Source organism: Oryzias latipes, chromosome 22, assembly GCF_002234675.1.
Source record: "Oryzias latipes chromosome 22, ASM223467v1".
Taxonomy (NCBI): domain Eukaryota; kingdom Metazoa; phylum Chordata; class Actinopteri; order Beloniformes; family Adrianichthyidae; genus Oryzias; species Oryzias latipes.
The window spans coordinates 25226284-25344356 of record NC_019880.2 but is presented as its reverse complement, the minus strand read 5'-3'; the positions used below and the strand labels follow the sequence as shown (position 1 = coordinate 25344356).

At 41.6% G+C, this 118073-nt stretch overlaps 6 protein-coding genes across 8 annotated transcripts; 2 read left to right on the top strand and 4 right to left on the bottom strand.

Moving 5' to 3' along the window:
• Positions 1–3388: 3388 nt before the first annotated feature.
• LOC101158902 (ubiquitin-conjugating enzyme E2 D2) lies at positions 3389–7190 on the bottom strand. Of its 2 annotated transcripts, XM_011490782.2 has the most exons (8): positions 6777–7190; positions 5983–6046; positions 5807–5838; positions 5601–5678; positions 5279–5384; positions 5076–5169; positions 4939–4988; positions 3389–4053 (listed from the first exon to the last, which is right to left on the bottom strand). In XM_011490782.2, exons 1-7 carry the CDS (start codon positions 6798–6800, stop codon positions 4940–4942), a joined length of 447 nt encoding a protein of 148 aa, XP_011489084.1. In that variant the 5' UTR covers positions 6801–7190; the 3' UTR covers positions 3389–4053; position 4939. The 2 variants fall into 2 exon arrangements, with proteins under 2 accessions (XP_011489084.1, XP_004082832.1); XM_004082784.3 differs by lacking the exon at positions 4939–4988.
• Positions 7191–9239: 2049 nt separating this feature from the next.
• On the bottom strand, positions 9240–35374 carry LOC101166429 (RING finger protein 145-like). Of its 2 annotated transcripts, none has more exons than XM_011490783.3 (11): positions 35111–35374; positions 31573–31866; positions 28478–28586; positions 23878–23969; positions 23169–23410; positions 19931–20106; positions 19717–19857; positions 17334–17516; positions 17092–17239; positions 14450–14806; positions 9240–10078 (listed from the first exon to the last, which is right to left on the bottom strand). In XM_011490783.3, exons 2-11 carry the CDS (start codon positions 31739–31741, stop codon positions 9470–9472), a joined length of 2226 nt encoding a protein of 741 aa, XP_011489085.1. In that variant the 5' UTR covers positions 31742–31866; positions 35111–35374; the 3' UTR covers positions 9240–9469. The 2 variants fall into 2 exon arrangements, with proteins under 2 accessions (XP_011489085.1, XP_004082860.1); XM_004082812.4 differs by having other exon boundaries at positions 31573–31822.
• Positions 35375–42688: 7314 nt separating this feature from the next.
• Positions 42689–61194, top strand: LOC101166176 (probable carboxypeptidase X1). Its single transcript, XM_004082811.4, has 13 exons — positions 42689–43872; positions 45209–45318; positions 46895–47034; positions 47110–47194; positions 52587–52737; positions 52810–52892; positions 52995–53118; positions 55954–56150; positions 56798–56977; positions 57106–57400; positions 57528–57667; positions 57738–57840; positions 59911–61194. Exons 1-13 carry the CDS (start codon positions 43674–43676, stop codon positions 60216–60218), a joined length of 2115 nt encoding a protein of 704 aa, XP_004082859.1. The 5' UTR covers positions 42689–43673; the 3' UTR covers positions 60219–61194.
• A 948-nt stretch (positions 61195–62142) lies between these two features.
• On the bottom strand, positions 62143–71758 carry dcaf10 (DDB1 and CUL4 associated factor 10). Its single transcript, XM_023951738.1, has 7 exons — positions 71132–71758; positions 67186–67299; positions 66885–67082; positions 66556–66758; positions 64523–64600; positions 64296–64441; positions 62143–63480 (listed from the first exon to the last, which is right to left on the bottom strand). The coding sequence occupies exons 1-7, from the start codon at positions 71575–71577 to the stop codon at positions 63109–63111; spliced, it is 1557 nt and encodes a 518-aa protein (XP_023807506.1). The 5' UTR covers positions 71578–71758; the 3' UTR covers positions 62143–63108.
• Positions 71759–80927: 9169 nt separating this feature from the next.
• hhipl2 (HHIP like 2) lies at positions 80928–96504 on the top strand. Its single transcript, XM_020713821.2, has 9 exons — positions 80928–81492; positions 82310–82962; positions 85214–85357; positions 87507–87838; positions 87926–88052; positions 88172–88317; positions 88396–88477; positions 94343–94425; positions 95572–96504. Exons 1-9 carry the CDS (start codon positions 81133–81135, stop codon positions 96105–96107), a joined length of 2463 nt encoding a protein of 820 aa, XP_020569480.1. The 5' UTR covers positions 80928–81132; the 3' UTR covers positions 96108–96504.
• A 6761-nt stretch (positions 96505–103265) lies between these two features.
• Positions 103266–113996, bottom strand: LOC101158651 (mitochondrial amidoxime-reducing component 1). The gene is made up of 7 exons (XM_004082782.4): positions 113665–113996; positions 111995–112165; positions 108653–108815; positions 108424–108567; positions 104804–104865; positions 104645–104716; positions 103266–103537 (listed from the first exon to the last, which is right to left on the bottom strand). The coding sequence occupies exons 1-7, from the start codon at positions 113910–113912 to the stop codon at positions 103411–103413; spliced, it is 987 nt and encodes a 328-aa protein (XP_004082830.1). The 5' UTR covers positions 113913–113996; the 3' UTR covers positions 103266–103410.
• Between the last annotated feature and the right edge of the window lie 4077 nt (positions 113997–118073).

Here is a 118073-nt window from a genome sequence, read left to right as displayed (position 1 = left end):
GCAGGTTTAGACAATAGCTGTTATTCTGCGATGTTTTGGGTTTGTTGCTGCAAACTTTCAGCTCCCTCCACAGGTTCTGGAGACAGGCCTGGCCACTCCAGCACCTTGAAATGCTTTTTACCTGCTCCTTCATTATCTGGACAATGTGTTGGTGAGCATTGTCGGATTCATGTTTTATCCTCAGGGATTAAAGGATGTTTCTGCCTAAAAAACTCACCATATTGGACTCTTTTCCATGGATCAGTTGTCCTGTCCCCTTGGAAGAAAAGCAGCCCCAAAGCATGATGTTTCCACCCCCATGCTTCCCAGTCAGTATGATGTTCTTCAAATGGAACTCAGCATTCTTCCCCAGATAAGCCTTAACAGCCTTTACACAAGATTCAACAACAGCTTCTTCCCAGCAGCAATCAGAATGCTGGCACAGGACATCAGAGAGGGAAGACTGGACTGACTCATATGACATGCCATCCAGCTAGGACAATAAGTGCTATAAACAATTAACTCCACATGTGCAATAATTCTTTTGAAAGATTGGGACGTTGCAACATTCATATTCATATTTATTTATTCATATTTATATTTTATGCTTTGTACTCTTGTCTAATTTTATTTTATTTCTTCTTAAATTTTGTCCTTTTTTATATTCACCCTGACCTGAGAGATCCCATAGAAAAATTCTGATGTACTGTATGTGCAAACGGCAATAAAAACCTGAATCTTTAACAACCAAAAGCAATCCGAAACAAAACAAAACAACCAAAAAAACATTTGCTGGTGTAAGCAGGGGTATTTTTGAGGCCCTACAAGTTTTGAATCCAAAACGATGTAGTCTGTTGCTATAGTAACTCGTGGTCCTGGGGTTCCAGCTCTCTTTAGATCATTGACCAGTTCCGTGTAGTTTTTGGCAGTTTCCCTCACCGTTCTCTAGATTTTCAGTTGATTAACAGTTGATCTCTTCTCGTCAAGTGGGTTCATTCCAGTCTTGTTCAGGTGAACAATCTTGTCCCCGGTGTCCTTAGACGTCCCTTAGACGTCGTTGGTATTGGGAGAGAGGTTGCAGTCTTGACTGTTTAAGGGTATGGATAAGTGTCGTTTATACAGCTCACCTGTTCAATAGGAACCATTAATACAGGAAACGTGGAGAATATAGAACTTCTTAAAGAACACACATGTCTGTGAGGAACATAATTTATGTTGTTTGTAGGAAAGGCTTGCGTGCAACCACGATACTAATTACTTATGTAAAAATCAATGTGATTTTCTGGATTTTTTTTTTTTACAATTTTTCTCTGACAGTTTAAGCGTACCTATGATGAACAGACCTCCTCAGATTTATAAAGGGCCAACCACCGGTGGTGTGCCTCCTGCCTAGGCGCCGGGGTAGGTCTCGAGCGGCCCAGGGCGCCTTGGGGTGGGGCGGGTCCCTGCCTGGGCGGGGGCTCCAGCTCTGAGTGCTCTCTGTTCCTCCTGCTCCTCGGGAGGCTCCTCCTTGGCCTCCGTCTCTGTGGTGGGGGCCGGTGCGCAGGAGGGTGGTTGCTTCCGGGCTTTTTTCTGGCGGAGGGGCTCTTGGATGCCTGGATCGGCCGAGTTGCCGAGCTGTCTGCCCCTGGCTCTGGGGTGTGGGGTGCCGGGCCTCCTGCCTGGAGCATTCAGTGTGAAGAAGGTACACTCTTAGAAGCACACATTAATTTAACTCACCTGCTTATTCACTTTTGCATAAATATGTGCATGGGTATGGTTTTAAAACCCATCTTGAAGAATATTGGTAATGCAAATCTTGTGTGTAGCTGTGAGAAAAATCTTCCATTATGAATGTATGAATATACTTCCAACCTGTAAATAGTTGTGTGCAGGCTATTTGTTGATGTGAGAACCAAGTCATGCAGATTACTTAAGACATTGTTATGTTTTCACTTTGTATCATCGACTGCCCCCCCCCCATTCTAACCTCTTATCCCCCCCAACTCTAACATCCAACTCTATCTCTTCCTTTCTTCCATACAGTCCAACAAGGAATGCATACAACTATAATTATCATAAATAAAGCTTAGCCTCAATTACAAAAGGGGTTTATACAAATATACACTGTCTGAAGATACATAAACCCCCATTGTAACAGTAAAATCTGTCAAACACGAGAGAACTTCAGCTCTGATCTGCTTGCTCAGCTGTTGGACAGGAAAAGTAAAAAAATCAAAATAAAGGGCCAACTTGCAGAATACGTTACTGACCACATTGAATTCTTTCTTTTGTTGTACTAATGAACGTCTCCATGACTCATTTTTAATTGATGTTTTATTCAATATTTCTATAACATTTCTATGAATTTTTGAATCCAGTGAGCCTGAGGCGTTCCTGCAGAACTTAACTCTGAGCTTAGCTCTTGTAGTACTAGTACAGGTAGTAGTCCGCACAAACCAGGTGGTTCTACAAAGGTTTGTCAAATATAAATGATACCAACATATGCTTGGGTTGATCAAATCGATCCAAGCTTAGTAGATCAATAATCGATCCATAAAGGCAAAGCTCCATCTTTTATTCCTTTCCTTTTACTGTGATGTATGACAGGACCCAAGCCAAAGTCTGCTAGCTTGATGCTAACATATAATGGAATTTCCCATAAGACAGCTAATGCTAACGCTTGGTCGACCTAAACAGACATTGCTGACTGGATGAGCAGCTGTTTACTCACCAGCATGAATTTTTGAACTCTTTGGAAACTTTTTTTTAAGTTACCATTTGTGGTCCAAAGCACCGTTTTTGGCACAATCTACTGGAATAAAATGTAATTCTATAGCATGAGCTCCACCTAGTGGTCAAACTGAAACACCATCCAGGAGAACATTTCTTTTTGCAAAATGAGCCAGTTTAGAGACTTTACAGGATTGATTGGCATATTTTTGTTGGAGCTTCTGTTTGAGAAACCATGTAACGATACATGGCTTTAACAATCTCATTGGTTTTTAATTTCACAAATACATTTTACAGTATGTTAACTTTCAGAATGAGTATATAGATGCATGTATTTCTATACAAATTTTTAATAAAGTAAAATTCAAAATTGAATGAGTGGATTGAAAGCATTGTGAATAACATCAAGCCTGAATCAATTTTGGAAATTATTGGTGAAATTCAGCCCTACTAACATGGCGTCATGTTAAAGAAGCCTTCCATTAAGCTCTGCAGGCTTCTCCAGGTTTTAAAAACAAATCAATGTCGATCATCCACCCCACCAACTAAACATCACATAACTTAGAAATACAACATTAAAAAATGGGGATAGAATTTAATTTTCCAAACATTAGTCACCGCTGCTTTTCCAAACAGCTTTAATAAAATTGTATTTAAAAATCAATGAAAAATATAAAACAAAAGAGAGAAAAAGCAGTTATAGTTGAAGTATCTTTATTGAGGGATAATCAAAAAGTAACAGGGAAGGATCAAGTATCGACTTTCACCTTGGCTGAATTATTTTGGGCTACGAGGAGACGGTGTTTAAAATTAAAAAATAACGTTGAAAGCTTCAGAGGGGAATCATGATGGATGTAAACTGCACTTCACCCCAGTCTTTATCGTCAACACAGGAAACTGCTTCTAGCTCAAAGCTGCAATTTTGCTACACTTCCTTATGTGACCAGTAGGGGGCGGGGTCAAAGATTTTCCAGCCCTGCCGTTAGAGGGTTGCCAAAACAAAGCTTTTCTTCAAAGGGGGAGTGTCTGTCAGACCAGCTACATGGATAGACAGGTGACGAGTCAATAACAATAAGGCTCTGAGCATCCTCAGACCAAAAAGCTGATTTCTTTTCTCCAAAAACTGCAATGATACTTGAGTTTGGGTTGGGGGGGCTAGAGAGAAAACGCTGTCGTTCTCATAGTCAGGAAAACAAAGAAAATGATGGGGGGGGGGGGGGGGGGTCAAGTGGTGATTAATAAAAACAAAAAGTGAAAAAGAAAAACCCAAACTTTAATCTTAAACGAACAGTTTCAGCAGCTTCCGATGAACGCCGTCACATTGCGTACTTTTGTGTCCATTCTTTTGCCATTTTGGTGTATCTGTAGAGGGATAAAAACAGATTTTAGAGGGGGGGGGGCTGCATTTTCAATCCAACTTCTTTACATAACTTTGTAGGGTGAGAAGGCGTAGTGGGAGGAGCCACAACAGCAGCTACAACCTTAAGCAATGCGGTTCGCATTCAGGCAGCGCCACAAGATACAAAAAGCGGAAACTCATACCTTGATTAGTAGACATGTTTACTAGCAGACCTTCAACCTGGATGTGCTGAACTTTTAAGACCCACTCCACTGAAAATAGTGTTTTTAATACGTTCTATCGGAGGTTTTCTGATGGAGGACATTACATAAATTAAGCTATTCAAACCTTGTGAATAAAGACAGGATTAAAAAAACCTGTTTCCTCGTCTGAGCTGGCATCTGGCTAAAAACTGTACCACTAGATAGCTTCAATATTGCTCAACATTTTTGTTGCACTGCTAATGTTAGCTTGGGGCTGTGAGGGACTTTAAGCTAGGGGGAGAACACGTAAACGGGGAGCTCTCAGTAATGGGGGGGGGGGGGGTTGCTCTGCATTAGCAATAGTCATATTTAAAAGACCAGTGAGAATGCTTTGAAAATAGATCAAAAGATGATCAAAGTGGGACTTTAACCACACCAGACACATTTGTGCCTGACCCCAAAAGCTACTTAGCAGGACACGTCAAATTGAACCACTTTTTCACTGTCATGCATACAGTTCATTTCCCGTCAAACTCGTCACATTCAGAACGTCTGAAGAAAATCAGATCAAATCTGAAGCTGGGGTACAAAAGGGAGACTGAATCTGACCGAGTACACTGGTTGTGTGCACACAGATTAGTGCAACAGTTAGATCTTTGCCAAGGTGAGAAAGAGATACCAGTCAAGATGCAGCACTAGGCTTACCCTACAGCATGGCATACTTTGCCGTCCACTCCTGAGCTAGTTTATTGTACCTAACAAAGTGAAATCCACGCACATGGATCAACCAAAAAAGGTGGGATCAGGGTCTTGTCACATGCAAAAGGACGGCTTTTACTCACTTCTGACCATCTGTTTTGTAGATCCGTGCAATCTCTGGCACTAATGGGTCATCGGGGTTTGGGTCACATAGGAGTGAGCAAATGGAGAGAAGAACTACAAGAGAAAAGTTTACGGAAACTCAGTTTGACATCGGAAGGCAAACTTCTTCCACAACATTAAAAGACATTAGTTAATTATTAAACGTCAAACTACAGCTTCCTACCTTTAGAAATAGTAAGTGCAGGAGACCACTGTGATCTGAGAATATCCAGACAGATACTGCCATTACTGTTAATATTTGGGTGGTAAATTCTTGTTGTGAATGCCACCTGAGGGAGAGACGCAACAAAAATCTGAGTTATGCAACGCAGATCCTGCGACAGAACAGGCTGGACCGGCAGATGATGTAAACAGGAAAAAAAAAGAATTACAGTTTCACTTTGTTCCGAAATCAAACGCTTTGTCTAAATCAAAAGGCAGCACCACATCCTGTCTTAACTCATTACTATGGAAACGCACAGAAGACACCCGTCATAGCAGCTCACCTTTGGGGGTTTGAAGGGGTAGTCTGTTGGAAAATGAATTGTCAGGAAGAAAACACCTCCCTGATATGGACTGTCACTCTGCAAGGAGAAGTTTAAACCGAGTTAAGGACTGACAGATCCAAGCATAAACATTTGCCGTTATATGAAGAAAGTGAGACCCCCCCCCCCACCACCATAACATGACGGGAAGGTCAAAATGTACTCACAGGTCCCATGATGGTAGCCTGCCAGTGAAACACTGCAAGGACAAAAATGAAGCATTATAAAGAAGCTTACAGGTCACTGTGACTGTCACAGCCTGCCAGGAACGCTGTTTCCTGTTCACGGCATCCACTAACATATGTGGTTTTCAGATTTACATCAGTGTGTTCGGATCACTTACTGTCATCTCCCACCGGGCCAGCAGAGCACTGAGCTGGGGGGTCACGAGCCAGGTCATTCAGTTCCTGTCAGGAGAGGAGCTTCAGTCAGTCATGAAGATACTAGAGTCTGACGAACGTCAACATCTCCAAACACCGAGTATGTGAGGAACAACGTCCTCCCTGGTTAAGGTTACCCCCATACCCCCTCCCCCGGACGGGCCCGCACAGCCCAGTTTTTATATCCACAGCAAACATACAGCCCGTCCATATAATGTTTATTTTTAGGTGACCGTCTATTTTGGAGCGGATGAGCCGGGCCCCACCCCGGCCTTTCCTCATAGAGGCTTCCAGACACCGGCAAGTTGCGGGCGGCCTGCCGGTTTCCGGGGCTGCCCGGTTCCCATCCGGGCCGGAGTTAACTCAGCCGGGCGCGCACACGCGCGACGAGGCTAATCGTGACGTGGGCCCTGGCCGGCTTGGTCAGGTGTGAATCACGGAGAACCGAACGCAAAAACAACGACCGAGACCGGTCGGCCCTGACAGACGTCAGCCCCAACAGAGAGGTTAGGTCGAAAATCGAAACTGCTAATGATTTAATGATAGCTGGCTGGCTGGCGAGCTGCGCGTCAGCCGGTTGTAACACATTTCTGACACACAAGTATCTGGACTGAAAACTATAACCGCCATCAAGCCGAGCAGAGCTCCACACCTGAACCTCGAAGCGACACTTCCTCGTTAGCCTTGACGGAGAATAGTTAGGGAGGCTAGCATGGAAAGCTAACACCGTTAGCACGCAGTTCCGCCGTTCTCTTACCTTGTGGATCCTTTTAAGGGCCATCCTCCCTCCGTGTTTGGGGTTTTCGTATTGTTGATACAGAAAGTGAGCACAAAGGCGGGCTGTGATGTTCCAGGATGACCGCTTCGATTAGATAATTCACGCTGGCTCAGCTCCACGGCCTGTCTGCTTAAGCTAGCTGATATGATAGCAGGTTAAAACTACGTATGCGGCCAAGACTTCACGAAAACTGGCTACGTTCCTCAGGAACTCCTTTCTTTTGGTTCGGTTCTGAAATATCCGTGTCCCCTCGGGAATTGACTAATTGCGAACGCCAGGTGGATAACCCCGGCCTGATATAATTGCCCCTCTTCAGGTTTCGGTCGATGCTGTTAGCTAACTAGCCGCTGTCCACATACAGATGAAGCTTTATGCCGTGAGGGCGGAGCCAGAATCCTGTGAGGGCGGAGTCAGTCAGTGGGAATGCGCCGTCATCCTGCTGTGAGGGCGTGGTCAGTTCGCCATGAGCGTGAATGAGAAAGCAGAATGAGAAATTATTGTCAACAATTTTATAACTTCCTGTTCATCCCTGCAGTTTTTTACACAAGACTTTTCTCACCTTTGTGTACAGAAATATAGAGTTTAAAATTTATATTTTTAGTGATTTATTGTTAACTATGTAGTTTCTAAAAGCAGCTGTTAAATAAAACTGATTATTAATAAATTAATTCCATTATTTTAACTGGATGACACTATAATCAGAACATCAAATTTTAAAATAAAGGGGCGGAGTCAAAATGGTTACGTCCTTCCTTATTGTAATGAGGATTGTGTGCTTCAGTGTGTTGTTTCATTTTGTGACTTTTCATCCGTTTGTCCCAGACAAATGCTCACCTGCATAAGTTCTCATTACTTCTTCAGGTCTTGCTTTTTTTATATTAGTTCCACTTGTAAATTTTCCTAGAAGTCCTAAATACACTTGGAAGATGAATTCTTACTTTTTCAGCTAAACTCCATGTCAGGAATGACATTCCAGAGTTTACTCTGAAAATATTCTTGAGCGTGAAAACTGTCACCTCTTTTGCTTTAGCAACATATTTCCAGATTAGTTGGGTAGAAACATTTGAACTTTGAAACATGCAGAGTAGAAAATGTCATTCTTTACTGTCCATTTCTGATCAGTTTACACATCATTCTCTTCTAAATATGAGCATCCAATTACAAAAGAGTCACCTATTTGGCTATAATTTTCTTCTGTGACACTACAAATTCAGATCTTTTCTATGGTTGTTTTTTATGGCTTTACCTCTTTCGTCTTCTAGATTTTTTCCATCCTGATTGTCATGTTCAACTTTTTTTCACCATGGATGTTTCAGAAATTGAAATGTGATTCAATAAACCTGGAAAGCTGAGTAGAGGAGGAGCATATGTGGGAAATCAGTCATTCAATTCCTTCAGATCTGTGCTGAAAAATACAAAAAATGTTGATGTGTTCAGATGCAGACCTAGATAATTTTATCTTTACTCTTTCTCTAATATCTTGGTCGTATATCTTTCAATTTCTGCTAGAAAAATTCACCTGCAGCCACTGTGTGTTATGTTTTAATAGGTTAAAAAAATAAACTTGTGGAAAAACATGAATAGTAGGTATGCTGTGTGGCACGTCAAATTAATTACCAAACACTCTATGTAAAATGACGTTGCTTTAAAATATGTTGTTTGTATAAAAAAGCAAATAAATGGCAATGATCTCCAACCGTCTTTATAGAACCCAGCATGGAGAGCATAAAAGCTCCTATCAAACAGTCTTTGAGACCAGACACCCATCTGGAAACATCTCCAGCATGTCCCAAATGAATTTGCTTGAAATTTGAATGTTTGTGTTTCTCGCAGCCGGTGGTGACGCAGAGACAAACAGGAACTGGCAGTTCCAGGAAACCGTAGCCAGTATTTCTGTCCTCAACTGTTTGTTGTTGGACTGAACGTCAAACTAAACTTCATCAAGCTTCTCTCCAGACATTTAGGCAGAAGCCCAGCTGGAGACTCAAGTAAAACAAAAATAAAGGCCCACAACAGAAAGAAAAGACTTTAATTTCACCTACCTTTTAACTTCTGGGTTGTTTCTGGTGCCAAACACAGCTGAGAAGGTCTGTAAAACCACACAGGATGTTTCTGAAATGATGTTTAAGGTTCTGTTGGTTTCCACCTGCAGCTCTGTTCAACTAGTTAACAAGCCAGGAGGCACACCAGATGATAAAAAATGACGTAAACATCGGGTTTTATCAGTTTTCACTGCATTTTAAGAACATTGCTAAATACAATTTCTACTGCATCATAAGAAAATTGTCAAACAAACAGAAAAATGTCACATTAATGGTGTGACGGAGGCTCCAAACCCCCAAACGTTATACTGTAGATCCAGACAGCTCCTCAGCATCAAATATGAAGAAAAGGTGAGTTTAAAAAGTCAATTTCAAGTATACGTCTTCTGAAAACAGCAAATTCTGCTTCATGTTTCAGGATTTTATTCTTTATTTACAGCTGCGAAACCAGCTCAAGGTTCCGACCCACAGCAGTTTTGTCTGGAGTGAAGAACATTCACTGACACTTCTGATAAAACTAGGTTTGAACCCCGCCCTCCTGTGGAGAGTCGCCGTTTCGCACCCCTGCAGGCACTGATACAGGGCTTCTGCTGCAGCCTCTGTGGGTTCTGCTGACTGGAGATTCTCCGACTATCTGACGTCAGAGTGCACTCCAGAGGGGAGGTCCAGCTGATTTATGGTGGTAGGGTCCTCCTGTGCTGGATCTGAGCTGCAGCATGAACCGGGCGCCCCCTCACACCTGGAGGGGATAGCATGACTGTTTCTAAGGCCAGACGGTTGGGTGTCACATCGCTCCAGGGCTCGGTCCCCAGCTTCAGATGGAGGAGTGGGAGGAAAGTCTGTTCTGGTCACCCCACCCTGAGTGAGCACGTCAGGAAGAGAGGTGTGACCTGGAGGATCATGGGAGGATGAAGGAATTGGCTCAGCAAACCCACAAAAGTCTCCGACTGATTGGAAGCAAAGTCCTGGAGCATCTTCTCCGTGTGTTTCAGCAGGATGCTCCTCCCCTTCGTCCTCCTGCTGATGCTCGGGGGGATTGGCAGGGACCTCCTCTGCTGGGGTCTCATTAGTCACGGGGCTATCGGAGTTCTGTTCTGATTCTGTGTCTCTCTGAGGAGAAGGTGCAGGTTGGACGGGTTGATGACACATGGGGCACGTTTCCTGCACATAAAGCCACTTTCGGAGGCAATTCCCATGGAAGAAATGACCACAAGATGTGACCACAGCAGAGCTCATGTCCTGGGAAGAGACAGAGGTTTGACATGAGGGTCCGCGGGCCAGAATCTGCCTGTTGATACCTAAGAAACAAAAACTTCCTTCCACTGTTAGATAAATCGTTATAGAAGCTTTAAGTTCCACTCGGATCATCTATTGATCTCTTGTAAAAGCGTTCCCTGTGGTCTTTTAATTATGATGATGCTGTTTTTAGTCAAAAAAAAACTTGTGTGTTTCTCTAGAACATCATTTCTGCAGAGTTCATTAGAAATTCACCTCTGAGTTTTGGGCAGGACTGTTGGCGCAAAGCAACCCCACCCCCCTTCCCCGCACCATTAGCTGAGAGCTCTCTGTTTACATGCTCTCTTGCTAGCTTACAGTCGCTCACACCTCCAACATTACCAGTGCAACAAAAATGGTAAGCAAGATGGGATGTATTTTCACTAAGGACACAGTGGGCATGTGGATTGAGAAATCATCAGAAATTCTATTTTAGGCTCTGTAAGAATAACATGCATGCTGTGGCAAGTCAACTTAATTACCAAACACATGCCTTCCATCAGAAAAATGCCACAAGAACATGTTAACATCATTTTCATCGGAGTGGGTCTTTAATAAAAATCCAAATAAACAAGATTTTCCAGCTTTTCTTATTAAGTTCCTTTCTTATTCATAACTTATTTCAACTGCTATGAATCTGTGTCTTTAATATAACATCACACAACTATTTCCTTAACTTATTTACCAACTTATTTATGGCTTAGTAGCTCTATGTTTTCAAAACGTATTTCTGGATTGTCGTGTATCAAGTCTGCCCACCAATACATGGTAAATGTTGTTTACATATTTGCCACTTTAATGCTTATACAGAAGGCCCAAAGCTCTCTCCAGCCACAGTCCCATTCAACACTGGCGCCAACCTATAACCACCAGGAGCAACGTGGGCAAGGCGGGAACCAAACCTGTGATATTCCAATCAGAAGTTGACCGCTCTACTTCTGCACCACGGCACCCATAATACATCACTTATCCTATAATGCCTTAGTCACATGCACTTTTTTTTTTATTTTTTGGATGCATCTTAAAGGGAGCGCAGGTTTGTCCTTGAGGCTCGAACGGCCACCTTAAGGGACATCACGAAAATGGAACGTACCATTGTCGTTTGTCTGGTAAATGTATCATGAATTATTTGTAAGAATAATGTATATTCCAAACAGTTATGACTTACAGATGACGCCGTCATATAGTGCCATTACGCCACACTGTAGTCCAATTTTTTTCAACCTTTTTTGAACCACGGCACGCTTTGACCTTGACAAAAATCCCACGGCACACCAGCATCCCAAAATGTAAAAAAAAAGGAGAAACTCATAGTCTGAATTGATCTACAGTCCCTCTGCAATCTCACATACATTTTTGTGATAATTGTAGCAGAACAAGCTGAAAGTTCCAGTTAGAAGATTTAAAAACTGTTTGATGTGTGTTCGTTGTGGTTTCAAGACGTTTAACAAGGACGACTCATTGTGCGCTGAGACGCTGTCACTTTAACCCAATGCATCATGGGAGATGTAGTGCGAACAACGCAGACAAACTGGCGTCTCTAAGCTTCATTGTTTTGTTCACCTGTTCCACGGTCTGACTCCGGATTCTGTGGAAAGCTACACCGCTAAAGACGAGTTTTAGCTGGTATTTTTGGTGGAACTGAGAGACTTTACGAGCAGAATGAGAACAAGGAAGTGAAGACTTTAATCACTTCTGATTGGTCAGACTGATGACACGTGATTAGGCCTCCAAGAGTGATTGGTGGAGATGGTTAAAGGGGCGGGACCTTTCCTAATGCAGCTGAAGCTACGGCTAAATCGCGGTACCGTCATTCTTATCAAAATGTCTTTAATAGAATCAAATAAACACAAAGAAAAAAATATTTTATGATCTTTCATATTTCTAACTACTCAGTGTTTTATCAGGGCCTGTTTGGATGCTGATGTCCTGGAGATGGGAAATGTTTTTAGATCAGTGAATGAGGGCAATTTCCTACGGCACACCTGACCATCTCCCACGGCACACTAGTTGAAAAACACTGCTCTAGTCGTTAGCAAGGTGCTGGCTCCCTACTGACCAGACGCAGATGCTGCATGCACAGAATGTGCCTGTAGGATGTCCACACAAACTACACGCTATCTATTTCCTCATTTCTAACAGTCAGGCTGCAGTAAAAGACCACTTACACAGTGCACAGGTTTCAGGGGTTAAATACACACACGCACGCACGCACAAAGTATACATACACACACACACACATACATACATAAACACAGTGGTGGACATAATTGTTGATACCTCTCAGTTAAAGACAGAAAGTCCACAATGCTCACTGAAATGACTTGAAACGTTCAAAAGTAACAATAAATTAAAATTTATTGAAAGTTAAATAATCAAACTCAGCCATTACATTTGAGTTGTTGATTAACAGAATTATTTAAAACAAACTAATGAAATAAGGCTGGATAAAAATGATGGTACCCATAACTTAATATTTTGTTGCACAACCTTTTGAGGCAATCACTGCAATGAAACTGTTTCTGTGTTTGTCAATGAGCCTTCTGCACCTGTCCACAGGTATTTTGGCTCACTCCTCATGAGCAAACTGCTCCAGTTGTCTCAGGTTTGATGGGTGTCTTCTCCAAATGGCATGTTTCAGCTCCTTCCACTGATGTTCAATGGGATTCAGATCTGGGCTCATAGAAGGCCACTTCAGAATAGTCCAATGCTTTTCTCTGAGCCATTCTTGGGGGTTTCTGGCTGTGTGTTCTGGATCTTTGTCCTGTTGGAAGACCCATGACCCAAGACTGAGACCAAGCTTTCTGACACTAGGCAGCACATTTCTACCCAGAATGCCTTTATCATCTGGAGATTTCATTTTACCTTGCACAACTTCAAGACACCCTGTGGCAGATGCAGCAAAGCAGCCCCAAAACAGAACTGAGCCTCCTCCATGTTTCACAGTAGGGACAGTGTTCTTTTGGTTGGATGCTTCATTTTTGAGTCTAGGAACATAGAGCTGATGTGCCTTACCAAAAAGCTCCAGTTTTGTCTCATCTGTCCAAAGGACATTTTCCCAGAAGCATTGTGGCTTGTCAACATGCATTTTTCCAAATTCCAGTCTGGCTTTTTGATGATTTCCTTTCAACAGTGGTGTCCTCCTTGGTCGTCTCCCATGAAGTCCACTCTGGCTCAAACAACCACGAATGGTGCGATCTGACACTGATGTACCTTGATCTAGGAGTTCTCCTTTAATGTCTTTGGAGGTTGTTCTGGGCTCTTTGGATACAGTTCCAACTATCCGTCTCCTCCATTTGTCATCAATTTTCCTCTTCCGGCCACGTCCAGGGAGGTTGGCTACTGTCCCGTGGGTCTTCAACTTCTGAATAATATGTGCCACTGTGGGCACAGGAACTTCAAGCTGCTTAGAGATGGTTTTACAGTCTTTACCTTTACAATTTTTGTCTATAAATTTGTTTCTAATGTCCTGGGACAATTCCCTCCTTGGCTTTCTGTTGTCCATGTTGAGTGTGGTTCACACCTTCTCACCAAACAGCAACGTGACTATTTGTCTCCCTTTTAATAGGCAGACTGACTGATTATGGATTTGAAAACAGCTGTGATGTCAATTAAAGGACATACCTGAGTTCATCATGACCCCCTGGGTAATTAGTTCTCAGTCTTTTATGGAGGTACCATCATTTTTGTCCAGCCTTATTTCATTAGTTTTTTTTTTTAAATAATTCTGTTAATCAACAACTCAAAAGTAATGGCTAAGTTTGATTATTTAACTTTCAATAAATTTTAATTTATTGTTACTTTCATTTCAGTGAGCATTGTGGACTTTCTTTCTTTAACTGAAGGGTGCCAACAATTTTGTCCACCACTGTATATATGGGTGTGTTCACTACAACCTGTCGCTCGCAGCAAGCCTGTAGAAAAAAAAAGAGCATAAATATTTCCTCTAAGGGGTCACAGAGCAGTCCATGACTTTGCTATTTCACCTGCATGCCCTGTACAGAGTTGACCATTTTTCCCTGGCAGACAGCTCGTCTCCACCCGTAAGAACAGTTGTGACTAAGGCCCAACTATAACAAATGATTTTTACTGAAAAATATTCCACTAAACATGCGTTCTAAAAGTATGTTAGGAAGAAATGTGTAACAAACTAAAGAGAGTCAATAGATTGGTAGTTTCTGCTGGGATTTTATGGGTAAAAACTTCATTTCAAGATATTTTGAAATGAAAACACTACAAAGGAAGTGATTATTAGGTCTGCTTTTACTTTTGAAATGAAACATGGAAGTGAAACTTCCTTTGGTGTCTCAGGTGAACAGCTGTCGTGTGACTGACCTGAAAGCAGATGGAGCAGACGTCGTCATGCTGCTGCAGCTGCTGCTCCGAGGCTGCAGGAAGAGAGCTGATCTTCTTGGCTGCTGCCCGCCTGAGCAGGAAGCTCCTCCATCCAGACTGAGCTCTCAGCCACACGTTAAAATACGAGTGGATGATGATGACAGACGCCCCCATCCAGCTCCACTCCCCAAACAGAGACTCCCAGGTTCCGTAAGCAACCACGCTGAGCGCCACCAGAAACTCCAACACCCGGCTGACAGCGTGAACCCAGTAGATCACCTCATCCAGGCTCTCAATTGGGTCGCTGCGGAACAGCTCCACCATGAAGAGCAGATAGATCAGCATGGTTCCTGTCACCTGTAGAGATGAAGGTCACAGTTGGTTTTTCCTCTAGCATGTAAGCCTGGAAATGTTCATGACGTAGACGAGGAACCGGCACAAACAACGTTGTCAACCTGCAGAGACAGTGGTCATGAGGACAAATGGATCAAACATCTAAAACCATTGAGGACAGCCGAGGTCACTGCTGACAGCCTTAAAGCCAGCCCGAACCAACCCAAGTAGAGGAACCAGTGCAACCCAGAGGACGGTGGAGAGCCATCTGAATTGGGCAAGGTTCACGGCAGGTCAGAGGAGGAAAATACAGACTCAGTGTTGGTGGGAGAACTGAACCACCTCCTTTCAGACACCAAGGCTCCAACCTACACCCACCTGCTCGCTCTAACTATAAGAGAACGGATTGGAAGAATCCTGAACACTGTACTAAAGGCCTGTACCAACCAACTGTCAACTGACCGACCTGACCAGGTTCTACAACACCTCTTCAAGACAGGCAAGGTAAGTGATTCACAGTGCTTTCCAGAAAGAGACACATCAGGAGAACAAAGGCAAATCACAACCAGAACAGTACAGTCACAATTAAAACATTAAAATCAGAAATCCAAGTTAAAAACCACTTTAAAACAAGGAGTGTAGTCAAAAAACCTTCAGCTGTCATGTGAATCTAACTACAACAGTTTCTATTCTGGACTTGAAAATGGTCAGAGTGGAAGTTTGTCCAACACAATGATTCTATCTGAGAACTAGACTGAGTGACTCCTCCCCCCTGACGTTCCAAACAGGAAGTACCCGGTGGGTCCAAGAAGCCAAAGTCCCATAGACTCCACAGAGAAATAAACAGCTGTTCCTCAGTCATTCTCTTGGTCAGAATAATCATTCTTGATCTGATGCATTTTTAAATTTTTTTTGATCATCCTCATTTTTTTCATGACATTTTCTCTTTAGTTCCAGTTATACAAGTTATAAACTGACCAATCAGATGCCTCAACAAAGGTATGTGGTCTCACGTCCGACAGTCACATTTGATTGACAGATTTCATGTAGTTCACTTTCAGGTGGTAGGGGTGCAGACTTCCAACAAGCTCACTCCTAATTGGTGAGAGTGGTTGCCATAGAAACGTTGACTTTAACCAATCACAGCTTACTGACGATGTTTTGCTCCAATATGGTGGTGTCTGCATCCTGAAAAAATTGCGACTGAATTGACTTCAATTGGCTGGTCCCGGAAGTAAACCATTTTGTATGGATGACGTCACACTCACTCCGTCCAGTTCTCATATACAGTCGGGGGGTACACCCCCAGGATAACCTGAAACAAATCCCTCAGAAGCAGGATGTGGGAGTCCATCACTCTGCTGGCAGGAGCTCAGACAGCAGAACCCCAGCCCAGGCCCAGCCCCCAAGGCCCAACACAAGATCCCCCATGCTGAAAGACCCCACCCACCATCGCCCGCCATCAGCGTGCATGTACTAAAAGGTCTAACTAATATTTTTGAGTCTGTCGTTTATAATAAAGGGCTTTATTATTTATTTAAAGTTAAGGGAGCTTGTTACAATAATTCCATAATGTCTCAAAGTTAAGTCATGGCATCTGGACTTAAAATGTTCTTTCTTGATACATTTCACTAATCTTCCCAGTGGCTCCACCCGTTTGATGAGGAGTGAAACTTTTCAAGGCTAAAAAAGTCCAGATGCCATGACTCAACTTCAAGACGTCACCAGGATCAAAGAGAACTTTCCTCAACGTCAATCAGGGATAGTGAGCCCTATTTGAGTTGTTGTATTCCAAAAGCGTATTTAGTTAGTAAAAACCTTGTTCCCTGCTATATTCTGGTTTAGCTTTAGCAGCCTCGCTATTCTGCGGATTTCCCCCCCCCCAATTTTGCATGCTTGTCTTTTTTTTTACAGCACATGTGTTCTGCATCCTGATTGGCTGTTGACATTTTGAAATTAATCTCCTCTGTGCTCCTGTATGAACACATTCAGCGTGACAATCTTTGATTGCATAAGATCTTGGTTTCCTTTTTTAGAAGTGAACTCATTTTTTCAATGAAGAGTTTAAACAAAAGAGAAAATGTTGAAAATGTTCAAGAAAAGTGGATGGGAAGTCTTAAAGCCATAAAAATAAAGATGAATTATTTCCAGATTTCACCAATTGCAGTAATCACAGTTGTCACTCATTAATCTCAGCTGCGATTAATGAGTGACAACTGTGATTACTTTATTGGTCTAAAGCATAATGTTTGCTCAGATCATTATTTCCTGTTCACTGACATTCCAACTGTGGACTCCGCCCTCCTTACCTGCAGTGATGTGAGCATGCAGCTGGACACTAGAATCAGAAGCCAGAAGTCCATGTGGAAGAACTGGGATATTCTATAAGCCATGAACACTGGAAAAACCAGCAGAAAAAGACACAGACTGAGGCCTCTGATGTGTTTCCACACACTCCTGGAAGCACAGAAAACACAAAAAATGGAATAAATCAAAAATGGCAATGCCCTCCTCCTCCAAAATAAACAAATTCTCCCACTGCTGCGGTCACCTGTTTCTGGAGGCGCCCAGCGCCAGGATGATGGGGTCGGTTATTTCAATCATTGACTGTAGAGTGGACGTGGTCACAATGAAGAGGATGATGCAGAGGAGGAAGGTGCGCTGCAGAGCCTGCATGTCCAACAGGCCGGTCTGAAGAGCGAGTAGCAGCAGAGTCACGCCTTCTGTCACGCCCCTGACAAACCACCAGGAAAAACAAAAAAGACTGGTTAAAAGGGGGAAAAAAATCCTGTTTAACAAACGACATCTTAAGGTAAAAAAAATAATGAATCAATAAAACCATCTTTGAAAAAAATTATTACAGTTTTTATTAACAAAACATATTGAAGGGCCTATATCATGCAAAATCAACTTTTTAGTGCATCATAATGTTAACTCCTCTTAAAACCAATGCCATTCATGCATCTCTGAAGGATTGCTCTAAAAACCTGCTCTCTGTGCACCAGTCACCCCCAAACCATGAAAACAAGTGGGTTCTCACATTGTGATGTCACAAAGTGAGAACCACCCCACCCAGGAAGAGTCTGTGCTGCCAGCCCCGCCCCCAGGCTTACACAAAAACACACACACTTTCGCTAGCTAGCAGTAATCGGCAAAAACGCTTTCCTTTTCTATGCACAATATGCACATCCATCTTTGTAAAAGTTTGGATGTTGTTTGTTTTCGTGGGAGAAACGCAGACACTGCTGAGGCCGACTCTAGGTTGACGTCATGAAAAGGGCGACACCCACAAGGAGCAAAAGGCGGGGCCTCAGAGATCAAGTCGCCTGGGCTGGAAAATGAACTGTGAAAATAACTAATGTTTCATAAGAAAATCGTTCTTTAGTGTGCCAAAGGTAATATTTGATCACATTTATGAATATTTTTTACCCTGAAGGGTTGAAGAAAAGCACGATATTGGCCCGTTAACAAACAATTACAGATTTTTATGATTATACAGAAGCACCTTAAGAAATAATAAACATTAGAAAATCACTCATTTACTCATTACATGAGTGCAAATCATTTTGGATGTTTTCTTAAAAACAAATCTGTCTTTAGTCACTTCAGAGAATCTCCATCATAAAGATGACGGCTTTCATTGTTTGCTCATGCCATCCAGACTTCTTTGGACCTTTCACACATCAGAAAAGTCGAGCTGCAGATTCAAGCCTGTTCTCCCCGTGAAGTCCTTCCTAAGGAAACCATTTTCTAAACCTCTATTTTGTAGCAGCTTTTTCCTGTCACAAACACAGAACCTCACAGGCTCACAGGTTGTGAGCTGAGATGAGTCAGAAATGAAACGACTGAAAAATTGATTTAAAAACAAATAACGATTATGATAAAAAGCCACAGTAATAATTTATATTACAGAAACAAATGTCAAAAAATTACTAAATGCTTAAAAATACAAATAAAGTTCACAAATAATGACCATCAAATACAAAGAAAAAATCAGCCTATTTTATTGACTAAAACTAAATGATTGAAAAACTGGAAGGAGCCTGAATTTGATTCTGATTAGAGTGTAGTCATGGTTGTAAGGAAGAAAAGGTTTGGTTTTGTGCCTCTCGTCTTCGCATCCTGCTGGATGAACTGAAGTCAAACAGGAAGTAGAACCTCAATAGCTTGTTTGAAACTGAGCTTTTACCCAGCATTTACCCTAATGTTCAAACCTTTGCTTTTAACTTTTACATGATCATGAGTTTTAGTTTGGTGTCATACAATTTTTTATTTAATTGAATTATGACTCTCTTTTTATTTACCTTTGAATATTTTGTGTTATTTGCAGCTATATTTCAGCACTGTATTTATATATTTTATTCATTTAGAGACTTACTTAAATGAAAAATGTGTTTCTGGTGTTTTTAACATGTTCTTCTAGCATTTCCTTTCATACATATATCTATAAGAAAAACTAAGATACAAACTGAATTTCTCAGTTTTTTAAATTTTGGTGAATTTTTAGCAGACAAAAAATTAATCCTTTGATCTTTTGTAAAAATGCTCCCATTGACTTTTTACAGAATAGAATAGAAAGGAATAGCAGCAACTCACTTGTGCAAAGAATGCAAAAAACAGCATATGTACAAAAAGTAATTAAAAGTCTGAAAAGCAACAAGTAAAACAGTAAAAATAAGGCTTGGGCGTATTTTTTGTGATTGAAGCAAAGTTGAAGTGAAAGAGCTGAATGCCTGCAGAAGTGTTTAAAGTCTGATGGATCTTTGTAGCTGAGAGTTTGCTGAAGTTCTCAGGAAGAAACGGGTTTCTAGTGAGCAAAACACACAAGCAGGGATCTCCTGAAGGAGCTCAGTGTCTCAATGCCAGAATGGTGGAAACTGATGAAACCAGGATGGAGTTCAGAGAGTAAAGGACCACAGGTGACGGCCTCTCACCTGTGCATGACGTTCTCATTCTGAACGGCTGCAAATCCTCCCAGGTAGAACTTGCACAGGTTGAGCAGACCAAGAGCCAGGTAGGACACGACGAAGGTCAGACCCAAAAGAGAGTAGGGCGTGGCGCAACACTCTGACACACTGCACAGAGAGGCAGCACATTATCAGACAGGACGGAGCCAGAGTGAAGGAGAAGAAGAACGGGAAGTGCCACCTTGTCAGCAGGAGGAAGATGATCCCTGATTGGGGGGCAGAGGTCTCGACAGACAGAACATCTGAGCACAGCTGGACCGTGAACAGAACACACCAGAAGAGAGAGAAGAGTGCTGGGACGGCATACTGGTTCCACAGGGAGATTCCCACAGCCAGGAACCTGTAGATTTCAGTGAGCTGGGGCAGAAAACAACATTTTTTCACCAACCATGACAGAGCAGCATATGACGTTCACAGTGGACTGTCACTGCCCCATATCCCTTGTGGGGTCCAGATGACCCCTGAGGTGTTCTCCCTACCATGACAAAGGTGGAGACGATTTCCTGTAATCCATGGACACCAGTGAAGATCACAAATCATTGAAGAAAAAAGGTTCAGAGCACTGTCTAGTGCAGGGGTGTCAAACTCATTTTGGTTCGGGGGCCAAATTCAGCCCGTCTGATCTCAAGTGGGCCGGATTAGTAACGTAAAAGCAAAATAACAGCATTATTTGACATCTGACACTGAAGCAATCCCGATAATAAACTCAAAAGGAGCTACAGAAAAAAACGAAACACCTTACCTTGAATGTAAATGTCCAAACCATTAAAAATTAAACTAAATTAAACCTGCTAACATTTTGAACATAAGAATTTATCCTCCCTTTCTCTCCTTAAACTTCACACGACCGTCAATATCAGGATTCAAATCCTGTGCAGAAACACATTTACTGTCATTCAACTGTGCAAAACACAATGAAATTTCCAAGAATGTTTTCCTGGTTTCTGCCTGAATTTTGTGATAACACCTGCCTTCTTCCTGACCTTTGATAGGGCGCCATGTGATGACCAGACTGACATCACATGACCAGTTCACTCCAACATTGTCCAGCACAGTAACTAGAGAGCTGACTATTTTATCAGCTGCTGTTGTCCATCAACTCAAGAAACTCAGCTGTGACGGTCTTTTTAACATCTTTAATAAATATGCACAGCTGTATATATCTGTGATGTTGGTGATTTCAAAAATAGCAACCGAAAATGCAATAAAAGACTGGATTCCTTCAGTTCAGTCCAAGTCTCCTCAGAAATGTTGGATCTGGAATCGCAATCCCTGACAGACTCATGTTGGCAAAGGTCGACTGCTTTTTGGGGCACAAGTTCACCTCTGAAAAAGGTTTGGATGTTTGCACCAACGTGTTTACAATAAGGTAGCTGTCACTGCTCCATCACTGATGTCAATGCTGCAGTGAATGCAAATGGTTGTTTTTTCAGTCCAGCTAATAGTTGGTAATGCTTCTCTTTTCTTAACTGCAAATGGTGAAACTTTTCTTTATGGTGAGTCTCATAGTGGTGCTGAAAGTTGTATTCTTTGAACACTGCAGCCTGTTGATGACATATCAAGCATGGGAGTTTTGCATTCAGCTTTGTACACACACAAAAAAACAACAATTTTTCCTGGAAAGCTCTTGACTCTTCACTTTTTGACAACATTTTGGTCATTATTGTGTCAATACTGATCATCCTTATGGCAAGATAACAGCGGTGAGGCTCACAGGGAACCAAAGTGCATCTTACCCAGACGCAGAGCTGTTAGGTTTCGCTTTTGGCACGTGCAGAGATATGCTTTTTCAGCTGCTTTGCTTTTCCTTTGCTCCCCCTAGTGGCGGAATTGCGCATTTCGGTTATTTCTTTAAAAAAATCATAACTCGCCACAGGAATGGACTAGAAACTTGCTTTCTTTTTTAAACATACTTATGATTTTTACTCTTCATGTGTGAGCCGGACTTAACCACCTGGCGGCCCGGATACGGCCCGCGGGCCGTATGTTTGACACCCCTGGTCTAGTGGGTCTAGATGACCCAAATTCCAACATAACGTTATGTTGGAAGTACATGGGCACAAGGCATAGTAGCGCATGTACTCATAGTTGGAAGAGGCTTGGTGTAAAATGTCAAAGCGGAGCAAATCTTGTGAATCTTGCTCCAGGATTTTTCTTTCACAGTTCTACTCTGATATATGAAAGACTTGGTGTCTTATAGTTCCAGTCCGACACAAAGCGCAATGATTAATTTCTCCTTCATGATCAATTTTCAAATGGTTGGCATTTCCATGGAATAAAGAGAACCATCCAACATCACTATCCAATCAGACTCCCTGATTGATCAAAGTTCAACCTGGTTTAACCTTCAATGTGGGTTTGATGACCGAGTATTTTTTTATATAGAGTCCAAAAACTTGAGCAGCGACAGATAGTTTTCAACACGGGAACCCAAAAACAACTACCTGAAGTGACGTCATGAAAATGGAACCTACCATTGTCGTCTGTGCAGTAAATGCATCACGAAGTATTGATAATACAAGTTGCACACAACTATGACGTACAGGTGATGCTGTGATTCGGTGTCCTGACACCACACTCTAGTGGTTAGTAAGGTGTGCGTACAGGCTCCTTACTGACCAGGGTGTGCAGGTATATGCTGTAGACGCCCGTAGGCTGTCCACACAAACAACACTCTCTGATTGTCTCATTTCTAACATTCAGGATGCACGCATGGAGGAGGCATTTATCACATGAACAGCGCCAACGGCTCCTTGTGCAGTCCACTAGATTTGGGGGGGTTGAAAGATGAAAAATCTGTACGACATGCCTGCGTCTCACCTACTTCACCCTTATGTGTCTTTTAAGTGATGGCTATGATTGATCGCCCGTAAAAAAAAAAAAGACAGGTTTGCCCATTCCCAGCCGGAATCCACCTGTATGGGCAGTGTTGACTAATGGCTAAAGACGCAGAAGTTTGTTACAGATGTGCTGATGAGGGCACATCTGTAACAAGCTTGTGTTTAGGAAGTTTCCGTTCTGGGTAATGTCATTTGGTTTGGTGGCGACCAAACTTATGGATGAAATACTTCTGAAATGATTTCAAAAGCTAAGAAGGACTTTTAGAATAAAGCAATATCCAGGGGGAAAGCCAGTTTAGCTTCAAGTTAACTGAAGTTTGGTCTCACGAAGTCAGTCTTTAGTCAGTCTGTCCAGAGGATAGAAGCAGAGCGTGCCGACTCAGGATCTTTGTGTTTGCTGCTAGTAAGTCACCAAAGTACTAGAGTGTGCTTTTTCTGTACCCTCACTTTCAATTTTCTCTTCAAAAGGAAGGGACAAAGACACAAGCAGGTAAACATCCGTTCAGCTGTTTTTCTTGGCTTTCCCAAGTCCACCCACTAGTCAGGAAAGAAGCCAGAGTTGGTTATAAACATGATTACCTCAAACTGAGTCAGCTCAGAGAAGGCTGCTCTCGCCAGGCGATACGGCACAAAGAGGTTTGAGAGGAGGAAGACCGCCACCCCCGCAGCCGTCAGCCCCAAAGACAGGGAGCTGATGGTCAGGAGGGTGGGGTGGGGCGGAGACCAGAGCCGAACCAGCAGGGGGAGCACGTGAGCGGAGAACAACCACACCTTCCTGGTCTTCATGAGGAAAGCGCACAGCGTGCTGAGGATGATCTGACCTGAGCAAAGAGTGACAGTGAAGAGAAGTCGTGATTATGGGATGTTTAACTACTTTTAAGAAGAACATAACACCATAAAACTTTAGGTAGAAAAAAAGTTGTATTTCCTACTTTTGTCCCTTTTAAGGAAACTTCAGTGACTTTGAGCTAAATGACTGAGCTGTCTGTCCTGCTCAGACCTAAACACCTTTCCAAAGCAGGCTTAGCTTCACAGACCCTGGTTAGTTCCCCTTTACAGTTATTCATGCGGACTAATGTGACTCTACAACAAGAAAACAACCCAGCATGTGAAATATCTGCAGGACATTCTGAGATTGTTATTGTCTGCTTTGATGAGTGAAACTCCACGGTAATCCAGGCATGTCATGCATTAAAATCTGAGGTAATAATAATAAGGTAAAGAGGTACTTTCATATGACAGGAAGCAGGGATCTGGATTGGATTGCAGCGTGGAGGGTGACTCTTACTCGTCATGGCAGAGACAAATCTGTTGAAGGCTGAAGCATTCAGGTGAGCTGCAGCGTGGTAACCGTAAACTAGCTCCTCGCGGATGTAATCCCTGAAAGAACAAGAACACACGCACAGTATTCAATCTGTGGTCAGAAGAGATGATCAGTTTCCAATCAGAGTGTTTCACTAACAAGTTGGCTTTTTAGGAAGTTGAGTTTTAGTGTGGGGAAGGATACCCTTAGGAAGTCCCACTCCAATTGTCTTTTGATCTTTTCAATATGTCATGTTTAGCCCAAACCAAAAAACCTGTGGCGCATAAGGATCTATTTGTCTACAAGTGATAATGCATCAGAATAGAGCAGAGCAGGGAGCTTGTGGCCCGCCCAGCATATTTCTACCTCACAAATAAGATCTTTTACGAATGAATTTCTTTTTCGTCTGCTCCTGATTCACAACAATTTAAATAATAAATAGTCATAAATGCAAATTTTGACCTTAATTTTCTCTATACATGTATTCCATCATCAAAAAATGCTACAAAAACACATTAACAACACCAAAAACACCATTTTCATCAGAGTGGGTCTTTGAGTCACAACTACATGCCAAAATATGTGTGTCGTACTGTATACAGGTATGCAACTCAATGCACATTTGTAAAATGTCTGAATGCAGCAATCAGACTCTTTCTAACAAAGAACCATCTTTGCCGATTTGTCTTTTCAGTCAGGTGGATATCATGGAGTCCCTTCAGCTGTTTGTTGTTGTTTGTTTTTGAGCAGCAGAATCTGTCAGGTCAAAGTGCGGATCATTTGTATGTATGTGTGTATATTGTGTATATATGTGTTTATACTGACTCCATAGTTTTGTTTCTGTTCTTGTACTGCTGCCGCAATAAGGAAATTTCCTCATCGTGGGACTAATAAAGGAATATCTTATCTTATATCTTATTTCTTTTCTATAATAAAAGCTAAAAAAATGATAAAGACTCCCCTTTTTATGTTTTCTTTTAACAAAAATATAAAACAAAACAAAACAGAAAACAGCTGCAAATCTAATATTCTTTTATTTTGAAAAACTCTTTTTCCATGGCAGAGCTCTGTCTAAGAATGCTTTTAGCTCTCAAGAAAAACCTGTCGGTCAACAATTTCAATTATTCACAAAAATCAAATTGCAAATAGACTGATTTAGTTTTAAGCTGCTGATGTGGTTTTCAAAATAAAAGACGTGTGTAGTAGCATCAAACCAGAGTGAGAGGTCCGTTGGGAGTGAACACGTTTTTGTGGTTTAAATGCAGAGTTGTTTGTGCTGCTGACAGAGAGGCTTAATGACTGAAGCTCTCCGCTGCATCAGCACATGCACACTTACATGCACACTCAACGTGCACGCAGTACTGTGCTCTTGACCTTTAGTTGCTCAATCGTCTCTAGCTCACCTGGATGTTTAAGTACATCTCTGACATGTTAGCACCGTATGAACCATCTGGGCCTCTAGAGACCTCAGGGACCGGCCTCCTGCAGGGGCCCAGAGTCAGGACTAAGCAAGTGGAATCAGCGTTTCAGTCTTATGCAGTTAAAAGCTGCAACAGTCTCCCTGAGGTTGTGAGAAAGGCCCCTACGGTGTTATGGTTCATATCTAGACTCAAAACATTCCTGTTTAGCCGTATAGATAACTGAAGGGTCCTTATTGACACCTCTTTTCATGTTCTTTTCTCTTTCCTTTCTTTTAAAGTAAATGTAGTATTGATTATGTAGGTTTTTAATATTTGCACTGTTATGTGTCATGATTTTAATGCATTTTCCTGTTTTGTGAAGCACTTTGAATTACTTTGTGTATGAATTGTGCTTTACAAATAAACTTGCCTTGCCTTGGATATAAAATAAATGTTCTCAAAACTCAAATTTTAAAATTCAACTATGTCTTAATTGATTAGAAACAACTTTAAATTCAACTGGAATATGAAAAGTATAAAATATCTAGCTGTGGAAATAACAATAAACTTTCAAAATATAAACATTAAAAATTATTCAGGAGTACAAGAAAAGACACAAAAAGACATTAAAAATGGTCAACAATGTCATTAGATTTCAGCTGTAGAATTGAAATAGTAAAAATGAACATTTTGCCCCGGTTTTTATTTTTATTTCAAGCTCTACCAGCACAGGTCTCTAACATGCAATTTACAATGTGGGACAAGACAATAACCAGATTCATATGGGACATTAAAAGATCCAGATTAAAATAAAGCACCCTCCAGCTTCCAAAGAGTAAATGAGGTGTGGCACTAAAGCTGAGAGAATACTATATCACTTCATAGCTACGATACTAAAGCTGTTGGTGTAATCCCTGTTATACTGGAAAATGGAAAATTAGAGAATGCAAAACTTTACCAGACCCCATTCAAAACACTATTAGAGAGAAAGAGTTATATGAAACAAAGAAAAGGCATCAAGATCCCATAACAAATTATACCCTAACTATATGGTTCAAACTACTGCAAAAATACAAAATCTCAGATAATGCATAAAAAAATAAAAAAATAAAATGGGTAGCATATGATTTATTATGATTTATTTAAGCCAATAGAATCTGATCAAACGTATAAATATTGTACTACAAAAGGAATGCTTGTTAGAAAAGAAGGCAGACGGCTGAAGAGTTTTGAGAACTTGGCTAAACAATTTCACCTTGAAAAATGGGATTGTTTTAGATATTTATAAATGAGAAACTATTATAAGACAGCAATACACAGTGGCTCTTCTGGGGATGAGGGTGGGATTGTTCAAACAATAATAAAGGCGTATAAAGACAACGATACTAAAGTGATTAGTACACTTTATAAATCTTTAACGGAGCATGACAAAAACACAACGTTAAAAGTAAAAGAACACTGGGAAAAAGAATTAAACATAAAGATTACTGAATAGGATGGGTTAGACAGACACCACCATACCACCACTGGATCTCGATCATGGAGAGAGTTTGCCTAGAACAGGGGTCGGGAACTTATGGCTCACAAACCAAATATGGCTCTTTTGATGGTCACATGTGGCTCGCAGACAAATCTTTAATTATACTTTTTTTTTTTTTTTCAGTAGACAGGTTCTTCTCGGGTGCGATGCGATGCCAGGGGGGGCGCGCAGTGGTAGCGGTGCTTGGAGAAAAAATATCTGCACCACTATCAATTAACTATCATCTATTACTTCACAGAGTTTATAACATCCTAAAACCTGCGAAGCTCCGTCCTTGCAACTGCGCGCTCCCGTCTCTGACAAAGAGCGCGCAGTAGCAGCCGCATGTGTGAGGAAGAAAGGGGGGATTTGTGGGCACGGGCAGCAAGGTGAATCGAGCAGGGATTGTCAAAACTTAAAACACGCTGCTGTCACTCCCTGCAGCGTGAGAGTATGTGTTTGGCTCCACGTCTGCATGTGAGCAGTCTTTCTCACATCTACAGAACATTCATACTAACCTACAATCACGTTTAAAGTCTAGACCATCAGCAAAACCATGCAGCACCAGAAGTCGTAATAATGGTAAGAAATACTCACAATTGATTAGCAACAGCATAACAATGTTGTTCAAAAGAATCCACAGATTTATTGTACTTGAAAAGTGTTGAAATTACATCAAATGCACACATTCACTTGTATATTTAGTTTTAAACATATTGTTGCGGACTGAATTGGACTGGATGGCTGTTGTTGGGTCGCGTTCTAAATTCTGGAGTTCATTGAACGCATCAAGCAGAGATGCTGTTTGGCTCTCGGTTCTGTCACTCAGCCTGTTGTTAGGTTGTTTGGACCAATTGGGTTCAGCCATGGGCCGAATAAGGGAAATAGGAGGGCTGATGCAGCAGAATAAGAAGCGCTGGGTGAAGCGCTCTCAGCGAGAGAGATTCAGGAGTTGCTGAATTAATTGTACGGCGTTTGTTGCGGTCTGCAGTAACCAGAATAAAGAACCCTAAAATAGGTTAAGTCTCCGTGCCTCAGTGTGGGAAAGGGACACTACATTATTGTATGGCTCTTTCGAAATTACATTTAAAAATATGTGGCATTTATGGCTCTCTCGGCCAAAAAGGTTCCCAACCCCTGGCCTAGAAGAACCTCACAAGATTTTTCACAAGGCCTAAACTGAAGAATAAACATTTAAAAACATATCAGAGCTGCTGGCATGAATGTGGAGAAGTAAATGTAGACCATTCTCATGTATTTTGGAAGTCCAGTCACTTCAGTGAGCATCGTGGACTTTCTTTCTTTAACTGAGGGGTACCAACAATTTTGTCCACCACTGTGTGTGTGTGTGTGTGTATGTATATATATATATATATATATATATATATATATATATATATATAATCAGTATTTTATTCCATAAATTTTGATTCGCTGACGGATTTTTCAGAAATATATAAATATTTTTTAGTTATTTATCTTTGCTTGCCTGCGATCTACCCTCATGTCCTTGAAGATCGACCGGTCGATCGAGATTGACTTAATGAGCACCTCTAATCTCCAATCTAATCTTTACCAATCCGTGCTAATTCCAGGTTAAATCTGTCCTGAAGAACACATGCAGATGTCTCAAAAGTGTTTATAAAGCAGAAACACACAAACTCACTTGGAAATTTGATGCCCCATGTAGAGGAGAAGGCCGACCAGGACGTGGAGGTAGAGCGTCACAAGATGTCTCAAAGGCAAAACTAAAACCACCAAGTTTAGGAAATGACCTGAAAGACAAAAAGACTCCCTTCTGTCACGGATGTGCACCCACACAAATCAAAGGATTCACATCAGAGTCACACAAAAGCAGGAAAAGAGCAACATTTTCACAAAGTTTAAAAAACATGGAACAGTTTTAAGACAAGCAGAAAAAGATTTTAATCCATTGAAACAAATAAAAAAACTGCTGCAGAAGAAACACCCAAAACTGAGACGATCTGACATCTTTGGAGGCTTCTAGAAGGTTCAGGAAGACAACTCATGCAGGTGAGACCCGCCCCCCAAATCTAGGTCAACATTTGTTAATGTTCTAGTTTTACATTTTAAATTAAAGGATGGTGTTACATTTAATTAAATGTAAGACTTGATGTCACTAGCATCATTATTTTTAGAGATTTAATGCTGTATCCAAAGTTTATTGTCATCTTGATTCAGATTCCACATATGTTATATTTATGTCCTGCAGTAGTCCTGGGCTGCAAGGACTTTTTTTTCTTTCTTTAGGCACCTTTGAGGAAAAACTTTACCCCATCACATACTCGAAAACTCAGCAAAATTGGCCACCAGGTTAAGTCTACAACTGCAATTGAAGTTTTGTTGCCGTTTGACCTCAAAAGAGGCAGTCACCTCGAGGTTTCCAAAAAAACAAAAATATCACCTTTAGATCCAGCTATAAATTCGGATGAAAACAAGGAAAAGATAAAATAAAATAAAAGGAAGTCACAGAACTACAAACAAATGAATGAAAAAAGCCAAAGGTAACATTTAAGAGTATTTCCCTATTCAATTTTTGCTCTATATCACAGATAGGCTGTCTTTCTTTTTTGTCCTAGTTGCTGCTTTTCAACCATCGGTTTGTCCAATAATTCCAAGTCTATGAGACCCATGCACTAACGAATATGAGGAATATTAGGGCTGCACGATATGAGGAAAACTTGCGAAATTAGTGATCATTATTGCGCTGACGAAATGACTTGCGATACATGAATAAATAGCAAAACAACCAAAAACATCATTACCATTTTACTGCAACAGCCTAATTTAGATAAGAGTTAACCCTAGTCTACAAAGGAGGCGAAAATCTAACATAGAACAGCTCCATCCAATTGGTGAACAACTTGAGGGCGTACATCTAATTGATCAAATGCATTAAGGAATTTATTTGATTCGTTAAGTACTTCAAGCTGGCATAATTGATTAATTATTAATTCATTTATTGTTTTAGCATATTTAAGGTTACCATTTATTGCAATTTTTGCTGTCTTTTGCAATATGCATATTGCACGGCTTAATATCGCTATTGCGATAATTTGCCATATATTGTGCAGGCCTAAAGTATGTCCACATCTGGTAAATCGCAGTATTTACAATGGAATTGAATTTTCTGACTAAGGTAAACAGCAGATGGATTGAAGATGTTTTTCCTAAAAGAAACTTGTAGAAATTTGAATTCCAGACAAAATTAATGTTTCTATTTTGGGGCCTAAAGCCCTCAAAATTCTCTTAAAGTCCCGTTCCAATCATCTTTTCTTTCTTTTATTGTAAAAGCCTTCACAGGAGGCCTTTAATTATGATGATGCTGTTTTAGAAAAAAAATGTTTTCTAGGACATAGTTTCTGCAGAGCGGCAGGTCATTAGAAATTCACCTCAGAGTTGTGGGCAGAGCAAGCCCGACCCCCATCCCCTCCCTGTTGCTGGGAGCAGGGAGCGTGTGGCCCGTCCAGCGTATTTTCTACGTCACAAATAACATATCTTTCAAACAGCATTTTTTCATCTGCAACTGATTCACAGTTATTTGAATAAAGAAATACTCAAAAATGCAATGTAAAGCATAATTTTCTTTATATTTGTCCTCCATTACCAGAAAAATGCCACAATGGCATGTTAAGAAACACCCAAAACATAATTTTCATCAGAGTGGGTCTTTATAGCCACTTTATTAGGTCCACTTTGCAAGTACCGGGTCCTTGGTGGCAGAGATTCAACAAGTTACTGGAAACATTCCTCAGAGTTTGGTCCAGATTGACATGACAGCATCACAGTTGCTACAGATTTGTCGGCTGTACATCCTTGATGCCAATCTCCCATTCCAAAGGTGATCTAATGGGTATAGATTTTGTGACTGGAGGCCATTTGAGTCCAGTGAACTCATTGTCATGTTCTAGAAACCAGTATGAGATGATTCCACCTTTATGACATGGTACCTTATCCCGCTGGACGTAAAGGGGTGGACATGGTAATCAACAATACTCAGATAGGCTGTGCTGTTGGATCCATCCTCAGTTGGTACTAAAATGTGCTAAGAAAATATCCCCCACACCGTTACACCACCAGCAGCAGCCTGAACCGTTGATACAAGACAGGATGGATCCAGGCTTTCATGTTGTTGACTGCAAATTCTGACCCGATCATCTAAATGTAGAAGCAGAAATGGAGACTCATCAGACCAGACAAAGTCTATTCAATTTTCTACTGTCCAGTTTGGTGAGTCTGCCCATAGAACTGCCGCTCATTGGATATTTCCTCTCATTTGGACCATTCTCTTTAAACCCTAGAGATGGTTGTGGGTGAAAATCCCAGTAGATCAGCAGTTTCTGAAACACTCAGGCCAGCCCATCTGCCACCAACAACCATGCCACGTTCAAAGTCACTTCAATCACATGTATTCTCCATTCTGATACTTTGTTTGAACTGCACCAGATCGTTTTGGTCATTTCTACATGCCTAAATGAAGTGAGTTGGTGTCATGTGATTGATTAAAAATGTGCATTAATGAAATCTGGACAGGTGTATCTAATGGAATGTGGAATGTGTGTGTGTGTGTGTGTATATATATATATATATATATATATATATATATATATATATATATATATATATATATATATATATATATATATATATATATATATATCAAATACCAGGATTGAAGCAATGGTTAGTAGTTTTGAGAGAAAATAAAATTAAAAGCTAAATAATTCAGTGCACACTCACCTAGATAATAGATGTTCCAGATGACGTATTTGTATTTGAAGAGCATGTTGTCGTTTTTGGCTTTCAGGTGCTCTGTCAGACCTTCAACATCACATCTATACAGTAAGTCCAGTACCAACATGCTGGGCACCCTCAGGGCGATGTTGGCCAGCTCCTCCAGACGACTCATGATGTTTGAAGAAGCTTCAGGGTCACATATTGGCCGACACAAACACTTTCTTTTCTACAGCTGCAACCACACTGCCGTCAACTACACCCACACGAAAGAAAATGGCTTCAAGTAGCAAACATTTTCTGGAGACAGAACAAAAAACAAGGTATTTTTTGTATAGTACAATACAGTACAGTACATCTCGTCTTTGCTGTAACAATTATTCCTGGCTATAAATGTATTTCACCTTTGTGAATAAAGACACATTTGCGAGAAACATGCATCTCTTAAAAAAAAAAAACATACTGTAAGAAAGGAAATGTTTGATCAACTAGCATACGAGATCAACTAGCATACATGATCAACTAGCATCCGTGATCAACAAGCGTATGTAATGTGCAACCTTGAACATGCCCAATCTTGTCTGATGTCGAAAGCTAACCAGTTGCCCACTGGTCAGTACTTGGAAATGAGACTACGTGGGACAAACAAATACTCTAAGGTTGTATTCAGACTGGGACATTTCTTTATTTTGAATGGAGTCCGCTTACGGTAATTTGTTTCTGATCGAATCCTGAACCTTGCGTTTGGTTTGTATTCAGACTGGCATCAAGCGCCCATTCTGTTACGGACCAAAGCTTGTAAACAAAACCACATGACTAAAGATCTCTTCGGTCATTGGCCAGGAACTACAAGGGCGGGTCAAAACAACAACAGAAAAACGGAAATGCTGTGATTTCAAATTCTTATCAGGACAGTTAACTTATTAAAGCTTTATATTTTGATTACCAGTTTTGGACGTAGAGAACTACACTTGTTTCTTTGGTATGGTGGAGGCATGCTGCAAGGCGGTTACTGACAAGGAGACGTGCCGTAGCTGCAGTTATGAGAGGACGTCAGGTATGAAGGTGAGCAGCAATATGTGTCACGTTAAAATTTGTTTTAATGAGCCGGCATTTATCCAATCATATTTAAGTGAGTTACTGTGTCTCATCGCTCTGGTGTTATGGCATTGTTTTTAATAGAATTCTGTTAAAGGAATTACAATGTAGCCTTTCGGATGTCGTCACAGCAGCGTAAGAAATGTTTTCAGCTGAGTTAAAAGAAGAATTTTAACAAATTAACAGCTGAACTTTTTTCTGTTTGATAACACACAATTGTTGCTTTATATTTGTCCGAGGCTCATGTGCTCCTACATTCCTACACTGTTTAGGTCAGCTACGGTGGCTGTTTTGGTTCAGTTGTTCCACTCCGAGGACAGATTGTATTCAGACTGAGGAATCTCAGAGTAAACCGAAGCTCAATCTGATTGGTAACTAACCAAAACCACATCCAAAAATGGGTCCTAGAGTGGTTCCTGGTCCCAGACCAGGTTTCGCTTGGGTGTCTTCAGACTGAAAATTAGTTCCGGATTAAACAAATCTGTTTCACTTAAAGTGGACAAATGTGTCCAGTCTGAATACACCCTAAGGCAGGGGTGTCAAACTCATTTTCACTGAGGGCCACATCAGCATAGTGGCTGTCCTCAAAGGGCCAGATATAACTTATACATGTAACTAAATGTAATGAAAAATAAATGTAACTGCTCCTTAATGTTAAGTAACTCGTTATTTATTTACTATAACTTTTTAAAGTGACAATTGCAGTTGCACAGAAAAAATGTTTGCTTGTTCCTCTAACATAAATCCTTTTAAATTAGATTCTGTCAGGTTATATGGACAGTGTTTAAGTCCCAATGTATAGTTGCCCAATCCAATATTTGAAGACCAATTCCCCCTAGATATAAATAATTACACACCAATTTTTTATTAATAACTTTTATGCTCTCGCGGGCCACATAAAATGACATGGAGGGCCACATTTGGCCCGCGGGCCCCGAGTTTGAAACATGTGCCCTAAGTAGGCCTGCACAATATACCGCAAATTTATCGTTATCGCGACATTAAGCTGTGCAATATGCATACCGCGAAACTCGCAATAAATGGTTACCTTAAATGTGCTAAAACAAACTCATGGCAGCTTGAAATATTGAACAAATGAAATAAATCCCTTTATGCATTTAACCAATCGGAAGGACCCGTTTACGTTGTTGATCAATTAGATGAGCCCTTTCATGTTTGCCTCCTACGTTGACGAGGGTCATTTGGAGTATAATTTTTAAACTGTTGCAGTGAAATGGAAACGATGTTTTTGGTTGTTTTGCTATTTGTTTATATACCGCAAATTATATCGTTATCGCAATATTAATCACCAATATCGCATATCGCGAGTTTTCCTCATATCGTGCAGCCTAGCCCTAAGGTATTAAAGCTACATGGGGGCACAGTTCGTGCGGGCAAATGCAGAGGGTCATCAAAGATGGCATCTCCCATAAAGCCAAATCACTTGCAATTTGTAAGGGAATTCTCTCTGGTGCCCCCTAACAGGCGTAACCAAAATAAAAAAAAAACACAAAAAAAACGACCTGCTTGTAAAGCCTTAGTTACATGCATCTGTTAGTTACATGCATCTGTCCAGGCCCGTAGATGGTTGTAGAGAGGAGCAGCTACATTTTAAGGGGATCGCAGATGTGTCTTGAAGCTCCCTTGAGGTACGACCACCTCAAGGGGGCGTGTGGTAAGCGTATCGTGAAATATCTGTACGGTTATGATGCTGTCATACGTTGCTCTTACACCACACTCTAGTTGTTGGTAAAGTCAGAGTAGTGGTTCCTTGCTGACAATGCGTAAATGCTGTAGCATGTCCACACAAAATGCACTTTGATTGTCTGTTTTCCTAAATTCTAACAGTCGGGGTGCAGGTATTACTTGAACCGTACTAATGGGACCCTTGCACAGTAAATTTGCTTCAACTTCCAATTTTCTGCGTTACTTGTAACTATCAGTCATCAGACAGGTTATGGTTTAATTGTTGAAGTCAGGGAGCCTTTGTGATGCATCTTCTCTGCTATAATCTTTACCAACTGCAGACGAGCAGCACAGCATGAACCTGGCACCACCACATCTTTAAGGACAAGGCAAGTGTTTGATGATCACACCAGAGTGAAAGCAGTCTGTCATGCATAGAACTTTTCATGGAACTTTAGCAGTCCCAGCAATGTTAGTTTTTGTGACATAAGTTAAAGCTGCAAAGCAAATTGTTAGCGCGCCTATATTTTTAGTTCTCAACTCCATAACTATGTTGCCATCTCAGCTGTTAACTTATCTCTAGACTAAGTTGTCATCAACATTACATTAAACTTAGTACTAAACGAAGCTGTTATATCAGTAGTATATAAAATAATCGCCTCTATTATTTAAAAAGTTGTGAATGAACTCAGTTGCTAGCTAAGACGTTAACTCGGCTTTTAACTTGCATATAGAAGTTGTTTAAATCATGTTCACTCACCTCCTCCAGACTTCCGGTTAGCAGTCATTAGCTCGTTGCTGCTGCAGCAGGTTAGCAGTCGGGGTTTCAGTTTCTCCCGCTCTTCGAGTGTTTCCGGTTAACAAACTCCCGCTAATAAAATGTTTTTAGGGATTTTCTTCTCGAAAAGCGAAGCACTGACATAAAATTTTAACCATTTTAACAAAAGAAAGCGACTTCAAACGCACTGTTTTGACTCCAGAAGCTGACGTGATCACTTCCGGTCCATACGTCATGTCACAGTCGACCAATCAGATTAGTTTATTTCGAATCTCAAATAAAGTCAAATTTCCGGCTGATTCCTTGTTTGTTTTAGTTAGTTTTTCATGAGGTGGAAATGTACATTTGATCTTTCGCATGAAAAAAATCTGCTTATTGTGTAAAATTATTCAACAGATGTATTATCAGGTAAATAAAATAAAAGTCAGATCTTTAGGCTTCCATGCAGATGCTCCCTGTTTAGAAGAATATTCATAGAAAAAGTGTGTTTTAGCACAAAACTCTTATCTATATTTTATTTTTTCCATAAGTTCACCTTGTTTCCCTGTTTAAATCTCATCCATTCCTCTGCACAATTGCTGCCTCCAAAAAATAAAACACAACTAAATTACTTCATATACAGTGTCTGCAATTTAATTTGATATTTTAATAGCCTTAAACATAGCCCATTTAAAAAAAAACTATATGTATGTAGAGCTACAATCATATGTAGTACACACTAAAACACGCTTGTTCACTCAAATGCACATTTAGGGGCAATTTTAAAGACACAAGTTTACCTATGAGGCATGTTTTTGGACTGTGGGAGGAAACCAAGGTGCCTGGGAAGAACCAATGCATGTACAGGCAGAACATGCAAACTCCACACATGAAAGCCCCAGCTGGGATTTGAACCAGGGCCACTACACCCAAAAGAAAAAAACGAACTAATACATCTAACAACAAAAATGCAGTTTTTAACTAAACACCTTAGTAGTTAATAAATAATAAAAGGTTTTAATTTTCTTTTTGGACTTAAACTGAAGCCTTGTCAATAACAGAAAGACAAACCAGGGAGGGGAGTGAACCGTGCAGGTGAAACCACAGTTGATAAACAGAGAGAGTGGATGGAGTATGCATGGTTGCACTTGAAAACATGACTTTAAAGATGTATTAAAATGAGACTGTCAATATTGGAAATAAGTAAAGGACCAATGAACTGGGAAGCTAATTTTTAATGACCTATTTAGAGGATAGGAACCATAACCTCTGACCTACCGGTACTTTATTGGGAGGGGAGAGGGCAGTGTCTTACATCAACAGGCGCTAACAGAAAGTAGCTGCACCTCGCTGGCCCTCCACCAAGCATTATGGAAACTTAAGCTCAAGATGACGGCACAGGGACCACGTCTTCCTGCGAGGCTAAGAACAAGTGGGAGGATTCCACAAACACCTCCTTTAAAAAGAAGAACTAGAAGTGTTAAGGGCATATAGGGGCCAAACCATGTCTGGGGACAAAGTGGAGAAATTTCTAGAACTCAGAAGCCAAAGGTTGGCCTTCAACTGTTGATTAAAATGTTCTAATAGTATTTTGGACACAGAGGTTCTAAGTAAAATAATTTAGCCAAACACTGGCACAACACGATCCATTCTGTTTCACTGGGAAAGAAAACTTAGGAGAGAACAAAAGTGACCACCTTGAAAAAGATGATACACAATGATGTGGATTGAAGAATGTCTGTTAGAATTGGGAAGACCTGTAAAAAAATCCATAATAATGTGAGAAAACTGTTTCTTGAGAGTCGTAAGGGATTGTTGTAACCCACCTAATTTTTAAGCTTAGCTCCCTCTGGGTGAGTGAAAACTGAGTCATTAAATAACTCGCAGTAGCAAACCACCAAAATCCCCTGCCTGATGGCGGCTAAAAATACTAAATAAAAATACTGGATAAAAATACAATCGAGAAGCACGAGAACAGTTTGTGTCTTGGAAACTGAGATGTTGAGGAACAAACAATAGGTGTGATGGGCTTTCAGGAGGCCCAGATGACTTATGAGAGAATTTAATTCTCAACGCCCATTGCCCACCACGGGGTTGGCTAATTGAGCTGACTTCAGCAAATTGAAGCCTTGAGTCCTGTGTCTTGGTATCAAAGTTTATTGCTATTCTGCTTAGACGTACCATCAGCTTTGTGAATGTGCAAAATGGAAACTCGTGAAAAACAAAGACTTGACAAGCATTCAATTGTTTAGCCGACATGAGGATCTCCAAGTTTCTATGGTGTATAAACATTTAAATGAGCACAAAGCACAACATAAATTCTGACCTACTCTACTATGAGGGGAGAGGGCAGTGTCTTACATTAACTTCTAGTTGCACCCACACCAGTCAATGACATCATTCCTTCAAAGCCTGCTAGAATATGGAAATCCATTTGTGCCATAAAAGTATTGTCTAGGTCCATTGTCCATGTCCATATTTTTCATCCATGCTCTTGTGCACCAAATGCATAGACAGTGGACCAAAAACACATAGACTTGTTTTTAGCACTAAAGGAACGCTATACTTGATAGAAAAAAGTTCCTGGGCTCAAAGATCAAAATTGTATTTTAACAGGGATTAATAGTTTTTGTTATCTTTAACTGACCTCTGAGAGAGCTCCTTGGTCTGAAGCCCCAACTTCCAGGGGGACTGGCTATCATTTGGAGAGGGATGGAATATAAAGTGATGTAAATCAATAGATAGTGTCCGTACTCAAATTAATAATCCACACAAACTCCTGACAAACAGATAAATTAAAGTTCTACCAATAAGGCAGTACTTTAATTTAATTAGGCAAGTTCAAATTTAACATTTTAGTCCAGGTGCATGCTTCAGGGACTGACTCCGCCCCGGGGAGTCAGTCACTGAGTCAGGGAGTTGTCCGTGAAAGGGGGGATGTTAAATAGTCTTCCAGAGTTTAGCAGTCTTACAGCTTCTGGGAAGAAACTGTTCCTCAGTGTCGTGGTCCTGCTCAATGGGATTCATGTCACCAATAATAATAATAATAATACATTTTATTTGTATAGCACTTTAAAGGGCACAAAAAGACGCTTTACAACACATGAGCAAAAACAGTTAATAAGAACAGAGCTAATACAATAAAAATATTAATAAAAACATAGAAGACAGATTAAAGATTAAAAGCTATTTTAAAAAGATGAGTTTTAAGTGATTTTTTTTAAAAACTGGGAGGTCAGTGCAGTCTCTGAGATGTTGGGGCAGAGTGTTCCATAGGGATGGAGCAGCAATGGAGAACACTGTCTCCCCAAGTTCGACGCTTGGTCAGACACACAAAAGCACACAAAATGAAGGGAGGCCGTGACTGAAACGTTCAGCCGTATTGATAGATCTGCACATACCTGCACCCAGAGAGCTTGAACAGGGGGGTATTCCAGAAAGCAGGTTATTCTAGCTCCCACGGTAAGTTCGAGGCTAAAGAAGTGTACAACCACCGCTTTCGGTTCCAAAAATAGAGGTATGTTTCAGGGTATGGTTAGTTCCCCTGGCAACTCATGCTCTGAACATAACCTGGTCGGGAGCAGGTTTAGTTGAAGGTTAGTTTGTTTACAGAGAGGTGAAGCAGCATGGCGTGTCCATTTGAAGATGATTTAGTGGATGAAGAAGCTCAGATAATACTTTTTCCACCATGAGAGGGTGATAAGACCACGTATGGATGTTGGAAAAATAAACTTTTTACTTTGATCTAACTTAATTATTTGCTTCAGTTAAGATAAATCAATTATTTTTATTTAAGTCAGTTTAATAATAACACGTAGGTATCAGACAGTTATTTTAGTTTCATTCAAATTAATTCAATCAAGTAGGTGTAACTTTGGTGCTGCTGTTAGATCAGCACCGCAAGGGATTGTGGGATATCATTCCCTTTGCCTGTCTGGACGGATTTGGGTTTAAGTGTGGGTTTTTGACCAAATGTGTTTAGCTGTTTAGCTGTTTTACTGTGTTTTGCCGAGTTATTTATCCTGTTATGTTTAATTCTTTCTGCACCACGAGTGAGAGGGAGGGTGATTATGAGTTTATATAGCACACCTACTGTACAGTGGTGTAATATCAAAGTCAGAAAAATTACAAACTATTTCTTATTGTGAATCAAATTTGTTCAATTAATTTTATTGTTATAAAAATGAGTATATCTGCCGGCTCAAACTTAGACATATGAGAGTTCAAGAATTACAATATATTAAGATTGTAAAACATTTTATTGAATAAGAGTAATATGACATTTAGTTAGATAAATATGTAAATTTGAGTTGTGAAAAAAATATTGAGTTGTTACCAATTGAATTAATTAATTTAAGTGGGATAAGTTATATATATATCATGCGTCACAAGGAAAATGGAAATAAGATCAGAAACTCGTGCGTTTACTTTGTCTGTTCTTCTACTACAAGCAGAAACTCTTTCTTTTAATGATGCAGCCGTGTTACTTTTTTGATGGACGTATAATCTTCATACACCGTCATTAATCTCAGACTCCGTCTCACTGAAGTATAGCGCTCTCTTTTTTCATCACGTGTTTCCATGGTGACTCCGTAAATCGGCGATCCATTGAGAATGTCTTTATGTACCTGCTGTGCACGTGCATTAACCCAGGGTTACCAAGTCGAGCGTAATTACACCAACTCATATCCGATCTTTTGGAACCGACATACCCAGAGTAAGCAAGTTCAGGCAGATTTCAGCCAGAGTTCAGGGTTAAAGTCAGGCTAGTTTAAACATGCTTCCTGGAATACCCCCCCTGGTGAGTTCAATTAAAGGAAAAACAACTGAAGGATGTTCCACATTATTAAGCAGACTAACATTTACAAGCAACAAGGGAAAGAAAAAGGATCTCTTTGCCGTTGAAAAGTGTTAAATGCCTGAGTTGGACAAGGTATAAAAACTTTGGATATTTCATGAAAACTCAAGTGTGATTCTTGTTCTAATTGAAAATGTTTGGCTTATTCACAAAACACATCGGATTAGAAAAAAATGATTTCCATAATAACTTTTATAAAATGCCTTTGGAGAATACGTTGAAAGTGCATTTCTACCTAAATGTAGTAGTGTAATTTTTAAGGTCTGTAAAATGAGGGCATTTGAAAAAACAATTTCTAAATGTCAGCACAAGATATTAATGATGTGACTAAATAAAATCATTTTTTCAAGTATAAAGTATTAAGTAGGCGGCAGTCGTGGTGCAGAGGAAGAGTGGTTGACCTCTGATTAGCAAATTCCCATTTTGGCCACTCACGAGTGAAAGTGTCTTTGGAAAAACCCTAAATTGCTCCTGGTGGTTGTAGGTTGGTGCCAGTGTTGGCAGCCAGTGCGTGAATGTGTGTGTGAATGTGTGTGTGCGTGGAGGAATGGCAATGTGACTGTAAAGCACTTTGGGCCTTCAAGGAAGGTAGAAAAGCGCTAAATAAGTACATCTATAAGTTTACCTATTCAGTGGGTTCTGAACATGGATGGATATTTTTTTCATGTGGTCATACTTAGTGAATTGAAGGGCTTCATATGAAGTGTTTGAAAAGCTCGCTTTGTGCATATAGAACCATCCAGATTCACCACAGGCTGGTAATGTAAACCTCCAGCCCCTTTCATTTACAAAAATTTGAACTGCAGCTGCATTTTTTTCTGTCTGTACATTATTTTAGACTACCACAGCAAGCATCGTCCTTTAAATGTTCTTTTAAAAACAACAGACTAAAACAAAAAACCAGGGCAGAACAAAAAGCAAATCTCAAAATAGAGGAGTCATGTCCAAAAATATCTGGTGCTAAATTCTTTAGGGGGAGGCAAGACTCACTTGAGGCCCTCCAATCAGCTTCATTCTTTTTTTTAAAACAAGAATATAATCTAACTTCAGGACCTCCAGGGGCTTGTTGCACAAAAGTAGGATAAGGGATTAAGCCAGGATATCTTGGTGATCCTGGCTCAATTGATCCCCAATCCGGTTGCACTAAAGCTGGATAGGGGGCAGGAGGATATGTTATGGTATAAATTACCATGGAGATTTATTCTGTGGAGCTAGCCTGCTCCAGACCAGGCTAAATTCCAGGATCTATTTAATCTCATCCCTAATGTCAGTCAGCAGTCGCCACAAATGGAAACCAATAGTTATTTTGTTGCTCACTATACATTGTTATCACATATAACTAGACCCGCTGTCATTATTTAAACGTTCGTGATCATTAATTTCAATCATTTTGGATAAATAATGAGTTTTAGATGATGTTGCTATCATTAGATAATTTACAGTTTCCCATAGACTATAAGGCTATATGTAAAATAATAGAATATTAGGGCCACAGAGGGAAAAAAAGACAAGTCATAATATTGTAACCAGTTGTTTTAAAGGAGGACAGTTGTTAAAATGACAGATGTGGGGCATTTCGTGAAATTGTGCTTCAGTATGGTTTCATAAACGAAGACATGCTGATGTGCCAGAATATGAAGTATCACATTTTCATAACTATCAAAACTGTAAAAAGAATATGTTGCTTTTCTGCAGAAAGAACCAGCCTCATAAATTTATGACTTTATCCTTTTTTCCTTAGTGGGGCCCTAGTACTCTGTCATACAAAATAATACACATTCCATTAAAATATGAAAACACAATGTGTAACATTATGTTACTTTGTTGAATAAGGACAAAACAAAGCAGGTAAACTCAAAAAAGATTCACTTTGAATGAACATAAAAAAATTATGGAAATGATTTCCACATGATTAGATAGGGTTACTTGAACAAAAATGAATCATATTGGTCCTACTTAATGTACTTAGGTTCAAACTAATAAATTTAAGTTGATTCAATCTAAATACTGCAGTTGGACCCAACTTTAAATTAATATTGTTGCTCACTCTCAAAAGATAAAAGTTGATCCAACTAAATTGAATCACTTCAATTGGTAACACCTCATTAAATTAAGTTTATTCAGCTTAAATTTGTATGACTACCTAACAAAATTTATGTTAAAATAATTTAATTTATTGCTTTAATTTTATTTATACATCTGACATTGATTAAGCTTACCAAGGTTCCAACCAACGGGTCTTTTAATTTTCACATCAAAGACATTAAATACGCAGTAATGTCCCACATCACAAGACAGGAATTCTAATAACGCAAATTCTGACTTAACTTTTGTACCATTAACAGTTTACTGCACAAGGGGTTTGGTCATCATCCTCTCCCACACTCTAACTCATGGTGCAGAAAAGAAATAAACATATCAGTTTAAATCACTAGTTAAAACAGAGTAAAACAGCTAGACAATAAAACCCATGGACAAAAACTCACACTTAGACCCCAATCTGCCCAGATAGACAGAGAAAATTGAATCCCACAATTCCTTGGGATTACTAATGTATCCAATTTAATGGTATCATGTTGGATCAACATGATTGAAATTAGTAACTTTTAAATGGATTATTTTTATGTACGATCGACATGATTCATTCACGTGAGATTAACAAACATAACATTTTCTGGTTGAAATGACAACTTACATTTTCATAAAATTAATTGGTTGGTAATTTAATTTAAAAAAATCTTGAGTGTGCTTTATCACTGTGGCGGTGTTGCCTTTCTTCTTAATTATATCTTTTACCTCCTCGTATGCCTCCATGAGGATTTGTGCTTCCGATGGGGAAAGGTACGCGGCTCTAGTTGCCATGGTAAATCAGTTTATCTGTGATCTGTGGCGGGGTCTGTTTGAGTGAGCCGTGAGCGCGCACCTATCCAGGATTGGTTACACCTGGCTTGATGAATCCGTGTCTGCTCATCCTGGCTTGGTCTTTGTGCCACCGATTAAGCCTGGACGCACATGTTGTGGATTCATTGAGCTCAGCTCAGTCATTTATCCCGGATGTCTTAATTCTACTTTTGTGCAACAGGCCCCAGGAGCCTCTGGACAAGATTTTGTAAACATATTTAGTTTTAAAGCTGCAGAAATTCTCATTGTACCCTGTTCAAAAATCTCTGCCTGTAGGGGGAGCTCTTGTTCTGCTGCCATTTGAGAGAGGGGGGCTGAGCCAGGCTGTTTTTTTTAAACCTCTTTTACCAATTTAACACTTTCTTTAAATCTTTGAACTTTTTTATTTCATTTGAACCTAGACACAATTTTATTGCTTTTGTAATTTGTATGAAAAACCTGAAGGAGATTGAACTGTAAGCTGTTATTTGGTCGGATCATTTTTTAGATCTTTGCTCACATTTAAAAAAAAACTATAGTGAAATTTATGCCAAATTTGAAATTATGTGATCATTTACATCATGAAGATAAACATATAAAGATGTGTAATTAGACAACTTTGTATAATATTAAGAACACATTTCAAATGTTTTCCTTTACCTACCGCTAAAGTTTGAAGTCAACACAAAGTCTAACCGCAAAACCATGCTCACAGATAATATTCACAGCCCCCCACCACACCTCCCCTCTCTGGTATTCTCCTAGGCTCCATTTCACAGTGGGGTGGGGGCAGAAGGACATCATAAGCAGACCAGGATCAGGATCAGGATGGAGAAGTGCTCATTGCTGCTGACTGCTCCTCCTCTCGTGGTCCTCCTCGTCACAGCCCTCAACCCCGGGGATGCAGACCCTCAGAGACTCCCTTCAAACCTCACCACCTCACCAACACTGAAGACTGCTGAGGCCGCAGCTGGAGCCCATCCAACAGCAGGCGGACGGGCGGAGGGGAAGAAGGAAGAACATCTAGGTTTGGAGGAAAAAAAAGATCTTTAACTACTTTGACTAGTCTTTAACCAGAACTAAAGTTAGCTGGGTCAGAGGGACTTGAACCGAACTGTGCTGTGACTTCGCTAAAGGAATTCCAACTATGATGCTTTCAGGAACACACTGGACATCTGACTTACCGCTCATGTGTCTTTGATACAAATGAGTCAAACATCTGGTTCTGATTTAGAGGAAACTATCAGTGGCAATGGAAACGGACCAGTTTAACTATTCCACTGCTGTCTGTCTGATGTTAAAGTCATCTGTTTTATTTTCAGAAGATCAGATTCAAAAACGAATTTATGACCACAAAAACAGAAAACATTGAAGTTCAGCCTCTACAAAAATAGTCCATTTGTTTCAATTTTATGTTTGTACCGTCAGTGCAAACTCCACAGGACACACAGCACCACAAACCCTTTCTCATTCTGAGCTTGAACCTTAAATGTCAGTCTGAGTCCAACTGAGCGTTTAAACCAACAATTGATGCTAATCTTGAAGCTAAACTTGGTCTTTTGTATGATGCTGAGTTTCATCATTTATTTAAAACTGACTTCAATCTGGATTTTATCCCAACTTTGATTCTGGGGTTTATTTTTTTTAATCCTATGTTTGCTACTAAATTTCTTTAAAGTTGACTTTGATCTTGTGTTAACCCAATATTTTTTGAATCAGAGTTTCATTCTGACTTTGATCCCATATTTGATTGTGAATTTAATATAAAAGTTGGTCCCTGAATGTGTTTTGATTGATCTGATTTTAATCCTGAGTTGGACACTGAATTTGATCCTGTGTTTGATCCAGACTTTGATCAAAGTTTTATTCTGATTTTGATAGTGTTTAGTTGTGACTTTGATACTAAATCTGATCCTGAATTTGACTTTGATCCTGTATTTAATCCTGCATTTACTATAATCCTGTATTTGATCATAAACTTGATTCTGATCCATTTCCTGTCTTCGATTCTAACTTTGATCCTAACTTAGCTTAGCTTAACTCAACTCAACTCAACTTAACTCAACTTAATGGTGTACATTTTCTACCGTGCTTTAAGGCCCAAAGCATTCTGATTCTGATTTTGAGGCTTAGTGGTCTGAAAGATGATCAGAACTGTGAATGAAACCATAAACTAACAGCAGCTCCAAAACTGAACACTTAACTTCATCTTAAATTACATCCCAGCCTCCAAAGCCCACACAGATAAAATGGCTAACCCAGCGTATCTAGGATTGTTCCTTAAGACATTTACTCCTTTAGCTCTAAATGTTTCTGGTCTGGCTGACCTGTTCACGCCGTTCTTCCTCTTCCTGCTCTCTCAGATTGTCCTCCTCTTGGTTTGGAGTCTCTGCGGGTTGATGACAGCCAGATCCGAGCTTCCTCGTCTCAGCGCTCCGGATTGGGTCCACAGAGAGGGAGGCTGAACATCCAGGTTAGTCCTTTACCACAGTGTTTTAAACTAGTGTGCCGCGGCACACTAGTTTGGTCAGATGTGCTGTGGAAATTGCCCTCATTTACTGATCTAAAAACATTTTCCATCTCCAGGATATCAGCTCTGTGTTCATCCAAACAGGCCCTGATAAAACACTGAGTAGTTAGGAATATGAAAGATCAGAAAATACTTTTTTCTTTGTCTTTATTTGATTCTATTAAAGACATTTTGATAAGAATGACGGTACCGCGATTTAGCTGCAACTAAAGCTGTTTTTGGAAAAGTCTCGCCCCTTTAACTGTCTCCACCAATCCTTCTTGGAGGCTTGATCACACGTCATCAGTCTGACCAATCAGAAGTGGTTAAAGTCTTCACTTCCTTATTCTGATACTGCTCATAAAGTCTCTCAGTTCCAACATAAATACCAGCTAAAGCTCGTCTTTAGCGGTGTAGCTTTCCACAGAATCCGGAGTCAGAACAAGTGATCACCCAATGAAGCTCAGAGTCTGGCGTTCGGCGGCTGTTTGTACTATAACTCCCATGAGGCATTGGGTTAAAGTGACAGCGTCTCAGCGCACAATGAGTCTCTCCTCTTAATGTCTTGAAACCACAACGAACACACATCAAACAGTTTTTAAATCTTCTAACTTAACTCTTATTACATCTTTTAGAAAAATCAACTGCAGCTTCCAGCTTTTTCTGCCACAATTATCACAAAAATGCATGTGAGATCATGGAGGGACTGTAGATCAAAACAGACTATAAGTTTCTCCTTTTCTTTTTTTTTTGGATGCTGGTGTGCTGCGGGATTTTTATCAAGGTTCAAATGTGCTGTGGCTCAAAAAAGGTTAAAAAACACTGCTTTACTGTGTAAATGCTTTGAAGCTAAATAGTTTTAAATTTATCAACCTAAAACAGTTATTTTTTTAACCAGCTTAGGATAAAATGATCATCTCACACAACATTTTTGTTCTGTAGCTGCTCCAGCTCCTGTGAGATGAGTCTGAAATATGTTTTTTTATTCTAAATGCTGTTTAGTTTTTTAGACTTTGACAAATGCTTCATTAAATGGTAGATGCCATCCAGAAACAGAAGAACAGCAGCAACTATAAAAGGTAGACTATTAAAACCCCACTTCAGTCATTTTTTAATCCATTTTCCCAGTTCCCAGTGGTCTTTTAATTATGATTATGCCGTTTATAGCTAAAATCAATAAACCTGTGTCGTTTTCTTGAACATAGTTTCTGCAGAGCGGCAGGAGTTCACTAAAATGTCACCTCTGAATTGTGCCCAGCTATTTTCTAGGTCAGAAATATGATTGTTTAGAAATGACATTTTTCATCTGCTTCTGATTCACATCAGTTTAGATAAAGAAATACTCAGAAATGTAATTTTAAGATTAAATTTCTTTATCTAAGTGCTCCATCATCAGAGAAATGCCATCACCCCAGATTGTCTGTCCAATGACCATGTTTCTGTTTCTTGTCTTCACATTTCTGTGAAACTGCATGCAGAAGGAGGTCTCTGTCCTGGATTCTGTGACAGAGTCTGTGACTGTCTTTGTGTTTGTCGTCAGTCTGGCATTCAGGATGGAGATCTGTACGACGGAGCCTGGTGTGCCCAGTTCAAGGACCGGCAGCAATGGCTGGAGGTGGACGCAGTCCATCCCACCCTGTTCACTGGGGTCATCCTTCAGGGTCGAAACTCCATCTGGAGGTCAGGTATTTTGATGAAGACCCCCCCAGGAATGAGCAGGAGTCTGTTGACCCCCGTGTTTATGCTTTGTTGCAGCTGGGACTGGGTGGAAACGTACAAAGTTCAGCTGAGCAACGATTCTGTGGGTTGGCAGACCTGCATGAACGGGACCACAGAGATGGTAAGAACTGCTCCAGGTTCTGGTTTTGATCCGACATCAGCAGCGTCAGGCATCCAGGCCAAAGTGTGGGTGTGAACGGAGCCGTTGTAAACGTCTACATGACGGACAAGTTTTCTGTCTGTTTGTCAGAGGCAACACATTTCTGTTGACGGGTCAGTTTCTCATTTAAAACACACATGCCAGCAGGTCGGGCCCCAAGCCTGACGGTTTTGGTACCTTAGAACCTGTAAGGACTCCGCTTCAGGGCATCTTTACACATCAGGAGAATCTTTTGTTTCAGAAAATAATCACTTCATCAGCTTTATGCAAAGACTAACAGATCATTATCAGAGTTAGAGACATGTGGGGGCCCTGACCTGCGATGGCTACCACCTTGGATTTTTACCTCTAGCTTTAGCCCCTCATACCTTCAACCTAACAATGGCAATGCAACAAAAACGGTGAGCAGTTGAACAGTTTTGAGCTGGATTCTAGCTCGGACGGGGAAAACAGAGACGTACATGGGTCTGGTCGTCTACAATTTTTAACTTCTCAAATACGATCTTATTCAATCAGCATTTTTCATCCTCCTGATTCACAACAATTACAATAAAGAAAAACTCAGAAATGTCATTTTAAACTTAATTTTCTTTAATCATGTCCTCCATCATCAGAAAAATTTCACAAGAATATGCTAACAAACACCGCTCTTGTATGAAAGCTCTTCAGTACCTCTGTTATTCAGGTTTTAAAGAAGTATTTCCTGGTTGTGCTTCATTTTTTGGTGATGTTCTTCAGCCAGGTATCTCAAAAGTAGCCGGCACATGGTGAAAACTTACCACCTGTGAGTGAAGTATTCGCCGGCTACTTTTTGATGAGTAAACTCTTAAATACCCACTCATTTAGGATCTCCCTGCAAATAATCCAAATAGGCCAAAAATAAAACGTACTACTTACAAGTATTTTTTTCTGTTCAGCGAGTAAAAGTGAAAAGGATGAGTAAATGTTAGCTCTAAATCAGCCATGTCCATTTTTGGTAACCCTCCTGAATGTGCTACTCTGCAGACACGAGGTACACAATCGCACGCAATATGAGAAAGCGTCCCACCCTATGATGCTGTAGTGCCATGATTCTATGAAGCCATGATGTTCTGACGCTATCATGCTATGAAGCTATTACATTATGACGCTATGATGACATGCTAGTTGGCCTTTTCCGTTTTTTTCCTATTATGTGACCAAAAACTGCTTTAGACTATATGTTCACAGACTAAACTTTAAGATATGGAGAGTAAATACAACAATATTTTTTTCCAAACATAATATTAAACATGAATTCACTTTCACTTGATTTGATTTTTGATTTTGATTTTATTGATTTATTTCAAGCATTGTAGTTAAAGCAATAAAGAATTTACACATATTTATCAAACTCATTACAGAATTGATGAAATGCATAGATTAAAAAGACAGAAAACAAAACAAAAATGTCACTTAAATCATATATGCTTAATTAAATACAGTGATCATTAACTGAAGTATAAGTAGAGTTTGATTTATTGCTTGAAAAGGAGCGGGAAGAAGCAAGCTTATATAATCTCACCCCTACTGAGTTCATTCATGTGATAGTTTTACAGAGTTTTTAAATCCGGTTCTGATCAGATAGATTCTCTTCAAGTAACAAAATCCAGTGCCTAGAAATGATTGATGATCTTCAGAAAACATTCATTCATGATTTCAGTAAACAGTAACGATACAGATATGTAATAATAATTGATTATCATTAGAACACATGATAACATCAAACTAGTAATTATTGCTACACATTGCAGATCAACTAAATAAAATCAATAGCTTATTGATTGTAATTTAAACATTTCAGTAATCATTATTGCACATTACAATGTAACACTCATTGGTTGTGATTAAAAGAGCTTTGATTATTTCACCACAGTCAAGTTCACACATGGATTTGGAATTATTCAAACACCTGTTGATCCTTAAATCCTCTTATCTTCATATCCTGAAATAAGAGATTCTTTATACATTTTCTTGAATATTTGAATATTTGAACATTTTTGAGCTCATTACTGAACCTGTTCCAAAGTTTAGTGCCACACACCGACACACAGAAACTTTTCTTTGTGGTTCTCATCAGTTTGATCTTGAAGTTCCTACATCCCCTCAGTCTGTAGCCTCCTTCATTATCTAAGAACTGTTTTTGGATTTTGAATGGTAACGATTTTCAGCTGGCTCTGTATAAAAGTTGCGCTGTGTAAAAATCAACAAGGTCATACAGTTTTAAAAGTCTGGATTGATAAAATAGATTGTTCGTATGATCAAGATATCCGGCTTTATGTACAATTCTGACGGCTCGTTTTTGAAGTAGAAAGAGAGGATGTAGTGAGCTCTTGTAATTATTCCCCCAAAGTTCTATACAGTAGGTGAAATATGGTAATATTAAAGAACATTACAATAAATATCTATTGTTGTATCCTAGTATATGTTTAGATTTATTTACGATTGAAATACTTTTTGAGACTTTAGTTTGTATGTGTCTGATGTGTGGCTTCCAACTTAGTTTGTCATCGATAAAAACCCCTAAGAATTTGATTTCTGTAACACTTTTGATTAAGACATTATTTATTTCAATTGAGAGCTCTTTATTTGCATTGAAGTTTCCAAAACACATCACTTTGGTTTTATCTAGGTTCAAAGGTAATTTGTTGTAATCTATCCATAGTTTTATATTATTTAACTCTGTGTTCACCACCTTGATAAGTTCCCTATGATTGTCTGTAGAATAGAATATATTTGTGTCATCAGCAAATAATATGAGTTTCATAAGCTTTGAAACATTGAATATGTCATTTATGTAAATATTGAATAGCAGCGGGCCCAGAATTGATCCTTGTGGGACACCACAACTTATCTCTTTGGTTTCTGATATAAATTCATCAATCTTGACAAATTGTTTTCTTCCCGTTAAATAGCTTTTGACCCAAGTTAACGCTGGTCCTCTTATCCCATACACTTCCAGTTTGTCAAGTAGGATGTCATGATTGAGAGTGTCAAATGCTTTTTTTAAGTCAATGAAAACTCCAGCTCCATATTTCTTTTTGTCCAAAGCATTTGAAATTTCCTCCACAGCATCAATGATAGCCAATGAGGTTGATCTATTTTCTCTAAAACCATATTGGTTTTCATTTATAATGTTGTGTTTTTCAAGAAATAAAGCTAATTTATCATTGAATATTTTTCTAAAATTTTTGAGAATTGTGGAAGAAGAGAAACAGGTCTATAGTTTGTAAATTGGTGTTTGTCTCCACTCTTATAGATAGGAATCACTTTGGCTATTTTCATTTGGTTTGGGAATCTCCCAGTTCGTAATGATAAGTTACATATGTATGTCAGAGGCTTAGATAAACTATAGATGACTTTTTTCACCACCTTCATATCTATATCCTCACAATCTTTTGAGTTTTTACTCTTGAAATTATTCACAATTGATATCAGTTCATTTTCGTTCACATCAGAGAGAAAGATTGAGTGTGGGATCCTTTCGATGGGTGGATTATTGTCTTTGCTAGTTTTGCATTTCGGAATTTCCGCTGCCAACTCTGGACCCACGTTTACAAAATAGTTATTGAGGCCGTTTGCTGCTACATTGATGTCATAGCTTTGACCCTTCTCATCTGTAAAGTAATCTGGATAAGTTCGCTTTTTTTGTCCCATTTTTAATTATGTTATTTAATATTTCCCAAACTCGCTTTACGTTGTATTTATTTTCATTCAGTAGATTATTGAAGTACACTTTTTTACTATAACGTGTCATTTCAGTTAGTTTATTTTTATATGACTTGTATCTTTGTTCAGTTTCTCTTGTCCTCTGTTTTAAGAATGTTTTATAGAGGTTATTTTTCTTTTTACAAGCATTTTGTAAACCGGTGGTTAACCAAGGGCATTTGGCAAATTTGTTCTTGAATTTATAAATTGGACAGTTCTTATTGTAAAGTGAGCTAAATATTTCTAAAAAACATTTATAAGCAATATCGACATCTTTCTCTCTGTACACAGAGCATTCATGGTTCTTTCATTTCTTAACCTTTTGTAGACTGGTTCTTTTATCATTTTTTTTGTCTGCACCTTGATGTCAAATAGTGCAAAAACTGGTAAATGATCAGTTATGTCACATATCATTAGTCCACTCATATGAGTGTATTCTATATTATTTGTAAAAATATTATCAATAAGAGTAGCACTTTGAGTAGTGATTCTGCTGGGTCTTGTTATGGTTGGATATAAACTCATAGCATACATTCTGCTGATAAAGTCATCGGTGGCTTTATGTTTGCTGGGGTTTATCAGATCGATATTGAAGTCTCCACAGATGTATAATATTTTGTTATTTAGAGAGGTAAACATCTTTTCCATCCAGTCACTGAACACTTCTAAGCTTGACCCTGGCGACCTATAAACACAGCTTATAATGACATTTTTCCCTGAATAGTTACATATTTCAATTGTAAGACATTCCAGTATTCCATCAACTAACAATTTATCAATTACCGTAAACTTCATATTTTTTTCCACATATATTGCGACTCCTCTGCCTTTTTTGTTTACTCTGTTCACATAGTTAAGTTCATAGTTTTCCAATTCAAAGTCAGCGTCTTTGTCGCGGCTGAACCAAGTCTCAGATATGGTTATGATATCAAAGGAATGCCCGATGTTCTGTAAATAGTCCTTGATGTCTTCAAAGTTGGTATACATGCTTCTGCTGTTAAAGTGAATGATTGACAGTTTTTCTTCTGGGTTAACAGAGTTTTTAAAGTCATCTATGCTGTAATATTTGCAGTCCATATTAACAGTGGAAAAGAATTGATCAGGGTCGATGTCTTGAAGGTTTTTGTCATTATCACTGAATATTTGAAGGTCGGTTTGCTCACCATTCAGATCTCTCTGAGAGTTGTGGTTGCGGGTGATTGTTGTAGAAAAAGTGTTGTTTTTTTTAGAAGCCATGGATAGTAGAGTTTGTCTCCTCATCTCGTAAGACCAGCATCTTCACGTATCTCTTGTTTAGACTGTAGTGGGTACTATTAGCATCTTCCTAAGTAGGTGTTGTGCTGAAAAAAGCCTCACATAATGACAAGAATCCAAACCAGTTTTATTTTTGTAAAGAATTTAAGAACATAAGTCTCTTTAGCTGCTTCAGACTACAGGTGACTACTGCTTGCTTTCAAAACAGCTGAAAAAAGGCCCCAAATACCTAAAAAATACATATAAAGGGCCCTAGTTTTCTAAATACTCAGCACTCAGGTGGTAGCCTCCTAAATTCTCCTCAGTAGCCTCCTACTCTGAAAACCTTTGAGAACCTTCTGGTAAAAAAGGTGAAAACCATGAATATGTGCAGATATTCAAGGGGAACCGGGATCCGGAGACTCCGGTTCTTGGGCTTCTTCCAACTCCCACTGTGGCCCGGTTCATCCGCATCAATCCGCAGAGCTGGTTCTCCAACGGCAGCATTTGCTTAAGGGCAGAGGTCCTCGGCTGTCGGCTTCAGGGTACAGATGGGAGTTTTTGAAGCATGTATGCAGCGACTTCTGCTTTCTGAAACTCCCTGCTTGTTCTCGCAGACCCGGCTGACAGATTTGAGCATGACCCACTATCAAAGGATGATCTGGACTTCAGACACCACAGCTACATGGAAATGAGAAAGGTCAGTCCAGGTCAACTCTTCCTCACACCCTGAAGAAGCTGCAGACTTGTGCAGAGCTTTCTTCTTCTGGAGTGTCTTCAGTGTGTCTGTTTGATCCTGCAGCTCATGAAGTCTGTGAGGGATGAGTGTGCAAACATCACCCGCATCTACACCATTGGAAGGAGCTACATGGGGCTCAAACTCTACGTTATGGAGTTTTCAGACAACCCCGGCAAGCACGAGCTCGGTGAGAGAACCTGCTTTGAGGAACAAAGAAAGTGACTGACCTGTACCCCGATTCTTCTAACAGTTGGTTGCATTCGTGGATGAAAGGAAGGTGATGGTTGAACAACAGTATGGGTTTGGGCAAACCAACCCACGTATGCAGTAATGGTAATGTCTGAGGTCATAACAGAGCCTTTTAGGTCTGCTGAAAGATTTTCGCTCCTCACATCACGGCGGTCGGTAAGGAAAGCTCTCTACTTATCAGTCGATCTTCGTTCCCATACTCACCTATCGCCATGAGTTCTGGGTCATGACCAAAAGAACGCGGTCCCGGATACAAGCAGCCGAAGTGAGCTTCCTCCGTAGGGTGGCTGGGAGCTGAAATGAGTGAGAAGCTCAGTCGCCCGGAGATATTTTGTTTTAAAAAGTGAGCAAAACATTCTATTTAATAATAACGCCGGGTATTATAATCACAAAAATCCATTGTTAGAATGTCATGTCTTTAGTTTTTCTTAAAATATCTCAATAATGTCCTAAAACACATTCATCTCTGAATTTACAAATATTGTTTAAGTTCTTTACGGAAATAAGGATGAAGATCTTTGCTGTGTTTTTTGTTGCTTTTTGGTGGTGATATAAGTTCAGTTTTTTCATTTTTCATCCTTCATTTTTTCTTTTTCTTTTTTATTTGGGTAGCGAAAACATAGTCAATCATGAAAAATAGAACATCAAGATTTTTACAAACCCATATTTTCTTTTTAACATCACAACCTAACATAAACAGGCAGCAGGTTAAAAAAAAGAAATAATTAAAAAAAAAAATCGCCAATCAACCTTAATCACCAGCGGCAAGGGGGTAGTACACTTTTTTTCACATTTTACCAGAACAGAGTTCAATCCAAAGAAAGATTAGTCTTATCCAGAACTGGTTGCCAGACTTTTTTGAACTCCTCAATGTTGTCATGAAGGGTATGCGTTAATCTTTCCAGAGGAAGAATCTTCAAAACCTCTGTGTACCAGTCCTCCATGGTCGGAATGTCCTTGGAAATCCAGAATTTCAGAATGGTTTTTCTTGCTACAAGAATTTCAAACAGCTTGGCGTTGTGTTTGTACCTAGTGCCATTCACTTTAGTACCAAGAACACACTGAAAGGTTGAGAGTTCCACACTATATCCCAACAGTATTTTCACTTCCTTTTTTATTTCAATCCAGTATTTTTGTATCCCACTACATTTCCACAGCATGTGTGCATATGTACCTATTTCACTGTTACACTTGCAGCAGTAGGGAGAGTCTAAGCCCAGCCTGCTCCTCAACAATGGTGTAAAATGGAGTCTGTGTAATATCTTACATTGTGTTTTTCTATGTTTGTTTGAAGTTAGGAGTTTTAGCGTGTTCTCTATCAGATGGGTCCACTCATTGTCACTGATTTCCTCTCCTAAGTCAGTCTGCCACTGTCTTTTGAGATAATCTGTAGAATGGGTAATGTTTGAAGAAAAGTTTCTATAAATGTGGGAGATAAATCTTGTAGGTTGGGGTTGTGTAAGAATGTTAGTTTGGGGGGGTGTTTTGTTTTGGGTATGTAATGTCTGATCTGCAAGTACCGGAAAAAGTGGGAGGGGGGCAGAAAATATCTATTCTTTAAGGCTTCGAAGGATTCCAATGCATTCCCACCATAGTGTTTGGCTAGTTGGTCCAAGCCCTTTTCATGCCAGAGTTTGAAGGCAATGTCTTGACATGATGGGATAAAATCTGGGTTCCTATATGTGGGGGCTAATATAGAAGAGTGTTTTTTTAGTTTAAAGAAAAGTAACATTTTGTACCATGTATTCAAAGTGTTGGAGACTATAAAGTTGTTTTGTACTTCTAATTTAACCTTATTGTAACATATAAAGGGACAATACTTTAAAGTTAGAATTCCACAGTTGCTAGATTCCATATCAATCCATGTATTTGAGACAGTTGATTCACCCATTCATGTATATATCGTATTTGTGCAGCCCAGTAGTAGAAACTGATATTTGGGACAGCTTGATCCGCTTGATCTTTACTTCTCTGTAATTTGCTTAGTTTCATTCTTACTTTCTTCCCCTGCCAAAGATAATGTGTAAATATTTTATCCAAATCCAATAACCAGCTATTTGAAATACAGTTTGGCTCATCCTTCATTTTAAGATTATATCTGCTCCATCTGCTTAAGAAAGTAATTGGGGATAAAACTTTATTGACATATTTACTGGTGTTATTTCAGCAAACCTTTGGTGGACAGCTTCATTTGAAAGACTGTTCCTGGAGTGGCAGATGCTTCCGCCTATACTTTTCTCTAATTTTCTGAAGTACAGTTCAGCACGTGGGCGGTTTCCTGAGGCAAAGGCCCAGTTTGGAGCTCCTTAATGTTTACACAGCCCTTTTTGCAGGAAGGAGGGGGTCAGCTAAAAACCCCATAGAGGGCCCTTTCCAATGCAAACAAACTTTTGTCAGAAATTCTGGCTTTTGCTTCAAAGTGAGGAGATCCTGCAAAGAGTCACGATGACCCAGCTGCAGGAAAAACAAGAGATACTGTATATAACATCTAAAGAGAAACGGATTAGGGGGCTCCAACAGGGACCGTGAGGAACACATTCTCAGGCTTTTCCTGAACAGTTTCTCTGCCTTCAGAATTCAGGAATGATTCCTGAATTTTTGTGAATACTGTTCTCAGATAAGCTGGTACGGTGCAGATCTTGGGCCTTTGCAGCTTCAGGAATGGCTTTTAGGAGTGTGGACGCTTCTGGACTTTTAACCCTCTGAGTTGCTGAAAATGTGAACGTCTGATCCTCCATGTGTTTTCGATAAAACTGAAAATGTTTTCTCTTAGGTGAACCGGAATTTCGATATGTGGCGGGCATGCACGGGAACGAGGCCCTCGGGCGAGAACTTCTGCTAAACCTTATGCAGTTTCTGTGCAAAGAGTACCTGAAGGGGAACCAGCGTGTGGTGCGCCTGGTCACAGAGACTCGGATCCACCTCCTTCCCTCCATGAACCCAGACGGATACGAAGCCGCTTATGAGAAGGTGCAAGACCAAATCGACTTTACCAAAATGATCTGTCTGATTTTGGTCAGATTGAGAAAAAACACTTTCTAAAACAAAAGGAAAAGGAGGAAACATTTTAGTGAAAGTCTTTTCAACAGTAACCAGCAGATCAGTCTCCAACCCAAACAAAGGAAAAAGTTTTTCAGAAATATTTTTCTGTTTCAGAGAAAAGGTTTCCTCTTCATCATTGTGTCCTGATTAACCCTTGTGCTATCTTAGATGACCCCACCCTTCCATTGACGTGTTCTCCCTACCATGACAAAGGTGGATAAAGGTGGAAAGATTTCATGTAATCCATGGACACCAGTTAAGATCACAAATCATTGAAGAAAAAAGGTTCAGAGCACTGTCTAGTGGGTCTAGATGACCCAACTCCCAACGTTAAAGTGCCTAGGATAGCACAAGGGTTTAAGTCTAAAAGATTAATTTGACTACAAGTGGTGTCAGAATCCAGGCCTCGAGTCCAACATTGAAGCTCCAATCAGCAGCAGATAAGACATGAGGCCGGCCCTTGAGGCCTGGATTTGACACCCCTCTACTACAGATCAGAAAAGTGCTTTTGGTTCTATTTTTTTTGTTTGTCTTGGTTCTGACTCCTCCCTCATCTGGACCCTGACCCCCTGCAGGGTTCAGAGCTGGCTGGCTGGGCAGACGGACGCTACAACTTTGAAGGAATCGACCTCAATCATAACTTTCCCGACCTGAACAACATTATGTGGGACGCTCAGGAGAAGGCCGCCGACGCCTCCAAAGTCCCCAACCACTACATCCCCATCCCTGAGTACTACACCCGCGAGGACGCCACGGTAAGACTCCGCCTCCATTCACTACATTCACTGTTGCAATCTGGAGCGGAACGCCAAAAACGAGCATCTGTTAGTCCTAAAGATGCCTTTTGACGGGTGTGCCCCCCACTCCTACTGCCTGCGCCCAGGTGGCTCCGGAGACCCGCGCCGTCATCAGCTGGATGCAGGACATCCCTTTTGTCCTCAGCGCAAACCTCCACGGAGGGGAACTGGTCATCACCTATCCGTTCGACTGCACCCGTGATTGGGCCCCCCAGGAGAACACCCCCACTGCAGATGACACCTTCTTCCGCTGGCTGGCCTCCGTCTACGCTTCCACCCACCTGGTGCTGTCCAACCCTGACCGCCGCGTCTGTCACTACGAGGACTTCCAGACCCACAAGAACATTATCAATGGGGGGGCCTGGCACACCGTCCCTGGCAGTAAGTCAGACTCATTCGAAGCTTTTGAAGAGAAACTGAGGTGTTGAACGTTCTGATAAAATGACGCCGGCAGCATGGATGCCTGTGGGGGGGGGGCAGTTCTTCAAGTTCTGGCTCTTGTCTTCAGGCATGAACGACTTCAGCTACCTGCACACCAACTGTCTGGAGGTGACGGTGGAACTGTCCTGTGACAAGTTCCCCCACGCCAGCGAGCTCCCCGCAGAGTGGGAGAACAACAAAGAGTCCCTGCTGGTTTACCTGGAGCAGGTGGGTGGGTGGGTGTTGCCACAGATTGTGTCCACTGACGGCCTCAGCTTAGCTTGTTCTGCAACTGTAGGTTCACAGAGGGATCAAAGGCGTGGTCAGGGACAAAGTCAGCAAACAGGGAATCGCAGACGCCATCATCAAAGTGGACGGGCACGCCCATGACATTCGCTCAGGTGAGACACTGCTGCTCTCCACTCCATTATTTTCAATGTGGACGGACCAGGACGGAAGTCACTCTTGATACTTAAGAAGTTCTGTCAATTCTAAGAAACATTAAATATATATGAATATTTTATTTATATCAAATAGTTTTATAATCAGATTAGGGAGGTCCTTCCTTACAGTCACACCCCTCCAGGTGCCACTGTTGTTGGCCACGTGGGCATCGAAGTCCCTCATCACGTGGCAGTCAGGAAGTGCACCACTGGACCGGCAGACAGGAGTGGTGGTTCCCCTTTTCAAGAAGGGGGACTGGAGGGTGTGTTCCTACAGGGGAATCACACCCCTCAGCATTCCTGGGACAATCCATGCCAGATCCAGGAACAACAGTGCAGTTTCCGTCCTGGTCGTGGAACAGTGGACCAGCTCCACACCCTCTTTAGGGTGCTGGAGGGTTCGTGGGAGTTCGTTCATCCAGTACATATGTGTTTCACGGATTTGGAGAAGGTATTTTATTGGATCCCCCATGGTGACCTGTGGGGGTGGCTCTGGGAGTATGGGGTCCGGGGAGCTTTACTGAGGGCTGTCTGGTCTCTGTATGACCGGAGAAGGAGCTTGGTTCACATAGATGGCAGCAAGTCGGACCTGTTCCCTGTGCAAGCTGGACTCTTTAACACCGGTTCTGTTCATAGTTTTTATGGAAAAGAAAAAACTGAAGTACTCCTTAATGTAAATATTAAGGAGCTCCAAAATCCAAAAGTGGTTTGGGGACCACAGGATTTTTTCTCTGCTCTTTGCAGATGATGTTGTCCTGTTGGCTTCGAGCCAGGATGTCCAGCGTGCATTGAGGCGGTTTGTGGCCGAGTGTGAAACAGCTGGGAAGAGGGTCAGCACCGCTAAGTCTGAGGCCAAGGTTCTTGACCGGAGAAAAGTAGTTTGCCATCTCTCGGTGGGTGGAGTGTCCCTGCCCCAGGTGGAGGAGTTTAAATATCTTTAGTTCTTGCCTACGAGTGAAAAAAGATCAGAGTGGGGGATCGACAGGTGGATCGGGCAGCGTCCACAAATAAGCGGTTGATGTATTGGTCCATTGTGGTGAAGAGAGAGCTGAGCCAGAAAGCAAAGCTCTCGAGTTACCAGTCAACCTTCGTTCCAATACTCACCTATAGTCATGAGCTATGTGTCATGACCAAAAGAACGAGGTTCCGAATGCAAGTGGATGAAATGAGATTCCTCCGTAGGGTGGCTGGGCGCTCCCTTAGAGACACTGAGAAGCTCGGCCACCCGCGGGGCCAGTTGTGGTGGCTTGAGCATCTGGTCTGGATGCCTCCTGGACGGCTCCCAGGGTTTTTTTCCTTACATGTCCCACTGGGAGGAGGCCCCGGGGAAGACCCAGGACACGCTGGAGAGACTATGTCTCTTCAGTCTGGGCATCTCTGTTTAGACTTCAGACCCTACAACGCGGTCCCGGATGAGCGGAGGAAGATGGATGGATAGATTTTATTATGGTTACAATCATTTATTGTAATTTATAATTAATGTTTATTATTTTATGTTTTATGCCTGTCTAAAATGGTTCCACAATAAGAACATTTTGAATATCACTTTATTGTGTTTTTACAAATCAGAAAGTGTTTTTCTTATGAATGTCTTTGCTGTGCAGGTAAATCTGAGCATAAATTAGGTCTTCTGTCTCTGTATTCTGGTTTGATCTCTAACCTGGACTAAGATGGTGCTGTATCTAAAAAAAAATCTAAATTTGCCTTAAGTGAGTTTGAATCCATAGCTGGGAGCCGAACCTGATCTCCTGGGTGACAGCTTCAGATTTGACCGGAGTCAAGATATAAAATCAGCTTTTAGAATTTTCTACTGTGGTCACAACTTTAATTACAAAAATGTAAAAGCAGCTCTGAGTTTCTCAGAATTCTTACCTTTAGCTGTTGTGACATCTGAACACGAAAGCTGTTTCCAGGAACATCAGGTTTTTGATCATTCAACTTAATGATTGTGATCCACTTTGTTCTTTTTTTAACTAACTTCAAAATTCTGTGAAATCTTTTTTTTATTAACTTGAATAAATCTGTCAGCTGCTGATGGGGACTTCTGGCGCCTGTTGAACCCTGGCGAGTACAAGGTGGTGGTTTGGGCCAAAGGTTACTTCCCATCCATGCGTCGCTGCCGCGTTGGCATGGAGCCTCGTCCCACAATCTGTGACTTCACTCTCACCGAGATCCCTGCCCAGCGGCTAAAAGAGATCCAAGCCAAAGGTGGGAGGGTCCCCCAGGACCACCAGCTACGAGTGCGAGCTCTGAGGCTGCGGAAGCTGCGGGCCAGCACCAAAGCCATCAACCGCCGCAGGGAGAAGCAGCAGCTGCAGACCCGGAGAGCCTCTTGAACCGGGAGGGGGTCTCTGAAGAACTGATGATGACTACCTGACCACAAAGATGTTTGGGTCCACTAGAAACTGTGAAATCATCTGTGTACTGGCCCTTTAAAGGAGACGTCGTTAAGGTCAAATCAGAATTATTTTAAAGTGAACAAAAAAAAACAAATTGTAAATCTAGAAAAAGAACATTAAATGTGAAAGAAATATTGAAAATTCAAAAACATATCGATTAAAAAATACCAAAATACTATACACCTAAAACTTTTTACCAAATGAAAAATCCTGTCTATTTTTAACAGCTGCTATTTAGTTTTTTCGTTTCTCTTTTCACTTTCAATTCTCAGTTTACAGTTTCTATTCAGAATTTTCGTTTTCAGAGTTGAGCATAATTGTATGGGGGGGGCTTTAAGCCCATAGGCTACTGGGACTAAATTGATATTGGGTGAAAAAGGTTATGGTGGCGTTATTTCTGCTCCAAAACAGCATTTGTTGTTGGCGCCGCCTGTGTCTGATGCACCAAACTCACTACTGTTCACCACAGCAGAGAAGGAATGACACATTATTTTTCATTTAATAAGTTTTAGGTTTAAAGTTTTTATATTCAAGTTTCAAATTTATTATTTTAACCGCCAAATTTTCATGACTTCTTTCAAGTTTCCAATGTGTACTTTTGAGTTTAATGTTTACAATCTGGTTTTTTCTTCTCTCTAAGCTGATTTTTCATATAAAAGCCCTCAAACCCCAGAAAAAGGACTTTACTTTTAAGGACATAAAGCAGGTTTAGCTTTTTGGTCAGCTGGTCTGATGCTTTTTCACACTTTCTTCTGTCTATAAAAATATTGGTATTTTCTGCTGTCATAAAACCTTTTCATCCTGAAGGACAAGGCTGAGAGGTCTTCTAAACTTATTCAGCGTGTTTTCTGTTTCCATGGCTGATGTCATTTCCTGATTGTCTCATTGAATAAAAGAATTTCAGAAACACAAACCTCTCCCTGGAATATCCCAAAGGAATCCAACACAGTGTCTATTCAAGTACCAGGTGTTCAGTTTTGTCGGCAGGACACACTGATCCAGAATCTGTAGCTCAGAGGCAGAGAGGTCAACTTCTGGTTCCCACTCTGCCCTCCCATGTCCATCAAAGTGTCCTCAGATAAAACACTAAAGCCCACTTTGCCCCCACTGGCCTACCTTGTATAGCAGCTCTACCACAATCATTGACTGTATAGAGAACTGGACTGAGTGACTCGTCCCCCCGGGCGGGGGAGGATTGACCATTACTTAGAATACCTTTCAGTGTTAGGGGTGTAAACAATAAGCTCATTCCTGGTTAGAAAGAGTGGTTGCCATAGAAACCACGAGTTACACAGACCAATCACTACTGATGCCGTCTGGTTTCAACATGATGGCGTTCATCTTCTTCCTCTTTCGGCTTTTCCCATCAGGGGTCGCCACAGCGAAACAACCTCTCCTTCGAGGATGAGTCGCATGGTTAACTTGGCAATGTTTTATGCTGGATGCCCTTCCTGACACAACCCTCTCAATTTATCCGGGCTTGGGACCGGCACAGCAGCAGAGAAGGGAATAGGGAGCAGCCCATGATGAAGGGGTGACCTCTCATTGGTTCTCCAGCATTTCTTGGTCCTTCTTTCGGAACAAGCACATGGGGCTGATTTCATTCAGTGACTAGATCCATGAACGTCTGGCCGAAAACTGTACGGCTGGACCGCTCCAATATTGCTCTTTATCTGTGTTGCACCGGTAATGTGAGGTTGGGGAGGTGGGGGTTGTGAGCTAGAGGGGGGGGGGGGGGGGGGGGGGGGGCATGTAAGCAGATGGATGACGGATTGAAAATAGATCATAAGCTGGCCTTTAAAGCAGAACTCCAGGGTTGAGTTTGTCTGCAGCAGCTGCAGTAGCATCAAACATCAGCCTGTCAATCAAAAAGAAGCTGAGCATTTATTCCTGTGATGGGGAGGAGTCCCCCCTGCTGGGGGGTCCTCATCAGTGCACACACCAAAACACAGCAGCACTCATTACACCCACAGAGAACATATAAAAAACAGCACCACAAAAATAAAAGCATGATGATGAACATTACAGACCCCCCCCCTCCTCTAACTGTGAGATCAATGAAAAAAGCAGCAGCTTCCTTTAATGACTGTTTAAAACGCAGATGCTGATGCAACAAAAAACAGGACATGCCAGCTCCAGGTGCATCATGGGAACTACAAAATCATGGCTGACAGCCTCCGGCCTCCAGGAAAGTTAGCTTTGAACCTGTAGTCTCCATCAGTGCAGAAGACCCCACCCCCCACCCCCCACACACACTTTAAAGCATGCTTCCCAAAGTTTTTCCAAAGAAGCGGAAGTCCACTTTAGCGTAGGAGTGTAAGCAGGTTTGGCATCAGACAGAACCGCAGCAGTCTGTGCTCCACCGGAGACACGTGGTTATGACACCTCCTGCCAACCTGTACAGATCTGATGCAGTCACTTCCTGCGCCTCCGAACTCTCCCGCTTTAAAAATGTCCCCGGTTCTAACACGGTGCGTTCAGGAACCGTGGTGGGGGAGAGCTCCTGAATGCAGTATAGCGGCAAACAGGTGAACTCCTGTCACTGCTGCAGCTGTGAAAGTGGGCGGAGCTGAGATTCAGTCTGAGCAGCACCTGTGCAGAGGACTGTGCAGCCCGTCAGAACCGGCATCGTCTTCCGTTTCCTCCAGCGACCCTCGGAGAAAAACGCAGGACGGCGCTCGCATCCCTTTCCTGGAGTTTGTGGTTCTGCAGACAGGTGATGCTGATGAAGGCTATGGCGGCCTGCACACAGAACGGATCCAGTCTGACGTCTTTTCGGAAGGCGTGACTGACAGAACCACAGTCCGGGCCTGCAGAGCTCCGCCTCCTAAAACTTTGGCTGGTAGAGGGCCACGCGTCCGCTCAGGCAGCCCGAGGCCAGCTGGCAGTGCGTCGGGGAGAACTTGGTGGTGAGCACCACGTCGCTGTGCGAGTAGATGGAGCGGACCTCCCTGAGGCAGCTGGTCTGCACGGGCAGGCAGTCGGCCAGCTCGCTGCAGCGCTCGTCGAAGGCCAGCAGGCGCACGCCGTAGCCGTAGGGCGAGCAGATGAGCCGCCCGTCCGGACTGAAGCACAGCTCTTTGATGTAGCCCCGCCCCACGTTGGCCTCCTCTATGTAGTGGGTGAGGCGGAGGGAGCAACGGGGGGAAACCAGCGGCCGGGTGGGGGCTCCCTCCTGGAACTCGTACACACAGGTCCACTGCAGGGAAAAGAGGAGAGTCACCACAGTGGAGCAACCCCCCCCATAATCTAAAGCTTATGATTACCATGACTCTCCCACCACCATGTCTGCTGCCATTGATGGCTTTTATTTTTTAAGGCCCAACAGGAAGTAAACCCCTCAAACCAACTCCAGTGTTTCTGGTTCATCAGCCTGAACTTTCCCGGCCAAAAAATAAGAAAAGAAGACACAAGAGCTGCAGGCCACAAGTGTTTGACTTCCAGATTGAATCATCTTCTAAAAACAAATGTAACTGCGGCTGGGTCAGTTCACCAAATGATCACTAGCAGGCTATCTGCTCTACATTGTCCCACTGAATGAGGATCTGGGTTCAGCGACATCACTTCCTGCTAAGATGCTGTAGCTGAACACTGGCTGAAGGGAAGCTGATGGGTCGTGTTTTTGAGTATTTTTGCAGCCCATCTGTGGTTCCAAACATGGACCTTAGGGACCAACAGTTGGTCCAGCACTGCAACAGATGCATGTCAGTGGCTTCAAATGCAGACGTGAAAATCCAAACAGAGAGAAGGGCTCCTCGGTTACATCTTTTGAGCAGTTTGTGTAGTTCTAGCAGCGGCTCTGACGGGAGTCTTCGGTGCTGCAGCAGGAATTTCTGCTTATGATTGACAGCCGCTCCGAAACAGCAGCTAACAGGCTGCTCTGCTTTTAGGAATCAATCAATTGCATTATTTGTATAGCAGCTTCAAAAGCAGGAGCAACCAAAGTGCTGAACATTAAATCAAATGTAAATAAAATCATCAAACAATAAAAGCAGAAATGAGCTGGTTTCTCACCTCCTGGTCATCCATGTTGCTGGAGCAGCGGATGAGCGTGGCCCAGCCTTTAGGATGCAGCTGCAGGGAAGTGATGCAGTTCCCTCGGTCCCTTTCTCCAGGGATTTCTGGAGTTAGAACCTCCAGGCTGTTCCTGGGAGAAAGGCCTGCGAGGAAGAAGAGCAGAGCAGGTGAACACCCCCCTCAGGAGCCACCGGTCACTGCATTTCAGGAGGACGCTGGGTGACCTTCTCGGTGAGGGTGAATCTTGCTCGAGTCGTTTCCCTGGCGTGGAGCGGCTGACCTGGCGGCCGATGTCCCTCCGTCTGCAAAACCACAAATTAAAGGGGGGTCATGGTTCCCAAGCAGCAGAGAATTTATGATGAGACATCATTTCATGAGAGAATCTAAGAACGTGGAATGAAAAAAAGTTTACTGCAGATCTGATTGAGGAGAAATAAAACAGAAACGAGCTCAGATGTTTGCAAAAAGAGGCTGCAGAGCGTTTGTTGGTGATAGAAGTGGGGTGGGGGCGGGGCTCTGATCACCTTTGCTTTTCATACAGCTTAAAGTCCCCCTCCAATTACCTTTAATGTTTTGTAAAAGCGTTTGCCAGTGGTCTTTTAACTATGATTGGGCTGTTTTTCTGCAGGGCTGCAGGAATTTACCAGAAATTCACCTCTCAGTTGTGGCCCCGCCCTCCTTCCCCTCCCCATTGTCGAGAGCTTTCTGTTTACATCCTCTCCTGATAGCTTACAGCCTCTCACATCCCCAAACTAAAATTAACAGTGCAACAAAAAAGGGAGCCATATTGGAACTATCCAGACAAACAGTTCTGAACCAGATTCCAGCTCAGACGAGGAAACAAAGACGGACATGGACCTAAAAAAAAAAAAAAAGTAGCAGAGCAGGAAGCTTGTGAATGGCCCAGTTTATTTTCTATAAAACAAACGTAATCTTTTTCAAAAGGCTTTTTTTTGTCTGCTCCTGATCCACAAGATTTGAATAAAGAAAAACTCAGAAATGCTATTTTAATCTTAACTTTGATATATTTGTGTCCTCCATCATGAAAAAATTGATAACAAGAACATGTTAACATAATTTCATCAGAGTGGGTCTTAAACTCATCTAATCTCTCTTCCTAAAGGTAGAAATCCAAATCCAGGATTGTAGTTACCAGTTTTGTAGATTAGATCACCGAGTCGCTTCCATCTAAGAGTCAATCACTTGTACTTTAAAGCTGCGTTCACACCAAACGCCGTTCACGCCTCGAGGGCATCCGGTTACAACGTCAAGTCAATGCAGACGCAGTCTGAGGTCCTGTGGGGCGTTTGAGCATCCTTCTACCAACAGCGCATTGTGGGTGTTGTGGCCTGAGGTTTTCAGAGCTCTAATATCTGAACTTTGGCGAGGAAGACTCGTCAGGTCAATCAGAAACTTAGCTTTGCTCCGTGACATATTACATATTTTTTTCTTATTTGTATGAAAACAATAATAAAAAAAGATCCTCTAATATTATTATTTTTATTTTTCTCTCCTTGGGCTAATATGAGACAGTCCGAAAAGTGGGTCACGGAGAGACGGAAGTACTGCTGAAGCCGTCGTTCAGACGTAGCTCCTGCAGTGAATGGATAACCCTTGTGCTATCTTAGATGACCCCCCCTCACATTGACATGTTCTCCCTACCATGACAAAGGTGGATAGATGGTGGAAAGATTTCATGTAATCCATGGACACCAGTGAAGATCACAAATCATTGAAGAAAAAAGGTTCAGAGCACTGTCTAGTGGGTCTAGATGACCCAACTCCCAATGTTAAAGTGCCTAGGATAGCACAAGGGTTAAGCTCAGCAGACTGGAAGGGTCTCTGAATGATGTGATGAACCCAGACATGGAGATGTGATTACCGATGCTTTTGTGGAGCTCTTCAAAATAAATCAACCTGATCTCTAAACATCAGCCGTATGTTCTATGCTTTGTGAGCGAGATGCCCAGCAGAAAATTTGACGCCTGAATTCCCTTCGCAGCGATAATGCAGCACAAGGAAAACAAAGCCCCCCCCCAAACCCAAATCATCAACAAATAGCCGCCTCCTCCAGAATCTGAGGCGTTCAGGTTCAGCGTGCTCGACAGGAAAAAACAATGACTTTTCTGCAGAAAAGTCTCCAATCGCTGATGTGACATTGATGATTGACATGATTGACATGGTCATGCATTTACATAAAAGTATAAAAAAAAAATCTAATCTGAAGGTTTTTTCTAGCTAAACAGAGCGTACCAACCTGAGGTGAGGGGGGTTCGTCGAGCACGCAGCATGCGGTAGCTGCCCACCTCTAGGGACTGCGTGAGGTCCAGATCATGGAGGATCAGCAGGTACCCTGAGGACGTGGAGATGAGCATCTTGGAGCAGTCAGGCGTCAGGCGCATCCTCATCAGGTAGCGAGTGTGGAAGAACTTTTTATGGGGGCAGCCGTCCTCTGTGAACCTGCAGAGGAGGGGGATGGTGGTCTGAGTCAAACGTCCTTTTTGGTCGGAAGTCTGGCCCAAAACAGCTTCTGTGTTTGCTCAATGGGATGTCTGCTGCATAAAGACCTGAAAACACGGGACCTACCTGTTGGTGTCCCACGTGATGACGTTGCCATCGAAGCCAGAGGTGACCAGCAGGCGCGTGTTAGTGTCGTACTCGATGTTCTTCACCCAGCTCGCGTGTCCGTGCAGCGAGCACACCTTGGAGTTCAGCTTCCGCAGGTCCCACAGCGCGATGGTGGTGTCGTCAGAGCAGGTGGCAAACAAACGATTGTCCAGGAACCTTCAGAAACGCATGTTAGCCAACATCTAGACAGCCAGACAGCTGAATCCATAGCCGAGTCAGACAAACGGAGGAGGCGGTTTCAACAAGCCGCTTCAAGTACCTGATGTTGTTGACGCAGTCCTCGTGGGCCTCCGCCAGCGTTTTGATGTGCCGCGATGAGATGGGGTCGAACAGCAGCACCTCTGTCTGCTCGCAGGCCACCGTAAGCACAGAGCTGGGGGAGCAAAAGCAGACACTGCATCAACACGGAGGGGGCAGAGGAAACACGCCCCCTCCAGCATCGTCAGAGTCTGAAGCAGGAACTTCCACTCTTACGCAGATGCCAGTCTTCACCCAACAGATCAGAGCAAACAGTTCTCAGAACAGGGGGACTCTTCAACGTGGAGGTCTGCAACTTTCCAGGGGGGGTGGGCATGACTAACCCCAAGGACCCAACATCTCTGAAGGCAACAGACATCAAGCTCTTCAGAGAAAATACCTGGGGATTACAGCTGACCAGGATCAGCTTCCACATCGCAAATGTCTACAACCAGGAGCAGCCATAACCCAAAGCAGGCCTGATGATCTCCCCCTCCAGCACAGAATCCTCCTCAAAACCCCCCACCCTAGTTTCATGACACGGATGCCGCCGTACTGGAACCAGACGTCGTCTACAGGCAGCGATTGGTTCAAGTCAGTATTACCATGGCAACCACCCTCACCAATCAGGAGTGAGCCTGTTTGAAAGACCACACCCCTACCACTACAGTCCATTAAATCTGTCAATCAAATGTCTTGATTGTTCTATGTGACTTTCGAGACCACCGATTGGTCGGTTTATCACTTGAATAACTTAAAATATTATGAAAAAATGAGGACTACTAAAAACATGTTAAAAACAGCATCAGAGCAAGAATGTTTATTCTGACAATAAGTTCAATAAATGTATGTTAAATTACAATAGAATGTTCTCTATAGACGTCTATGGGATGGTGTCTTCTTGGAACCAGCGGGTACTTCCTGTTTAGAGCGCCAGTGGGGAGAGGTCAGTCGGTCCAGTTCTGGTGGAGTTTAGCTTTCATGTTTTTAGTCTGCAGAGCAGCTTGATCTGAAACTCTGCTTGTCATTTGTTTTAAGTAAAGTTACACTGATAAGAAAAAAACAAATGAAAAACTGAAACAGACTGAGGGAAACTTCTCTACAGCTGTTGTAACCCAGAAACCAGAAGAATCCGCATTCAGGTCAGTCAAGACAGCGACCAACGTTTGAAGTCAGTTGGATGTAAATAAAAACGCATAAAGTGCAGATTTATTGTTGACTAAAGACTGCTTAAGTACCCACTCCAATGAAAATTCTGTGTTTAACACGGTTTTCATGACATTTGTCTCATGATGGATGCAGAAAATTCTGCCTGAACATCTGTTTCTGAGTTTCTCTATAGTCAAATTGTTGGGAATCAGGAGAAGACAGAAAACGGCGTTTGAAAGAGATTGAACTTGTGATGCAGGGCTCGACATAGCCATTTGTCCGCTGGCCCGGTCCTGTTTTTCGAGCAGTGCGGACCACAAGACTTTATTTTTCACTTGTCCGCTCGGGCCACAAAAATATCTAACGGATAATATATTTTTCACCTTTTTCAATAAAGTATATTTTGCGAAAACGTGTAGATTTACCTCGTCTTCATAATTTACTTTTTCTGCTAGTCCTGTGTTCAGACTTCAAGGGTTTCTATGGGAAACCTTTGATCACTTCTCCTTCTCTCCCGCCTGCGCGCGCTGCTGTCACTGCCGAGCACCACGCGGCACGCGCTCACTACTTTTTTTTTCAAACTTTATTGAATGTAACAATTCAATACAAAACAATGTTAAACAGCAACAACGAAGGAACAAGCCAGTGGGTTATTATTACATTTGATTATAAATCCGACACCGTCACTGAAGAGAGACTGAAGCATGTCAGAGATGTGGAAGACATGGCAGGAATAGATAGGAATATGTTGGATGGAGTAGTGGGTATAATTAGTAGTATGGACAGCAAGATATTTAATGAATGCATTGACGATGAAACTGTATGCACTAAGCTTTAAGCTGAATGTCAAAGAATCAAAGGCAACTCAAAATACCTGAATCTCAGACTCAAATGCAGTAGAATGTTAAACTACTTAATTTTGTTTTTCTTTACAACACTGTAAGCAGTAAGTATTTCTAGTTAGCTGAATGATCTCAGTTAGACCTGCACGATATGAGGAATAACTCGCGATATGAGATATCAGAGATTAAAATTGCGATAACGATATAATTTACGGTACATAAACAAATAGCAAAATAACCAAATAACCATTCCCATTTCATTGCAACAGTTTAAAAATTATACTCCAAATGACCCACGTTGACATAGGTGACAAACATTTAACATAATAGGGCTCCATCTGATTGGTCAACAATCTGAAGGCGTCCATCCGATTAGTCAAATGCATTAAGGGATTTATTTGATTCGTTAAATGGTTCAAGCTGCCATTAGATTGTTTTAACACAGTTAAGGTTTATGATTAATTGCGATATTTGCCGTCTTTTGCGATATGCATATTGCAGAGCTGGATTTTGCGATAACGATAAATTTGCGGTATATTGTGCAGGCCTAATCTCAGTCATTTATTTTTATTTAGTTTTTCAATTATTTAATTTAATTAAGTAACTAAAGTAACTAAAAAGTAAATGTAACTTTGCAACAGTAACAAAAAGCAGAACCTTAAGGCAGTCAGAGCAGAAAAGTAAATAAAACTTCTTAACTATTGATTACGAATAAATGTGAAATAGCAGTGATTAGAAGCAGCATGAAAACTTCTGAACTAGTGTTACTTACTACACTGCAGTGCTCTCTTCAAAACATCTGAAACAGACTAGAGCAGATTTAAGTTTGATATGCTCTATTTTCAGTCATTGAAAAGTGTAAAATTAGTGCTAGATGTCACCAGAATGCACCAAGTTGCACCATATTAAAATTTTCCGGGGGGGCATGCCCCCGGACCCCCCTAAAGTTGCAAGAAGAGCGGCGGGTCCCGCTGTGCGCAGTGTCGGGCCAGTAACTTTCAGGCAGGGCCAGTAACTTTCAAAAACTACTGGCCCTGTGGGCCAGTGCAAATTTCTGGGCTATGTCAACCCCTGTGATGTCACAAATACGCTGGGCGGGCCACATACTCCTGACTCCACTCTATTCTGATATATAAATAGATGCTAATACGTCGTTGTTTTCCCCGTCTGGGCTGGGTTTGGATCAAAACTGTACGGCTGGATAGTTGCTCGCCATTTTTGTTGCACGGCTAATGTTAGGTTGGGGCTGTGAGGGGCTGTAAGCTAGAGGGAGAGCGTGTCAACCGTTGACCGTCTATAAGAACTGGACGGAGTGTGACTTCACCCATAAAAATAGCTTACTTACGGTTCCAACTAGAAGTTAGAAGTGGTGTGAACGTAGCCGTGGAAAAAGCCAGCTCTAAGTAAAGTGGAGAAAAAGGGGGCGGGGTTACTCCGCATCAGCAGCCCCGCCCACAACCCGGACGTGACTTTCTAACGAACAACTCCTGCTGTGCAGAAATTGTCTTTTTCTAAACGTTTTTTTTTACTTTAGGCTAAATAGGGCATCATCATAATGAAAATACCACTGGGAACAATGTGAAAATCAATCAAAACATGGAGAGGGACTTCAAGAAAGAAAAAACAATGGGCGCCATGATGACATATGCATGCAAGCAGCCCCCTCCAGGTGTTCAGTACAACAGCAGCCCCCGCGCGCGCGGACAGACAGGTAGCCACGGCCCCTCCCGCAAACAAAGATGACCCAGACTGCTCAGCCTGACCTGCTTTGGTTGCAGGATTTACCTCCTGATCAGCTGACCTCTGGCTGCGCGCGCCTGCGCGTCGACTCAACATGACCTGTTAGTATTCGAGCTCAGAGACAAGTACCTGCACTTCACACAAACAGCCGTGAAATATGAGGCACGTAAACCTGTAAGAAAACAGTTTAAAGGCTCCCCCGGGCCTGAAACGGCAGCTAGCTGGTTCTGGTCTTACCCGTCCGGGGAGTACTCCAGGTTGAACACGGCTCCGTGGGTCTGGGTACTCAGGTTAACAGACTCAGCTGCCGGATTCATGGAGCAGTATAGGCTGGTCATTGTCCTGAAATTGTCCCTGGCGGGGTCCACAAAGAGCCCCCGCCTGGCACTCCTTCTCTGCAGCCAGGAAAACAGGCTGCCGCCACTCGAACCCGCGCTCGGGCCGCTCGCTGTCTGCGACGGGGCCGAAGGCGTGCCGCGTGCCTCCCGCTCCCCGAGCCCCGGAGACCTGCCTGTGCGCCCCGGACGCTCTTCGCTGCTGCGCCTCGCGGGGGGACAAACGCTGCTGGCAATGTCACGCTCCTCGTGCGGGGCGTCGACGCGCGGGTCTTCGTCTTTGTTGGAGCTGTTCCCGGGCCTGTCCTGCGGCGCGCCGGCGTCCTCTCCGCCGGGCTCCGAGCTCATTGTGGCGGCCGCTGCTACCTTGAGTCAACGGCGAGAAACGAACCGAGCCCAGTCACCCACCGAACATGGATCCGCCTCCGCGCCCTCAGGCTGCTCGGACAGACGGTTTCATCTGGATCGGAACCGCTGTCTAAAGGTCCGGTTTCACAGACTCCCGCTGCGCCGGGCACGAGCCTAGCGATTGTGACCGGAACACACAAAAAAACGGCCCTTCAAAATAAAGGACAAGTGTTGGCAAAACATCGGGGGAGAAAAAACAGTTCACAGTGTTTACAAACTCAAAACCTTCAAGATGTTGTTACCAGTCTGAGTAAATCCGTCAGGAAAAGGAAAATGTGCTTGTAATTTCGAACACTATTGCATGAGGATTAAAAGAAGAAAAGAACAAAAAGATTTGTCTACTTTTTTTTATACCAGTGCATAACATTCTCAACATATTTAAAAACTATTGAGCTGTTTATATTTTAAAATAAATTGTCTGGCTGTCTTAACTGCACTTTGTTTTTCAGACAAAGAAATAAATAAATAACTCGCACTGGTTTCCGCTTCCGCGTTTGTTGTTTACTTAAAACTTTATTTAAAAGCGAACCAAGACAGTGAACAAAACCAAAATGTTTCTGTTTGAACAAACCACTGACCACTAAGTGAAGTTCCGAAAAATGTTATATTCCTAGAGAAATATTGGTGGTATATTTAAACAGGTTTCGGGCTTTTGTGGTCTTTTGAACTATTAATTGGTTTCTTTTCATATCCAATGAACAAAAACAGACAGAAATTGCTCTTATTAATTTATTTTCATTTATGGACAAACGATTTGACACAAATTAATTTAATTCAGTAATATTATCACGTGTCGTTTGTCAATAATAAAAATTAAATTACAAAGCTTGATAGAAAAAAAAATTAAGGAGGAATTTCAGGATTTCCAGTCAAATTAATGCAACTTCCCCTGGCAACTACCCCTGGCTGCAGCCTGCAGAACTGCACAACATGGTGGAATGCTGGCTTACTCAATTAATGTTTTTTTTTTTTTTTTTTTTTTTTTATTTATAGAACACAATACAAAACAATACCAACAACATAAAAATTACAAAATATGGCGAATACTAAAGAGAATACTATAATTGGAAAGGAAGCGAAAAGAAGAAAAATTCTTATCAGTATGCAAACATAAACCTATTTATATTCATAATCATAGAGAAATCAGGGAAAAGAATAACATAAGAAAACAACAATTTCAGAGTTAGATAGTGTTGCAAAAAGCAGGGGGATACAAAATATAAATAAACTGTCTTAGACATCAGGAATATCACTCAGGGTGTCATAAATTGTTATGGCTTTAGGTGAGTCGATTAACTTTATGGATTTTAAGTATAAATTGACCTCATTATTAAAGAAGCTAAAGCTGGGGTGGCATTTCTGTAACCTATTTTTGTGTATAAAAAACTTGGCTAAACATAACACAGTATTGATACATACATTATTTACATTGTTGTGTAGTGACAGGCCAAAGATTATTACTTCTTTGGAAAAGAAGTCCATGATGAATGGAAATTTATGTCTTAACCATTTGTAAACATCCAACCAAAACACTTGTACAACATCACACAGGAAAAATATGTGGTCGATGTCTTCAACAGCAGTTCTGCAGAAGGAACAGCTGTTGTCATCAATGTTGAAACGTAATCTAAGTAATTCTTTGGAAGGATAGATATCATTCATAATTTTGAAGTGTGTTTCTTTAACTTTTGGGGGAATAGGAAGTTTCATGAAATCGGTTCTTAATTTAATAACAACATTTTGTTCAAATTTCTGCAGTATATTATTTTTGTTTTGTCGACCAGGAAAAAACCTTTCAATGAACCAATTTCTGATAAATGAGTTATTACATTTTCTGTCCATTAGAGGGCATCCTTCAATTGACAATGTGGCTAACTGTGGTTTTATCCTTAAATGTGTCATTGTGTTCCTTGTTAGAAATACAAATTCTCGAGGAAGAGAATTGCGTACTTTTAAAAATTCTGAAATAGGAGGATTAAAGTTATGTCTTAAACAAAATTGCTCATAATCTAATAAATTTCCCTCCGTATCCATCAGATCAGACACCGACCAGACACCTCTGTCAAACCATTCAGCACAAAACAAAGATTTGTTTCTGTGGAGGATGTATCTGTTGTTCCAAATGATATTTGAGTGTGGCGAGAAATTATGCACATACAAGATTTTCCAGTATAGTAGAATTTGTTTGTGGAACTCTGATAATGCTATAGGGAGCTTATTAATGTCAAAATCACTAATAAGCATCAACTTTAACCCGCCTAATTTGTTAAATAAATAATTTGGGATACAAAACCAGAAGGATTGGTTGTGTTTGATCCACGATTTCAACCAGTTTATTTTCAGGGTTCCGTTAAGACAGTCAAAATCAATAACTTTGAGACCCCCATCCTTAAATTCTTTGACCATATAGTTTTTTTTCATGTAATGAGGCTTGTTTCTCCAAATAAAGTTAAACGTCATTTGGTTGATGGATTTTATCATTTTGTTTGGGATGGCATTAGAGTAAGAGGGATAAATACATCTAGACAAACCCTCCATCTTTGTCAGATAGATCCGACCCAGCAGCCATGTGTCTCTTTGGAGCCACATATTCAACCTCGTCCGACATTCATCAAGTTTTTCACCCACATTCCTTGATTGGCTTATTTTTTGGTCTTTGTTGATATAGATGCCCAAGTATTTAATTTCTGATTTAATGGGGATATGATTGATTTCTTTTAAGGGTGTGTCATGAATAGCCAACAGTTCACATTTCTTTAAGTTTAAGTTTAACCCTGATGCTTTGGAAAAGTGTTTGACTTTTTCAATAGCTGCTTTAATTTGATGCTCATCTTTTAAAAACAGTGTTGTGTCGTCTGCTAACTGGCTAATAATGATCTCTGTGCCCAAGACATTTAACTTTTTGATTTCACTACAATTCTTAATATAAATAGCCAACATTTCAGTGGCTAATAAGAACAGATATGGAGAGATGGGACAACCTTGAGGGATTCCTACATCGACTTTGAAACTTGGGGTGGTGCCATTAGGAAGGATAACACAGCTATTGATATTCTGATATAGACCATAGATCAGGTTTCTAAATTTAGTACCAAAACCAAAATTTTCCAGTGCTGTCATTATAAACGGATGCTCCACTGAGTCAAAGGCCTTGTAAAAATCCAGAAAGAGAATAAATCCATTATCTTTTATAAGGTGTCGGTATTCAATGATGTCCATAACCAGTCTTATATTATTATGAATTGAACGGCCCTTCAGAAAACCAGATTGTGTTTCCGCAATAAGTTCTGAAAGTCCCGTCTGGAGACGAGAAGCGAAAATGTACGTTAATAATTTGTAGTCTGAATTTCTTAAGGTGATAGGTCTTCTGTTGTCTATAAGTCTAGGATCCTTGTCAGGTTTTGGGATAGAAACTATAATCCCATGTTTCATTGTGGTTGGAAGTGTGCAAGTTTCAAAGATTTCCAAAAAGACTTGATGCAGTAAATTTCTGATATCTTCCCAAAAGTGTCTATAAAAGTCGCCTGTGAGCCCATCTGAACCAGGAGATTTATTGAGAGAGAGTCGACTAACGACAGCATCAAGCTCAGAGATTAAAAGTTGTTTATCGCATGTTTGTTTAAAATTGTCGTCTATTTTGGGGATGTGTTGCGTAATCTCTTTTATAAAGTTGTCACAGTCTGTCCTTGAAAATTTAGAGCTGTAAAGGTGGCTATAAAATCTGTAAATTTCTGAGGATATAGCCTTTTCATCAGTAATTTCTATATCATTCACTAGAAGTGACTTTAGGCTGTTCCTTTTTTGCCTTCTTTTCTCCAGGCTGCAAAAATATGCTGAATTTTTTTCGCCTTCTTCTATCCATCTTGCTCTGGATCTGATGTATGCTCCTCGGGCTCTCTGAGTATAAAGCTCATCTAATTTAGATTGTAGGTTTAATATCTGTTGTCTATCATCCTCAGACGGGTTAGGTTTACAACAAAGATCATTCAGCTGTTTTATTATGTCCAGCTCTTTTTTATCCAGATTTGATTTTAACTTTTTACTAAATGAAATTGAGAGTTTACGAATTCTGTATTTAAGGTATTCCCATTTTCTGACTGGGGAATCAAGTTCTTCAGATGTCTCTATTTCTGAAATCAGTGATTTAATTTCTTGGCAATAATCAATATTTTTAATAAGGCTGGAGTTGAATTTCCAGTACTTATTCAAGTACTTTATACTGTTTTTGGGTTTAATGTACAATATTACGCTACAATGGTCTGTTAGCGGTGCTGCTGATATGTTACATTTAACCTCGTGACATAACAAGTGATTTGAAATTAACCAATGATCAATTCTTGATTTTAACTTATAATTGGAATTGAACCATGTGAACTGAATTATACCTGGATTAAGGTGTCTCCATGTGTCAGTTAAGCCTTGACCGTCGCAGAAATTGATAAATGTTCCATTAGGGTGATTAGAATCAAAATTAGAGGGAAATCTGTCCATCCAGTCATCTTGCACTAGATTCAAGTCCCCTCCCACAATGATATTATTAGATGAATATGCTAATCTGAGTTGGTCCAACTGTAATGAAATTTGCTCCAATAAATTTTTATTCACTTTGATGTTATTGTAGCCATATATGTTAACCAGGATGAATTTTAAATTATCAATATCTATTATGATGATCAGCCAGTGACCGTGTGCATCTGCTATATGGGAAACAATTTTGCCTTGGAAGTTTTTGAGAAGTACAGCGACTCCTGCCGATCTGGAATTGCCATGGCTGAAAAAAACCTTGTCCCCCCATTGCTGAGACCAAAATGATTTATCTTCATTTGTAGAGTGCGTTTCTTGTAAAAAAACAAAATCAACATTTTTCCCTTTACAAAACAAAAAAAAACTTTTTCTCTTTGTTAGATCTCTTAGACCTCTGGCATTTAAAGAAAGTAAAGAAATACCTGTTTTAAGGTGCAACATGTAACAAAAAGGTAAACTTAACAGACCTAAATAAGGCTGAAAGTATTACTGAACAAAAACTTTTAAGCAACAAAACCTTGAATTTACAATAACCATCTTAACTAAATAAATCACAAGACTAACTGAAGTCATGGTGTGACTCTCTGACCATTAATGAAAGCATAAGGACCTCGAAACATTGTCTTACAACCATTCTTTCTCGCCTGCTCAACTTTGGGCCACACAGCTTTCCTTGCCTCTCTGTCTTCTTTGATGAGGTCTTCTGCAAAGCGGATGTTGAGGTCTCGACAGACTGGATGGTGTTTAGTCATTCGCCACAGCTCGTCTCTGTATCTCCTTCCTGTAAACTGAATGATGATTTGACGAGGGCGGTTGACGTCGGTTGGGCCCAGCCGGTGTACCGTGTCCAGAATGTTGTCCACTTTCTCTGTCCAGGGTGGTGCGATCTTTGTGATGATATCTGCCACAATTCCTCGAGTGTCTTCCCCTTTCTCTTCTTTAACACCATTCAGTCTCAAGTTCCATCTTCTCTTGTATCTTTCTGACTCCAACGTTTTCTTTTCCATCTCTGATGTTCTCTGCTCCAACTCCACATTTTTCTCTTTCAGGCGTTTCACTTCTTCTTCCAACTTTTTATTTCTGTCTTTACATTCTTTGATTTCAGCAGAGTTAAACTCCACGGCTTTGGCGATAGCGGATATAGTCAGAGTGTTTTGCTGCAGCTCCGACTTAAAGTCCGTCATCATGCTTTTGAGGCTTTCAATTGCAGCCAAGATTGCGGCGTTTGAGGCTTCTCCGGGTCTGAGAGAGCAGGTTTCATCTGGTTTTGGCTTCTTTTGTGGCGCTGCTGGTTTCAAAGGTGATGCCACGCTGTTTTTTGTCCCCTTTGCATTTGTTTCCATGTCCTCAGGCGTGCAGTAATCATGTGGAAAAAGCATTTTAGCTCTAGCAGCATTAGCTGTAGCTTTAGCATTGGGTTTACTAGCCATGCTTGTATAGTTGTTGGGCGTTTTAAGGATCTTCAGTTGGCTCAAAGCTTGCTTTATTTTATCTTGACATCCAGTGGAGAGTCGGTTTTATAAGTCTTCCGTCTTAAAGTAACGTTTTCGAGGTTTTGTTGCGCAGGACGCTTACCGGACGTTTGCTCCCATCGCCATCTTGCCGGGACTCTACTCAATTAATGTGGGTCACAGTCTCGTGTAACAGGATTTGTCCTTCTCGGCTGCTTACTGCCACCTGCTGTTCAAACAGCGGTATTGCACCAATCGGCTGAGATCAGTTTTGTTGTATGTCAGTAACACAATTTTACAGCAAAATATCACAAAACCTAGGTGGTTTCATTTTGATTTAGTAGCTCCTAAATTTTTTTTCTATAATTAAGAATTGGTCTTTTGTTCAAACTGCCAGTTAGAGATTAAAATTGACAGGAAAAAAAGTTTTAAAAGGTTATGTGATTTAATGTTTTAAATTGAAAATGTTTTCATATTATGTCTTCAAATAAAAAAAAATTCAAATAAACTTTTAATGCTTGCAACCATCTGGATAAATGAAAGTCTTCATGGGCAATGTGGCAAATGTTGCACTTTTTTATATGGATAGTTTTAGCTAAAAATAAATTGTAGAATCAAGTTTAAGAGGGCATTTAAGGCTGCAATAATTGAACAAAGGGGAAAAACACCACCTTGGGTGTAGTGATGGATACAGATCTACATTATGATGAATCCATGAAGGCAGTCACAATATCAGCCTGCTATCATCTTAAAAATAACGTGACTGCTGTAACAGGTCAACCAGAAAAATCTATCAGGAAACTGCAGCTTTTTCAGAACTCTGCTTCTTGGGTTCTCTCAAGTACCAAAAGATTAGACCACATAAGTCCAGTTCTGAGGTCTTTACATTGACTGCATGTCTGTCAGGGGATAGATTTTGAAGACGCACTCCAATCAAAACTGTGGTTTTGGTGTTTTTAACGTGTTCTTGTGGCATTTTCCACAAAGGAGGGCATATATAAAATAATTTAAAATTGAAACTGAATTTCTGAGTATGTATTTATTCAAATTGTGGTGAATCAGCAGCAAATTTAAAGATGTAGTTGAAAAAACTCACAACAGTGACACAGCAACTGAAAGTCAAAGTCTCCCTGCTCCGCTCCATTTTGATGCATCCACTTGGAGACAAATAGATCCACGAACGTCTTTGTTTTCCTCGTCTGAGCTGGAATCTGGACCAAAACTGTACAGCTGTATAGATCTGGATGTGACGGTGTAGAACCGTCAGCTGCCGCTGCAGGCGCACACGCATGCACACACGCTCGCACACACACACACGTGCGCATAGACGCGCACGCTCGGACCCGGTAACACGTCATTTACATCAGCTTACCCTTTTCATTCCGTCCCTATCCCTCTGCAGGTAGCCCTGGGTGCACACTAGGTTGCCGACTCACCATCCCCATGCATACATTAACACGAAGCACACACGACGCCAACATTAACGTTGGTTTGTTTACCCGGAAGTAACCCGGTAACCCGGAAGTGGTCATGGACACCCTGGGTCATGTGACGCATCGGTCACTGTTTGTATTTATTTTTATTGATGATTATTGTTATTTTTCTGTACACGACACAGAATGTTTAGTTGAATGAAACTGTTTATTTCTGTATGTTTATTTATGTTGTTGAACAATGCAAACACTTCTCCCTGTTTTCTCTTTGGACTAATGGAGAGCAACGCCCAGGAGGAGGGGCTTACCACTTAAAAGAGAACCAGATACAGCTGTCAGTGTGGGAGTCTGAGAGGAGAATTTGGAGAGTCTGAGAGGAGAATTTGGAGAGTCTGAGAGGAGAATTTGGAGTGTTGGATTGGAGAAGTCTATGTTGGTTAACCTTTGTGGAGCAATTGGTGTGCTCTGTTCTTGCATTAAAGTCAAGAATACTTTCACCTTGGCGCCTCTGCCCAATCATTCCCTGGTGGGACCCACGACACTGATATTGCTCATGATTTGTGTTGCTTCACTGACATTAGTGTGGGGTTGCAAGTGGCTGTAAGCTAGTGGGAGAGAATGTAAACAAAGGGGATGATGGGATACCAGTGGAGGCTTACTTCCACAACTCAAAAGGGAATTTCTAAAACTTTAGAAACCATATTCTAGAAAACAACACGAGTTTTTCTTTTTAATCGTGGCTAAAAACGGAATCATCATCATTAAAAGAGCACTGGGAACACTTTGAAAATAGATCAAAAGATGATCAGACTGGGTCTTTCTGTCGCACTCTGAAAGTCATGGTTTACAAAGCTTTGGATGTTTAGCACCAAAATACACGATTGACCTCCTGACCCTGTATGTTACAACCCTCTCCAGTCATCTGGATCCGGTCTTTTGTCAGTTCCTAGAGTTCAAACCACACAAAGTGCATTCAGCTTCTATGCTCCACAGATCTGGAACAAACTTCCAGAAAAGCTTCAGATCAGCTGAAACATTCAGTTTCTTTACTTCCAGCTTCAAGACCCACCTGTTCTCAGCGGCATTTGATCTGTTTTTTTTAAAGTTTACATCCACAAAGTTATTTTACGCTTACATTAAAATTCAGTTATTTTTAACGTACTTCAAGTTTGTATTATACGTTTTTTCATTGTTTTATGTAAAGCGTTTTGAATTGTCTGTGCACAAAATGTGCTACACAAAGTAGGCCAGGACCCCCAAATTCTTCCCCCATCACAGCAAATAATGTTGGTAAAAACCCCACCCCAGTTTGAAGGTGAGAGGATCACGTGATCAACAAGGATGTTTTTCACATGTGTCACGAGTGTCTCAAGACAGGGTGTCTAAACATGGCAGCAACCTGACAGAAATACATCAAGTTGCGTTGGGAAGAGGAAATTGTTTATGCCCAGACTTGCCCTTCTTGCCCTCTGAGCTCTGAAATTCTTCAAGTTTCTTGAAATTATATAATAGGCTGTGGATGGATGCTGTTATTGTCTCTGATGGTCCCGCCGCAGTAAAACCACAAAAATAACATTCATGGTGGTTTAGGTAACAAAGGACTGAAGGTAATATTCAAATTTGAGCTTTCATGATGTTGAAACAATTTGTGCGCAGCTGCAACACGCTCGTGCACAAAGAGCGCTGCCTGCAGGCACGTGGATGTGGGGCATAATTACAGTTTAGGCTGTTGTGACCTCTCTGGATGCATGCCTCGACACTTTGCGGGTTTTCTCCCGTGCGTGTGCTGGAGAGGGGGGTAATAATCATCCAACGTGCTTGCGCACGAGCACGAAAAAGCGCAGTAAGGGACCGGGAAAAGCCCGGATAACCTTCAGATTTAGAATTTTCATGAACACCGTCAACAGTCGCCTTTATTACAGAGGCTGCTGCGACGCATCCTGTTTCCAAAAAGGGGCGAGACGCAAACACACGATGGGCTACACCTCCGCCAGCATGCTTGGAGTTACGCGGGCACACGAGTGCACGCGCACAGTTGCCGGTATAAAGCAGAGCAAACACGGAGGTCCTCAACATGACACGCGGAAATGATGCGAGAGCGAAACTCCTGTCCACGCCGGAGAAGCGCGCGCTGCGCGTCTTTACGCGCAGCTGCACCACCCAGGTCGGTCCAGAGGACGCAGACGCTGCCTGAGGTGAAGCTGAGCGCGTCAGTCGTGCTGCTCCTTCAGGTCTTCGCGGCTTCCGCGCATCCGCAATGCCTGGACTTCCAGCCGCCGTTCAAGCCGCAGTGGCACCTGGAGTTCTGCGCGCAGTACGAGCAGTTTGGATGCTGCGACCAAAGAACCGACAATACGATCGCAGAGAGATACTGGAACATCATCGAGCTGCTGGAAGCGGCGGGGCAGGATCTCTGCGAAGACATGCTGAAGGAAGTCATGTGTCAGGTGAGCCTGCAGTCAACCCCCAGGTTAACCCTTGTGCTATCTTAGATGACCCCCCCTACATTGAGGTGTTCTCCCTACCATGACAAAGGTGGATAAAGGTGGAAAGATTTCATGTAATCCATGGACACCAGTGAAGATCGCAAATCATCGAAGAAAAAAGGTTCAGAGCACTGTCTAGTGGGTCTAGATGACCCAACTCCAAACGTTAAAGTGCCTAGGATAGAACAAGGGTTAAACAAACCACTGCAGCTCCGGGCAGTCACAGTCAGGACAGCACTATATCACATTTTAAACGATTTTTTGTAAAGCAATTTGCAGAAAACGTTTATTTTAATAATGGATAAAAGTGCGTTACACAGTTTGAGAATTGTTTAATTTGTCCCACTGTAACTCTAGCTACGCTCTAATAGTCCCGCCCACAACTCAGAGGGGAATTTCTAATGAACACAGAAACTATGTCCTGGAAAACGACACAGGTTTTTGGATTTAGGCTAAAAACGGCATAATCATCAGTAAAAGACCACTGGGAACGCTTTGAAAATCGATCAAAAGACAATCGGAACGGGTCTTTAAGCTTGCTTTGAATATCATACACACCTGGCTGCTGTTGGTCTGAATCATCTGCAGCAGTCTGATGTGATGACCAAGCCGCTCACGGGTCCTTTGAGACCCACGCGAAGATAGTAAATTACTCTGCTGTTATATTTTGAGGAGTTCCTGTTCATTTCAGTGACTATGTGTGAATAAATCATAACTGCAGAGCCTTATGCTTCAGACCGGCTCTTTACATGTGAACTTTTCTTGCATTTTCATGCAGGAGTGCTCCCCTTATGCTGCCCACCTGTACGATGCGGAGGACCCTCACACGCCCGTCAGAGAGCTGCCGGGTCTGTGCGTCGGCTTCTGCTCGGAGCTCCATGGCAAGTGCCGCCATGTGCTGAAATATTTGACTGCAAACCGGCTGCTGCTGGACACGAGTGAGCGGGACGTGTCCACATTTTGCAGTATGGTTGACCTGCCCGACCAGGATTATTGCTACCCCAATGTTCTCAGCAGCCCTGACCTCAACAGCAACCTGGGGCAGGTGCTGGAGGATCCGCGGGGCTGTCTCCAGGTGTGTTTGACGGAGGTTGCCAACGGTCTGAGGAACCCGGTGCTGATGCTGCACAGCGGGGATGACACACACCGAATGTTCATCGCAGAGCAGGTGGGCTTCGTGTGGGTTTACCTGCGGGACGGCAGCCGGCTGGAGCAGCCCTTCCTGGACTTGAGCGGGGAGGTGCTGACCACCCCGTGGCTGGGGGATGAGAGAGGCTTCCTGGGCATGGCCTTCCATCCAAAGTACCGGGACAACGGACGCTTTTTCATCTACTACTCCATCCAGGTTCACAGCAAGGTGGAGAAGATAAGGATCAGCGAGATGAAGGTGTCTGTGTCGGACATGAACATGGCAGACCCTCACTCAGAGAGGTGAGGCTGCATCTGTCCCTGTCAGGAGTCGGGGAGGGGGGTGCGCTTTAGGAATGTGCCTGTGGGGCTCACAGAGTTCTGATCTGCTGCCAGGTGAGCGCCTGCGCAGACAGAAGCCTCTGTTGACCGCCAGCAGACGTGTGCTGCTTTATGGGCGGAACTTTCCCCTGCACGTACCCTGACTGACAGACCACTTTCACCTATTGATCCAGGAAATTCTGAAGTCCCAAATTAGCCAGGTGGTGGTTAACTGCTGACTGTGTTTGCTGAAACTAAAAAGGAGCTGGACTTCGGGCACGTTCACACTTTTATTTTCAGGCTGAAAGATCGGATCCAATCATTATGTTTAAGTTAGGTCTTTAACTTTAACATAAGGTTAAAGTCTTTAACGTTAAGTCTTTAACTTGAGGTGTGAGAAGATCACCCCACCCTCATTCTGTGGTAGTTTTATCTGTTCATGTTTTTCACATTTTTGAGTTTACATGTTCTCCTTGTCCATGTGTAGGTTCTCTCTGAGCCCCCAGCTTCCTCCCACTGTCCAAAAACATGCTTCATGGTTAATTGGCATCTTTAAATTACCCCAGGTGTGTGGGTGGCTGTATGACCCTGGGACAGACTGGCAACCTGTCGCCAAACCGTAGCTGAGTTGGTTGCATCACCCCAGAGACCACGAAAGGGATTCAGCGGGTTTTGAAAATAGATGGAGGGAGGATGGGGTTATGATGAGCACTGTTATCTTTCAGCATGAAGACCCTGGTTCATACTGAATCTAAATTCATCCCCTTTTGCATGCATGCAGGGATTGTCTGTCTGTCTGTCTGTCTGTCTACGTGAGTCTATGTGGTGACGTCTGCAGTGTGTGTGTGTGTGTGTGTGCGTGGTGGGGGGGGGGGTTAGTAAGGTGCGTTTAGACAGGAATCTGAGTGGTGGTCCAGTGACCGTCGTCTCTCCTTTTTAGGGCAGCACCACTGAAGCTGACCTCAGACTGAGTGAGCCGATCTGAGAGCCCAGCTCTGATGTTCTGGGTTCCTCTGAGCCTGACCACACGTCTGTCATGAGTCCAGAAACACTCCGAAAACTCTGTATATCGTAAAAGTGCAGATTAGAGGCTTAAAGGTAAATTAGGATTATTGTTGGTAAAATCAGGAAACTACTGATTAGATTGGTTGCAAAGTTCTTTTTTTAAGTGCATAATTACACAGTAGCTGACAGACATAAAACCAAACTATTTAGATCCAACATTCATTTTTGGAATTTCTTTTATAAACCTGTTCGTTTTTTTTTCATGATTGAATTGAATTTTTTTAAACAGCTGTTTTTTTAACCCCAAAATTAGCTATAAAATTCTTTAAATAAAATTAATAGTTAAATAATAGTTTTTGAAAAGCCCTGCATGAGGCTGGTGACCTGGTCAGGGCGAACTGCGGTGGGGATAAGCTCCAGCAACCCAGTGACCCCCGAAAGGAGTTCAGTCCGTTTAGAAGATTGATGGATGGCTTTGTGAAAATTACTTGAAGACGTGTAAATAAGGGAAGTAAAACTAGTCAAGAAGTTTCCAAATTCTAGACATATGGAGCATAAATAATGTTTGGTAGCTCCAGGAATGATATTCATCAACATGCTTCCCTTTGGAGCAGCGCAAGTCATATTTTTAAAAGTGTCCTTTGGGAAAATGTGACCAGTCGAGACAAGCCAGCTTCTCCAGCCCTTACGTGGAAGAGCCTTTCGTAGAAGTGCTACTTTTTTCACAGTTTTTTGACACAAACGAATGTTTCTGCTCATTATGCAATTACAGACGAAATGTCTTTAAATTAAACCTGGTTTTGCAGCTGACAGCGTTCCTGCTGGTTAATGAAACCTGTCAAGTGTTTGGTTCAAACTGTTCCTCACAGCTGGGAAACATCAGTGTCCTGTCATCCTGGTTTCACACCAGCCAGTCATGCGATATTACTTTAGGATTATCCATAAGAACAGACGCTAACACATCAAGATAAAAGCTATAAACCCGTGGAACTGGCTTGTCACAGCTGGCTGAATGCAGCAAATTGCAGACAAAAAAGTCCTAGTTTTTCCATTGAGGGACAAATAAAGGATGACTCAATACTATTATCTCAAGGAAACTACATACAAATAATTCAGCAGCTGCACAGGACAACCAAAACAAACCAGTACCAGGGTGTCTGCATTCAGAAAGCTTAAACCAAAGCTGCCTTCCCCTTTGTGACCCCTTTACTGTTATTTTCACCTCCAGAGTCATTTTAGAAATCGACGAACCTGCTGCAAACCACAACGGGGGCCAGCTGTTGTTTGGTCTAGACGGATATTTGTACATCTTCACTGGAGATGGAGGGAAGGCCGGAGATCCGTTTGGGAAGTTCGGAAACTCACAGAACAAGTAAGAATCTTTGGTTTCTTCCTGCAGAGCAAATGTGAGGAAAGGAGCTGACGAACGTGAAGACATTTTTTCATTAGTGCTCATGGATTACTCTTGAAAGTCTTCAAAGAAAACATGAGAGATAGATCACAGATGACTGTCTGGAGGTCAACCATCACTCAGAGCTTTAGTCACATCCACACGTCAGATTGTAACGGTGACCAGGAGAGAAGAAAGGTAAACTAACGTTCTCCTGCAAAATCATTTTTTGAACTTTTAGGTGTATCATAATGTTCATTCCTCACAAAAAGAAACCCCAAAGCGGTATTTTGATCCGTTCTAGCATTTCTGAGTATTCCTCTAAAAACCTGCTCTCTGAGAACCAGCCCCTCCCAACCCACAAAAACGAGTGGGTTTTCACATTGTGATGAAGATAAGTGAGAACCGACCCTTCCAGGAAGAGTCTGCACTACCAGCACCACAAGATACGCACATCCATTTCTGGAAAAGTTTGGATGTTGTTTTTTTTAGTTTGTGAGGTGCAGACACGCTGCTGAGTCCTCTCACTTCAGGAGAAAATAACTAATATTTCAAAAAAATGTGTTTTTTGTGTGCCAAAGGGTAATATTTGATCAAATACATGGATATTGTTTATTATAATAGGCTTAAAAATAGTATGGTATGGGCCAGGGATGCTCACACTTTTTTGCCATGTGAGGTACTTTTGAGTGGACAATGTCTTGAAGATTTACCTGTGTACATACATACATACATACATACATACATACATACATACATATATATATATAAATACACACACACACTATTAGTAAATGTTTGTTAAATATTTGTTTATTTGTTACATGTTTTTGTCCATTGTTGTTTAAATACTGCTGATTAGAAACTACACAGTAAGATTACACAAAAATACTTTTGTATTAACAGATATGGCGTTTTATTACAAAGACAGAAAGCAGAGACTATCGCTCTGTTGTAAACCGTGCAATGCGGGGAGCATGGCATGACCTCGTATTTATTGGGGGAGAACCGCAAAGCTGACAGCAGGAAGAGACACGCGGGGCGGCTCAAAACAAACACTCTGGTTGTCCGGAGTGACTCTTCTCCCGGGGACTTGACGTGCTGCGGTCAGAAAACGACTTTCTGATGACAGACAGAATTTGCGCTCAGTGAATTTTAACATGCGTCTGCAGTGACGTATGTATTAGAAGATGTCCGATTGGCCGTTCTGCATGTCAATCAAGTCCTGTACTTCTTGGTGAGGATTTTGATTGGCTGGTGGATTGTTTAGAAGTGCTTTTTTTTGTTGTTATATAACTTTGCTGGCCTGCGATCTACCCTCATGTCCTTGAAGATCGACCGGTCGATCGCGATCGACGAAATGAGAATGGTATAGGCTATTTAAGCCACCATCTTTTTTGTGATATGGACACCGTTGTGTTGGAGCGATACAAAGAAGTGACTGATCCAAATCAAAATGAGTCAACGTTTCAAACACACCTGAACCACTGTCGCCAATCAGTAGTGAGGTTGCTGGAAGGCCACACCCCTACCACTGAAAGAGGGCTACATGAAATCTATCAATCAAACGTTTTGAATAATCGATGAAAGACCACATACTTTTGTTGAAGCATCTGATTGGTCACTTAATAACTAGAATAAGTTGAACAACACAAATAAAAAATCATGAAAAAAAGAGAATGATCAAGAACATGTTTAAAAAAGGTATCAGAGCAAGAACGGTTATTCTGACCAATAGAAGGACTGAGTAGTAGTTTTTTTTTTTATCTCTATAGATGTCTGTGGGATTTTGGCTTCTTGAAACCAGTGGGTACTTCCTGTTTGGAATTGCGAGGGGGGAGAAGTCACCTACTCCAGTTCTTATATACAGTCGATGATTTCCACTCATCTCAACTGACTTCACAAGACTATCTTAGGGGGGAAAGAAGCTTATGCTCCAGGAAAGGACCCCCCAGCCTTACCAGAGCAACCGCTCCTTTTGCTTCTCAACTTGTGTTTTTTTCTGCCTTTGCTTTTCTGACATCATTTGTTTTTGTTTACAATACTGCAGGTCGCTTGTTTTCCCCTGGTTCTCCTTAATCAGATCGTTTGCAGATGAAGCTTGACGGTTCGGTTTCTTTTCACTCCCCAGAAGTGCACTGCTGGGAAAAGTTCTCCGTGTGGATGTGGACAGAAGAACCCCCGCTGGAAGGCAGTATGAAATCCCCCCTGACAACCCCTTTCTTGACGACCCAACTGCCCGGCCAGAGGTGTTTGCTTTTGGGGTCCGGAACATGTGGCGCTGCTCGGTGGACAGAGGGGATCCAGTGAGCCAGTACGGCAGGGGTCGGATCTTCTGCGGAGACGTCGGTCAAAACCGTTACGAGGAGATCGACATCATTGTGAACGGGGGGAACTACGGATGGAGGGCCAAAGAGGGTTTTGAGTGCTATGATATCAAACTGTGCCACAACTCCTCCCTGAGTAGGTGTTTCTTTTTCTTTTCATGCCACCCATGATCCTCCCACCAACTATTCTCAGTACCGACTGTCATGGTTCTGTTGCTTTCAGATGACATCCCACCTATATTTGCCTACAGTCATCATATCGGGAAGTCAGTGACAGGGGGGTATGTGTACAGAGGCTGTGAATCCCCCAACCTCAATGCCCTGTACTTTTTTGGAGACTTTATGAGTGGGTATGTTGATTTTCCCTCAGCCTCTTATTCATTCATCTATGTGTGCCCCTTACCCTTCTGTTCTTACCAGATGAATATTAGAATTTTGTGGAGAAGGTAAAGTTCTGAACTGCTCTCAGGCGAATCATGGCACTAGAAGAAGATAAACCCTCTGGGATATGGAAGGAAAGGAGGGTCTGCATGGGCGACACCATCACCTGCTCCTTTCCTGGACTCATCAATCACTACCACAAGTACATCATCTCCTTTGCTGAGGACGAAGCAGGTAACGTTTGACGCCCTCCGCCTCTGCCCCTCCCCTCTGTGTGTGAGGGGAGAACAGTAAGGTTTTTCTGGTTTTCAGGAGAGCTGTACTTTTTGGCAACATCGTACCCTAGCGCCATGTCCCCCACAGGAACTGTGTTCAAGTTTGTGGACCCCTCCAGGTAAAAAGCCACAGCACATGCACTTAAGATTCAGAAACTCAGAAGGAGGCACAGGTAGTTCAAGAAAGTAATTAACTGGATGTCAGGTGAAGAAGCCTTAAGCATGACCGTAACCTCCTCAACAACCAGCAGCACACAGTCTGCCAGGATAGTTACAGTGGAACTCTGTGATGAGAACAGGATCCAGAACATAAATTAGTAGGAATCCACAAAAACCCTCCCTATGTCCACACCAATGTCTCTGGGTGGACCATGGAGCTTGAACACACGCTGAAAAAGATACTCTGTTGTTTCCTTAGCCAAAGGTGGTTTGGAAAAAACATTTAAGCAAAACAACAAGAGGAAAACAACCCAGAGAACCTGAAAAGTCTATGTCAAAGTTCATGGAAACGTGTGTCCACATGTGTTCATTCACAGTTTTGATGCCTTCAGTGTGAATCTACAATTTTCGTAGTCATGAAAATAAAGAAAACTCCTTGAATGAGAAGGTGTGTCCAAACTTTTGGTCTGTACTGTAGGAGGCGAGCATCTAACTGAAAAGGGCTCCATCCAATTGGTCAATGATGTAAAGGGATTTGTTAGATTTGTTACATACTTCAATCTGCCATAAGATTTTTTGAGCACATTTAAGGTTACCATTTATTGCATTTTTTGCCGACTTTTGTGATATGCGTATTGCCCAGCTTGATATTGCGATGACAATAAATTTGCGATTTATTGTGCAGGCCTAAAGGCTACCATCAGTACAGTAACACACTACGCTGCTAGACCCTGCAGTGCCAGACGTGTCCCTCTACTAAAACCAGTACATGTGCAAGCATGTCTAACGTTTGCTAGAGAGCGTTTGGATGATCCAGAAGAGGATTTGTTGTGTTTGGAGGAGAAAGAGGGCTGAGTTGCATCCAAAGAACACCAAACCTACTGTAAAGCATGGGGGTGGAATCATCATGCTTTGGGGGTGTTTTTCAGCAAAGGGACCAGGACGACTGATCAGTGTAAAAGAAAGAATGAATGGGGCAGTGTATGGTCAGATTTTAAGTGAATACCTCCTTCCATCAGCAAGGGCACTGAAAATGAAACGTGTCTGGGTCTTTCAGCATGACAACCATCCCAAACACACTGCCCGGGTAACAAAAGAATGGCTTTGTTAAATGCATTTCAGGGTTCTGGAATGGCCTAGCCAGTCTCCAGATCTCAACCCCATAGAAAATCTTTGGAGGGAGTTGAAAGTCTGTTGCCCAGCGACACCCCAAAACATCACTGCTCTAGAGGAGATCTGCATGGAGGAATGGGCGAAAATACCAGCAAAAGTTTGCGAAAACCTTGTGAAGACTTACAGAAAACATTTGACTGCTGCTCATTGCCAACAAAGGGAATATAACAAAGTATTCAGTTGAACTTTTGTAATTGACCAAATACTTCTTTTCCACCATAATTTGAAAACAAATTCTTTAAAAATTAGACAATGGGATTTTTCTGATTTTTTTTCTCTCATTTTGACTCTCTTGAGGTAAACCTATGATAAAAATTACAGGCCTCCCTCATTTTTTTAAGTGGGAGAACTTGCACAATTGGTGACTGACTAAATACTTTTTGCCACACTGTACATAGCACTTATCTACCTTGCCTTAAGGCCCATAGTGCTTTACAGTCACAGTGCTATTTACCTATTCCCACACACAATTAACACACCGAACTGCTGCCGAACTGGGGCCAACCTATGACCAGCAGGAGCATTGCTCAATCTTGCCCAGGTACAATTTGACACATGGGTGGGCAAGGTGGGAACCGAACTTTCAATACTTCAATCAGAGGTCGACCACTTTACCTCTGCAGCATGGCTGCCTCCCAACCATAACCTCAACCACACTGCCTTGTATTGTAAGATAGGATTGGAAATGAGAAAGACAAGACCAAGTAGGAACCTTATATGAAAGCCTCATTGGAATGTAGTACATAAAGTTTCTGGAGGACAGCTGGAATAAACAGTAGTGTTGGTAAGAAACCATGACCTCACCCTGAATATTCACAAATGCAGCTGTCTGCCAAGTTCCAATTAATAAAATAAACTCTGGTATGGGATTACAGGGGTCATCTCCATCCTGAAGATACAGGGCGGCCACCTTATTTCCTGGATGACATGAAAAGGGAAAACCAGAAAACCTAGTCAAAGGGTCTATATCATGCTATTCTTAGGCACTTCAGAGTAAACTATATCCATATACACGTATTACCTTTGGCACACTAAAGACACTTTGTTAAATCAAATATTAGTTGTTTTCGTAGGTAATTTTCCTACCTGGAAGTAAAGCGGCATTCACACCGAACACGATTCACACGTCAAGTTCGCGTTGGTAGCCCGACTTTCTTTTGATTCAAGATTCAAGAAGATTTATTTGTCATTGTCAGTGAAACAACGAAAATACATTTGGAGCATCAACAAAAAACAGGCACTCAGTTCAATTCACCAAATAAATGCCAAATAAATAAATAAATAACCAAAGTGCAGCATCAGTACAAAAGGGAAGACAGCAGGGACTAAACATGAAAGAACTGTAAATAAGTAAATAAGACATTAAATAAGACATTCAGTGTACACAAGATCTTAAATTAGTAGCAGCAATGCAAAGTCCAGTTTCACAGTGTGCTCAGATGAGGAGATGGGGGGGCAGCAGTTGCTGGGAGGGACTGTTCAGCAGCCGCACAGCCTGTGGATAAAGGCTGTTGCTCAGTCTGGTTGTTTTGGCCTTAATAGACCTGTACCTCCTTCCTGAGGGCAGCAGATGGAAGAGGTGGTGGACTGGATGGTGCTGGTCATGCAGGATGTTGTGGACTCTCTTTAGGCAGCGGGTGGTGTAGAGACTACTCATCTCTGGGAGAGTGGTCCCAATGACTTTCCCCACTGTTTTCACCACCCGTTGGAGTCTTTGCTGATCAGCCTTTGTGCAGCTATTAGGAAACCAAATGTCAGAACACTGCTGATGGCACAGTTATAGAAGTTCACCATCAGCTGCCTGGAGATTTTTGCTGTCTTTAGTTTCCTCAGGCAGTACAAGTGTTGTTGGGCCTTGCCCACCACTGAGGCAGTGTGTGGACCCCAGGATAGGTCTTCAGTCATTGTGACCCCCAGAAATTCAAAACTGGTCACCCTCTCCACCATCTCCGTGCCATTGGAAAGTGGCTGGCGGTTCTTACTGCATCTCCGGAAGTCAACAATAATTTCCTTGGTCTTTGTGATGTTTAGGACCAGGTCAAGCTATGTTCTACACTTGATGATGAATACCACCAACCTCGTGTAAAACTGGTTCCAGTAGTAAATCAACAGTGCTATCGGACAGTTTCTAAGGGGTAAAGAAGTAGTTTTGTGTTTATTTGAAACCCAAAACTACCTGGGACGTGCTTTTTCAACTTTAGAGATTGTAATTTGTGAGGTCTTCAGAGAGCTTTGAGAAAATAACAACCCCAAAAATAAAATCCCCATCTTTTGCCAGTCTATTTGAAGAATTTGATTTCAGGGCCGAGGCATGTCTTCATGTCTGGGGTCATGAGACTTTCCTTTATTGTCATGATGGAAAAAAGATAAATATAAAGTTCCCAAGGAGAATGATCAGATCCTTCTCAAGGTTAGCTTTAAACTCCACGCACTTATCGCATCATAAACACGTCACCGACCAAAGCAGAGTCCCTGATTGGTTGAGCAATGCATTTCTTTACCAATGTTCAGATTTTTGAACTCTCAATGTGCCAAATTGCGTTGCAAGGTCCAAAATGCGCTGCTACAGTGTGCCGTGCCCCATGCTCAAATCGTGCCGCAGGGGCTCACATCGCGTCTGTACATTGACTTGGTATCAAAACTGGATGCCCCTGACGAATGCAAATCATGTTTGGTGTCAACGCGGCTTAAAAATGCATAGTTTGCCTCACACATAACTTTCTTATGGGTGTTGAACCTCCCCCTTAACTCTTCTATCTTAATGTCAGATGAACAAGCGTTTAAGGAGCCTCAGAGGACCAGCTGCATAAAAGCAGCTTCTCATAAATGCATCATTTTAGACTATAACTCATCTGCAACCATCTGACTCAGATTTAGATGAAACAGCAAAAAACACGTGCAGACACAAGCTGCTGGCCTAAATCCAGTAACTATCAATGCATGCGGCTGTTGTTCAGTGGTTTGTTCTGTTCAGGTTATTCTCTCTGTGGTTCTGATGGACACTAACACAGCTGGTAGCTCTAGCTGTAGATGGAAACAACGCACTCAACTTGTTTTTTAGATTGAACAGCTTCTGTCCAGGTTGAGATGTGGACCATCAAGTTGAACACATGGGGCTTTATATGGTTTGTCCTTTGTACAGCTGACAACACTGACTGTTTGATGTTTTCTGTGTCTCCTTCACTATCATCAATGAGCTTGAGGAAATCCAAACTCTAAATGTTTACAACCTTATCATTCCGGTCAATCTCTGATCGCAGGTTTGGTTCCAGCCTTGCCCACCTATGTGTCAAAATGTCCTTGGGCAAGACACTGAAGCCCACATTGGTGGTTATGGGTTGGCGTCATTGTAGTGCCTTAATCACATGCACATGTTTGGGCGTTGACCCGTACAGTGCTGCATGTTTTTGGGTTGTCCAGCCCGTAGAAGGTTGTAAAGAGGTGCGGTCGCGTCTTTATGGAAGTGCAGGTGTGTCTTGCAGTTCCCTTGAGGCTCGTGAGACCACCTTAATGGACGTCATGAAAATGGAACTTACCATTGTGATGCGTGTGATAAGTGTGTCGTTAAGTATTTGTAAGGGTAATGGAAATTGCACACATGATGTGCAGGTGATGGTGTCGTACAGTTCCTTATGCCCCTCTAGTAATTTGTAAAGTGCGAATACTAGCTCCTTACTGACGCTTACTGACACATCACTTGTGCAAGTGATGTCCACAGAAACTACACTCTAATTGTCTAATTTCTTAAATTCTATAGTCAGTACCACACCCTTAATTACCCCCGCATGTTGTTTAGGTGTTTTCTACAACCTGTCGCCTGCAGCATGCTGGTAGAAAAAATGTTCATGAACATTTTGGCCCTATGGGCTCACAGAGTGGTCTGTGACCTTGATATTTCGTGCGGGCTTAAGGTAGCAGTGGATTTCTTTCAGTGTGTAAATGTGTGCGTGGGTAAATGTGACTAAAATGCTTTGGGAAAAGGGCTATATAAATATACACCTCTGTCATTTACCATTCCTCTGGATCTTTATTCTATGTATTTATTTGGACCTGGATCTGATCAGCCTTTCTAAAAAGCCCTTTGTTAACCTTCAGATGTTTCTTATAAGGAGAGTGGGATGGAAAGAGGGCTCCTAAACAACCTCCAGATGCCACTGCAGCACCCTTGAACACAATCATAAAGAACTGCACAACACTTCAGAACGACTGTGACATTTTCTGGTACTGTGTTTGTATTTCTGACAGGAAAACAGAAATATCTCATTACACTGGGGGATTTTTCGACCTTTGAATACTTTTGCTGAAAATTTGTTCTTTTACTGTTTCACAGCAGACGCAGTTGTTCGTCTGACTGAGGTATCTCTGTGGATTTACTGCACGTCACCGCGATGTATTCATGTGCTCAAACTGATCCTGAAGACAGCTTTCACAATATTAACTATTATAGGCGTTAAGCCTCAGTTTAGAAACGAAATGTTTAGCGCCTCAGGAAAATAATGACTGACAGATCAAACCGCGGCTCAGCTCCAGCTCAGGTTGTTACGTTTTTAAGTCTCCTTCCAATTCCTAGAAAGAGTATGGAAAAATCTGTGTCAATTATGTTTTTTACAACTTATTATGAAACAAGAAAGTTAACTTTTCATCTTCTTTAGGAGAGCCCCTCCAGGGAAATGCAAGCAGAAGCCTCTGCCGGTCAAAGTGAGGGGCAAGAAGTTTCCTTTTTCCCCCAAGGAAGGTGAGGCCCTCTCTGTTCTGTTTTCACACATTTGACATGAATATTTTGAGTTGTCTATGAACATGAAGTGTCAGTAAAGCCATTTCGTACTAACTGGTGGAAACTTGTACTGAACACTAAAGCTACCTTCACACCTCCTTTGGCAACACACGTTCAAGCCAACCTTTTCAATGAAAAGTCGATGTAAACATGCATATATGCGTCTTAAAAAAAAACAAAAAAAAACAAAATGACAACGGCAGGTTGCCTAAGGAACCGAGCATTTGCAGTTGACCACATATATTTTTTGTATATATTTTATTTTTATTTTTATTATTGTGATTATTATTATTATTATTATTAGTAGTAGTAGTAGTAGTAGTATTTAATATTTATTTATTATGAATCTCATTTTCGATAATGATTTCAATAATAATTGTAATTATAATATTTAATAATTTAATATTCTTAATTAATTTAATATGAATGTCATTTTTTATGTCCTTTTTTGATGTTATATAGATTATTTCTGAATGTCGTTTTTTGCTGCCACAGATATATGAAATTTCCCCATTGTGGGATTAATAAAGTCATTATCATCATCATCATCATCTTACGCATTCAATACTCTCACGTTCGTAAATTACGCAATTTCAACACACAGCCATTGAACGCGTGTTGAAAGTTAAACCAGTTGAGCTTTGACCAATCAGGGACTTGGTATTGACATATGGATGGCTTCCCTTTTAATTCACGGATGTGCCAACTGTTGACAATTGATCCTGATGGAGAAATTAAAAACTGTAGTTTGTTCCTGGATGGAATTATATAACATCATGGACTAAACGTACATTCAAGACTGTGCATCACATGATCAGTGTGAGTGTAGCACGAGACTGACGTCTGGTTCTGAAAAGTTTTTTTCTGCAAAACAGAAAAAACAGCAAGTTTAAATGAATAATGAATCTTCTTCTTCTTACAAGACAAAAACATCAGGAAAGCATGTTCTTGTATCTTACTCTGATTTACTTTAAATATTGTTTATTTTCTTAAACCGTTATTATTTTCCCATGATTAAGTTTAAGTTTTGGATCAAATCTGTGGTTTTAAACCTGTTTGAAACAGTACAAAGCAGCTGTGAATTCTTGACATCTGTGCTATTTTCAGTGACCGTGCTGAAGACGAATGAAAAGCCCACACGACCCCCACCCAGACACTTCAAACTGACCACCAAACCCCCAGCCACAAGGGGCCAGCTCAAGCCCAAGCTCAAGCCCACCACAGCCAGCACCACAGTGGGGGACACCAAGCCCGTAAGCAACGCACCAAAGGTGGAGGACAAGAAGAAGAAAGCAGCCAAACCATGGAGCAGGGACAAGCCCCCGAAAAAGAAACTGAAGAACACACAGAGGAAGACAGACCCTGTAAAGAAGAGCCTCAAGAAAGCCCTTAAGTTGGATTCTGGGGGGGTCACAGCCCCAAACCAAGCTGTTACACAGAGTTCAAACAGCACCAATGGGCCTAAAACCCAAACAATACACTCCACAGGTAATCACCCGCGGAAGAAGGCGACAAAAAGGCCAACCAGTCAAAAGATTAAGAAGGAAAAGAGCGACACAGCCCCCCAAGAGAAAAACAAGGACAACAGGAAGAGAAGTAAACCAGCTCAAGTGAGAATCCAGAAAACTAGAGGAACTCTTTAACCTGTGTCTTTCTGATTTCACGGGGACTGAACTTTGTGTTTTAAAAGTCAGCGGGCAGAACCAACAACCCCTGATGCCCCATTTCCAAATTCAGCTGTGAAAGCATTGACCCCCTCATCAGATTTCAGCTGCAGGAAAAAAAAAATCTCTTTTTTGGGCATCTCCCAAAATACTGAGCTGGTCTTCTATAAAACAAAGCATGCATGTGCTGCGTGCACTTATGCATTTAATTACACACTTTCCTCTGTGTTTATTCCTGTCATAAAGTCATTTGCTGCATATCTGTATTTAGCTGTGAGGTCTATCTTTGGCCGTGCTCACAAAGCCCTGGAGATGGTTAACTGCTCTAATTTTACAGTCCATCAAAGTGTTCAAAATAAACATCCAAAGTGTCTGAGCTCCTCTGTAATTACGCAGCCCCGACCTTAGCCCTCCCCCCTCTGACTACGATCTGCGGTGCACGTCCACCTGCAAATTCCCCCAGTTCTGTTGTGTTTTTAGGCCTGTAAAGCCCAAAACATCTAAGAACGGAGAGAAAAACTCAACATTTTTTGAACTTTTTAAAAAAAAACTTTTAAAAATTCCTCAACAAAATGTTGCCATCATTTATTTATTAAATAGAATATATTAAATTAAAATCAATATGATTTAATTAAATATTTAGGTAATTTGGTAAGTTCGGTATCAATAAAATACCGGTATTTGTTTTAAATGCAAAAAAAACGTTGTCCACAACATTTGAGCATGTAGAGCATTTCTGGCAGATTTTCTTAAAATGAACTTTTTTTTTCACAGCTTGTTTCTTTCACAAAAGGAGTTTCTGTTCTTGTTCAAACAAAGATGCACTTTACACATCTCATAGTTGACATGAGAAGAGTCCAGGTGGGGTGCTTGCGTCTTTGTTGGGTTTGTTCGGTCTCTTGTGTCTTTGTTGGGTCACTCTGCAGCCTGGCCTTTACCAGACGGTTTTGGAAACGCTTCCTGATCGTTCACTATCAATCCACCTCTAGTTGATTGATAATCTGTTAGAGGGCAGAAAACATGTAGCAAATTATATCCAACAGGGTTTTGAGGAGGAGGTGTACAGCCAGTCCAAAAACATTATTTATAGGTTAATTATGACTCTAAATGGCCCTTAGGTGTGTGTGTCTGTGTATGTGTTGCCCTCTTACAGTCTGGCGGGGGGTGAAGTCAAGTTCATGCTTTTGAGACATGAGTCTCAGAAATGCATCTATCAAATAGAATAGGATTGGGTATATACGGTTACATTTCCAAAGGCTCAGTTTTTGCTGATAGATGGGGGGGGGGGTATGGAAGCGATTCTGTAGCATAATTAAAAATAAAAGTCAAAACCAGAAATGCTTTTTCATTTTCAAAATGAAGCTGCATTTTTTGACTCAAAATTAAAATGAAAAAGCAATCAATCAACCAATTTTCTTCCTCAACACAGCTTTTTCTGTCACTTAATTAAAATGATAAAGAAAATGGTATTTGACATTTCATTTTCAAAAAGTTCTCTGGTAAATGTGTAGCAAAATTCAATTAGAAATGTCTAATTTTACAAATTAAAATGGATTAACAGAAATGCTATTACATTTTCTAAATGAAGCAGCATCAATTGACTCAAAATTAAAATGAAAATTCAATACTTCAAAATGCTTTTTCATTTTCTACTTAAAAACTGCTTATTCTGTGTCATAATTAAAACGAAAATGCAAAGAGGGGATTGCTTTTTAATTTTAACATCCACCCTGCGAATACTGTCGCATATTTCAATTCAATTTAGCATTTTCCAGAGGGGAGGCATGACGTCATTGCTATCTCTGTGTGTCCGGCTGCTAACAGACACAGACATGCTAGGAGCAGTCTACCAGGCTTGTAGCTTTGTGTTAGTGGCAGGGGAGATGGCTTTGTGACACTCCTGGTGATTTTACACAGCTTCTCAGGACGACGTAGCAGCATTTCCGCCTTATGCTATCCGGAGTTTGGGACCACAGCCTCCTTCGGAAGCTCCGCTGTCCGCGCGGTTCGAAGCTTCTCCCCTCGGACTTGCTCTTTGAGCTAAACCTGGCCCGCTAGCCCAGAGAGAAAGCTTCTCCGGAGAATCTTCGAAGCGCAGGAGGAGGAAATGCTGCTCAAAGACCTGAGAAACTCTAAACCATCATATGAATTTGTGTTTCCAATGGTGTCCAGACAAAATAAAGGCTGATGTTTTTCCCATATTTAAATCCAAGTTGCTCATTGCTGGATTGGCCGCCTGGAGTTAAGTTTTTCCATGGCTAATGTTTTTAGCACGCATTAGTCTAATGCTAACGCTTCTTTCGGGTCTTTGATGCCAAAAAAAAAAGCACTGACCGTACGGATTTCAAACATTATGAGCAAGCAGACCCTTAATAATAATCATAGCAGCAATAACAGCACATTTAGAAGATAGTCTCCTGCAGCGTGGCGCTGATTTTGCTGTTTGAGGACAGCTGGAGCCCCATCAACAGCTATAGCAGGTTTCACCATGCTAAACGTTTGCTGTTTGCACCAACACGCATCTTTTGGAGCAACACACAGCCACGGATCTGTCCTTTTATTACTGTATTACTATCTTGGATGTAAATATGTGTTAATTACATCAGCCTTTATTTTGTCTGGACGCCACTGGAAACTCAAATTCATATGATGGTTTAGTCCTCATATCTGCGTAGCACTAGCAGCACTTCCGCCTTCGGCGATCTGGCCGCCGGTCCGAAGATAAAACTAATCGTCCGGGGGAAAGTTTCGACGAACCGCGGTGCGTCCAAAAGAGAACCGCATAAGGCGGAAATGCTGCTACGTAGTCCTGAGAAGCTGTGTACAATCATCAGGAGAGCACAACCATCACAAAGCCCTCATCTCTACCGCTAACACAAAGCTACACTGCTCCTAGCATGTCTGTTAGCAGCCGGACACACGGAGATAGCAGTGACGTCATCGCCCCGCCTCCCCTCTGGAAATGCTAAGTGGAATTGAATAATGCGACACTGTTCGCAGGGTTGATGCTGCTTCATTTTAAAAATGAAAAAGCATTTCTGTGAATTTCAATTGTCAAATTAAACATTTCTAAATGAATTTTGCTACACATTTACCAGAGAACTTTTTGAAAATGAAATGTCAAATACCATTTTCTTTTTTTTCTTTTTCAACTTGTCCTGTCCAACAGCTGGGCAAACAGATGAGAGCTGAGGGCCTCTTGTGTTGGACATATTTTACTTTAACAACAGGGGTTATGAATCTTATGACAAACCAGAGGTATGTCTGAATAAACCCCTTTTGTAATCAAGGCCAAACTTTATTAATTTTAATCATATTTGAAACTTTTGTGTTGCACTGGACGGAAAAGGAAAGGAGGGAAGAAGAGAGAGGGATGTTAGAGGGGGGGGGGGCTAGGAGGGTGATTATGGGGGGGTGTAAAACCATGAAGCAGCGTAAAGCAGCAAGTTTTTGGATGGTTATACTGATTACAGTGAGGTTCAGATGTAATACAAGTTTTAAGGGCGGGGCCTGTCCACAAACACACTCAAATGTTGTAAACACACCTGTTGGCTCAAAAAATGTTCACATGTCAACATGTACACAATACAGATAGTGTTCACACACGCATACTTATGCCTTCAAACCAACTAGTGTGAAATATTTCATTCAATCACGCAAACTATTTATGTAGAGGTGAGCTAACACCTGTGCTTAAGTGAGTCTTTATGTTCTTCTAAAATGGATGATGGAATGTGAAAGGAAGGAGGGAGAGTGCCCAGCCATCCCCACACCAAGACCCCCGCCGCAGTGGTAGCGGCAGCCAGAACCCCCCCAACGCCCGCACAGCAGTAGATGGAGAACAACTGCCCCCCGGGAGATTCCATCCGTCACCCAGGCCAGGGCCAGCTGGACCACCACGACGCCCCCAGAGACAGAGAGCAGGGAGGCATGGGGGGAAAGAGAGTGCTGCCCCAGCCCAACCAGGAGAGCAGCCCCCCCGCCGCGCCAGGAGGGCCCAACGCAAGGCCCCGCCCGAGAGGAGCGCCCACAGCCCCAGACGAGCACCTCATCACTACCCAGGAGTTCTGGGCATCCCCCCGCCCCAACCCCAGGTACGATTCAGGACCCCCCAAGGGAGACCCGCTCCACGCTCCAGGCAGCCATCCACCCGGCCCAGGGTTGGTCCAGGAAGGAGCAAGGCTGGGGCCAGCCGCCCCCGCCTAGGAGGAGGGCACCCAGGAGAGAAGGGGGTCCACAACAGGTGTTGTAAACATGGCCTGACCGGGCTCAGCCACAAATACCATTTTCTTTATCATTTTAATTAAGTGACAGAATAAGCAGTGTTGAAGAAGTAAATGAAAAAGCATTTTGGTGGATTGCTTTTTCATTTTAATGTTGAGTCAAAAAATGCAGCTTCATTTTGAAAATGAAAAAGCATTCCTGGTTTTGACTTTTATTTTTAATTATGCTACACAATCGCTTCCATAGGGTAGACTTTCATGAGACAGAAAGTGACTGCAGAGATGATGAAGCATTTCCACCTGGGGCACTGGAAACCCCCGGTGTGCCCCCCCTCCAAGATTTACAGCCGTATACGGCTCCACCCACATCTGAACCCGACTGCAGACTAGACCAGACCCGGGTATGATGCCCCTAGCCCTCAGACTCCAGTAGAACTCACTTTACTAACTTTTTAAAGACAGAATGAATGCTTATGGGTTTACTGCCGCCTTCAGGACTGTCTCAAGGTTCACTCAGGTGTCTTTCTTCACACCTCATAAAAGAAGTTCCTCCTGAAGCTCACTTGTTCACATCTGGACACGCATCCTCCTTTGAAACACGACAGAGCATCAAATGACTCCTGACTTCAGGAGCAGAGAAAACAGTGAGGGTTTTCTTCATTCAGAGTAATCTCTTCTTGTAGCTTCACTGACAGGAGGAATCTGGGATTACTCAAAAGTAGCAAGACCTTTCAGGATTCAAGCACTTCTACATGAACTGAAGAATGAAGCAGACAAGCACAAATTCACCCCAAGAAACTGCATATCCTGAACAAAGCTAGGAAGGGGAGCATTAACTTTCTGTTTGATCACAATTTTTTAAAACAAACTTTCCCTCTGAAAAATGTAGCTCAGGGCTAAACGATGAACTTGCACCCGTTGCTTTGCACCTTCATTCGCTGTTTTCAGTATTTGCTGTTGCTGAGGTCCATCACTTCCACGTGACACTGCAGATTTTAGAAAAATGTTAGAGCTTCTGATTTTCTAAATCATCGGAGAAACACAAAAATAGGCGTGCGTCTGAAAAAGTACGAGGGGAGGAGAAGGGTTCTTTAGATTCTGAGAGCCGGATGATCTTTGAAGCTGGAAGCACATAGATGTTTCTCAGCTGTGTAAGAAATGTGGCACCAAAACACGAATATTCTCAGAGCAACAACGTTTGGCTGAAGCCGTCTGTTCAGGCCCAAAAACAAACCACAACAAGCACACTTTGTGAGGAAACAGACAGATATGAGTCACTGGTAAAGATGGCACAGAAATGTTACCAACATCAATCAGCAACAGGTGTCAATAGGTTTCAGAGCTGCTCTGTTCTCCTAACCTGCAAGAAAACAGATGTCAGGAGTAACAAACACGCTCAAATCTTGGTGTTTTCCCAGCAATGTGGGAATGTTAAATGTCTTTGCAACTGTGGAGCTTCTGCTTGTCATCATAATTACAAAAGAAAAGAGAAATTGAAAAAAAAGTTGGGAAAATGTCCTAAAGGCAGGTTTCCTGAAGAAAATGTTCAGACTAATCCTTTGACACACCTTGAACACCTCATCTGGTTCCTGAAAACATTTCCCACTAGGTTTCTTAGAATCTCACACCTCAATGTAAAATGTTTCATTGTAGCATACAGACTCAAAACAATGAAAAAGCAGGTAAGAGACAGTAATTCCTCTCAATTTAAACAAGCTACATCTCTGCTAGTTTCTATCCATTACCTTTACTGGGTTATGAGGTGTTACAGTGCCCCCTGGTGGAGGTTTGTCACTAAAACGGATCTGCTTTGATCACAACCATTGACTGAATATGAGAACTGGACTGAGTGACCAATCCCCCCCGGCCCTCTAAACAGGAATTACCCACTGGTGCCAAGAGGCCAAAATCCCAGACCAGCTATAAGATCCTTAGCAGAAAAATGGCGACTGCACCTTCTACCCCCTGCCCCCCCTGTTCTTTGGCTTTGGGGGCCGCTGTGGCGGTCCTGCTGGCCCTGCCCGGGGTGGTGGGTGTGGTTGCCTGGTAGGCGGTCTTTCTCCATCTGCTGTACTTTACGGGCGTTGGGGGTCCCGGCTGCCGCTGCGGTGGGGGCCTGGGTGGGGGGGCGGCTGGGTTCTCTCCCTCTTTTTACATTCCATCATCCACCCCAGAAGAACATAAACACTCACTGGAGCACAGGTGCTATCTCACCATTGCACAAACAGTTTGCGTGACTGAATGAAATGTTTCACATGTGTTAGTCTGAATGCATAAGTATGCGTGTGTGAATGTTAGTGGTAGTATGTCCAGGTAGACTTGTGTGTGAACACTTTAGGAGCCAACAGGTGTGTTTGTAACGTTTGAGTGTGTATGTGGACAGGCCCCGCCCATTTTAGATTTTTCATGCATCTTAACCTGTCAGTTGTGATTATAAAGCTCCAGCAACTTGTTGCTTTCTGACACTTAATGATCTTATACCCGCTAATATAATCACCCCTCTACCGCCCCCCCCCCCCCCCCTTATCTGTCATCCCTCTCTTCTTTCCTCCTTTTCTTTTCTGTCCGGTCCAATATTTACAAAATTAAAATAAAATAATCAACATGAATAAAGTTTAGTTAAAATTACAAAAAGGGTTTATTTAAATATACATCTGGTGTATCATAAGATTCATAACCCCTGTTGTAAAAGTCAAATATGTCCAACACAAAAGCTTTCAGCTCTCATCTGTTTGCTTAGCTGTTGGACAGGACAAGTTAAAAAGAAAAAACAAAAGAAAAAACAAAGAAAAATGGCGACTGAATTGACTTCTTAAGCTGGAGCCAGATGTAGGCCATTTTCTATCAGTTCTCAGCTACAGTCAGTGATTCAGATCAAAGATGCTCGGTTGGACATTAAAGATGCAACATCAACTTTGGAATAATCAAAGTTTTATTTTGAAATTGTGCAAACACAGATTCATCTGAGTTCTTTAGAATCACATTTAAGGACTTATCTTCTAACACTGGAGCACATTTGCACAGATTTGTGCTCCAATCACGTCTTCCTCCTCACACACTCAACGGCTGATTTTGTAAACGGGGTCGCCGACCTGGAGCACCCCGGCCCTCTTCACGGTGTGCAGCTGTCCAAACAGAGGAGACTTTTTGTAGATGTGCTGCTCCTCTGGCTGGCACAGGCGATAGCTGTGGAACAGTTTCACAGGAGGCGTCAGGCGACCATCAAAACATCCTCCCTACAGTTCAGGCCCCACCTCTTTTTACAGGAGAGTCCCGGCATTCAGAGGCAGAGGACTTCACATCTCAAAGATGAAACATCTTCAGACAGGTTTTTGACAAAGCAGCGCTGCAGATGATCATTTGACGACCTGAGAGCAGAGACTCCATTCCTGCTTTCTGAACAAACCTAACGTCTGGGAGAAGCTGAGTGAAAACTAAGCCAGCTTCCAGAAGAAGAAGCTGCTACAGCCACCATTTTGGGAGAGCAGAGTGAGCAGTTCAACCATCGTCTTCACACAAAAACTTTATTTATATCTTTGATTTGAATGTTTTTAATTATCAGAAGATGATCTGGCCAAGTTAGCAGGGCTTCCAAAATACTTTTCTTTACCAAACTAACGGTGTAATGTGCAGCCACGGTTGATTTAAGCATCTGACTGTATAGAAGAACTGGAGTGAGTGTGACATCACCTATAGAATACAACTTTCTTCCGACTTCAACCAAACAAGTTGCCATTTTTCTTCAATACAGATGTCATCATGTTGAACCCAAACGACATCAGTGAGCAGTGATACGTCCAAATTGGTCTGAGTCATCGTTTCTATGGCAACCATTCTCGCTAATCAAGAGTGAGCTTATTGGAAGGCCACACCCCACCACTTAAAGCGGGCTACACAAAAACCTGTCAAACGTTTCGAACGCTGGACGTGAGACCACCTCCTTTCACTAAGGCATCTGATTGGTCCGTTCTTAACTTGAATAACAGAGAGAAAAAAATATAATGAAAAAATTAGGATTATCAAGAATATGTAAAAAAAAAATAGTAATAGTTGTTTTTTTTTCTCAATAGAAGTCTTTGAATTTTTGGAGCCAGCAAGCATTTCCTGTTTGGAACGCCAGGGGGGAGTGGGCATTCACTCCAGTTGTCATGCACAATCAATGTTTATGGTTTATAGAAAGAAAAAAAAAACGTTTGTAAAAAAGAAAGACTCGTTCACTAACGGTTTCAAAAACCCTGGCCTGGGCTAGGTCTGCTGGGGTCAGCGTGACCCTTCTCTGGGGTCAAAGGTTACCTCTTCAGTGTTTCCAGAGGCTCCTTCCTGTTGATCACACCTGTTTCCGGATCAACTGTGGTGAAGAGGCACCTAGCAGCCATTAAACACACACGGTCATCTGCTCACATTCGCAAACATCCGAATTTCATTTGTGTTCAGACTGCGGCTTCAGCTCACCTTCCACATGACATCACCCGCTGCAGCCGCACACTACCAACCTGGATCTCTTCCCACGAATCCTGAAGGGAGAAGCAGTCAGAGGCAGAAGAGATCAGGGATTACTTAAAAGTAGCAAAAGCAGAGGGGAAAAGTCAAACAAAACCTTGTCTGTTTAGAGGTGACCCGGTTCTGGTCTCAGTTCTACATCATGGACCAAAAGTGTTTTAATGTCCCACTCCAATTATCTATTGATCTGTTGTAAAAGTGTTCCCAGGGGTGTTTTAATCATGTTTATGCCATTTTTGACCAAAATAAAAAAACCTGTGTCATTTTCTAGGACATAGTTTCTGCAGAGTGGCAGGAGTTCATCAAAGATTCACCTCTGAGTTATGGCTTAATAAGCCCGTCCCACTTCCTGTCATCGTCGCCTGTTCACACTCTCTCCCGCTAGCTTAAAGTCCCCTCAAACCCCAAAACAACAAAAATGGTGATTAATATCAGAGCTATCCAGCTGTAAAGTTTTGATCCAGATTCCAGCTCAGACCAGGAAAACAAAGATGTTCATGGATCAGTTTTTCTGTAGGTGGATGCATCAGAATGGATCAGAGCAGGGAGCTTGTGACCCAGCCAGCATGTTTTCTATGTATCAAATATATATATGTATCAGTGACGTGCGGTCAGGTGAGACAAGTGAGGCACAGCCTCACTTGTCATAATCGTGATAAAATAGAAAAAGGTAAATTAAGTAAATATTATTTTCCACTGAACTGTGTTAAATATACATTTTCAGTTAACTCAACAAAGTTTCCACAGTTTCTGAGGTTAAAATAGCAGAATTTGAGTGTTGCACGATCACAGACGGAGCAGAAACTCCGGGTGAGGCTCTGAAGCGCTGTGCCTCATGTCTGACTGCAGGGCTCAATGTTACAGAGACGTGCGCTGAAAACACTGCTGTAGGCCCGCAGAAAAGGCTTTAGGTGAGGCTGGCCTCACCAGCAGGGGGCAGACGTGAGCTGGCAGCTGCTTTGAAGCTACACTGGTGCCGTAGATTAAGGACATCTTTCTTATGGAAGCGATTATGTAGCATAAATAAAAAGCAAAGTCAAAACCAGAAATGCTTTTTCATTTTCAAAATGAAGCTGCATTTTTTGACTCAAAAATATAATGAAAAAGCAATCCACCAAAATGCTTTTTCATTTCCTTCCTCAACACAGCTTATTCTGTCACTTAATTAAAATTAAAATGAAAATGGTATTTGACATTTCATTTTCAAGACGTTCCATGGTAAACGTGTAGCATAATTCATTTAGAAATGTCTAATTTGACCATAAAAATGGATTAATAGAAATGCTTTTTAATTTTCAAAATGAAGCTGCATTTTTTGACTCAAAATTAAAAAGAAAAAGCAATATTTCAAAATGCTTTATCATTTTATACTTCAACACAGCTTATTCTGTCACTTAATTAAAATGATAAATAAAATGGTATTTGACATTTCATTTTCAAGACGTTCCATGGTAAATGTGTACCAAAATTCATTTAGAAATGTCTAATTTGACAACTAATATGGATTAACAGAAATGCTTTTTAATTTTCAAAATGTAGCTGCATTTTTTGACTCAAAATTAAAAAGAAAAAGCAATATTTCAAAATGCTTTTTCATTTTATACTTAAAACCGCTTATTCTGTGTCATAATTCAAACGAAAATGCAAAGAGGGGATTGCATTTGCATTTTAACATCCACCCCGCGCAAGTTGTCACAATATTCAATTCGAAAAAGCATTAGCAGAGGGGAGGCGGGGCGATGACGTCACTGCTCTCTCTGTGTGTCCGGCTGCTGACTGACGCACACACGCGCACCAGGAGCAGACTGTGTTAGCGGCAGAGACGAGGGTTTTGTGACGGTTGTGAACTTCTGATGAGTTTCCACAGCTTCTCAGGACTAAGTAACTGCATGTCTGCCTTCTGCGGTCCTCCTCCCGACGCACCGCGGACAAGCTTTGTTCTTCGGACCGCCAGCTGCCTTCGCACAGCGGAGCGCGAAGCTCCCGACGATCGCGAAGCTGCAGATCAAGGTGTAAATATCTGTGAATTACATCAGTCTTTATTTTGTTCTGGACACCACTGGAAACACAAATTCATATGATGGTTTCTCAGATCGCAGCAGCATTTCTGCCTTCAGCGATCGTCGGGAGCTTCGCGCTCCGCTGTGCGAAGGCAGCTGGCGGTCCGAAGAACAAAGCTTGTCCGCGGTGCGTCAGGAGGAGGACCGCAGAAGGCAGACATGCAGTTACTTAGTCCTGAGAAGCTGTGGAAACTCATCAGAAGTTCACAACCATCACAAAACCCTCGTCTCTGCCGCTAACACAGTCTGCTCCTGGTGCGCGTGTGTGCGTCAGTCAGCAGCCGGACACACAGAGAGAGCAGTGACGTCATCGCCCCGCCTCCCCTCTGCTAATGCTTTTTCGAATTGAATATTGTGACAACTTGCGCGGGGTGGATGTTAAAATGCAAATGCAATCCCCTCTTTGCATTTTCGTTTGAATTATGACACAGAATAAGCGGTTTTAAGTATAAAATGAAAAAGCATTTTGAAATATTGCTTTTTCTTTTTAATTTTGAGTCAAAAAATGCAGCTACATTTTGAAAATTAAAAAGCATTTCTATTAATCCATTTTAATGGTCAAATTAGACATTTCTAAATGAATTATGCTACACATTTACCATGGAACGTCTTGAAAATGAAATGTCAAATACCATTTTCATTTTAATTTTAATTAAGTGACAGAATAAGCTGTGTTGAGGAAGGAAATGAAAAAGCATTTTGGTGGATTGCTTTTTCATTATATTTTTGAGTCAAAAAATGCAGCTTCATTTTGAAAATGAAAAAGCATTTCTGGTTTTGACTTTGCTTTTTATTTATGCTACATAATCGCTTCCATACTTTCTCCATTGAGAGGGAGAAACTCATATAAACTAAAGGAAAATAAGGAAGACTTTTCCAACAGATCATAGAGCTTTTTGTGGAAAAGGATCAAACATATGGACTTAAAAAGTAAGGCCAAACATGTTTTTCAAGGTTTGTATTTTTTTTAAATGGGAGTAAGTGGAAAACAATGTAAGTAAAATCATTAATTTTATTTATGTGATCATTTTCACAGATAACCTTTGACAACATGGATTAGCACCAGAATACCATACCAGAAAATAGTTAGTAAGGGTCAAATGTGTGCTGAACACATCTGTATACTTTCATTTGTTTACAGTACATATGAATAATTTATACACAAGAAGAGTGTTCTATCCATGTCTATAAAAGAAATATTCTCTGTAGGACAAACATTTTCTTGTGTGTATTTTATAAGCTGTTAGCTGCCATTGGATGAATGGTGAAATATTTAGTTCTTTCATTGTAAATCTGTTCTTTCCAAACGGCATTTTTTCATCTGCTGCCTATTCACAATGATTTGAATAAAGAAATCCTCAGAAATGCAATTTTAAGCTTAATTTTCTTTAAATATACTCTCCATCATGAGGAAAATGCAACAAGAACATGTTAAAAATGCCCAAAACATCATTATTATCATAGTAAGTCTTTAAAGAAATAAGAGTCTGACAGAAATCTCCTTCCTGTTACCTCATCGAAGGCCTTGCAGCCGCTGATCACGATGTTCGGGCGGAACTGCTCCGGCTTTATCTCCTTCCCCAACCTGCTGTTCAGATCCTGAATAGAGGCCTCAGACAGCAGCATCACAGGTCCGTAATCTGGGTACGCCACCACCTGGATGAAGGTTTCAAACACGACAGGCGCGTGACCATCTGCACGCATCCCAGAAATGACTCTGGAGACGGCTCAACGGCAGCACCTCGCTTTTAGGGAAGAGAGGCTCGCTCTCAGCTGGTCTCCTGGCCTTCAGCTGAGGCTCAAAATGGACCAAGCGAAAGCGTTTCTCCCCCGTCAAAAAACGTCCAAGCCAGTCGGACGCCGCGTCACCGCAGTCCCTGCCCTGAACGTCAGCGCCGAACAACCTGCAACAGCAAAACGCTTCAAAAGTAGACGCTGAAGATAGACAACACACAGCAGTTCTACTCCAAACTTTAGTTAAATACATGATTATGTGACATAAACTCACACGAACCTTTGATACCATATGATTTTACAGGGAAGAGAACAGCAATTATTCTCTAACTCCTGCAGTACAGTCTGGATTTTCCTTCTGCATACTCCTGACCTACCCAAGAACTACAGAGTTCTCTCATTTATCGCAGAAGTTGTGTTTTAAAAACAACGTGCCCTATGTGAAATCCCCAAACTAGGATTCAAGTCTGTAAAACTCCTCACTAGACACTTTATCCACTTTTCTCAGACAGACATGAACATTTTCACACTTTTCTCTCTTCTTTATACTTTCAAAGTTCAAATCTTCATAGATAAATCCAGTATCACAAATGCAATCAAAGATCTGATCGCGATCCAAGATTTACGTAGCTGAGGCAAACTGAACGCATTCTGCAAAACAAGACGTTGGCCTTGATTGACGGGACAAGGTCAACAGCCAATCAGGATGCAGTGGTGCATCAGGTGCGCTGTTTAAAGAAAAAATTCAACATTGAACTTAAAAACATACAAAACAGTGAGACCACAAAAAGAGAACCGCAATATAGAGAAGGACCACTGCACTGTTAAGAAAATATTCATCACATCTACTAAATATTTTACTATAGAATCTTGTATGTTTACAGCATCCCAGAAGCTTTTAGTGAAGATCTTTCTCTTTTTTTCTTTCAGTATATCAAAAAAGTGAAAGTCGTTTCTGAAGATTTACAAATAAATTAAAATCTTTTAAGGCTTTAGTTCTTGCAATATAGATGTTTTGGGTTTTAGCTAAGGAATATCTCAAATTTAGGGTTTCGGACAAAGACGATCACATCAGACTAAAGAAAAGAGGAAGTTCTCAGCACAAAGGTCAGGCTTCTGAAAACCATGGTCGTTTCTTTACATTCAACAGTTGGTTGGGCATCCCTTAGGATGAATGACTGCTTCAGTGCTTTGTGGCATGAAGGCAATCAGCCTGAAGCTCTACATAGGTGTGCAGCGACAGCATTAACCTTTCCGTCTTGCTGTCAATGCATTTAGTTGGAAGGTCATTAGTGAAAATTAAAAAATAAAAGGGGACTAAGTGAAGAACCTTGTGGAACGCCTTTGTCTATGCTTAGAAAATTGGAATAGCAGCCTTAAAAAAAACTAACACTGCTGACAATGATGAAGGTATGAGTTGAACCAAAGGAGAGACGACAGCTGCAACACTTCACCACTGTAAATTGTTGCAGCTGCTTTTCTTCAGAATCCACTGGAATTACGTCAACGATTGAAGAGTTACGGTAGATGAAAGAATGGAGTGAAAGCTCAAAGGGTTAAGCTTGGGTAGTGGCTTTCAGGTCATTTGCATTGTTGAGTTGTTCACATCTTTGTTCCTCATGCCATCAGACAATACAAGAGCATCTAAGAAGCAATTGCTTTTAATTCATTTAACCCACTGATTTTTAAATTATTCTATCTATCTATCTCTTTTTGATGAACAACCATTGACTTTTCTATCAGGTTCAGGTCAGACAGATTTGTTGAAGAATCAGGCACAGTAACACCATGGTCATTGAACCAGCTTTGGGTCCCTTTGGCAGTGTGGGCAGATGCCAAGTCCTGCACAAAAATTTAAATAAATCCAGCTTGTCAGCAAAGGGCAGCATAAAGCGTTTGAGAATTTCCCAGTGGACGTCTGCTTTGACTGAACTTGAGAGCACATTGTGGACGGTCAGCAGATGACGGAGCAGCCCAAACCATCCCTGACTTCACACTGGATGAACTTCAAGCTATTTGGATCCCGTGCATCTCCGCTCTCCTTCCAGACTCTGGGACTTCAACCAATTCTTCTCTGCCATCACAGATAACTGCAGCTACACTTAGGAGCAATCCAATTTGAAGATTAAATCTAAAGATAGGTTTTCAATGGATCATTTCAATAGTAAAAGGTTGTATACAAATTTTAACAATAATACACGTCATTTTTCACAAAGATTCAGTGTGATAGTCTCAGAAACATGGTTTGCTGCAGAAAACCTTAATTTGGAGGGTTGTGAATTCAGATATCTCAACATAGTAAACAAAGGTGGTGGAGGAGTTGCTCTACATGTGGATATAACTCTGCATTTCAGAGAAGCGAATAGCATGATGACTGTAATTGACAGTATGTTTGAATGTTTAACAAGTGAAATCTCTAAGAAAAATAAAAATCTTTTTGTTATTAGTCGTATTGACAGAACACTGCTGTGGATCAAGCAGAAATCATATCAGTTATTACGTCCTCCAATCCCTCAACTTGTCTCTTAGACCCAATTCCCACTAAGGTTTTTAAAGAAACCTTCCCCCTAATTAATGAATTCATATTAGCAATAATAAATACCTCTCTGGAAACATGTTAAGTGCCACAGTCTTTTAAATAGGCAGTTGTTAAACCTCTTCTGAAAAAAAAACAGTTTAGATCCTAGCAATCTGGCCACTTTTCTCTGCCACATTATAGGCTGATTCTTGTTGATCGCATAAAAGATTTCCAGTATGTCAAAGAGCGCGTGTCGGCGTTGACAGCTCCGGTGTTAAAGAGTTCATATTTGTTGCTTTCCCTCCTCATAAAGGGTGTGGATGACTATTTTCTTCAGGTCATGTCAGCACTCCTCTCTATGGCTACTAACTAAAGACTGGGAGGCCATTTAAAGCAGGGTTTCCCAACCCCAGTCCTCCAAATCTACCACCATACCCGTTTAAGGCTGGTGTCTGCTCATTGTGACTGAACACACCTGAGCCAGGTAATCAGCAGCAAAAAGTGCCGGTTCCTCATGAAGGACAGTACAGTAGTTAAACAGCAACAAAAAGAAGAATCAGAGACGTTCAAAGTCCAGAGTTTCTTCACAGCCAGCATGACGCAACAGAACAATAACGTTGACCGGGTTCAATTTCCTTTCTAAAGATACAGAGTAAATAATTAAAGTTATGGCTGCAAAAGCTGCTAACTCAAGCTCTGACTTTCATGCTTATGTAGGTTGAGTTTGAACAACCTTTAAATGGACTTCCAAATCACTGATTTAGGAGCTGAAGATGTTTTTACACAAAGTGTATGTAAAGAGGGGTTATGTCATTAAAAACAAAGGAGAACCTGCAGTCCATGACAGGATTGTCCGGCTGATGGATGGGGAGCTTCAGCTCTTCCATGTTCGGCCCGTTCAGACTCACTTGACCTCCTTCACAGGTCAGGGACACCAGAACCAGGCGAGGCTCCTGCCGGCCCGTGACCATGTGACCATCCTCAGTCACCACCATCCAGTGTCTACAGAGAAGGGCAAACATCAGTCTGAAACTCAACGACACCAGCAAACGCTGTGGAACTAATGCTATTCCAGGTTTGCATAAATATGGCAGCCATTGGCCAGAAATCACAGATTTTGGTCATTAGCTTGATCAAATCGAGCTGATCTGTAGAACAAACCTACACTCAAGACTTTAAGTCACTTTTTTAGGTGTTTATGCATTTGTATTGTGTTCCAGCACAATTAATACTTTATAGCACATATTGTTTTCATTTATTGCACTGATTAAGGCTGTTTGGAAAACAATGCCTTTTATTACAGATTCAGCTGTTTTCAAATTCATGAATGTATATATATAAATATATATATTTACATTTATTGATTGATTGATTTAAGTGTCATGCACTATTATACCCAGCCCGCATGGGCTTATGACACTGGAAGACAAAATACAGAATAAATATAGAAACATGGCCAACACAAAAATACAATAACCCATCATGTACAATTCACTGTAATTAAAGATAATGTGAGAGAGCTGCACATAAACCATGTATGGCAAGCCAAAAGCACCTAAAAGTGCTAGAAAACCCCCAAAAAACAAACATAACGATGGACTGCATATGAAACGGAGTAATCCCTCCCCCCTAGCGTTGCAAACAGGAAGGACCTGCTGGTTCCAAGCAGCCAAAATCCCATAGACTTCTATAGAGAAATAAGCTACTATTGCTCTGATACCTTTCTTTAACACAGTGGTTCACAAATTATTTATGTATGTATGTATGCATTTTATTAAAGCTTTTCAAAAAACACATTGTAGGTTTTTATCTTGTAAATTTCCTAAATGTTTTTTTTTTTAACTGATCGGAAAAATGATCCACACCATCGGTTTTGTGATCTCTTTTATTTGGAAAGGATGTCATGTAAACCTTTGTCAAAACTGTTTTATATTTAGAAAGGAAATTATGTTTTCTTATTTGATTTATTTATTCAAAAATCAAACCATTTTTTCTATATTAACAATAACATAAATACAAGTCTTTTCTACTGCATTTTAGTCAGAGAGTTGAGCTGAATGGCCCTTTAAGAGTTGAATGTTAAAAACCATCCACTTAGAAAAACTGATCATTAATTTAATTATGAAAATACATTTTTAAAGGAGTTTTACACATCTGCTTAGAACATTTGCACTGAATACCTATTTCATTATTGTACATTCATTATTTTTGATAAAAGCATCATCATTCATTGTTCCAGAATGGCTGGTTTTTAAGTTTTACTGGTCTGCTTATTGTTTTTTGTTTGCGTAAAACCAGAACAAAGTTGACTAAATAAAGAAATGTTCAAATTCTATCGTTTTTAGGTGCTTTGTTTGTGAACCTCAGGTGTGAGTGAGTGACAGCTGCTGTCAGTCACGCTCACAGAGGGTAGGAACTCCACTGCGGGAGTGTTTTCATTTGTCTGACCCAGCTTCTGCGCCTTAAATGCGTCTCAACGCGCATTTTTGCGCCAAACTCACCGATCCAGCATCTCGCCGCTTTTCAGACACATTTTCTGACACTCCGCGAGCGCCACTGGCCGCGCTCTGCCGGACTTCAGGGGGTGGATGAAAATCTGCGACACTGCGCCCACGCGCACGCTTTTTTCTGCCTTCCGCGTGCGTTTGTACACGAGCACGAGTCCCAGGAGCGCGGCTCCGGTTCCGAGCAGAAGAGCCGTCCTCCTGTTCTGGGCCAGCGCGCCCACAGCCAGATCCCGCAGGTCCATGAAGTTCAGCAGACTTTTTTAAAATGAAGCCAGAACTTTTCTAAGTTCTAAGTAAAGACAGCAGCACCGCGAGGCGTTCACAGACACTCGGAAAGCATGTGCGCCGCATTCATGGTGCTGGGTAAACATGGTAAAGTCCAGTTTCATCTAAGACTAATGACATTGAATTGAATAGAAATAAATCATTCATGAGTATATGGTCTAAAACTGGGAAATTATTTGACAAAAAAAGATTTATGGTCATTAAGTAATGGTTAAAGAGCCCAAATTACAGTGTTAATAGTTTCTTATTTTTCTTTCTTTCAGAAACTAAATGTTTTTTTTATTTGTCCTGATCAGCAGTAGGGCAAACAAACAGGGCCTTTTGCTTTGGCAAATTGGTGTTTATTTGGATAAACACCTTTTGTGTTCATTTTCATGATTTTGTATTTCAAATAAATCTTAATTTTCACGATTATTTTTTAGTCTGAGTGAGTTGCATTTTGGACTGGAAGATTTTTTACTTTAAAATTATTCAACCCTGAATAAAACATAACCCGAATGACTGTTGTTTTCAGCTCTTGGCTTTGTCTTAAATAGAAAATAAGGCAGCTAGTAGTTTCGAAGACCACAATTAAACAGTAAAGACAGCGATTCAATATTCCAGTGAGACCATACTCTGCTAACGGATGGTTTTTTTAATTGATATTTTTCATTCTTTAACACTGCAGTTGTCTGCAGCGAAACATCAGTCACACGCTCTCTGACATACCTTAAAGGCCCGTACACACCGGGACGAATATTCGCCAGGCGTTATTCGCCAGCGTTTTTCGCCACGTTTTTTGTGTTCACACCCAGGCGATTTTCGCTGACGATGAGTGGAGTGAACATGCAATTTCATTCCCTGACATTAGATGGCGCTTAATGTAAAACAGAAATACTCCTGTACACAAGGTGGCGCTGCGCAACTTTACGCTTCTGAAAGTCGCTTTTCACTCAGAAGAAGAGAGCAAGTTTTTACACGCTTGTCAGAATCAAACAAAGAAAACATGAATATTTCAAGCACCAGTAGCTCCAACTGGTGCTCTGGGTCGGGGATATTTTAGAATGTCCGTCATTATTGCTTCGCGGCAGTGTAGACGCTACTTGGCGTCTATCTTCTTCGCTGGTATGTGTGCTCAGCAAGGCAGTTTTGTGTTTGAGCGCCCCCAAGTTGTGTTTTACTGTAACTTCAGAAGCTCCAGACACGTGAGCAAAAGCGCCATTCTCATTGGTCGAGTAGATTTCGACGCGACGCGTCGAAAAAAAAAAACGAACCCCAGGCGTTTTTTTTTTTTGACGCTTTAACGCCTGGCGTTTTTTCGCGTCGGTGTGCACACTCTCATTGGTGCCCTTTGTTTAGTCACGAGGCGTTAAACGTCGGCGAAAATCGCCGGCGAAATTCGTCCCGGTGTGAACAGGCCTTAAGTCTTCAAGCACTTACATGATTAACATCAATCAGTTGATTCTGATGTGGAGAAAAGCGACGTTTTAACAGTATTTTTAATAATGTATAGTGCTGCGTAACGCCGCAAAGCCACTTGATAGAATCAGCTGTTTTGGTTTAGCTGAGCAAACATATTAGAACTGATATATAAATCACTTTTATGAAAGGAAATGAAATAGCTTCAGACACATGAGGAGCATGTTTGTATAAACTTCTTTTGTATTTAAGGTTAATCTTCACTTTGATTACATTTCTGTCCCTTTCCTTTTTTTGGCCGGCCAGTTGAAGCTTTAAAGTTGATGAGCTTCTTGTGTTTCTAGAGATAGAAGGCCTGGTCTGTGAAGGAACATTTCAACATTTGTTTTCTTCAAGCTGCGTCTGAACAAACGGCTGAGTTGGAGACAAAATGACAGACTCAATGCAAATTATCCAGCATGGTGGTGGGGGCATGATAATTCAGATCTCTTTCAATCACGTTGTCTGTGAGCCACATCCCTTTAATGCTGCTAACTTCAGGAAACATTGCTGCCATAATTGTGTTTGGTGTGAATTACACCCTTTTCACCAGATGTCAGCAGCTGATTGATGAGGATGAGTATGAAGGTACGTTCAGATTGCATTCGCCAACGCACCTTCAAGTGAAGATTTTCAATAAAAAGATCGATGTAAACATGTGTAAACATGCGCATTCCGGGGCTTCTGCATTCAGAACTCTAACGTTCACGTGTGGCTATGCAGGTTTCTACCACCGTTTTTGACTTCTGCGTAAAAAATTCCTGGCCATTGAACGTGCCTTGAACATGAAACCAGGTTAAACTTTATCAGGGACTGAGTTTTGGTAGTGACGTATGGATGGTGTCCCTTTTCAGTCAGTGAGGTGCAAACTGTGAGAAAATTGATCACAAAGGAGAACTATGACACCACGTCTTTCACATATCAGAATAAAGCTGTAAAAGAAAAAGCCTGAAGTGGAATTTGTACTGCTTTGACATTTCACACCAATCCACTTCCAACTGTGGGTGGCAGACATGCGCTACTACACAGTAGAAAAACCAAGGCCCTCCCTGCTCGTCCAGTGTGAACAACAGGGGCTAAACGCACAATAAAAAACGTGTTTGCCGCGTTTCTTGAATAAATGTCACATTACCGGTGTTAACAAAACAAACAAACCTTTACCTGAGGAGACAATAGTCAGGAGACTCCATAAAATCTGTCAGAACATGCATTGGTGTCTCTTCAGAAGACAAACATCTGTCAACATCTGCAGGAGATTTGGTTTGGAGGAATGTCACTTTTCTGGTGCACTCGCAGACCCTTCAATGTGGAAATGTGAGTCTTCTGCCTGGAAGAGGGAGCTCTGGGGAAACTGGGTCATGGAAGAACAAGATGAACCAAAAAGAGACGTTGGAAGGAAATAATAAAAGACTTTTTAAAATAACATCAACTCCTTTTCTGTGAGGATGTGACGGATTTCACAGATTAGTTTAAGGTGGAGGTGTCAAACTGCAGTCCTGGAGAAGGACTGGTCTCCTGCTGGTTTTTCAGATGTCTCTGCCCCCCCTGCTGCTAATCACCTGGATCAGGTGTGATTTGCCAATAGGAAGCTGAAGGGGCGGGGTTAGCTAGAAAACAGGCAGGACAGCAGCCCTGCAGTTCCACACCTTTGCTTTAAAGTGTCTCTGAGAGTCTAAGATGGAAAACCTCAAAAGATTAGTTTCAAAAATAGTTCAAGACTTTAGTCAGATAATATTTTCTAAAGTATTTGAGTGAAAGTAAAGAAGCCAAGCCATAAAATGACAAACCCACAACCTCCCATGGAATCTGAAATGATGATTAAACCTGGGAGGAACCACCCTCCCGGTCCCTTCAGAAGTCAGCAGCAGCTGACGTAATCTGACATTCACAGTGGAACTATTTTTGTCTCCGACTCAGATGATCAGGTCTGGGGCCAAAGCAAAAAAGAGCAGATGCTCCAGCGATGGGGGGTCAGCTCAGGGATTTGTAGAATGGATGCTCCTTCTGGCGCTTTGTGACCACGTCTGAAGGCTGATGGAGACTCGTGGCCGGCATCAGTCTCACGGCAAGTGAGTCTGGATAACGAGACGCTCCCAGCACCTCCAGCTTTGATACCAACAATAGACTCATGGATCTGTCTAAAAAGGCCATCTTTAAATCTGGAACGAGAATTCCCGTCCATCACTTAAACAGTCAGAGGTTTGATCACACCGGGTTCAAGTTAGTTAATTAACTTGTTAGTTAATTAGTTAGTAAATTAGCCGACTGGCCCTCCCAACAGCTGCTTGTGGTTCTGTCCATGGCCTCAGTGTCAGAATCTGCTGCTTTGGGTTTTCCAGAAAAAGGTGGAATAAAGACAATTAGAGAAGATAACAATCCTGGCTTAATCCAGTTTGATCCATTCAGTTTTTTGGCGATACTGATGCCGCCATGTTGGAGCCAGACAACATCAGTAAGCAGTGAAGTTGGTCTCAGTCATCATTTATATGGCAACCACTCTCGCCAATCATGATTTATGTGGATCGGTGAAAGCCGGTTTGCTGTGGCGACCCCTGTGGGGAGATGCCAAACGGGGAATATAGAATTAAAAAGCATTAAGACAAATAACCTAAAAACATAGAAGTGTTTCATCAAACAGCTGGGAAACTAAAACAGAATCATAAAATCTTTTTTTTACAGAA

What these genes read in the sequence shown, in the direction of transcription:
- LOC101166429 (XM_011490783.3), bottom strand. Translation starts at nt 31,741, where the DNA reads ATGAGTCGTCTGGAGGAGCTGGCCAACATCGCCCTGAGGGTGCCCAGC. An exon ending in ATGGGGCATCAAATTTCCAA is followed by an intron (nt 23,970 to 28,477) that starts GTGAGTTTGTGT and finishes TTGTTCTTTCAG; the next exon opens with GGATTACATCCGCGAGGAGC. An exon ending in CTGAGCTGACTCAGTTTGAG is followed by an intron (nt 20,107 to 23,168) that starts GTAATCATGTTT and finishes TTTCTGCCCCAG; the next exon opens with CTCACTGAAATCTACAGGTT.
- LOC101158902 (XM_011490782.2), bottom strand. Translation starts at nt 6,800, where the DNA reads ATGGCCCTTAAAAGGATCCACAAG. An exon ending in TGCACTTACTATTTCTAAAG is followed by an intron (nt 5,170 to 5,278) that starts GTAGGAAGCTGT and finishes TTTCTCTTGTAG; the next exon opens with TTCTTCTCTCCATTTGCTCA. An exon ending in TACAAAACAGATGGTCAGAA is followed by an intron (nt 4,989 to 5,075) that starts GTGAGTAAAAGC and finishes TCACTTTGTTAG; the next exon opens with GTACAATAAACTAGCTCAGG.
- hhipl2 (XM_020713821.2), top strand. Translation starts at nt 81,133, where the DNA reads ATGATGCGAGAGCGAAACTCCTGTCCACGCCGGAGAAGCGCGCGCTGC. An exon ending in TGAAGGAAGTCATGTGTCAG is followed by an intron (nt 81,493 to 82,309) that starts GTGAGCCTGCAG and finishes ATTTTCATGCAG; the next exon opens with GAGTGCTCCCCTTATGCTGC. An exon ending in GTGCCACAACTCCTCCCTGA is followed by an intron (nt 87,839 to 87,925) that starts GTAGGTGTTTCT and finishes TGTTGCTTTCAG; the next exon opens with ATGACATCCCACCTATATTT.
- LOC101166176 (XM_004082811.4), top strand. Translation starts at nt 43,674, where the DNA reads ATGGAGAAGTGCTCATTGCTGCTGACTGCTCCTCCTCTCGTGGTCCTC. An exon ending in GAAGAAGGAAGAACATCTAG is followed by an intron (nt 43,873 to 45,208) that starts GTTTGGAGGAAA and finishes CTGCTCTCTCAG; the next exon opens with ATTGTCCTCCTCTTGGTTTG. An exon ending in CCTCGGCTGTCGGCTTCAGG is followed by an intron (nt 52,738 to 52,809) that starts GTACAGATGGGA and finishes TTGTTCTCGCAG; the next exon opens with ACCCGGCTGACAGATTTGAG.
- dcaf10 (XM_023951738.1), bottom strand. Translation starts at nt 71,577, where the DNA reads ATGAGCTCGGAGCCCGGCGGAGAGGACGCCGGCGCGCCGCAGGACAGG. An exon ending in CTGGAGTACTCCCCGGACGG is followed by an intron (nt 67,300 to 71,131) that starts GTAAGACCAGAA and finishes TTGCTCCCCCAG; the next exon opens with CTCTGTGCTTACGGTGGCCT. An exon ending in GATTCACCCTCACCGAGAAG is followed by an intron (nt 64,442 to 64,522) that starts GTCACCCAGCGT and finishes TCTTCCTCGCAG; the next exon opens with GCCTTTCTCCCAGGAACAGC.
- LOC101158651 (XM_004082782.4), bottom strand. Translation starts at nt 113,912, where the DNA reads ATGGACCTGCGGGATCTGGCTGTGGGCGCGCTGGCCCAGAACAGGAGG. An exon ending in CTCTCTTCCCTAAAAGCGAG is followed by an intron (nt 108,568 to 108,652) that starts GTGCTGCCGTTG and finishes ACCTTCATCCAG; the next exon opens with GTGGTGGCGTACCCAGATTA. An exon ending in CGGGTGATGTCATGTGGAAG is followed by an intron (nt 104,717 to 104,803) that starts GTGAGCTGAAGC and finishes AATGGCTGCTAG; the next exon opens with GTGCCTCTTCACCACAGTTG.